At 52.6% G+C, this 137,470-nt stretch overlaps 3 protein-coding genes across 18 annotated transcripts; all 3 read right to left on the bottom strand.

The window, feature by feature from the left end:
- Nucleotides 1–5,794: 5,794 nt before the first annotated feature.
- ESPNL (espin like) lies at nucleotides 5,795–27,567 on the bottom strand. Its single transcript, XM_070463699.1, has 9 exons — nucleotides 27,274–27,567; nucleotides 25,925–26,115; nucleotides 24,242–24,428; nucleotides 21,811–21,993; nucleotides 17,901–18,032; nucleotides 11,818–11,932; nucleotides 10,686–10,798; nucleotides 9,635–9,832; nucleotides 5,795–7,384 (listed from the first exon to the last, which is right to left on the bottom strand). Exons 1-9 carry the CDS (start codon nucleotides 27,565–27,567, stop codon nucleotides 5,795–5,797), a joined length of 3,003 nt encoding a protein of 1,000 aa, XP_070319800.1.
- A 1,026-nt stretch (nucleotides 27,568–28,593) lies between these two features.
- Nucleotides 28,594–60,502, bottom strand: SCLY (selenocysteine lyase). Of its 9 annotated transcripts, XM_070463645.1 has the most exons (13): nucleotides 57,790–59,548; nucleotides 57,483–57,598; nucleotides 53,119–53,206; nucleotides 52,744–52,844; nucleotides 47,499–47,679; nucleotides 42,636–42,763; nucleotides 42,290–42,454; nucleotides 41,101–41,207; nucleotides 34,788–34,824; nucleotides 32,175–32,258; nucleotides 31,537–31,636; nucleotides 30,195–30,270; nucleotides 28,594–29,509 (listed from the first exon to the last, which is right to left on the bottom strand). In XM_070463645.1, exons 3-13 carry the CDS (start codon nucleotides 53,162–53,164, stop codon nucleotides 29,356–29,358), a joined length of 1,179 nt encoding a protein of 392 aa, XP_070319746.1. In that variant the 5' UTR covers nucleotides 53,165–53,206; nucleotides 57,483–57,598; nucleotides 57,790–59,548; the 3' UTR covers nucleotides 28,594–29,355. The 9 variants fall into 9 exon arrangements, with proteins under 9 accessions (XP_070319746.1, XP_070319743.1, XP_070319742.1 ...); XM_070463642.1 differs by lacking the exons at nucleotides 53,119–53,206; nucleotides 57,790–59,548 and adding an exon at nucleotides 60,353–60,502 and having other exon boundaries at nucleotides 57,483–57,595; XM_070463641.1 differs by lacking the exons at nucleotides 53,119–53,206; nucleotides 57,790–59,548 and adding an exon at nucleotides 60,353–60,501.
- A 10,377-nt stretch (nucleotides 60,503–70,879) lies between these two features.
- On the bottom strand, nucleotides 70,880–116,435 carry UBE2F (ubiquitin conjugating enzyme E2 F (putative)). 8 transcript variants are annotated; one of them, XM_070463607.1, is made up of 12 exons: nucleotides 115,850–116,188; nucleotides 115,502–115,614; nucleotides 112,412–112,483; nucleotides 111,539–111,672; nucleotides 102,226–102,255; nucleotides 98,572–98,637; nucleotides 85,106–85,173; nucleotides 77,870–77,940; nucleotides 75,940–75,997; nucleotides 74,649–74,681; nucleotides 73,592–73,654; nucleotides 70,880–71,640 (listed from the first exon to the last, which is right to left on the bottom strand). In XM_070463607.1, the coding sequence occupies exons 2-12, from the start codon at nucleotides 115,507–115,509 to the stop codon at nucleotides 71,590–71,592; spliced, it is 654 nt and encodes a 217-aa protein (XP_070319708.1). In that variant the 5' UTR covers nucleotides 115,510–115,614; nucleotides 115,850–116,188; the 3' UTR covers nucleotides 70,880–71,589. The 8 variants fall into 8 exon arrangements, with proteins under 8 accessions (XP_070319708.1, XP_070319709.1, XP_070319711.1 ...); XM_070463608.1 differs by having other exon boundaries at nucleotides 115,959–116,188; XM_070463610.1 differs by lacking the exon at nucleotides 112,412–112,483.
- Nucleotides 116,436–137,470: the final 21,035 nt, after the last annotated feature.

Below are 137,470 nucleotides of genomic sequence, written 5' to 3'. Positions count from 1 at the left end.
GGGTGTCATCAGGACCCGGCATGTGCCAGCTTTCCTGTGGTTATTGACAGGGGCGCACGTGGCCTCTTATTTTCCATCAAGTGGGAAAAAGTGACCATGGTGAGGAAATGGGGGTTGCTCAGCAAAGCCTTTCAAACCTGGGGTCTTGGTGACGGGGAGTTCTGGTGGTGAAGGAGGGGCTCAGAGCGGCACCCCCCAGGCTGGTGATAGGGGTGTGAAGTCCCGAGGCTCTGTCCACTTGTGTCGCGGCCTTGGCCTTGGGCCTGCCCTGCTGTCTTCATTAGTTGTGATGCCGAAGAAAGCCAAGAAACGGGATGGTCTAAGAATACAGCCGCAGAGGCTCGTGGCCTCCTGGGAGGCCTGGGTTCACAGTGTCACAGGGGAACTCCTGACATCTGGATCTCTGCAGGCCCTGGGGTCACAGGCCCGGACCGAGTTTGAGGTTGAGCCCAAACAGCAGGGCATCTCTCGTGCCAGGGGTCAGAGAGAAGTTCCCAGCCCCGGGCCTTCAGGTACCAGGGAGGCCAGCTGGGGGCCTCTGCCTGTCAGCCCCTCTGTCTTGTACCCGCTCGGGCCTCACCAGCACAACCAGTTTCTAGGTGTGCTGGGACGTGGAGGAGTCAGGTGGCCAAGGCTGACCAGCCTCCCAAATCCCACTGGGGACTGGCTGATGCTCTTACAGGGCAGAGAGGCCTGGGGGCACCAGGGTGATGGGCCCTACTCCTGGCAAGATAAGGGAGGTTCCCCAGGGTGTCTGGATGTCAGGACAGCATGGCTTTGGGACAGCGGTCTCCTCCCGGGCACAGGACGGCTGGCCCGGCTTCCTGCTGGGGCGCTGGTTGTGAACCGGCCCCAGTCTCTGCTCTCATGTGAGAGTGTGGTCATCACACAGACACTGCAGGGATCGCTTCCCCGACCACGTGTTCACCAGGCCTCCCACACGCTGCTCACTCACAGGTGTCCTTACCCAGCCCAGCTCAGCCCAGTCCAGTCATAGCCCAGCTCAGCCCAGTCCAGTCATAGCCCAACCCAGCTCAGCCCAGTCATAGCCCAGCCCAGCCCAGTCCAGTCCAGTCTTGTCCCAGTTCAGTCCAGCCCAGTCACATCCCAGTTCAGTCCAGCCCAGTCATATCCCAGTTTAGCCCAGCCCAGGCCAGCCCAGTCACATCCCAGTTCAGTCCAGCCCAGTTCAGCCCAGTCTAGCCCAGTCATCTCCCAGTTTAGCCCAGCCCAGGCCAGCCCAGTCACATCCCAGTTCAGTCCAGCCCAGTCCAGCCCAGTTCAGCCCAGTCTAGCCCAGTCATATCCCAGTTTAGCCCAGCCCAGGCCAGCCCAGTCATAGTCCAGTTCAGCCCAGCCCAGTCATAGCCCAGCCCAGCCCAAGGTCCTGCCCCTTCCCCAGAGTCCCAGGACTCCCCCTAGACTTCCTTAGCATCAGCCTTACTCTTGGGGGCCTCATGGATGTCTCCAGCTCTCGCCGTGTCCAGGGCCACCCCGGAGAAGGCATTGGAGGGGGAGCAGAGGCATTGCTTTTGCCTCCCGACCCCAGCCCCCACTTTGTTTGCGGGCAAAGCACAAAGGGTTAATGCACCCCTGACTTGGGCCGCAGGAGACAGGACAGGCGATGCTGATGACAGGCCAGGGTCACAGGCAGCTCCCCCCCGCTCCCCCTCCCCCTTGTGTACAGCGCTGGGCGCCAAGAATGGATGCCCTACGGGGACCCAGCGCCTCGGATGACAGGTCAGTTTGGGAAACTCGAAACCAGGGGCTCAACAGATCCTCATCATCAGATTGCTCCCCAGTGGGGCAATTTTTAAAAATATGCTGCTTGTTTCTTTTTATGATGATAAAAATAACACATGTTCATGGTGGGAGATTTGGAAAACACAGAAAGACACAAAGCAGAAAAACGGGTAGAAGACGATCCCTGTGAACACACGGGGGTTAGAATGACTGCAGTGTGTCCTGTATTGTTTTATCATGATACTCTATGGTGAGCATTTCTGATGTGGTGAGTCATTTCTGATGTGATGAGTCTTTGGACCATGTGATTTTTAATTCCATCATAATGGGGACACATCACACTTTAAATACCCGGTCACTTCTAGTAATGGACGTGCAGGTTGTGAGCCATGCGGACTGTGATGACGAATGCGGTGTCACCTCTGTGCCTTCCCCTGGAACAGATTGGAGCGTGAGATGACCGCGGTAAAGCACACAATCGTCTTTATAGCCCGATGCATGGACAGAGGGTCATCCAGCTAGGGTGACCGAGGCACTTACCAGCAGGAGGTAAGACCGCCCCCTATGCTCAGCCTGCCCCAGTCTCCCTGTGAGGTCCTGCACAACCAGACCTGCCCACCCCCTCAGCAGGTGTTTCACAGATTTACTTGCTCACAGTATCTCTTATTCCATCTGGGATTTATTTGGGGCATGGGGTGCCGTAAGGTCATATATTTTCTCCCCCAAATAGTTCCCAATACTCTCAGTATATTATTAACAATCCCTTCTTTCCCCCACGGATTTGCTGCAGCACCTCTATAGAAAAAGGGCAATGTTTTCTGTGTGAAGTGTCTCTTCTGCTGATTTGAATGAGCATATTCTAAGGTCAGAGCAACCCTAGTTCCATCAATGGACTATTACTCTATAATTATAATTATTATATTAGTCAATCAATGGACTATTACTCTTTGTAGCTGAAATTTAAGCCTCTTCGTCACTCTTCTATTTAAAATCTTCTAGTCTGTTGCATTAGTTAGCTATTGCTGCATGACAAATGACCCCAAAGTCTAGTGTTGTAAAACAGCGAACGTTTATTATCTCACAGTTTCATGGCTCTGGGACTGCTTTAGTGGGTGGTTCTGCCTCAGGATCTGTCCATAGCTGGTGCCAAGGGGCCCACTGGACGTCAGTCACAGGACAGAGGCTGGCCTGGGACAGAGTCCACACCGACCTCTCCACAGCACTACTCCTAACACGGTGGCCGGCCTCTCTCAGAGATAAGACAGCAGCAAAGATGGGAGTTTTTCATAACCTACTCGCAGGTGCAGTCTGTGGCTTCCGCCATATTCTGAGCTACAGTGAGGGAGAGACTCCACCAGACGTGGTACCAGGAGGCAGGCTCCCTGGAGGCCTTCTCGTAGGCCGGCCTCCACAGCTGGCTTTGTTCACGCTTTATCACCACTAGCACTACCTGGGAAGCCAGCTTTGTTCATGGTTTCTTTTCAAAGAACTTTAGAGTTGTTAAAAAAAAAAAAAAAAGAGTTTGACTCTTCTAAATCCAAGCACTGACATTCAAATAGCTTACACTGTTACAGTATTTATTCTCATCATGAGAAATATGTACCACCTCGGGTACAGCATTTTCTTCACATTTGTCCTGCACACATTTGCAATGGGCCAGGGAGAGAGACCGGGCTCCCCTTCTCCAGTATCTTCCCGAGTCTTCTGGAAGCCTCTGGTTCTGCACCTTGTTTTGTGTCTGGTCACCTCACTGAAGTTTGCACCCTCTGGATCCCTATGTAGGGGCTCTGCGGTCCTCAGTGGGGTTTTGACAACTGGACACCAAAATTAAAGGGCCCTACAGCTGAGTGTGGCCTTGCTGGGCCAGCGCCCCCCCGCCCATGGCAGTGGACACCTGTTTCCCACAGGTGGGTTGCTAGTGGGGTTCCGAGGTCACTGAGCATGGGAATCACTTGGAACATCTTTTAAATAACAAACCAGCTTTCTCCGGCCCAGCCCAAGGGACTCAGGGTTCCTGGGGTGCGCTCAGGATACAGAGTATTTATAAGGAGGCCCCCAGGAGGCAGAGTGCCTGCAGAGGGGCACTTGGGGAGTCGCCCGTGAGTGCCCAGAAGAGGTCCTTTCCCCCCGCCAGGCCTCTCGCTGGGGTCTGAGCGCCCCCCACTACCTAAAGCTGGAGCCCCAGTCCTCCTGGAGTCCCGGATGCTCATGGGAACATGAGAGTCGGGGCCATGGAGGGCCTTGCCCGAGGCCACAGTAAGGGGGGGGGTGCCCCCACTTGGGTGTGCAGGCCTCCTGCTCACGGTCTCCTGAGTAGCCCTGGTCAGCAGCCCACCTCTGGGGCTCAGCTCTGCATCTGCCGCCCACCCTGGGCCCGCCTCCTCAGACAACAGGGTCCTGTGGGTGACCCAGGGGAGGGAGACATCAGAGCGTCCACTACCTTCTGACCACCACCTCCAGGCTCACCCCGTTTCACCTTGGGCCTGCACCCCGCCAGCCCAGGCAGCGGCAGAGTCCTGTGGCCCAGCCCTTGTCTGGCTCCAAAGGTCAAGCTTCGGGGCCAAGAGCCAGGGCCTCAACACTGTGCGGGATGCGTGCGGCTGCCTGGGGCCAGGGCCGTGCTCCTGAGCACGTGCTCCTTAAAATACTAATGCGGCTGGCGAGCTTCACTGTCATCCCAGGACAGAGACCCCCATACGGGGCTTCAGTCCATCCTCACCAGGACCCCGGGGATGCGCGGGTCAACACCGTACCCCCATTTTACAGATGAGGACGTGGACACTCTGTGGGATAAGGACGCTGCCTCTGGGGCTTCGGCTGAGCTGAACACTGAGGTTTGGGTGTGCCCCAGCAGGGCCCCCTCTGGGCTCAGGGGCAAGAGGCACGCACAGGAAGTCTGGCAGGAACAGGTCTTTATTTAGCAAACTCACGTCTGGTGTCGACCCTGCAGGAGGGCTTGGACCCAGAACCTGGCCAGCACCGCCCCCTTGACCAGCCCACGGAAGCCCCGACGGCCTGACCCCCCCACTTTATTTCTTCCCTGGCATCCCTCCCTGAGACGTCAAGCCAGCAGCCTGGGAGGACCCCCATCCCCCACAGCTGGCCTGAGCCCTCCCAGCCCTGCAGGCAGGGAGGAACAGGCAAGAGAGCTGTCCTGGGGGGCTTCTGCAGGGAGGGGAAGGCCGTGGAAGGTTCCTGAAACCTCTTCCCCACTCCTGCCTGTGGGGCCAGCGCACAGCTGCAGGATACCTCTCCCTGAAGGCCCCTGGACTCCGCACCCTGACCAGGAGGATGCGGGAGGGAAGGCCAGTCTGACAGGAAGGCCTCCTGCCCCTCAGATCCTGTTCCCCCAGCTCGTCCCTCACTTCACAGGTGGGGGAGGGGGGCTGCTGAGGGGGAGGGGCAAGGCCCAAGGTCACCAGGCTTCACAGGTGGGGAGAGGGGGCCGCAAAGGGGGAGGGGCAAGGCCCAAGGTCACCAGGCTTCACAGGTGGGGGAGGGGGGCCGTGAAGGGGGAAGGGAAAGGCACAAGGTCACCAGGCTTCACAGGTGGGAGAGGGGGGCCGTGGAAGGGGAGGGGAATGGCTCAAGGTCACCAGAAGGACTGGAGTCAGCATTGGAGGAGGGCAGACAGAGGCTCAGGATGTGACCAGAACCACGGGCACGGGAGGAACTGAGAGACGGGAGGTCCTCGCGACTCAGTGGGGACTGGAGGACGGCCATTGGGGAACAGGCTGGCATCAGAGGCGCCCAAGAGACGTGCAGGCCGAGGGCATGGGCAGAGCCCACGAGTAATCCAAGGGCAGGGCGACTGGGGTCCTGAGAGAGCTTTTCGGGTGCGGCGGTGACAAGGGAGGCTCTGAGCCCAGTCTTGTAGCCTAGGAGGAAGCCGTCAGGGGGCAGACATGGAGGGTGGCAACTAGCACGCTGAGGCCCTGCCGGCCTGGTCCCAAGGCTCACCTGGCCACCAGGTAGGCGAACAGGAAAAGAGAGAAGAAGAACCAAAACCAACCCAAACCCGCTCCAGAGGAAGGCAGGCCTCCAGTCCACGTCACTCCCCAAAGCCGAACATCTCGGCTTCCTTCTCCTTCCAGAAGGCGAAGCTCCGGTCGATGTAGCCACAGATGTCCTCGTTGTTGAAGCTGCCCCGCTGGGGGCCGGACCCCAGCCTCTGCACTGCGGGCTCGGGGCTGCCGGAGCCCGCGTGAGGCAGGGGCCCAAGCGGGGTCAGGCCCGACTTGCGGCCGGGCTCCGCGTCCCGGGTGGGACTGTGGCTGGAGCCAAAGAAGCGGGCTTTGATGTCCTCGAAGCCGTCGGTCCAGGCACGGCGCCCGGCGGCCACCTCGTCAGTCACGGCCTTGTGGAAGGCACGGGCCGCCTCCCAGCCGTGGGCGCCCAGGTGCTCAAAGACCTCGAAGCACAGCAGGTGGCGCATCTTGCGCTCCTCGGCCGGCAGGTCGCACTCCAGGAGCTGGAAGTAGCCCAGCATGAAGAGGTCTAGCGTGAGGCTGCCGTAGGGCACCGGCGCCCCATCCACGTGGGGCAGGAACTGCTCAGGGGACAGGGGCCCGCGGGGCCGCCGGCTCAGCCGCCGCAGCTGCCGGGCAGGCACGTGGGCCAGGACGGCCTTCCAGTGGCCCAGCAGCTGGGCGATGGTGCTGCGCTGCTGCCAGAGGCGGCCGGGCCTCGGGCTCTCGCTGGGTGGTGGGGAGGGCAGCAGGGGGCCCCTGGCTGCCTCCTGCCCCTGCGGCCCCACACGCTGGGCCTCCAGGGTCCTGCAGGCCGCTGTCTTGAGCGCTGGCGTGTAGGCCGATTTCTTCCAGTGGCTGAGAAAGAGGGTGACGATGCGCTCCTTGCGAAGGCTGGCCAGGTCCGGGCCCGGCGTGGCGCCCGCCTCCGATGGGGCCTCCTCACAGCTGATGCCTGAGTCGCTGGCCTCCTCCGTGTCACCCTGCCCGGGCCTCCCTCCTATCGGGCTGCCGCAGGGCAGGATGGGGGCAGGCCAGCAGCCCCTCGGGCATGACCCCGGCTGGGCCCCTGGCTCACAGGGGACAGGGCTTGGGGTGCAGGGCCGGCCGGGGGCTGACTCGAAGTTGCCGCGGAGCATCCTCACAGACACCCCACACTCTTGGATCTCACGCTGGGCCTCGCTCCTCGGGGGGCTGGCCGGGGCTGGCCTGGGGGCCTCCCTGGGGGCCTCTGGGGGGGCTCTCTCTTCGCCCTGCACCAGCCCGTTCACGCCCTTCAGGAGCAGGGACAAGCTGCGCACCAGCCGAGCGACGTGGCTGCACCAGAAGGGCAGGGCCTGCCCGCCGGGCGTGGCCTGCGAGGCCCCCTCCTCGGAGCCCCGGGGTGCGGCCTCCGTGGCCTCCAGCCCAGGCCCCGGGGACAGGAAGCGGCTGTTGACGGTGATGCTGACCAGGGGTGCAGGCAGCAGGGCCTGCAGCTCGGCCGCCAGCCGGCCCAGCTCGTTCTCGTACTCCTGGCAGCGGCGCCGGAGCTGCAGGTCGGCGATCTGCTTCTCCAGGTACACCAGGTCGTCCTCGGTCAGCAGCTCCCCGAAGGGGCCCAGGATGGCCTGGTGCGTCTGCGAGTACCGCCAGGCCGCCTGCTCCATGGGGTCTGCGTGCCCGCCATCGTCCTGGACACAGGGAGGGCAGGTCAGCAGGGACGCAGCCCACATGGTGCGCTCCGGCCGGACACAAGCTCCCCTGGGCGGCCCAGCCTCAGGGAGCCCTGGGGACCCTGGCTGGCACCTGCCTGGGCTCAGAGAGTAAAGGAGGTGACAGGCCAGCCCCAGGCCCCAGCCCGAGGCTCAGGGCAGTTCTCACCCCAGGCAGAGCCGGTCTTGCCCTCAGAAGGGGCAGGGGTGCCTCTGCTCTGTCACCCCAAGTTCCCCTCCTCTCGTCTGTGGTGAAGTCAAAGACTGTCCCCAGGGCCCTCTGGATCCCTGCACAGGATGTCCTGTGGGTGGGCAGTGTCCCCAAGGAAGGGCAGCCTCTGAGTTCTCATGGTGTGTGGCCAGCTCTACCCCAGAACATCACCCCTCGGGGCTCCCCCTGATGCCAGGATACGGCCTGACCCCAGGGCTCGCAGTCTGTGGGAGACAGACACAGAGCCTCCCAGCTGGGGTCCCTCTGGGTGGCTGCGTGCCCGCCCGGTCACTCCTCCGAGACCCCCCCCGAGCGAGGTCCTGTGTCTGCCCCACCTCACAAGTGAGGAGCATGAGCTCTTGCCTAGTTGCCAAGAAGCCCAGGGTCATCTGGTGCAGGTGGGCACTCGGCACAATAAGCCCCCACGAGGCCTGGGGCAGAGAGGGGAGACTGGGGAGTGTTTGGACCACAAGCGTCAGGCCTGGAACTCGCAGCCAATGGCCAGGCTGTGCCCAAGCCCATCCCCTGCCCTTTTGGCCTGTTTTCTGTTTCCCTGAGTTCTTCACACACCCTTGGCTCTGCCCTAAGGTCAGATTCTAAAGGGCCTCCTGGCTGTGACAGGATGCCCCACCCACTCTGGCCTTGCTCCACCCCCAACCCCATGGGCATCCTGGACCAGCTGGGCCACTAGACCCAGAGCCGCCCAACACTTCTGAGATGAGGGAGAAGGTGTGCCGAAAACCCTGCAGGAGCCACTCCTCAGAAGTGCAGCTAACTCAGGAGCAGGGGCATTTATTTCACTTGAAATCCTTTAAATAGCCGCAGCTGCTGGGACAGATTGAAGGCAGGAGGAGAACGGGACGACAGAGGATGAGATGGTTGAGATGACATCACCAACTCGACGAACATGAGTTTGAGCAAGCTCCAGGAGTTGGTGATGGACAGGGAAGCCTGGCATGCTGCAGTCCATGGGGTCACAAAGAGTCGGACAGGATTGAGCGACTGAACTGAACTGAAATAGCCACAAGTGGCTGGCCTTATGGTATTAGCAGGGCAGCTCTAGACAAAGGGTTGCAGAATACATCATTCAAGACAAAGCCACACCCCTTCAGGATACAACTCTAGAACTGCTGTCTACAGGGCGGCCAGAGGGTTAAAATCCAAGTCAGACCAGAGCCCTTCCCTGCTCAGATTCTCAAAGGCTCCCCGAAGGTCCTGTAATGCCTGCCTGTCCCCTCTCTGCCCTCACCTCCGCGCTGCCTCCCCCTGCCCCCCGCCCCCCCAGCTTGGACCAGCCCACCCTGACTCAGGACCTCTGCGCTTGCTGTTGCCTCCACTCACAATTGCTTGTCCTTCATCCCCAGAGGGCTCACCCCTCACTTCTGCGTGACTCCTGCTCAAGGACACTCTCCAGAGAGGCTGCCCCTGAGCACCCGGACAAAGCAGCCCCCTCCCCTTTCCACTGCCTTCTCTCCACAGCAGTTGGACCCTCCCTCCCCCACTCCCCAACACCCCCAGCACAGTTGCCCAGTCACTCCACCTTCCCTGCTGGCATAGAAGCATCAAGGGGCAGGACTGGTCCCCTTCACCGCCGAGAACAGAGTCTGACATGCGGCGGGCAAGACATACAAATCGTTGAGATCAAAGAACACGTGGGCAATACTAAGTCAGTTGAAAGGGCACTGCTCACAGCCCTCTGATCTGGTTCAACCTCATCGTCTGGCAGAAGAGGAAGCCGAGGCCACAGAAGGACATGCAGTGGGGTACCCAGGTCTCAGGACTCGAGGTGTGGGCTCAAGAACCCACCTTCCACGTCTACCTGCTGGTACTAAGTCTCCTGCCCCAACTCCGCCTTCTACACCCTGGTCCCACCCGGGCCCAGCCCACCTCCCGCGACGCCCCGCCCTCCAGGCCCCGCCCACGCCTGACCACGCCCCATGGCTGGCCCCGCCTTGCGTCTGGCCACGCCCTACCTCTGGCCCCACCCCGCACCTGGCCCCGTCCCCACCTCGCCGGACCTGGGCCTCTGGCGCCGCTGGAGCTGCGCCCAGGCGTGCCTGCAGCTTTCGCACCATCACCTGCCGCTTCCACTCGGGGATGGGTCGGCCGCGCTCATCCCGCGTGGGCACCAGCCCGTCGAGGTCGCCCAAGCGCATTCCGTCTAGCTGCAGCGCGACCAGGCTGTCCGGGGCGCCCCCCGCCACCGTCTCCGCCCCCTGTGTGGACGCAGGCAGGTCATCCGAGGAGGCCCGTAGGAGACTGCCGCCCAGGAGCGAGAGGAGGGGAGGGCCGGCCCGGAGGAGCACAGCTGCGGGAGGAGGGGCATGGGGGCTGCCCAGGGAGGACGGAAGAGCTGACCACTACTGCACCCCCAGCTGTTCAAGTGTGAGGCTTCGGAGCACAGGGGCCCCCCGTCCCTGTGTGACCCCGGTATGTGTGGGAAGGCTCGTATGCTGAGAGATTCCCCCCGACTCAGTGCATGGCAGAAAAGAGGTTGCTCCGAGCATGCCGTGTGGATGGGGAAACTCATTTGGGGAACAGCTGCATAGACAAAGCCTGGTGGCCAATCGTGGGCTGCAGGACTTGTCAGAGCCTTTAATGTGCTGTGTGCGCTGTGACTGCACTTGCCAGACTTGCACAGAATAGCTCAGGGGCTGGGAGCTCCCAGGCAGAGTAGGAAATCGATGGTGGGGCGAGGGACAGCAGGGGGCGCCAGGACCTGCCTTCCCATGGACGGATGCTTTCCTGTACGGTGACAGCAGCATCTGTCAAGGTGAGGGGCTTGACCCACTGGGACCCCCTGGGATCAAGGACGGTGGCATTTCCACTCTGATGGGTGGACATTTGCTTGTGGCCTTGAACTCCCATCTCCCCAGAAGCTGGGTGTGCCCCCCACCCCAGGCCAACCCGTCATCCCAGGGACCTTCTGGGTTCCACCTGGAGTGGGAGGGAAGTGCCTGGCTGCCCCCAGAGTGACCTGGCCAGGGCCGGCGTAGGAGACCATGCTGAGAGGCCAGCTGGGCTTGGGCTGGGGGTCTTGGAAGACAGCCACATGGCGGGGGTGCTCACCGTGGGGACGGCCATGGCACCAGTGGTGACCCTTGGGGGCGCCGTGTGGGCTGTGTGCTCCCTCGGAGGAGGCTGGTCTGGCTGGCCGGGCCAGGCTGGGCTGAGAGACGCTGCTGCTGGGAGGAATCCTGGGAGGAATCGGGAGCTGGTGTCAGAGAGGCGGGGGTGGGGTGGGGAGCAGAGGACCCCAGATCGGGGCACAGCCAGCCTTCCTGAAGGACCACTGGACCAGGAGCTGAAGGCCCAGCCAGCCCCTGACCAAGCGCCCTGGGCAAACTCACTCGTCGCTGCGATCCCGTGGGTGTCCATGGGGCCAGCTGCAAGCCCAGCCAGCTGGGGAGCCTGCATTTTACCCACCTCATCCTAGCCATGGCCTCTCCCTCCTCCCCACTCTCCTACGGCCTGGAAGGAGCTAGAAAGGGTGTAGCCTTCGGTAGCCTGGGGACCAAAGGTAGCCCCATCAGAGCAAACCTTGTCCTTTTATGACTCCCCACTCCACTTCACGTGTGTGCGCGTGCACGCACACACACACACACACACCCCTACCTATGCGTGGCTACCTAACTACCACCCATTCCACAAAGCACATGTACCCTCACTACACATGGGGCCTGCTGACATTTTTCACGCTACCCCATTCTACTTACTTCATTTTGATAAATGCTGGTCCCGGTCCCCCTAGCGGGTGGTGACCTGCAGTTTGAGGACCACCTCCCTGCCCCCTGCTGGAGTCTCAGGAACAGCAGTGGAGAGAGCCGACCTCTGCCGTCCCTCTGGACGAGCTGAGGCCCAGAGAAGGACGGATTGCCTGGGACCCCAGCAGCAGGGGAGCTGGACTGCGGGGGCTCGGGGCTCACAGAGACGCCGGAGGCCTGGGCAGGAGGCAGTTTAAGTGTGGTCGTGGAGCGTTCTGTCCTCACTTTAGCGAGGTGGCAGGGCGATAACGGAATCCCGGGAGAGCTGGGAGGCTGGCCCCAGCCCCGGCCTCGGTGCCCTCTGTGCCCAGCTGTCCAGCCTTGCTGCTCCCCACACCCCAAGCCCCCTTGGAGGACCTCAGAGGGGAGGCCAGCAGGGCCCAGTCCCTGCGCCCCGGGCCTGGGCCAGCCCCCCTCCCACGGACGCGTTTACTCACGGGTGGGGCTCCCAAGGCCTGTGCCCCCACTTCCGCCATCCTCCGGGGGATGTCTGGCAGCTGACAGCGGAGGAGGGGGGAACGGCGGGGGTGGGGGGGTCATCAGGAGCGGCACCTGGGGGCGTACAGGCCTGGTCAGCCAGGGTGGGGGCACCGAGCCCTGGCCTGGTCTCCCTGGAGTGGGGCTGGGAGAGGGAAGTGTGTGGGGGCGAGGGGCGGTACCCCTGGAGGTTATGCCCCACCATGTCTCTCCACCCCGGTGGGCACGCACCCCCACCCCCACTGGGTGAGCCCCCATCTGGAGGCCCAGCTCGTGAGCGCCCTCTGGAGGCAGCTTAACTCGGCTCCGGGTCAGGGGCTGGCGTCCCCCTCGGGGTCAGCACTCCTTGGCCTTACAGGGGACACGTGTACACACGCACACTTGCGGGCACACGTGTACACACACACACACACACACACACACACACACCTCGCCGACTGCCCCCTGACGGTGCTGAGACAGAATGCCTGGACCTGCACCCGCGCTCAGCCCGGGGCACACAGGGAATCCCAGCGAACCTGGACGAGTTCTCAGCCCCGCACCTCAGAGCAGTGGCGCGGTGCCCAGGACCCACCCCACAGTCCCGGGGAGCCTGGGGCCAGCGAGGCCCCCGTCTGGGCTGCAGGGGCCCCCACGTTGCAACCCCACGTCTGCCCCATGGGGGCACCCCCACCGTCCCCCCTGTGCCCAACACTGACAGGGTGGGCAGCCAGGAAGAATCTTAGACCTGGAGGCAGCCCAACCCTGTCCCCCGTCCCCAGCTCAGCCCTGTGAGGCCTCCGCTCTGGCCTCTGACCAGCAGGAGCCAAGACGGCTGGCCGGGCTGACAGACGGGCTGGCCGAGCAGACTGGGGCGCACAGGCCGCCGTGTGCAGGACTGCCCTCGCCGCCTGCCTTCCCAAGCCCCTCCTCAGGTGGCAGAGAAGCTCTCCACGAGGACGTGAGCCGTCCTCCAAGTACTCCAGAGCCAGGCTTGCTGCGTTTTAAAGCTGAGCGTCGCAGGCAGGCCGACCCCGTCTTGCAGGTGGCTTGTCTCCCAGCTGCCCCCCTGGTCGCCCTGATGCCTGAAAGCACATGACCGCCCCAGCTCGGGGCTCCAGCAGAGAGGGCCACCCATGGCGGGCCCACTGGGCACTCACACTTGACCGTCAGACTGAAGCGCCTCAGCCTGCTCCCTCCTGTGGGCAGCGATGGTGGGCGAGGGCCTAGGGGCCCCCAGGCTGGCGCTGGAGAGAGCCCCGGGCCGGGCAGAGGAGCTGGATCAAACCTGCCCCACAGGGACATGTGGTTTGGGCCCAGTGCTGGCCCCAGTGTCGAGTGGGTGGCTCGTGCCACGGCTTCATTCAATATCCTCTCCTGTCCCTGTCGTGAAATCCTTGATCCGTTTCTAACAAGGAGCCCACGTGTCCGCTTTGCGCGGAGCCCTGCCCTTGATGACGTAGCTGGCACTGCTGGGGTTAAGTCCCTCGGCCACCTGAGAGTCCCCAGCTCCCCTGCAGGTGGGCCAGGTCCCTCCCCCCCGGGTCCCTCCCCCACTGGACGAGGAGGCGCAGGTGTCGGGTGGCCACCCCAGCCTGGGGAAACCCCTCAGAAGAACCCCAGTGCCTACAGCCACTGCTGCAGGGCCCTTGGTCACATCCCGGGACCCTCTGCACTCCAGGGCCACCGGGAGGGGAGCCTGGGGCCCGAGTGGTTATCTGCCTGTCGCCGCACCTCCTACCTCTCTCTGCAGAAACTGGTCCTGGGAGCCCAGGAGCCCAGCCTTGGCAGGAGCGTCTCCCAGCCCCCAGCCCGGGAGGACCCTTGGAAGCAGGCACTGGGCTGTGAGCACAGGGAGCTGAGCCGTCTGGAGCCGTCGGGGGTGTCACAGCGCCCGCCCCCGGGAGCAAGAGGCGTCGCATTAATATTTGAAGGCGGAGGTGTCAGGTGGCCCAGCGGGCTTTGGGCTGGCATGGGATCCCTTACCACCAGGACTTCACCCTCCCCTGGACAGGGGCCAGGGGAGCAGACCCTCTGGAGAGGGAGGGGAGACCAAAGCTCCTTGGTTGTACAAAAGAGATGGCAGAGAGGGGTCCACCAGGGCAGCCCTCAGGCACAGCTGGGGAAACAGATTCGGGGAGGCAGGGCACTTTCTCAGGGGTCCATGGCGGGGAATGGGACGGGACCAGAATCCTACTTGAGACCCCCGCCCCCTTGCTCCTGACCCTGGAGGAGCCCAAGGACCGAGCCCCTTGAGTCGCTGCCCCTTCGGTCCAGGACCACCAGCCGTGGAGGGAGAGGCAGGCAGGTGGGCCTCTAGGGGAAGCTTGGCACCGGTGGGGTCCCTGGTACCCCCGCCGAGGATGCCAAGCCCTGGCTGCTGTTCGCCTACCTGCCTTGGCACAGGGGACCCAGAAGGAAGACCAGGCTGCTCACGCTAGCTACAAATTAGGGGGCGCCCAGGCTAGGGGTTCTCGGCTGTGACACAAAGCTGTGTGTAGCAGCCATCCGCGCCCAGATCGGTCACCCCAGGATGGGGGGGGCGGATTCTGACAAAACACGACACCTGCTCCCTGCCGTGTGCCGCAGACCTGGGAATCTCCTGTCTTCCAGCGTCCACAACACAGGCATAGGTGGCTTAGGAGCCTGAAGGAGGGTCTAGTTAGACCCCAGACCCGATGGCTAGAGAACCGGGTGCTGACGATCTGACGGACAGAGTGGAGCTGAGCCCCAGGCGCTAAGCCTGCCAGAACCTCCCCGGCTGCCCCCACCTGGAGGCCCTTGGGGCTCACCATACCCCCGCACCCCCAGCTGAATCTGGGGTGAGGTGAAAGGGCCTCCTACTCCCGGCAGAGCGCACGGCTCAGCTGGGGTGGAAGGAAGAAGGAAAAGGCAGGACATTGGTCCAGAGCTCAGGGGAATGGACCTTGGCCCCAGACCACCGCACCGCAGCCTGGGAGGCCGCATGCCATGGGTCCCTGAGGCCGAATTCTGCTCCAGCTCTCCCAGAGGAGAAGCCCCGGGGAGTTGCTCAGTGTCCCCGGGCCTGAGTCTCTCTGCCTTGGCTGGAACTTACCGGGAGCCCCTGGCAGGGCCTGGCGCACCACGGCGCAGACCTCCTTGCTGCTGTTAGCACGGTGTCACGAGGATCTCTGAATTTTAACCAGTACGGGGGTCTGCTGTGGCGGCCGCCAGTGACAGGAGTATCCAGGCCCTGGACGAGTCTACGGGACTTGGGGGAGTGCTGCCGACCTCTGGGGTCCTGACAGCTGGGCATGTCCAAGGTTGGTGGTCAGCTGGCCTTGGGTTGGTGACCTTCCTGTGGTCTGGTGTCTCTTTTTCTGTGTTTCTGATGAGATTTGAGCAGTGCCACGCCCGCCATGCATTATACATGGAGGACCGCTGTGGCGAGCCGGGTTACAGGCCTGTAACGCCACCCGGGCTGAGAAAATCATGACCCACGGATGGGTGCTGGACACCCAGGCACCACGGCTGAGATTGGGTTACGGCTGCCCTTCCCCCGAGGAGAGCAGTCTGCCTCAGGGAGCCCCTTGCCCTCCCTGGATCTCAGTTTCCCCATCTGGACAGTGAAGGGTCTGAGGGCCCCTCTGGACCCAGGGCGGCGCAATTAGCCACTAAACCAGTTGCTCAAGGCACACCTCTAACCCCCAGCGAGGCTCCTTGGTTACGTCACACAGATGAGAAAACGGGGCTCACGGGTGCTCAGGACTTAGGGGTGTCGCTCGGCCAAGAAGGGTCGCTCCAACTCTGGTGGATGTGAGTACAGGGGTGGGGGAGCGGCGAGCTGAGAGGCTGGGCTCTCCCCTGCATGGAGGGCTGTGCTCAACCCCCTGGACGGCTGCTCCTAGCTGCAGCGGCCTGGCCCATGCCCTGGAGGTCTGGGGAGCAGGGGGCCCCCTCTAGCCACTGCCCAAGCCCTCCTCACTGTGCAGAGGTGACCCCAGGCCCGGGAAGGAGGAAGATGTGGCCAGGGTGGAGATGGGGTGGTCCAGGCGGCCAGGGGAGCACCTGCCCAGCCTCACCCCCCAGACTGCCTCTCCTGGGACCTACGACGCCCTGGGAGCGGAGGCAGGTGGCAGGATTGAGAGGAAAAGGCAGCCTTTCACCACCTCCTCTGAGCTTGACACGGGAAGAGGCTGCGCAGGCGACCTCTGGATATTGTGTTTCCATCAATATTGCATCGGGCCCCCGCCTCCCCGAGCCTGGCGGCCCCAGCTGACGGCCTGCCCTCCTGCGGGGCCGAGACTGAATGTGGGGGGTTGGGGGCGACTCCAGCTAGCCCTGAGTGCAGCGGCTTATGGGGACGAGCTCATAGTCTGATGACCCTGCCCCTCCGCCACACAGGCGGGGCAGGTGGATGGGCTGGACACTGTGGGCCTGCAGGCCGGGTGTGGAGGCTACACGGACCTCCCAGGCCGGCGTGGGGAATCCTGAGCAGAGGATCGCTGCCTCGTAGCCTGTGGTGACACCAGGGGAGGCCGCCAGCACCAGAAGGAACCCCAGGAAACCTGACGTGGGCTGGTCCCTCAGCCCCCAGTGGAGGGGTCAGCAGGGTGCCCACAGTCCCCACCCATAAGAGAGCCAGGCAGAGCGTCCAGGAGAGGTGGGCTGGTGTGCCAGGGCCTGGGGAGGCGGGGCTGGGCACAGAGGTCCTGATCGGACAGAAGGCCCGGCCGTGGGCACCGCTGCGTGGGCTGGGGGCGAGCCGGGGACCCCCGGACAGGGACCAGGAGGCACCTGCCCCTGCCAGCAGAAGGGCCGCCCAGCCCTGACCACAGCAGGCCCCAGGGCTCACACAGGCCGGGGACCAGGTGGCCAGGCCGTCCCCAACCTGCGGACTACAGAGCTCCGCCCACCACACCAGGAACCTGCAGAGGTCCCCCAACCTCTGGAACCAAGCCAGAAAGACAACTCTTGTCAAGCAATAGCCAATCAAAAGAAAGTCTGAAAGTCGCTCCGTCGTGTCTGACTCTTTGTGACCCCATGGACTATACAGTCCTTTCCCTTCTCCAGGGGATCTTCCCAACCCAGGGATTGAACCAGGGTCTCCTGCACTGCAGGCGGATTCTTTACCAACTGAGCTATCAGAGAAGCCCACAGCCAACTGAAGGATCAGTAAACAGTAAACACGTTGCTTCAAGCAGTGACTGCAGCTCCTGTGTCTGAAACTAGGATACCGAGACAAACCAGGACTCCAGCACATGTGCCCTGAAGCACCCCCAGCCCCCAGTCTGGCCGCCCTGGCGTGGGTGTTGGGCGGTGGAGACAGGCTGTCTCGGTGGTGACCAGGTGAGGACCATCCCGTTGGCCCAGGGCCACGGAGGAAGGTGGCTCTGCCTCCGTTGTCCTGGACGCTCTGGGGGAGATGCCCCAAGGGAAACGGAGGTGCAGCAGCCCTGGGGTGGGACCCGGCGTGGGGGACACGGTGCCCCTGTGGGCCTCGGAGCTCTCACCTGAGGGGGCAGCCAGCCGGTCCCAGGGACACCTTCCAAAGGGGTGGCCAATACAGAAGACTGTGGCAAAATCTGTGCAGGTTGGGACGAGGCGTCAGTCACCGCCCCGGGCCTTGGGGGGAGCGGGACTGATGGAGCAGGCCTGCTCCCTCACACCTGCACGCCCACGGCTCCATTCATTCAGCAGACACACAGCCAGGCACGGGCTGGGGGCCGGCACACAGGCTCCCTGCCCTTGCGGAGGGCAGGCTGGGTGAGGTCACGTGCCCAGCTGGGAGCCCACCTGAAACTGTCCCCTTCTGGGCTGCACAGGGCTGGCCCGCCTCCTGGGGTCACGCCCCCGAGAACCCGGGAGGGACCCCATTCCCACCCCCGAGTGTCCTTAGCCCAACCCAGCCGCCTGGCCTGAGTGTGAGCATGGGCTCTGTGGCCTGCAAGGCCGGCAGATCTCCGCGGAGCTCCAGCCGCAGCCCAGCCCTGGTCCCCCTTGTAGCCCTGAGGCCAGGTCCTCCCCTCCTCCCTCCCGACCACGGGGTGGCCGGGTGAGCTCCCCACAGGGGGGCCGGGAGGGAAGGGGCTGCGCGGCTCACCGGCCGGGTGCTGTCTCGCAGGTACTGGGCACAGTCGCAGTGGCCGTGGTACTCCGCCAGCTCCGCAGCCGTGTAGCCATCCTCGTCCCGCAGGGCGGGGTCCACGCGGTGGGACAGCAGGGTCTGGCAGCACTGCAGGGAGGGGGCAGACACATGTGAGCACCGCCAGCTCCCCGCACCCCCCCCAAGCTGAGACACCGAGGCCTGAGCTCCCGCCCTGACCCGGGCCACCCTGAGCCAGCAGCATGCGGTCCCGCAGGCGCCAGCACCGCGAATCTGGCATGGGAGCCCCAGGCACCCTCACTGAGGGGCTCGCCAAGGGCCCAGACAGTAAGCAGGCGGCACAGTGGGATCCCAGCCAGGCTGCCCGACCCTGACTTTGCCCCTGTAGCCCAGGCCTCGGGTTTAAATACAGAGCCGGTTTCCATCTTTACAGCACGTCCTGGAGGGGTGTCCATTCTCACACAAAGAAACTGGGGTGCAGAGGCTAAAGAAGACGGCTCCGCCCCCGGGTCTCCGGGCTGTGCCCTCGCCCACCTCGCCCACCTCGCCCTGCCTGCTCTCTGGCCTCCCGGCCAGGCCTGGCGCTCAACGAGCCCCTCCTCTTGGCTCCAGGCCCGGGGTGAGCTCCAGGGGTCCTCACTCCATCCCCGATGTCTCCATCTCTGAGCGTCCGGCTCCTGCTCTGGCCTCACACGCCCCCTCCCCTGGTCAAGCCGGCACTGGGCCCCCAGTTTCCCTCCCGGCTGGACCCCCGGAACCAGGAGGAGAGGAAGGCGGAGGCTCAGCAGCGGGGAGCAGAGGAGGCTGGAGCGTGGAAAGTGAGAGGCGCCCGGGCGCACGAAGGCCTTTTGTGACGGAGGCTGCGGTGGGGAGGGGGGTGTGGGAGCGGGTCGTCTATCTAGAGCCTGGGGGGCAGGGGTCACAAGAGAGGCAGAGTGGAGCAGGGGCACTGGGTGTGGGGCCTGAGCCCAGACGGGTCTGGGGCAGCGGCCCTGGGGACGGGGAGAGGAGGACTTCACCACAGTGACGGCCACCAGAGCGGGCGCCTGTGAGCAGGGGCGGGAAGGCGGATGTGGACTCGAGCCGGATGGTCTGTGCCAGCGCCTCCGCTTTTCTACAACTCTGAAACGATTCTAAATTCTTCTAAGATAAGAATCTATTTTAAAATACGGAGTGGGCATTATCAGAGAAATGCAAATCAAAGCCACAATGAGGTACCATCCCACGCCGGTCAGAATGGCTGCTATCCAAAAGTACAAGCAATAAATGCTGGAGAGGGTGTGGAGAAAAGGGAACCCTCTCACACTGTCGGTGGGAGTGCAAACTAGTACGGCCACCATGGAGAACATGTGGAGATTCCTTAAAAAACCGGAAATAGAACTGCCATACGACCCAGCAATCCTACCGCTGGGCATACACACCGAGGAAACCAGAATTGAAAGAGACACGTGCACCCCAATGTTCATCGCAGCACTGTTTATAATAGCCAGGACATGGAAGCAACCTAGATGTCCATTGGCAGATGAATGGATAAGAAAGCTGTGGTACATATACACAATGGAATATTACTCAACTATTAAAAAGAACGCATTTGAATCATTTCTAACAAGGTGGATGAAACTGGAGCCTATAATACAAAGTAAAGTAAGTCAGAAAGAAAAACACCAATACAGTATATTAACGCATATATATGGAATTTAGAAAGATGGTAACGATGACCCTATATGTGAGACAGCAAAAGAGACACAGATGTAAAGAACAGACTGTTGGACTCTGTGGGAGAAGGTGAGGGTGGGATGATTTGAGAGAATAGCATTGAATTATGTATATTGCCGTATGTGAAACAGATCGCCAGCCCAGGTTCGATGCCTGAGACAGGGCGCTCAGGGCTGGGGCACTGGGATGGCCCTGAGCATGGGATGGGGAGGGAGGTGGGAGGGGGGGTTCAGGATGGGGACACATGTCCACCCATGGCTGATTCATGTCAATGTATGGCAAAAACCACTACAATATTGTAATTAGCCTCCAATTAAAATAAATAAATTAATTTACAAAAAAATAAAATAAAATACAGAGTAGGGTGGGGGAATCATATTTCCTGGATGATCATAACTTTCCAGAACTGTTAACAAATTTAAGACCCTACAGGCGATCAGTAATGTGTGGACTCTGCTTCCGTGCTGGTTACAGCACAACCAGAGACATGGATTTGAGTCGGATATTAGGCTGGATCGTAGATGGCGTGGAGAAATTATCATAGGGCTTCCCTGGTGGTCCGGTGGTTACAGACCCACCTGCCAAGGCAGGGGGGACGTGGGTTCGATGCCTGGTCCGGGAAGACCCTTCATGTCGCAGGACAACTAAGCCTATGTGCCGCAAGTACTGAGCCCGTGTGCTGCCAGTCCTGAAGCCTGCAAGCGCTAGAGCCCGGGCCCGCAGCAGGGAAGCCACCGCGATGACGATAAGTCCCTGCACCCCAGCGGGGACCCGCTCCCACTCGCCACAAGCAGAGGAAGCCGGAGGGGTGGGGGGCCACAAGGAAGACCCAGTACGGCCAAGGGAAGAGGGATTTCCACAACAGAGACGGAAACGGAGGGCGGTTCTCAGCTCTGAGGCTTGAGTTCCTTTCCTTTCCCACCGGGGGAGGAGGGTGAGGAGCTCATGAACCCTTGGCTTATCTGCTGAACCCCCTGGATGCCTATAGAATACTTCACTTGAAAACAGATATTGCTGCTTCAAAATAAAGGTGGCAGGGCGCTGCTCAGGCCACCCTCGGGTTGTGGAGGCAGTGGCCGGTGGGGGCGGGATGCTGTCTGAGCCGCACTGCGCTGGCTCAGGGCCCTTCCGGCCACCCGCGGCCTCCCAGCCCAGGCCCCTCTGGACGCCACCCACACATCATCTGCTTGGTGAGCCCATGGGGCTAAGTGCTGGCCTGCAGGGTGAGAGGAGGGGGTGTGGCTAGGGGGTGGGGGGAACAGGAGGGGCCCTCAGGGCTCCCGAAAGTTAGGAAGAAGTGTTCGGCCTTGCTGCTGGGCATGGGGCCACCATGCCTCTCTCTGACTCATCAAAAGGGCAACCTGCCTTCCCGGGACTCTGGCTGGCTGCCCTGGGCTGCTCGTGGGCCACCTGGGCCCAGGAACACTTGGGGTTCCAGCTGGAAACTGCTGTCCAGAACCGAAGTCCAAAATGGGATAGCGGGCTGCACCTCGATAAAACACCCGCCCTAGACTAGCCTCTCTGGGGCCCGCGGGCCCGTGGGAAGGCCACGGGCAGGCCCGGGAGACGTCGCAGATGCACTGACCCACTTTGGAGCCCTGCTGGGTGGTTCCGGGGAGGGCGGGCAGAGGAGTCATCCCACGTGTTCCCCTCAGACGCACTCTGCTCAGACACGGCCTTGCCTTCGCAGGAGGTCCGCGAGCAGGTCACGCCAGTGCAGGGGCCAGCGGCTCACAGCCGGGTCCACTCCCAGGCCTGGACTTCAAGTATCGGAACACCGACCGATACTTGAAGGAACACCTGCCTACTCCAGGTTCCCAGATGCTGTTTCCTGGGCCACGTGCTCCCCTAGGTTTATCTGGATCACAGCGAAGGAGCTGACCTCACACCCCCGCGGGGCTCTGCTCCCAGGCTGCTCAGAGCAGGGGGCCAGCAGACCCCCTCCTGGGAGGACTGGCAGGAAGACCGAACCCCTGAGCTGGGCTTCATTCCCAGAGAGATCTGAGTCTGAGTCTGCATCCTGGGCAATGGCTGCCCTGCTGAGGCTCGGTTTACCTGTCTGTAAAAGGGGATAATAAGATGTATGCTACAGGGTTGTGTTGAGGGTTCGGTGACTCAGTCACAGGAAGCGGTCCAGGACTGCCAGCTCTTGGAGGCTCCTCTGCCCACCCCGTGACCCCCACCGCCTTACCTCCATCTGCCCATTCTCCGCTGCATCGTGGAGGGGCGTCCCCCCCCAGGAGTCTCTCATGATGGGGGCGCCCATCAACAAGAGCCGGTCCAGAATGGGCGTGTGGCCACCCCGAGCGGCGAAGTGCAGGACGGTGGCCCCCTCGTCATCCCGAGCTGTCAGGCCGATGTCCGTGAAGGTGACCTGTGGGTGGAGGAAGGGGGACAGGCCAGCTGATGCCAGACAGGGGCAGCCACTCCCCCCTGGGGAAGCGGGCCCTGGGGACATGACTGGCTCCTCTTGTGCGCCCCGGGCAGCCTGGGGGAGCAGCAAGCTTGGTGATTTTACTGCGAGATTCCCCAGCCCAGATCTTAAGCCGAGCACCCCCAGGGGCATTCCCACTTCAAATAAAGAACACCTCTGGGCAGCACCCCAGGGCCAGTAAACAGGTGTTTGCTGATGAAGGGAGGGACCTCCTGGCACCAGGCCTGTTTGCATCCTGACTGTCACAGCTCCAGTGCCAAGGCCTGCTGGAGGCAGGCCCCATGCAGCCGTCCTCAGCACGCTGGACGCGAGCCCGGTCATCCTGTGGCCTGGGCCCCGCACTGGCAGCCTTCCGGCCAGCCCTCCTCACAGCCCTCGTCGGCCCCCAGCCTGGACCACGTGCCCCCAGGGCAGCCACGTAACCCCTGCCAACGCAGTGCCGGAAGGGGCTTCTCTGCCTTCCCGACGGAAGGGCTGGTGGACATGGCGTCACCCCCTTTTTCTCCGTCTTCCTACTTTGAGCGTGGCCAACCTTCTCCATGAAGGCGAGGCCAGGAGAACAGCAAGGATGTGACCGGGTGTGAATGGCCTGCTGTGTTTCCTATGTGGAAGGGATAACTTTTCAGTGGTTTAGTTCCCCGGTCACTGCAGCCAAATGCTGGCTGATCCAACATTCAAATGTGTCTGTCAGAAAAGGGACAGTGAGCTGGGAGGAGAGCGCCTGCCATCAGCCAGCTACCCCAGGGGAGCGTGGCCCCATCCCTGAGAGGGTCAGCCAGGCTGGACTCCGCCCCTCTGCCCAGGGTCCACCCTGCAGGAGGCTGGGGTGGGGAGGCCCCTCTGGAAGAGCCTTTCTGGCCCTGGGACCCTCGGCCACAGCTGCTTCTTCCTGGGATGAGCCCCCGTGGGGCTGCCCAGGGGGCTGGGTGGACGTTCTTCGCTTCTGCCTACCCTCCCGCTGCTCTCGGGCATCCCCATTGCTCTGAGACGCCGCGCGTCCCACCGACTCACTCCCACCATGTGTGCTGAGCGCCCGCTGCCCTTGTGCCCCCGCGGCCAGACCCGGCCAGGACTCAGGCTCCCGCAGCGCCGGGAGTCCAGGTCTGGGGACAGGCACGTTTCTCTCGTTCACCATCTGAAATACAGGCCAGAGGACGGAAGCACAGCTCCACATGAGGGCCAGGGCGGGGCCCACGCCGGCAGATTTCTCCTACGAGCGGGGCTGGCCCCATACGAGCAGCTGTAGAAGGGCGGCCAGTGGGGGGCATGGCCGGTGCAAAGGTGGGTGCCGGCGGGTGCTCCAGGGGTAAAGGGCCAGCCTGGGAGAGGCGGTGGTGAAGGGAGACTGGAGGCAACTGCTGCGGGCTTCTGAGGCCAAGGTGAGTGGCTGGAGGCCAGAGGAAGTCGCTCCTTCCTTCCTTCCCTCACTCAGCATCCCCACAGCTCTTACCATGTGCCAGGCACAAGAAGGGGAGCAGCAGGACTGAGTCCCTCCCCAGCCACCTCTTGCCCACCTGCTCCTCCCCGGAGAGACCTCCCCACTCTGACCCCTGACCGGGTAATGAACACCCACTCTGTAACCCTCAGAGTGCCCGGACACCCCACAGGCCTGGTTTTCCAGGGCGGAGGCAGAAGTCCCCAGCCCTGGAAAAAGCCTTGGAAGAAGGCATCCTCCCCCCATCTAGGTCACTGTGTGTTTCTTCTGGGAAGAGGCCCAGATGATGCCTCCGTGGTTCAGAAGGGAAGAAGGGCGGGGCTCGTGGGGCCCGCCCCAGGGCCTGGGTAGCAGGGCATGGACAAGTGGGCAAACAGCGGGGCCAGGCACTGCCTGTGCAACCCATCCTGGGAACCGGGACACCCACCAGGACTCCTAGGGGAGGGGTCGGGAGAGCCCACAAGGGGTGCTGCACACCCCCACGGTCCTGCAGGGGCGGGTCCAGTCCAGGGCCATCCCCAGTCAAAGCTCCCCCTGCACCCGAGACTGGCCCTGGCATGTGGGTGCTCTAAGGCTGGAGGAAGCACTTCTAATCCGCCCACCACCCCGTGGTCCGTGAACTTCCTGTGGCCGATCGGAGACCCAGGGGGTGGCGCCTCGGCCCCAGCTGGCCCCGCTTGTTAGGCGGGAGCAGGTGCCAGCTTCCGCGGACGCCCCCCCACGCCCCGCGCGCGCACCCCGGCGCCCCCTTACCAGCCAGACGACGAGCGAGTAGTGGCCGCCGGCGGCGGCGGCGTGCAGCGCGCTCATGCCGTCGAGGGCGCGCAGGTGCACGTCGGCGCCGCAGTCCTTCACCAGGAACTGCGCCAGATGCAGGTGGCCCTCCTGGCAGGCCAGGTAGAGCGGGGAGGCGCCGCTGCGCGTCCGCCGGTTCACGCCGCTGCGGGGGAGGCGGGGCTTCAGAGCGCGCTCGGCCTGGGGTCTCGGGGAGCCGCTCTGGCCTAGGGCCCAGATCAGGCGCGGAGGCCCGGCACCTGGCTCTTTGCGGCCACCCCCTTACCCGCTGAGGGGCCTAGACGGCCGTGGTCCAGGTTGCGCGCGGCCCAAGGAATCCAGCTCCCCCAACTCGCCGTCAAGCTGTGAGCGCCGCAGGGGGTTGGCCGGCAGGGCTCTCCTCTTAGGGTGAATGGCCCAGCGGGGCCCGCCGTGGGCAGCTCAGGGAACCTCTGGACCCGGGGCCTGCTCCGTGCAGGGGGCCCTTGTGAGCAGGACACTAGCCTTTCGGGGCGCTCGGCCTGGCACCGGTATCCCAGGTCCCCGTGTGGACCGAATGGGCAGGGTCGTCAGGTTTCCGCATCCAGCCTTGCCTCCATGTGGTCGCGGGGCCAGGTGAGTTCTCGGTGCCCTGCGAGCCGCTGCAGGGAGCGGCAGCCCCCTCCCCCAAACCGGCCCGCACGCCCTGTTGACAAAGACTTCCGCTCGGGCTCCTGCGGTCTCTGCCGGTGGGCATGTGGGCCCTGGGGCAGCGGACCATCCCCGTGCATGTGGGTGTTTTAATGTGAAATCTCCCGGTTTTCAAATGACAGAAAGTACTTCTAAAACTGCCAGTCTGACAGACACTCTGCGGGCGGCCAGGCCCGGGGCAGCCGGTGTGGACTCTTCGGGGAAGACGCGCAGAAGCGAGTCTCAAAGGCCTTGGGGGAGAGGTCGGGACGGGAAGGCCCAGGAACAGCAGCATTGTCACGGGGTGACTAGGACGGCCGGCCAGCTAACAATAGCCCCGCAGGAGAAGAGGTGTGGTCAGAGGCAGACGCTCGGGGGAGAAAGGCCAGGTCGGGTGAGGGGTGGACAGAGTCCCGCTCCCAGCCAGGACAGCCGTCCTGCGGACAGACGGTGCAGGCGGCAGGCCACAGACGCCGCACCCCCTAACGGCCAGGTATACGCCCGGGTGTCTTCTGTGGGGCCAGGACCGCAGCCGTGCCCACGACGGGGAAGGGGCGGTGGTCTGCTGCCCCCCGCCCCCGCCTTAGCTGAGCCGGTCCCCTCCCTGCCCGTCCGCCTACTCGGGGCAGTGGGACCGGGCGTGTAGAGGGAGAATCCACTGCCCCCAAGCTCAGTGCTCTCGCTCGTTTCGGGAGGCGTGAGCAGCGACCTTCGCAGCCCAGCGGGGCACGTTAGGCCCTGAGACGCCCCCAGGCCGCGGGCGCGTCCCCCTCCCCCTCCCCCCTCCCCTCTCGCCCTCCCCCTCCCCCCTCCCCTCTCGCCCTCCCCTCTCGCCCTCCCCAACCCCCTCCGCCCCTCCCGGGGGCCCATCCCCCTTCCCTTCCGCCCACCCGTCCCCGCCCCTCCCCGCCCCTCCCCCTCCGCCTCGCCTGGCCTCCTCCCCGCAGCCCGCGTCCCCCGGACGCCCCGCCAGGAGGCGCCGCAGCCCCTTACCTGCGGTGGGCGGCGGTCAGGAGCTTCAGGCAGGTCAGGTCCCCGCTGACTGCGGCGTGGTGCAGCGGCAAGGCCCCCTCCAGGGTCTCCAGGGTGGCCGCGTGGCCCTCGCGGAGCAGCCACTCCACCAGCGCCGGGTGTCCAAAGCGGGCGGCCAGGTGCAGCGGGGAGACGCCCGACGCGTCCTGGTCCTATGGGGGCGCAGATGGCAGGTGAGCGGGCGGCGGGCCGGCCCGGGCCTGCCGGGCAGCCGCTCAGGACCGCACGGCGCGGACCCGCTGGAGAGCTCCCACCCCTCCACCTGGCCTCAGCGCGGGGGTGCGGAGGGGTCTCCTGGACTGAGCCAGGCTACCGGATTGGGGTCACCGGCAGGGCCGGGACCAGTCAGGCCTTTGGGTCCAAACCCCTGATCCTGCACATGCGAGCCCCCTCCAGGCTGCAGTCCTGCCCTTCCCGCTCTCTGCTCGCCATCGGGGAGGCAGATTAGCCCAACCTGCTCGCCTAGGGTGGGCAGCCTGCCCCGTGTCCAAGGGTGATCCAGGGGCCTCTGCCCGGCCCTCACTGAGCACCCACCCCGCGCCCTGAGTCCTCTTGCTGGGGAGCTTCTCCCCCGCGGGCATCCGCACACCTGGGCGTTCTCCCAGGCTCTGGACCAGCCCCCGCTCCCGCCCTCGGGGCTGTGGGAAGAGCCGCTGAGGATGGCGGGGCTGTGGCTGTTGGACACTCAGGCTGTGTGACGCGTGGGTCTTCCCTCTCCTGGGACCCAGCGCCTCACACAGACGCCCACCCAGCTCTGGGCTCCGGGAGGGAGTCCTCTCTCCATCAGAGCTGGCTCGCACTGGGCCGGCAGGGAGAGGCGGGCAGGCGGGCAGGAGAAATGTCCGCAGGGAGACCATCACTGAGCCCCGGAGCCCCCACTGGGGTCCCTGAGCATCCGGGGTGGGCCAGCATCTCCTGAGCCCCAGTGCCTGCTGGGGTTGCTTGCCCAGACCCTTTTCTAGACCCTTTGGGAGCAGGCCCCGTGGATCAGGCCTGATAAGAAGGAGACCCCAGGAGACCCCACACTGGCAAGGCCGGGTGCTCTTGAGGGGGGGCCATGGGGTGAAAGGGCGAGAGGGGCCGCTCTGTGCTGGGCGCTGGGGAGTACCAAGTGGCTCAGGAGGTGTCTGTGGCTTCCGAGGGCCTTTTTTGGGGCTGGGGAGAGGCGTGGGGTGGAGACACGCCGCTGTGTGTGCCATGGGAGTCGTGTGGCCATTCGCCCGAGAGCAGCGGCCCAGGGCCCTGGGGAAGCCTGGGGCTCCAGACCCGGCTCTCGCTCACGCCTCCCCATGGACGCGGGCCCCGCTCACCTGCAGACCGCAGCCGCCGTGGCGCACCAGCCAGCACAGCTCGGCCAGGCCGCCGGTGGCCGCGGCGTCGTGCGCGGGGGTGGCCCCGTTGTGGGCACGCTGGTTGCCGGGCAGCTTGGCCCGCTGCACCAGGAACCTGACGCAGGCCAGGTGGCCTGCCCGGGCGGCGTGGTGCACCAGGCCGGCCCCCAGGGCGTCAGTGACGCGCGGGCCCAGGGCGCCTGCCTCCAGCAGCTGCTCCAGGGTGGCCAGGTCCCCGTCCTTGGCAGCCGCGAGCACCCGCTGCTCCTCCATCCTCCGCCCCGGCCGCCCGGCCGGCTCTCTGAGGCTCATGCGGGCCCGGGGTTCCTGTTTCAGGCGGGGACGCAGCTCGCAGCTCCGGTTACCCGATAAGCGCGCACAGGGCAGATGGGAAGCGGCGGGGGTGGTGGTGGGGAACAGGCCTTGGGGACCGGCCTTTGCAGCCCTGCCGCAGCCGCTCCAGGGGCACCCAGAGCAGGGAAAGTGCCCGCATCATGTTCGGGTAGGAGGTGGGCACTGTCCTGTGGCTGGACCATGCCTCCCCTCACGTGGCTCGAGGGCTGGGACAGACTTCCCACATCGAGTGGGTATTCAGTTAGTGTCCTTTCTAGGAAGTGGTCGGCTCCCAAGAGTCTGCTTCCTCCGGGCCGGGGACAGCCTCCGAGGGCTGTGCAGAGGCCTCCTGGGAGACAGACCCTTCCCCCAGGAGGGCAGATGCGTCTAAGGGAAGCCCTTTCTGGGCATCTTACACCAGGTGCTAGAGTCTAAGTGTTTGAGCCCTGTCGCCCACAGGTACCTGGGCCTGCTACCCCCTGGGCACGCTCTCCTGGAGCCTGGCCTCGGCTAGCACTGGGGCTCCTGCGCCTCTGGGTGGCAGTGGCTCTGCAGACCAGTGATGGGCCCAGGGTCTGGCCCTGGACAGGAAGGCCTCTGAGAGGAGGCTGAGGGCCTCAGGTGCCCTCCCCAGCCCACCCTCCAACCACAGGGGCCAGAGTTCATGGGCCCAAGCCCATCTTTCAGAGCTGCCCAGCATCTTTTCCCAGGCCGTTATCTGCAGTGGGGCTGGACACCCACAGTGCGTGCTGGTGAGCTCGGGCGCCCTGGCCTCCGCCTAGAGCCCACTGGATGCTCACTAGTGTCAGGGAGCTGCCTTGTGGGGCTCCCACAGACATGATCTCAAGCTGAAGTCCTGGAGATAATGTGGGATTATTCAGTGACCGGTGGGTCTGACCCCACCCCACAGCCGGCACAGACACCTGCTGCTCCCAACAAAGCGAAAACTAGAAAAACCACAAAGTGTCCAAAACAAGCATCAGCATCTTTTATTAGTTCATCTCATTTCTGACAGTTGTATTCTCAATGTCATTGTGAAGTTCTCTGCTCCTTTCAATCACACATTAAATGTGTTGTTCAATTAAAAAAAATCACTCCTATGTAAATGTCTCCACAGATAACATTTGCCATGAATCAGACACCCCAGAGCATCTGTGGAGATCCGAGAACCCTCCCGAACACACCTGGGGGGGAAGGCGTGAGGGATGGAGGCTCACCTGTCCGGGGATGACTCAGATTCACAGGGCACCTGCGGCTGATGGAGGAGCCGAAACCCTAAACGGGTGATCAGAGGGAAGGGGCGGCAGGGACCGGGGGGCCGGTGGGGAGGCGCTCAGTGGCCGACGGCCACTGGCAGGTGACCAGTGGAATGGGCAGGGCGGGAAGTGCAGGGTGCCCCATGGGGAGGGGGCCTGACCGCAGCAGCCAGCCCCCGCCTCTGGAAAGGCCTTGAGGAGGGTCTGGGGGTGAGGCGACACTGCCCTCTCTGCAGACAAGTGCGGGGAGGCCAGGACAGCCCCTGAAAATCACGCTTCCTATGTTCATGGTAGCAGCTGGTGATAAATGCTAGGATTTTATCTTTTGGATAAAAATGCCACCTTCCAGGAAGGGGGTGCCCGTGACAAGCTCGCCCTTCCTCCCAGAGAGCAGGGAGGCGGCCACGGCACTCCCCCTTCCCTGGGTGCTGTGGGGCGGCGGTGTCGGCACAAGGAGGAGCTCCCACGGGCACTAGGCCTGGCCCTCCAGCCGGGCCACTGCCTGCTTCAGGTCCTGCACGACGAGGTCCACCTCGGCCCGGGTGCTGCTGCGGCCCACGCTCAGCCGGATGGCGTTCCTGGCCACGTCGAAGGGGATGCCGCAGCTCAGCAGCACCGGGGACGGCCTGCGGGTGGGAGGCGGTCAGCCTCGCTGCCAGCAGGGGGCCCCCTGCTCTGCAGCCGCAGACCCCACCCTGGAGGCAGCCACGGGCCCCCTCCCCGGGAGAGGCCTCCGTCCCTGCAGCGTTTCACGGGCTCGGGTCTCAGCAGGGCCGCCTGGCCGCCGCGGAGGCTGGGGGCTGGCCTGATGCACCGTGGGAGGCTGCGGCCCCTGGTCAGAGCTGTGTGGTCTCTCGTGGCCCCGGCGCCCGGCCTCCCTCCACTGAGGGCCCCTGCTCGTCAGGACCCCAGCCCTGCTCTCTCCAGAGCCCAGGCCGCCTCGTCCGGCTGCTCTCCCACCTGCAGGCCCCCACCCAAGAAAGCAGACCCCTTCTCTCCTCCTGCTCGGCTGCTTCCAGAGCCTGAGCCCCCACACCAGCCCGCCCCCTCCACCGCCCCCGCCTCAGCCTGCTCCTGGCGGGGGGAGAGATCTGAACTCAAATCTGCTCCCAGTTGTCTTGAGGCTTAAGTGGGTGCCTGCCGCCGACCCTGTGCCTCCAGGCTGCCCCATCTCCCAGGCCAGCCCCAGCACCCCCAGGCTGCAGCTCCCCCCTCCCCGCCCGCCTCCCAAGCGCCCACCGCAGAGCTCCCTGGCGCCTGGAGCAGGGACGCGCCCCAGATACCGCGGCCATATCCATGCGGAGCACTCACCGGTCCCCGAGGTCCGAGTGGCAGGCGGCCCCCACGCTGGCCAGCAGCGTCCGGCATTGCGCCAGCACCGCGCGGCCTGAGGAGACAGAGCACGGGTCCCTGAGGGCAGGCCAGGTGGCGGCCGCCTCTCATCCCGGCTGCCAGTTTGGAGGCCCCTCCCTGGTGCCACCTGGCAAATCCCAGGGCAGAGGCCCCTCTAACCGCAGGTGGGAGACCCCACGGGACCCAGGGGACGTGCTTCCTCCTGCCTCCTTCTGCCTCCTGAAACCAGCCTCGAGGACGCGGTACCCTGACAGGCTAGCATCCCGACGAGCTGCCTACTGAGTGCCGTGTTGTCCTGGTAAGAATGTCCGTCCTGACGTCTCTGTGTGTTATTGGTGGAGACTCCGGGAGCTGCCTTTGTTAAGGCTTTGTTAAGCCTTCTTCCTCAAGCACGGAGATTTAAAAAAAAACACACTGATGGAATTTCCCAGCGGTCCAGTGGCTAGAACTCCGCGCTTTCACTGCCAGGGCCCAGGTTCGATCCCTGATTGGGGAACTAAGGTCTCACAAGCTGCATGGTGTGGCCAAAAGAAAAACACACCGGTGCAAGCTGATTTACTTAGAACGAGGAGCCTGTCTCGTTTAAATTAACACAGGCCCTCAGGGAATATAAAGTCTGCCCCAGAAAAGGGGGAAAGGTACTTGAGGAACTCCCCTCCCACAGCCTCCTACCCAGAGAGAATGCGTTCAGTCCAGTGACGGCCGCCCCAGGGCCCCTTCATGGTCCGAACATGCTGCCTCGTTCCCCAGAGTGACCCAGGAGACCCTCGAGGCGATGAGCTAGTCTAAGAAGTGAAAACCACTCCGTGCTCTCCGGTCACCAGAACCCCTCCCAAACAAACAGGATGCTCTGCCCTGGACAGCAGCCTCAGGGACTTGGGCATCTGGGGGATACATCATCCGAACCTGAACCTGTGCCCCAGGGTTTCCGGCCTGGGCTGCAGCGACGGCAGCAACAGAGAAAGCCCGCATACCTGCACTTCAGCCTCCCTCCCAGCCGGGGTTTAGGAGCTCGCCTCTCCTTCCCCCACCCTCACACAGCGTTCTGTAAAAGTTGCAGACAAAGCTGGGCCCAGTGACCTAATCTTTCGCTCATCTGACCTTCCCTTCCACCTCTGGGGCGGGCCCCTATGCGTGCTGAGCGCCTCTGTGTCTGCGGTCTCAGCACCCTGAGCCGGTCAGCAGCTGTGGTCAGAGCCCCTCGGACTGCACCCGGTGGGGTGAACCTGCCCCCAGCCCCCGACCAGCCCCCCGATGGCCCGAGCCGGGCCTGGCGCGGCCCAGCCTGCTCCCTCCTCACCTTGGAGCTGGGGTCCCCGGATGGAGAAGTTACAGGTGTTGGGGAGCCGCTCAGCGCCTGGAAACTGGCTGTTCAGATGCATTCTCTTACCAAATTCAGCCTGAAAAATGTACAGAGTATGTTGTGTCTTTGAAGCCCCTCTCTTCACAACTGTTTGAACTTCAGACTTTCTGGAAAACAAAGCCTCACCCTCAACACAGAATGATTGTTTTTTCTTGTTGTTTAGTAGCTAAGTCCTCTCCAGCTCTGTGTGACCCCATGGACTGTAGCCCGCCAGGCTCCTCTGTCCCTGGGACTCTCCAGGCAAGAATACTGGAGTGGGTTGCTATGTCCTTCTCCAGGGGATCTTCCTGACCCAGGGATGGAACCCACGTCTCCTGCACTGGCAGGCGGGTTCTTTATCATGGAGCCTCAGGGAAGCCCCACAGAATTATTTTTTATCTGTAAGTATCTCCTTATAATACTCAGGGAGACTGAGTGCGGAAGGCAAGGTAAATTGGAAGAGAAAGATTCTGAGGACACTTGGATCTTCTTCACAGGAGCATCAAGTGTCTCGTCCCTGGTATGTTTCGGTTGCGCATCCATGACCCCCGGGGGTCTGGGCTCGGCCTGTCGGGGCTCCGGGCACGGGCACTCACCACCAGCCTCTCCTCCAGGTAGTCGCGCACACCCTGCATGTGGGCCTCATAGGCCTCGCAGTTCTCTGCCACCAGCTCGGCCGCCTACGGACACAGGAGGGCGCAGGGTGACGAACCCCAGTTATGGCAAGATGGGGTGGGGGGGTGCAGACAGCAGCGGAGGTGCTGTTTCCTGAGGGCTGCTTCCCTGGGACCTCACAGACACAAGCCGCGTGCCGACTGCCTGCCTTTTGCTTGTTGGCTGGCATCTGACAGCTGTCAGGCTTCCTGATGCCCTGGGCACTGTGGAGTCCCCAGTCGGTGACTGGAGGCTCTCCCGGCCCACTCTAGAGACAGAAGGACAGGATGGAGGAAGAGGCGGCCGTGTCTGACCTCGCGTGGGCGCTGTGAAGAGAGCCTGGGGAAGGGCATCTGGGCGGAGCCCTGAGGAGGGAAGGGTGAGTGCTCCTGGAATCGCGTGAGCGAGAGCACGGTTCCCGGAGGCCTTGCGACAGCGGGCTCTGAGCCGAAACCTGGATGCTGAAGCTGGGTCTGAGCCGCCCGATCTGTGTGTTCACAGTTGGGTGCCGTGTGGAGCATGCACGAGGCGTCCACACAAAAGGTGGGGGTGACCCGGCCTAGGCTCGGTGGAGGTGGACAAGGGGCAGGCCTTCATCCGTGGCGGAGGCTGGACGGACCGGGCCAGCTGCCGCGTCAGGTGCAGGGGGCGAGGACAGGGAGGACCAAGGGCCCCTCCTGGGTTTCTCAGCGAGAGCCCAGGTGACAAGGGGCACCCCAGGGAGAGAGACCAGGACACAGCGTGGGCTGAGGAAGCAGGTGGGGACTTGGGTCTCCCCGGAGGTCAGGGTCTGCCCTGCGATGGCAGGTGGAAGACCAGAGCCCAGGCTGACGTCAGAGCCCCCGGGGGCTGAGCACCTCGCTGGGAGAGGAGGCTGGCCGGAGAGGAAGCAGAGAATGAGCCCGGCTGGGGCGGGGGTGGAGAACTGGCCCCACGTTCTCTGGAAGTCACAAGGCAAATGGGGACCTTCTCTGAGGCTTCAGGGGAGCAGAGCAAGCAGCAGACCTCAGGAGGAGGGGCGGGTGGGTGCGTGCAGGTCACTCCACGGGGGGTGGAGGACACCGGAAGAGGAACAAGAGGATGTGGGGGGGTGGGAAGGGGGCGACAGCAGGAGGGGCCTGCCTTCAGCCACATAGGAAAGGGGCGGAGAGCAGCCGGGAAACCTGGACTTGGCCTCAGTGGGTGAGGACACACACACCTCCCGGGGAAGGTGAGCAGTGTGGGGGGTGGGGGTCCTGGCCGGAGTGCACCGAGGGGGTCCAGGCTGAGTGAGGGGTGATGATGGTGGGCCCCCCGCCCCGAATGAAAGCAGGGTCAGAGGGGCCATGGCTGCTGCTGGGCTGCCGTCTGGTCCTCAGAAGGAGCCTCCTTAAGAGGCTCCACTGTGTCCCCCTCTTCGGGGGTGGACAGCCAGGCTGGGGGGGTGGGGGTGGGGGTGGGGGGGGCAACTGGATCCAGGGAGGAGCAAACCTGTGGGAGTGATATCACTGTTTCTTATATTAGAAGACTCGAAAAGAGAGCCTTTTCCTTTCAAATGCTAGGTACGTGAAACCCACTCCACAGATCCTAAAAAGCATGTCTCCAGGTTGATAAATAAAATTCGAAGTTTCTCTTATTAATACACTGGTCCGCTTATTGGGGTCATGAACGTGACCTCCTCTGAAGCCCGGGCCGCCTACTGGAGCGGCTGGGAAACTGCTGTGAGCCCACAGAACACGCCCAGTGGTCTGCCCTGGCCCTGCAGAGACGGAGACCCGGGAGTTTCCCGAGTTGTCACGGCATGACGGAGCCGCCGTTATTCTAATTGTTGGCCTTGGACTCTGGTTCCCGATGCTGAGCTCCCAAGTCCCTTGGGGTTTCCTGGATGACAGGAGTGCTTCCTGCTCTAATGAGGTGACTCTGGGTGGGCTTCTAGGTGGGGGCTGGTCACAGAACCGGGATTAGAAGCGTGGGGTTTTCAGTGCCCTGGCCCCACCTCCAGAGAGGGGAGCGGGGCTGGAAACGAAGTTAATGATTGAGCAAAGCCTCCGTAAAACCCTGGGAGGATGATGGCTTCAGAGAACTTCCAGGTTGCTGAACACAGAGGTGCTGGGACGGGGGCGCTGGCGAGGGCATGGACGCCCCTTCCCACATCCTGCCCTTCAGGGTGTCCATCTGCGTCCTTTATCACACCCTTTCATGGTAAACTGTTTATTGGGGTCAGCGGTCTAGTTCCTCTGAGTTCTGTGAGCTGCTCTAGCAGATCACTGAACTCAAGGAGTGGGTCGAGGGAACCTCTGATTCACAGCCAGTGGTCGCAAGCACAGGTGACAGCGGGCATCTGAGATTGTTGGGGGTGGGGGGTCTTGTGGGACCGAGCCCTCATCCTGAGGATGGATAGTGTCAGGATGGGCTGAATTGCAGGACCCCTGGCTGGTGCCACAGGTGCGCTGGGTGGGGACCCCGCCCCCGCACATGGGGTGAGAGTGATGAAGAAACGCAGGAGGAAGACTTAGGTTCCCTTGCATGCTGATGGACAAAGCGAGCTTCATCCATCCAAGGTCCCCAGGGCTTACCTTCCCAAGGCCAGCAATCATCGGGGTGTTCTCTGTCCTGTAAAAGACAAGGGATTCAGTCCCGTTTCCATGCAAAGTAATTAACCAACATTCCTGGAAGAAATCCCAGCCATATGAAAGTCAGGTGTTCAATTAAAGACAGTCAGGCCAACATCTTTCCTAAACGAGGGCAGCTGTCAGCGGCCCCCAGACCCTCTGTGGTTGTGGCCCGGGGAGAGCAGATGTGGTATACTCTGGGCAGTCTGCCCTGGCTGTCACTGGCTGGCCAAGTGATAGTTCTGTCTGGACCCTTCCCCTCCCTGCAAGAACACCCCCTCCGGCTGCAGGCCCAGAGCCCGTCTCTTCGGTCCCCCTGCCAAACCCCGCCAAGGTCCAGGGGCTCAGTCCCTGCCCCGCTCCCTGCAGCCTCTCAGCTGTAATATGGGGTGAATCTTTGGTGACTAGAGATTTGGGGTGTTGTGTGTGTGTGTGTGTGCGTGCATGTGTGTGGCTGTGCAAGGGACAGGAAAACCCCCGAAGACCAGTGGTTCCCACGTGTTGATCTAACAAACTAAAACTACAATGCTTCACTTTATTTCAGGAAAAACCAAAACAGTAACTTAACTTTCTGCTTTGGCTAAATAAAGTTCTCTTAAACCTCTGGAGCTGTTTCCTGCTTGTTTACTAACAGCAAGATAAATGAACTCAGGTGAACAGCACTGACAGTACAGGAAATAAGGTCCCACTGACCTTGCCTGGACAAGTTTACTGGTCAGGCCTGTCCCCGAGACAGGCTCTGACACCTGGAGGGGGCGGGGCGGGGTGGACAGGGATGAGCCAGGGGCTCCGGGCTCCGTCCAGGGCTGTGAGACCTCTAATGTCACCCTCCTCTGTAGGATGACATGGTCGGACCTGATGCATTGCTCAAGTTCTGTGACCTGGGACTGCCTGGGGGTTTGGGCAGGGCGACAAGGCCGGGCCCCTGTAGGACCTGGAGCCGGCCCTGCACTAGCCCAGCCCTCCACCCCCCCAGAGTCATGCAAACCTGCTCCCACACCTGTCCACCCGTGGAGCTGCCTGTATGACTCTGGCGCACCTGCGGTCCCGCCTCTTCTCCCTCCCCACCTTTTTCCTAGCATCTATTTATTTGGCTGCGTCAGATCTTACTTGCGGCAGGTGGGATCTTTTTCAGGGCGCACACGCTCAAGTTATGGTGTGTGGGCTTAGCCACCCTGTGGCATGTGAGATCTCAGTGCCCGGACCAGGGATCGAACCCACGTCCCCTGCACTGCAAGGCGGATTCTTAACCACCGGATGACCAGGGATGTCCTTCTTCCTTTTTTTTGTTTCCCCTCTCTCCTTCCTTTCTTCTTAATTAATCTTTTTATTTTAAGAGAACATAGATTCACATGTCGTTGGAAAAAAACAGAACAGAGGCACTCTGTGTATCCTGTACTCAGTTTCCCCAAGTGTTAATAACACTGCAGACCAGAATCCCAGCCTGGACACTGACAAGATAGAGACATGGCCACTGCCACAAAGACCCTCCCGCAGTCCTTCTATAATCACGCCAACTCTTCATCACCCACACCCTCAGCCCCATTCCCTCCTTAATCCTGGAGGACGTTTCAAATTTTGTCATGTAAAGTGATATCACAGAGTTTATAACTTGGAGGGCTTGGCTATTTTCGTTCGCCAAAGTCCCCTGGAGGTTCCTCCAAGCTGTTGTGTGTGTCCGTGGTTCCTTCCCCCTCATCCCTGAGAGGAGTTCCATAGCATGCATGTGCCCCTGCTGTTTAACTGCTCGCTCGTTAAAGGACATCTGAGTGGCTTGCAGTTTGTGGCTGTGATGAATAAAGCTGCTAAACACTTTTGGGTACAGGCTTTGCTTGTGAACACAAGTCTTCATTTCTCTGGGATAAATGTCCAGGAATGAAACTCCTAGGTTGTATAGTAGTTGCATATTTCATTTTTTGCTTATGTATTCTAGGGACCAGCCCTTTGGCAGATGTGTCATTGGAAAATATTTTTTCCTAATGTGTAGCTTGTCTTTTCATCCTCTTAAAAAAGCATTTTTCAGGACAAAAGTTTAGATGAAGTTCATCAATTTTTCCTTTTATGGATGCTTGTGGTGTTGAGTCTAAGAAAGAACTCTATGCTTAGCTCTAGTTTTTGAAGATTTTCTCCTAAAATTTTTATGGTTTTATGTTTTACATTTCAGTTCATGATCTATTTTCAGTTATATTTCATAAGGTGTGAGACTTGGGCTGATTTCTATCTTTACCTGGGATGTCTAAGTGTTCCAGCAGCGTATGTTGAAAGGCTACCTCATAATAGGGGAATTAGAGTAGCTTATATTTTTCGATGAAGTAGTCCACTCTTCATATCAAATTCATGTATGTGGGGTTCTTCACAGCATTCCATTATTCTTTTTGATGTTTGCAGGGCCCGCAGTGATATCTTGTTTCATTCTTGATAATGGCAATTTGTTTCTTCTCTCTTTTTTTGATCAGTCTTATTAAATTAAACATTTGCCAATTTTATCGATGTCTTCAAAGAGCCAGATCTTCAATTCATAGATTTTTTAAAATGATTTTTGCTCATAATTTCACTGATTTCTGTTCACATCTTTATCATTTCATTCTTTCTGTTTGCTTTGGGTTTGTTTTGCTCTACAGTTTCTAGGTTCTTCAGATGGGAGCTTACTGACCTGAGATTTTCACTTTATCTAACGTACGCATTTAGTGCTGTACGTTTCCTCTCAGCCATGCTTTAACGGTGTCTCACAAATTTTGGTAAGTGTATTTTCATTCATTTCAGTAATTTGCCCCATGGATTACTCATAAGTGTGTTGTTTCTAAGTGTTTGGAGATTTTCTTATTATCTTCCCGTTATTGATTTCTAGTTTGATTCCACTGTGGTTAAAGAAAACATTCTGTGTAATTTCAGTTCTTTAAATGTGCTGAGGTTTGTTTGATGGCACAGAATATGAACTTATCTTCGTGTACATTCTGTGGCATTTGAAGAGAATGGGTATCTTACTGTTGTTGGGTAGAGAGGTCCAAACATGTTGATTAGATCCTGTTGATAGGTGTTACTGAGTTCTTCTGTATCCTGGCCAATTTTTGTCTAGTTGTCTACCCATTGTTGAGGGATGGGTGTTGAAGTGTCCGTCTGTAATTGTGGGTTTGTCTACTTTTCCTTTCAGTTCAGGTTTTGTTCCTCACATATTTTGAAGCTGTACTGTTTGTGCATCCACATTAGGATTGCCATGTCTTCTTGGTGAACTGACTCTTTATTCCTTTCACCGTCTGGTAATTTCCTTTGCCCTGGAGTCTCCTTTATCTAATGTTACGTAGACAGTCCTGCTTTCCTTAGGTTAAGATTAACATGAAACACTTTTTCCCAACTTGCTATATTTGAAGTGAGTTTCCTAGAGACAGCATATGGTGAGACCAGTTTTCAAAAATTTATTCTGCCAACCTCTGCCTTTTAATTGATATATTTATTCCATTTACACTCAATGTAATAGTTGATGTTCAGGCTTAAGTCTGCCATTTTATTGCTTCAGTTTCTTCTATTTTTTCCTCTGTTCTCTTTTTTCTACTTTTCTGTGAGTTACTTAAACAGTTTTCAGAAGTTCAAGTAAAGAATAGAAAATGTACCTCTTCATACATCTGTTATTCTTCCCCATTCACAAAATAATCATCGTAAACATTTTTTCCACTTACATTAAAAAAAAAAAATTATTTGTTTTTGGCTGCGCCGGGTCTCTGGCACCGCGCCTGGGCTCCTCGCTGGGACGGTTTCTCTGCAGCGAGCAGGGGCTGCGCCCTGCCGCCGCGCCTGGGCTCCTCGCTGGGACGGTTTCTCTGCAGCGAGCAGGGGCTGCGCCCTGCCGCCGCGCCTGGGCTCCTCGCTGGGACGGTTTCTCTGCAGCGAGCAGGGGCTGCGCCCTGCCGCCGCGCCTGGGCTCCTCGCTGGGACGGCTTCTCTTGCTGTGGAGCACGGGCTCTCGGGTGTGTGGGTTTCAGTGGCTGCAACATGCAGGCTCAGCAGCTGTGGCGCATGGGGTTGTTGCCCCACAGCATGGGCTATCTCCCTGGACCAGGGGTCAAACCCATGTCCCCTGCATTGGCAGGTGGATTCTTAACCACTGGACCACTAGCGAAGCTCCCTGCACATACATTTTGAACCACATCAGACAGTGCTATGATTTTTGCTTAGGCTATCAAACATAATTTAGAAAACTCAAGAGGAGAAGGAAAGTCTATTTACCTATTTTCTTGCTTATCATGCTCTTTTCTCTCTGCTGTTTCCTTCTTTTACTGTTTCCTTTCTGTGTAAAGAACTTCTTTAGTCATTTTTAGCATAGGTTTTCTGGTGACAAATTCTCTTAGTTTTCTCTTTCATCTGAAAACATCTTGATTCCTTCTTTGCTCATGAGGATATTTCTGCTGTGTACATGACTCTGGATTGACAGGCCTGCCTTTTCTTTGAGCACTTGGAAAATTTTGCCTTACTTCCTCGGGCCTCTGTGATTTCTGATGAGTAATCCACTGTCATTTTAATTATTTTTTCCCTATAGGTAAGGAGTTGTTTATTTTTTCCTCTGGCTGTATTCAGGATGTTTCCTTTGTCTTTCATTTATGGAAGTTTATTGTTTATGTCTTAGATTTCTTTTTGTTTACCCCAGTTGGGTTTTGTTCAGCTTCTTGAATCTGACTTGTCTCTTTGCCAAGTTCTTTTTCATCCCATCTTCCTTCTCCTCACCCTCTCAGACCTCAGTGAAATGAACGTTAGATTTTCTGTTGGTTCCACAGGTCCCTGAGGCTCTACTCAATTTTTTTCCAGTCTAATTCCTCTCTGTTTTTTATATTGGTTAATTCTGTTCTTTCAGTTTACCGAGTCTTTCTTCTGTTGCCCCGATTCTGCTGGTGAGCCTGTCCATGGCCTTTTTACTTTGTTGAAACTGTTTGCTCTAAAATTTCAGTTTAGCTCTTCTCTACATTTTCTACTTCTTTGCTGACACTTTTTATTTCTTCTGTTTCAAGTGTGTTCATAATTGGTCACTAAAGCATTTTTATTGTTTTTGCCTTAAAATCTCTTGTCAGACAATTTGAATATTTTTATCACCTCAGTGTCGGCATCTATTGATAGTTTCCTTTCTTTGGTTTAAGATCTTTCAGGTTCTCAGTATGATGAGCAATTTTAAACTGAAACCTGAATGTTTTGTTATTTTATGATTCTTTTTTTTTTTTCTTCCATTTATTTTTATTTGTTGGAGGCTAATTACTTTACAACATTGCAGTGGTTTTTGTCATACATTGAAATGAATTAGCCATGGATTTACATGTATTTTATGATTCTTGATGTTTGTTAACCCTTCTATAGTAGCTGGCACTTTCTGACCCTGCTCCTCACTGCCAGGCAGGGGTAGACGTCCGGGCTCCCAGTTCAGTCCGGGTCAACATCCGAGAGGAGCAGGCAGCTTGCCAGTGATGGGTGTGGGCTGAAGCCCAGGGTCCCCACGTGGTCCCCGCTGACACCGTGGTGGGGCGCGTCACTGGCGGGGCAGACGTCCTGGCTCCTCACCGGGCCCTGTGTGGCACGGGAGGCTGTGGGCTCCTGTCACAGCGAGTGTGGGTGGCAGTCTGGGCCCCTGGCGCCTCCGTGGCGCGGGTGCGGGTGGAGGCAGGCACCCATGGTGGCAGCGGGAGGATATCACGCATTGTCTAGAAGCCCTCCGTCTTGCTAGCGTGTCTTTTCCCTGCCACCAGCAGGAGAGCGGACTCGTTGGGCTTTCTTCATCAGCCCTTTCTGGTGTTTATGAGTCGCTGGCTTCTTCTGCTCTAGTTCTGGAATAAAGGAGGCAAAAGAAACCCCAGGGACCCAGCGCATGTGCGGTCTCTCCCTCTTGTTATCACGTTGCTGCACACGTGTGGTGCTGGCCCCACCTCCATTGCCTGCAAGTCGTGAGGACACAGGAGCTTTCGGAAAGGAAGCCAGGTGCTTCCACGTGGCCCTGTGCACCCCCACAGTCAAGAGGGGACAGCACATCTCAGCCAGGGCTGGGGGGGTGTGCAGCGGCCCCTCTATTGTTGGCTGGGCCCAAATAACAGAAGGAACTGGGCACACTGAAGCAGCCAGGAGACAGATTGCTTCATCTGCTTTGAGTCCTCCCCAGCGAGACAGCATGCGTGTGAGTCCCACGTGCAGAGTCAGCCAGTGGAGCCACTTTGGACTCAGTGGAGGGTCTATCACAGTGCTTCCAAGAGGCGGAAGGGCCACGGCGTGGCCAGTGGGCAGACAGCTCGTTCACCTCCTGCCTTACCCTGGCCTGAAGTTCCGCTCTTGTCCGCCTCCAAACAGCATCGGGTACAGAGGGGTGTGCTCACCGAGCCCTCGGACGTAGAGCGCGCCGATCCTGGGGCCGTAGAACTGCAAGGAAAAGCCAGTCAGTCACTTATCCAACAAGAACCTTCGGGGACCTTCTCCTGCACGTGCTGAGAGCAACACGGAGATGCTCTGTAACGTGAGGGCCCTGCTCTCTGAGGTCTCATGGCCAGGACCCGTCCAGACACGGGTGCGGGGCAGGTGCTGACGCTGGGCCCCAGCTTGGGGGTAGAGAGCACCTGCCTGCCGCGGGGGAGGCTGACAGAAGGGCTGGAGCCAGAGGTGGCCGAGGGCTATCCTGTGGGCGGCTCCAGCTCTCACAGCCTCATTAGGGGTAAGTTTCACATGCCGGCGTGTCACGTGGACACACTCACTCCCTTGGGAACCGGCTGGGAAGAAAGTACTGAAAATACTCCCGGTTCTCTTGGCTGTGGGAGAGAGACACAAGGGCTTCAGAAGGGACTTCACTGCTAACTATCAGAATTTCCCCAGCACAGCCTAGAGCTGAGGGTCGCTAAAACCACACCTTCACTGTCTGAGCTGCCCTGTGAGTCAGATTAGACGAGCCCTCACTGATGAGCCCTGCGCCTTCCGTCCCTGGCTGGGGGTGGGGGTGGGCTGGGAGCACATAGAACACTCCGCGGCTGCTCAGTCACCCAGCCGTGTACGACTCCTTGTTGACCCCATGGACTGCAGCCTGCCCAGCTCCTCTATGGGATTCTCCAGGCAAGAATACTGGAGTGGGCTGCCATGTCCTCCTCCAGGGGATCTTCCTGACCCAGGGATCAAACCCGTGTCTCTTACATCTCTGGCATTGGCAGGCAGATTCTTTACCACTTGCACCACCTGGGAAGCTGCAGAGAACACTCGCCCCCGGGCGAAGCCTACCTGAGACCACCCCTCCACCACCTCTCTCCCCACCTCCCTACCCTCCCCAACCCGTCCACAGCTTGCCTGGCCACAGGGCCACAGTCTGCATGGCACCTTGGCCCAGGGCCTCGCTGGGCGGGCATGCCGGGCACGCCAGGTGAGGGAGGGTGAGTGGTGCCTTGGGCTCTGCTCAGGGGCGAGCCTCACGGGTGTTGAGGAGTCTCCCTGCAGGAGGGCAGGGGGCCGGGCGGACACACCTTGTGCCCCACGATGGTCAGGAAGTCCACGCCCAGGTCCCGCACATCCACGCGCCGCTTCCCCAAGGCCTGGGCAGCATCCGTGTGCACGAGCACCCCCGGCAGCCCCCCCGCTGCCCGCTGCTGGTTCAGGGCTCGGACTCGCCGGCTGATCTCAGGCACGGGCTGGAGAGGGAAGAGCAGGCAGCGGGCTGGGTCACTCTGATTCCACAGAAATGGAATCAAAGAAATGAGGAGCCATGACGAGGGTGCGGAGGAAGTTCCCAGACTAAAGACCAGAGGAAAAGGGGAGGCTGGGCCAGACGACTGCATCCCCACCGGTCTCCCCGGGAGGACAGCGACTCACCATGACGACGCCTGTCTCATTGTTGGCCAGCATGATTGTCACCAGGCACGTGGCCGGGCGAACGGCTGCCAGGATGTCCTCAGCCTCCACCTGCCCGTTCACCTTGGACACGTGGACAAAGGTGACCTCTGAGGAGTAAGACACAAATATGAGGTCAGCCCAACAAGGCCTCCTCTCTGGAACAGGACACAGTGAAAAAAGCAATTTATTGTAAAGGTTCAAAAGACTCTGAAGGAATATGAGCCACCCTTTGTCACCAGGCCCACAGACAATAGCTTGCAGGCTTCACCAATGAGCCTCAGTGGCGGGGTCTCTCTGGGGACCCTCTGTTCTCCTCTGAGGGACCTGTGAGCAGCTGAGACACCTCAGTTCACAAAAGTATCTTGAGGTGCCAGCAACGTGACCTTCACTCACTCAGCGCTGACCCAGCCCTCCTTAAGCCCCTCCTGTGTACCCGGCACTTAGACCCCTGCTACTGCAGGTGGAAGACAGGCAGGGTGACTAAGCCCAGGTTTCGGGTGCAAAATGCTGAAGACAACACACCTGCTTTCCTCTCAAGGTCCCACTGAAATGAGAGAACGGATATATTTCTCAACATGGGCAGCACCTTGTGGATGAGGAATTCTGAGCCATGCCCAGAATACAGAGAGATGGTGGCATCAGATTAATGCCAACAGGGAAAACCCACCCAGGTTGCAGACAGGTGAAAACTAACTCTGTAAAGAGTAGGAAAGGACCTAGAGGTCAGCTGAGCTCAGGGTGTACACGCGGAGAGCTGGGGGAGTGCCGACTGCTGGGGCAGGCAGAGGACCAGGTTCTGACACCCAAGGACCTCCACCCCACTCCCAGAAGTGGGCAGCAGAGGCGCTAGCCCGGCCAGGCAGGCTCCCGGGGTGGGGGTGGGGGCGGGGGGGGGGCAGCAAGAGACGAGTGCTGCTGGTGCCTCCACTGTGGGGCTCAGAGGGGAGCGAAGCTACTCCAGCCGGGAGTTTTGTCTCTTTATTACGTACAGGAGCACCCACTCATCATCATCAACCCTCAGGGAGATGCAGATCAAAACCCACCCATTAGAGCCACCTGCATACCTGCTAGGACGGCTGTAATAAAAAACACTGACAGCAGACAAATGTTGGCAAGGACCCAGAGAAATCGGAAGCCCAACCCCACCCCAGGCACCGCGGTGGGAATGTAAAATGGTGAAACTCAGGTGTAATACAAAGGTTAGGGTTAAACAAGTAGAGCCTTGGAAAGGTGAAACACAGAATTACCACGTGACCCAGCAGTTCCACTCCTGGCAGATACTCGAGAGAAACAAAAACATACATCCAGACAAACACGTCTATACAAATGCTCCCAATGGCATTATTCATAATATTAATATCAAATGTTCATCAATGACGAACAGATAAAATGTGAATATCATTTATCCATAAAAAGGGAGTAAAGATTGGCACAGGCTATGATGTGGATGAACCTTGAAGACACAGTGCTAACTGAAAGAAGCCAATGACAAAGACCACGTATCCTATGATTCCCTTCACATGGGAGTCAGAATGGGCAAATCTCCAGAGACGACTATGGACCAGCTTGCCCAGGGGTGAGGGAAACAGTTTCAGCTACAGGTAACGAGGTCCTCTGTGGGATGTGAAAGGCATCATAACTGATTGTGGTGATGGTCACACAACTCTGTGAATACACTTTAAAACGACTGAAATGTACACTTCAAATGGGTTCAGGGTATAGTATGTGAGTTCTGTCTCCATAAAGCGGATGTTAACAAAAACAAACCCACTGGGACATTGTTGGGGTGGAGGGGTGGGAGACAGGCAAGGTCAAGTCCCCGTTTCACACTTGGGCGTCAACAGACAGGTGCTTGAGTGATAAACCAAGAAATGGAGATTATGTTTGTAAGCAAGTAAGTATTAAAGTGGAAGCAGCTAAAATGATGATACTGAGTGGGAGAAAAACTGAAAGCAAACTCAAGGGGCCTCAGGACTAGGGCTTTGGGGAAGGACCTTTGCTTTTCCTTGAAACCTTTCTGCAGATCTTTATTTCCATCCCTGCATGTCTATACTTTGTAAAAACTTGTGTAATTTTAAACGAGGTAACATGTAATAGTAACCAATGACAATGTATTACATTGCCTTTCCCTGTTACAAGTGAGACAGGGATGAAAAGGAATTACAGTTTAAAGAAGAAAGTAGGACCTGACTTGTTTTAGTTAAAGTGGTCCACTCAGGAGAGATCACAAAGAGAAAAACCTTTCCAGTAGTTGAATGGGAAAACCAGTAATAAGGCTCACGGTCCAACCGAGCAGTTCTGTCCCACTCCTTATCCTTAAGATACAAACACTTTCCCTGCTTCCCCTCAGGTTTCCAGGCAGATCAGGTAATAAGGCGAACGTCGAACAGAAGAGCACTGTCTTACTCCAGGCAGAGTTCAACCTCAGCTGTTCTGAGAACGATGACTTCTATAAATTAGTTTTGAAAAACTAGTCTCGACACCCTATGTCTCAGGATGCTGCATCACAGGAAAAGTGAAGGAAGGACCGGCAGTGACCCGGGCCACTGCCACTGCTGGGCAAGCCCTACCTGCCCTCGGACTCCCTGGCAGGGGCACCTCCTGGGGGGCTCCGGACCACCCCTGCCCCTCACCTGGGAGGCCCGAGCCTCCTCTGTGCTGAGAGAAGGGCTCCCAGCAGCAGTGCACTTGTTCTTGTTTTTACCACCAGAAGTCAGGTCTACTGGATCCTTTTCCTTTCTACCAGAGGGAGGGAAGCCAAGAATTAATTATTAAAATCAAACAATGAAAAGCACAAGTTAGCGTTTATAGGCATGCTACTAAATATGCATTTACTTATCATACACAAGGGGCTTCCCTGGTGGCTCGGCAGTAAAGAATCTGCCTGTGATGTAGCAGATGCGAATTTGATCCCTGGGTCAGGAAAATCCCCTGGCGGAGGAAATGGCAACCCATTCCAGTATTCTTGCCTAGAGAACTCCACAGAGAGAGGAGCCTGGCAAGACAGTCCATGGGGATGCAAAGAGTTGGACACGCCTGAGTGAGTAAACTACCACCATACCATTTAAAGAATGCAGAGTTCATGGTGAGCTGAGCTCTGGATTGGGCAAAGTGGTAATTCTTTCCAGGTTGTCAGGTCTTATGAGGCACTGGACTATGGGAGAGTAAGCAAGTTGGCAACCAGGAGGTGGTGTGTGTGTGTGTGTGTGTGTGTGTGTGTGATCACACACAAGAGCCTATGCATCATTCGGTGATAAATGACCAGTTCCACACATTGATAATCATGGGGGGTGTGTGTGTGTGTGATCATACACAAGAGTCTATGCATCATTCGGTGATAAATGACCAGTTCCACACACTGATTATCGTAGTGTGTGTGATCACACACAAGAGTCTATGCATCATTCGGTGATAAATGACCAGTTCCACACACTGATTATCATGGTGTGTGTGTGTGTGTGATCATACACAAGAGTCTATGTATCATTCAATGATAAATGACCAGTTCCACACACTGATAATCATGGGGGGTGTGTGTGTGTGTGTTATCACACACAAGAGTCTATGTATCATTCAGTGATAAATGACCTGTTCCACACACTGATTATTGTGGGGTGTGTGTGTGTGTGTGTGTGTGTGTGTATCATACACAAGAATCTATGTATCATTTGGTGATCAATGACCTGTTCCACACACTGATTATCGTGGTGTGTGTGTCTGTGTGTGATCATACATAAGAGTCTATGCATCATTTGGTGATAAATGACCAGTCCCACATACTGATTATGGTGGGGGGTATGTGTGTGTGTGTGTGTGTGTGTGTGTGTGTGTGTGATCACACACAAGAGTCTATGTATCATTCGGTGATAAATGACCAGTTCCACACACTGATAATCATGGGGTGTGTGTGTGTGTGTGTGATCATACACAAGAGTCTATGTATCATTTGGTGATCAATGACCAGTTCCACACACTGATTATCGTGGTGTGTGTGTGTGTCTGTGTGTGTGATCATACACAAGAGTATGCATCATTTGGTGATCAATGACCAGTTCCACACACTGATTATCGTGGTGTGTGTGTGTGTCTGTGTGTGTGATCATACACAAGAGTAAGCATCATTTGGTGATCAATGACCAGTTCCACACACTGATTATCGTGGTGTGTGTGTGTGTCTGTGTGTGTGATCATACACAAGAGTATGCATCATTTGGTGATCAATGACCAGTTCCACACACTGATTATCGTGGTGTGTGTGTGTGTCTGTGTGTGTGATCATACACAAGAGTATGCATCATCTGGTGATCAATGACCAGTTCCACACACTGATTATCGTGGTGTGTGTGTGTGTCTGTGTGTGTGATCATACACAAGAGTATGCATCATTTGGTGATCAATGACCAGTTCCACACACTGATTATCGTGGTGTGTGTGTGTGTCTGTGTGTGTGATCATACACAAGAGTATGCATCATTTGGTGATCAATGACCAATTCCATACACTGATTATCATGATGTGTGTGTGTGTGTGTGTGTGTGTGTGTGTGTGAGAGAGAGAGAGAGATCATACCCAAGACTCTATGTATCATTCGGTGATCAATGACCCTTTCCACACACTGATTATGGTGGTGTCTGTGTGTGTGTGTGTGAGATCACACACAAGAGTCTATGCATCATTCAGTGATAAATGACCAGTTCCACACACTGATCATCAATTTGTCCCTCAGGGAAAATCTGGAAGAAGCACAGGCCATGTAAGCGTCACACCACAGCACAGCCCGGTGGGCGGGTGCGGGAGGGCAGGTGGTTCATGTGGCCCCTGGGCCGGCCAGCGGTCACTCACCGGCCACGCGCTCCTCCCCCAGGTGCTCCAGCGGCAGGCGGATGGAGTCGTGCTCCACGGTGCAGGTGATGATGTGCGGCAGGGCCCTGTCCACTGGGCTGGGATGCCCGCCCGTGTCCCCGTTGGCGGTGTGGACTTTGTGGAAGTGCTTCACCATGGACTGGATTACTAAATTATTTGACTGCAGAGACAGAGCGGAAAGGTTACTTACAATAACCACCCAAGGGGAGCCGTCGAGTAACAATAGCTCTCATTTGTAGTTTCTTTTGTGGCTAACGTGGGAAAAAAAGATCTCAAAGAAATTCAGCTCCTGAGCTGTGCCTTCTGAAAGACCCAACTACAAAGATCTGGGGGTTTTCAACTTTCAGAAATGTCAGAATTCACTTCTGGTGGATTCTGATTTTTGTTACTGTTGTTAAGCAACATTATACATTTACAATTTTCTAAATCTGTTAAAAAAGCATATTTTGCCCAGGCACCCATCGCTGGTGCGAGTGTGAACTGGCGTAACCCCTGTTAAAGGCCGCCTGGTACATTCATCAAATAAGCCCTCCAACCCAGGAAGTCTATTTCCTGGACTTGATCCTATAGCTGCACTTGCATAGAAGCAAAGCGATGGACGAGAAGTTGATCAAATGTACAAAGATGAAGCAGCAAAATCTTAGAAGCCTCAATGTCTATCAATAAGGGGGCTTGGTAAATAATTACACATTGTTAGGTGGACACCAAGCAGATGTAACAGCATCGAGGGACCACTCCACAGGCTGATGCCAAAGATCTCAAAGGCACTTGTTAAATGAAAGAAGGTAGCATGCACTGGATGCAGCATCCTACAGTCTGTATAAAAAGGGCAAGACACATACACATTCACACATACACCCCTCCCCGCCACATCCTTCCTTGAAGAGGTAAAATAGGAAGGAGAGAAGAGAAGAATTATCTACACCTTTAGCTGCATTTGGACTTCCCTGGTGGCTCAGATGGTAAAGTGTCTGTCTACAATGCGGGAGACCTGGGTTCGATCCCTGGGTCGGGAAGATTCCCTGGAGAAGGAAACGGCAACCCACTCCAGTATTCTTGCCTAGAAAATCCCATGGATGGAGGAGCTTGGTGCAGGCTACTGTCCATGGGGTCGCAAAGAGTCAGGCACGACTGAGCAACTTCCCTTTCTTTCCCTTTAGCTACATTTAAGGCAAAGACTGTCTCTGCAGGACTCAACAGAAACTAACTGTACTGGTCTCCTGTAGGGACGGGAAGTGGATAACTGAGGAGATGGGGTGGGAGATTTTTGTGTCAAATTTTTTCTCTTATTATTATAACAGTATTATTATTGTTCTCATTATTATTATATATGGGCTTCCCTGGTAGCTTAGCTGGTAAAGAATCTGCCTGCAATGCAGGAGACCCCTGGTTTGATTCCTGGGTTGGGAAGATCCGCTGGAGAAGGGATAGGCTACCCACTCCAGGATTCTTGGGCTTCCCTGGTAGCTCAGCTGGTAAAGAATCTACCTGCAATGCAGGAGACCTGGGTTCGATCCCTGGGTTGGGAAGATCCCCTGGAGAAGGGAACAGCTACCCACTCCAGTATTCTGGCCTGGAGAATTCCATGGACTATAGTCCATGGGGTCGCAAAGAGTTGGACAAAACTGAGCGACTTTCACTTCACTCTTGTTATTAAATTTAACATACGTACAGAAGAGCACAGAAATCTAAGTTTAATGAGAAAGTATGACAGTGAACATCTGAGTAACAGTAACCTGGATCAAGACAAAAAAACACAGCCCCTACTTAGGGACCCCCCAACTTGCTCTCAATCACCACCTCCCCCACCCCAGCTAATTGCCACCCTGATTTGTATAGTAATCATTTTCCTGCTTGTCTTTACATGTTTCCTTCCTGTGTAAGCATTCCTAACCAATTTTGCTGATTTTGCCTCTTTTGGACCTTCATATGAATGGAATTGAACTGAACTGATCTTTTTCTCAACTGAACATCCAACCTATTCAGGTATCCGAAGGCACCACCTGCGGGAAGGCGGGGGCTGTGCTTGCTCGGTGGCAAGGAGCCCCGCACTCTTTCACCCGGCGGGGACTGCAAAGGCTCTGAGCGTGTAAATAGGGGGCCCTGGGGGAGAACGAGGCAGCCGATGCAGGGACTCCAAGACCCGAGACGCATCAACCTGGGTGATGGGGAGGAGGGTCAGGATGGACAGCTTGGATGCGCTTCTCTGAGTGGCGGGTGGTTCTTTATAGAGTCCCACCCCCTTCTGAGAACACTGCTGCCCACACAATGATTCCTGGTCCAGAAAGGGGGGTCCTCGGGGGCTGCACATCTCAGGTCAGAGCTGCTGGAGGCGCTGGGAACGCAGCAGCCTCTGTGGGAATCAGCTGGTCACAACTGAAAATGCACTGCCTGCCCTCAGGCCAACAGGCTGCTTGGCACCTGGTCCCAGACGAGATCAAGATGGTCCACAGGGCAGCCAGGGCGACTCCGTGCAGGCCATCAGGAGTCTGGGAGCCGGTGTGCAGGGGTGGTCACTGCCCAGGGCCCTGCGCCCCAACCCGGCCCCTCCGGCTGGGGTCAGCTAGTCTCGGGCTGGCACCCTCCAAGCCGCACCTGGGAGTCCTCCAGCTGCTGCAGGGCACAGGCTGGTACCCTCCACCTGGGACTGCCCCAGAGACGTGAGCACCCGTCAGTGCTGTTTGGAGGGACATGTGGGTGATCCCTGGTCTCCAGCTGTCCCAAAGGCGCCATGAGTGGTCCTACCTGCCCCTGGTGTCCACATGCCCCATTCTTCTCGGGCATGTCCCCGAGCGGAGCAGCTGGCTGACAGGGCGACATGGCCTCAGTTTTGCCAGGAGGCGCCCGCCCGCCTTCCAGCATGGTTTCCAGCCTGCGCCCCCATCTGCCCTGCGCTCTATACCTCCTGCCATTGGACTTCTTGCTTCTTCCATCCTGACAGGTGAGCAGAGGCACCCATGGTGCTGTTTACCTTTGATCCTGACCAATTATGAAGCTGAGAACCTCTTCCCATGTAGAAACCACAGGGGCGTCTCCTTGGTGCAGGGTTTAACGTCTCTTGCCCGTTTTCTACTGGATTGTCTGCAGGTATATTCTGGATGCGAGTCTTTTGTCAGTTACTTGCTGCAAACATCTCCCAGTGCCTGGCTGGTCTTCTGATTTCCTTCAGGGTTCACTGATGATCTACAGTTTGTTTTGTGGTGATGGGAGAATTTATCAATCTTTTATAGTTAAAGGTTTCTGTATTTTATTTAGCAAATCTATCACTCTTCAGCGTCACAAGGGCCAGGGCTCGTCACATGACAAGGGCCCATTCAGGTATGGCCCTGTTTCTGGCCCAGTGTCTCTCATTGCCCTAAGACCGTCTGTCTTAATTCATAGAGCAATTCACTGCATTCTTAATCTTCAAGAAGTCTTGGCTATTCTTGGCATTTTGTATTTCCATGTGGTGAGGCGCCATGAAAAAAGGAGTCAGAATTCTGACCAATGTTGCACTGAATCCATAGACCTAAAGAGCTGACACAGCTATATTGAGTGTTCCCCTCTGTGAACATGATATACGCTCCGTTATTCAGAACTTCTTTGAAGGCTCTCGGTAATATATTCTATTCCTTTCCCAATGTGTATATGCATTGGGGTGGGGAGTGGTTTACAAAATCTTTTTTACTAGATTTATTTCCTAAGTATTTGATATTTTTTGGTACTCTGATAAATATGCGTTGTTGATGGTACCTAAAAATACACTTGATTTTTTTTAATCTAATAACTTTGCTAAATTTACTTATTAATAATCTAGCTACAGATTCTTTTTTTTTTTTTAATATGGACAGTAACATCACCTGTGAGGGACCTTCCTTTCCAATAAGGAAATGAGATGGTAAGACTGACTGAGTAGAGGCCTTGATGCCATCAAACAGTCATTGAGAATCTTCTATCAATTTAAAAAGGAATACCTTTCAAATGGGTCAAACCTCACACTTGTTTTTTTTTAATTGGAGTATGGTTGATTTACAATGTTGTGTTAGTTTCAGGGGTACAGCAAAGTGATTCAGTTATACACACATTCTTTCTCAGATTCTTTTCCATTACAAGTTATTACTGGACACTGAATATAGCTGCCTGTGCTGTGCACAGGTCTTGGTTGTTTATCTGTTTTATATGTAGTGGTGTGTATATATTAACCCCAAATTCCTAATTTCTCTCTTCCTTGCCCCGCTTCCCCTTTGGTAACCATGGCTTCTTCTAAGTCTGAGAGTCTACTTCTCTTTTATAAATCAGTTCATTTGTATCATTTTTTTAAAAAGATTCCCTGTACAAGAGATATCATATAATACTTGTCTTTCTCTGAGTTACTTCCCTCAGCATGTATCATATATATGTACCATATCTTCTTTATCCATTCATCTGTTGATGGACATTTAGGTTGCTTCCATGTCTTGGCTATTGTAAATAGTGCTGCTATGAACATTGGGGTGCATGTATCTTTTTGAATTAGAGTTTTCTCTTTTCTGGGTATATGCCCAGGAGTGGGATTGCTGGATCATATGGTAACTCTATTTTTAGTTTTTAAGGCAACCTCCATAGGGCTTCCCTGGTAGCTCAGATGGTAAAGAATCCACCTGCAATGTGGGAGACCTGGGTTTGATCCCTGGGTTGGGAAGATCCTCTGGAGAAGGGAATGGTTACCCACTCCAGTATTCTTGCCTGGAGAATTCTATGGACAGAAGAGCCTGGCGGGCTACAGTCCATGGGGTCCCAAAGAGTTGGACATGACCGAGTGACTAAGCACACACATACTGTTCTCCATAGTGGCTGCATCAATTTACATTCCCACCAACAGTGTAGGAGGGCTCCCTTTTCTCCATACCCTCCCCAGCATTTGTTGTTTGTAGATTTTTTAATGATGGCCATTCTGACTGCAAACCTCTTAGTAAGGTAAACTTAGGGATATAAAGGAATGATTCCAGGGCAAAATGAAGGAGACACTCTCTTTATTGAGACAGCAATGCAAAGCAAGTTAATTCATACGTTAGGTAACAAATATCCTATCAGCCCCCTGGAATTCACTTACAGGATAAATACTGCTTACTAATATCAGGCTAATTTGCAAAATACCAGGACAAAGCATTACTCTTCAAAAGACAATAATACCAAGAGGGCACCACCTCATACTTTTTAAAAAATAACTGAAAGCTAAAAGAACACAAAACTTCGAACTGTTTACCTCGGTGCCCCCTGAAGTGAAGATCACGTCCTGAGGCTGCCCACCTATCATCTTGGCGAGGTTCTCCCGGGCTGTGTTGATAATCTCCTTGGCCTTCCTACCTGGAGGAACCAAAGTGGAAATTCAGTAACTTGGCTGCACCAAATCCAATCAACACACATTGAAAGGAGCAACCAGACATGAGGGAGCAGGTTGCTTAGTGGGCAGTTCTAGGACAACACGTGTTCAATAATGTGAGTGACAGCCTAGATATTATATGGCGAAGGGACAGCTAATCAGGGGAAACTACTGAGACTCAAGGAACTTGGGAAGAGCTAGAGACAGCCGGGGGAGGAGGCTGGAGTCCTAAAATTCTGAGAGTGGCTTTCTTCTTACCCGACGCTACGGGAGAGGATCTGTGGCCATCTGCCCCGCTTCCCATTCGGGAAGATGTGAGAAGGAAAGGGTGGAGTAATAGATCATGCTGCAAAACAACAAAAATAAGCAGAAATAGAACCCATGACTTCTCAACACAAAGTCCAGCACCATATGTCACAGTGCAGGTCCCCTCAGTCACTAGACAGGTCACTGCCCCAGGGACCCATTTGCTTCCAAACCTGGGCTCAGAGCCCAGCTAGCACTAGTTTCATGGGAGAGCAGGAAACAGGAACTGAGCTTCACGTGGTGGAGAAAGAAGGGCTCAGGGCAGGAATTCTGGAGATGTCCATGACCATTCATACTTCGACTACAGACCAGTAGCCTCCAGACCTTTTGACCATTCAGTCTTAGTTACAAAAATACTTTTTTGAGCAGGTACCGCTATAATAAATATGTAAATAGAAAACACACATAAAGATAAAAATGTTAAAAGATGCGGTTAAAATACATATACGAAGTCATCCACACACTCCCTAAGACTACTGCGTTAAGTTTTCATTACAAGTTAGGAAAGTCTGCAGTGTTTAGGAGACCCAGTCAGTTCAATTAGGGATACTTGAAAGACTGTGATCAGCATCAGTCAACATGGGCAGGAGCACCGTGGACACCGTGAGCCCTCGGGCATGCCTCTCGGCTCGTCCACCCGCTCCCTCCCCATCCTGCCCCAGGATTCTGTTGAGAAGCCACTCAGAGGAGCCGCTGGGCTGGTCCTCTGCCTACCCCACCTTCCCTCCCCACAGCAATCCTGTGGCCCATGTGGTGTGCATCAGCCTGCAGCCTTTTTCGACCCACTGACAGACCTTCGTCTAAGAGTTTCTTTTCTTCTCCCTTTTCAGAACTGGGTTTCATAATTTACATACTGGTTTGCAAAAACTCCCCCTTCCACTTATCGACAAAGTCTTGGAGACCCTTCTATGTAAGGATTCATGGGGTTACCTCTCTACCATCATGTGCCTATTAAAACAGCTAAAATGAAAAGACTGGCCAGTCCAAGTGGTCAGGAGGTTGTGGAGGAAATGCAACTGTCATCACACCAGTGGGAACACAAAATGGTACAAGCATCTTGGAGAGAGGTCAGCGGTTTCTTAAGAAGTCTAACCTCCTCTTCCCACCCGATCCTACCATTCCACTCCTAGGTGTTTAAGGTATAAACAGAAAAAAGAGGCGATGACCGTGACTCGTACATCGACATTCACAACAGTGTCATTTACAATCGCCAAGAACCAGGAACAGCTCACACACCCGTCAGCAGATGAGAACATGAGCACAGCATAATAGACCACCACCCGGCAGGGCAGACCGACCAGCTACGACAATCAAACAGGTCAGTCTCAAGGTAACTATGCTGACCAAAAGAAGCCAGATGAAAAACTGGTAAGATTCCATGTTTATACAAACACAGAAAATGCCCACCACTCACAGGGCAGGACGAGAGCCTCTTCCTGAGGGTTATTCCTAAACTTCTTCGTGACAAATGCCTTTTATTAGCACTCAATTGTTTTCCACATTCTCCAGTTTTATGCGTCAGAAAGTTCAGTTTCTCTAGAGGAAGATTAGCTACAAGGCAAAGTCCAAAAGATTAACCAGAATACATGTACAAAATAAACCAACAATGAAGTTAATGAATGACTACTATCTAATTTTGAAAAGGCTTTTAGTTACCAAGTTTACTAAGCAAATGAACATGAAAATCCACAGAAGCCTGTAAATCTGTACACAAGTATTGTTAAGTCAGAGGCTTCCCTGGTGGCTCAGCAGTAAAGAACCTGTCTGCCAATGCAGGAGACCCAGGTTTCATCCCTTGGTCAGGAAGATCTCCTGCAAAAGGAAACAGAAACCCACTCCAGTATTCTTGCCTGAAAAATTTCATGGACAGAGGAGCCTGGCTGGCTATAGTCCATGGGGTTGCAAAGAGTCGGACATGACTTAGTGACTAAAACAACACTGCTAAGTCAATTCTAAAGGAAACCAACCCTGAATATTCACTGGAGGGACTGATGCTGAAGCTGAAGCTCCAATACTTTGGCCACCTGATGCAAAGAGCCAACTCATTGGAAAAAACCCTGATGCTGGGAAAGACTGAAGGCAAAAGGAAAAGGGGACAGCAGAGGATGAGATGGTTAGACAGCATCACGGACTCAATGGACATGAGTTTGAACAAACTCCGGGAGACAGTGGCTTCCCTGATAGCTCAGCTGATAAAGAATCTGTCTGCAATGCAGGAGATCCTGGTTCAATTCCTGGGTCGGGAAGATCCGCTGGAGAAGGGATAGGCTACCCACTCCAGTATTCTTGGGCTTCCCTTGTGGCTCAGCTGGTGAAGAATCCACCTGCAATGCGGGAGACCTGGGTTCCATTCCTGTGTTGGGAAGATCCCCTGGAGAAGGGAATGGCAACCCACTGCAGTATTCTCGCCTGGAGAATTCCACAGACTGCATAGTGTGTAGTCCATCAGTCCATGGGGTCACAAAGAGTTGGACATGACTTAGCAACTGAACAACAACAACAATTGTTAAGCCCTATCCCATGAACCGAGGAGCGTGGCAGGCTGTAGTCCATGGGGTCAACAAAGAGTCAGACATGCCTGAGCAACTTAGCACGCACACAGCATGCATCCCTGATAAAACTTTAAATAAGAAGGCACAGCTTCAGCTCACCATCTGCAAAATAAAACGTGACTCAGCCAAGTAACTACTGATCTAAAGCAAATTATTTTGCAGAACCTCTAACTTAAAACATATTTTAAGAGACATATTTGAGAAACATATTTCCAACAGACTATGGAAAATTCTTAAAGAGATGAGAATACCAGACCACCTGATCTGCCTCCTGAGAAATCTGTATGCAGGTCAAGAAGCAACAGCATGGAACAATAAACTGGTTCCAAATCAGGAAAGGAATACATTAAGGCTGTATATTGTCACCCTGCTTATTTAACTTATATGCAGAGTACATCATGAGAAATGCCAGACTGGATGAAGCACAAGCTGGAATCAAGATTGCCGGGAGAAATATCAATAACCTCAGATATGCAGATGATACCACCCTTATGGCAGAAAGTGAAGAACTAAAGAACCTCTTGATGAAAGTGATCAAGAGGAGAGTGAAAAAAGTTGGCTTAAAACTCAACATTCAAAAAACTAAGATCATGGCATCCAGTCCCATCACTTCATGGTAAATAGATGGGGAAACAATGGAAACAATGCCAGATTTTATTTTTGGGGGGCTCCAAAATCACAGCAGATGGTGACTGCAGCTATGAAATTAATAGATGCTTGCTTCTTGGAAGAAAAGTAATGACCAACCTAGACAGCATATTAAAAAGCAGAGACATTACTTTGCCAACAAAGGTCCATCTAGTAAAAGCTATGGTTTTTCCAGTAGTCATGTATGGATGTGAGAGTTGGACTGTAAAGAAAGCTGAGTGCCAAAGAATTGATGCTTTTGAACTGTGGTGTTGGAGGAGACTCTTGAGAGTCCCTTGGACTGCAAGGAGATCCAACCAGTCAATCCTGAATATTCATTGCGAGGACTGATGCTGGCCATCAATACTTTGGCCACCTGATGCGAAGAATGACTCATTGGAAAAGACCCCTGATGCTGGGAAAGATTGAAGGCAGGAGGAGAAGGGGATGACAGAGGATGAGATGGTTGGATGGCATCACCAACTCGATGGACATGAGTTTGAGTAAGCTCCAGGAGTTGGTGATGGACAGGGAAGCCTGGCGTGCTGCAGTCCATGGGGTTGCACAATCGGATATGACTGAGTGACTGAACTAAACAGAAAGAACATTAAAATAATTTTTATTTTTAAAAAAGGAGGCCAGGATTCTATGTGATCCTGATTATGTAAAAGATCTAGCTTGCAAATTTTGTAAGGATCGACAGAGACAGATACGTGACAGGGTCTTAATAAGTACTGTTATTACAAACAACTTTTTTTTTTGATTGTGCCTTGCAGCAAACAGGGTCTTAGTTCCCTGACCAGGGATCAAACCCACGCCCCCCTGCATTGGGAGCACAGAGTCTTAACCAGTGGACCGCCAGGGAGGTTCCCTACAAGCAGCTCTTAATACGACATCTTTTTCATCTGGGAAAGGGGGACAGGAGAGCATGTTAAAGATGAAAGATTATGGTATCAACAAAGCTCAAATTTGGTCTTTTCAGGAAAAAAAAAAAAAAAAAAACTATCCAGAATTACAGCTAAAGACATGCGGTTGACAGAAAATCCACTCAAAACCGAGTCATGCCATGTGGTGTAGAGTTCCTCCAAGAGTGCCCCTCCCCCTCATCTCAGATCTGGGCATGTCTTCTAGAATTACCTGCTGGGTAAGAGCTACTGGGATTTCCCCAGGCTTCCCGCATGGCCTCTGTCATGGCCTCAATCACTTCTGGCTCCAGGGGGGTGGTTGCATTATAGTCCATATACACTTTCCTGCTGGAGAGAAAACAAAGACGTGCCTCTTCAGGACAAGAAGATGAAATGTGGAAAAACAGCTGCACTCAGTCTATGTTGTCAGCAGGAGCAAACAGTGTCAAGGTTGGGGGCTTTTCTGCAATTACACTGTGTGCTTAGGAATGCCCACGTCTGCATCCCTTTTGGAAAATGTATACATGATTTCTGATTACCTAGTGTTCTTGTCTGGAGAATCCCATGGACAGAGGAGCCTGGTGGGCTACAGTTCGTAGGGTCGCAGAGGGTCAGACATAACTGAAGTAGCTTATAGGAGGAGGAGTATTTGCTAGTTTCCTTTATCACTGCTGGGAGACTGTCCGCTTAGACTTCCAGAGCTTCTTTCCATCCCATGCTGCTTCCTTCTAATGCAAGGGGGGAACCTTGCAGGCCCAGGGAGTCGCACATTCCTGAGGGCTTTTCCCCTGGTGTTTGAACTTCACCACTTCACTGGCAGTTTTCCTGTATTTCCCGGTGGTGTCTGTGATGGCCGTGAGGCTCGGGTGACCAAGGTTCCCATGGTTCCTCTCACGGCCTCTCTGTGTCCCCTGCATTGCAGTCTCAGGGACTTCTCTCTTTGCATTTTCTGTTTCCTTTGCCTGTAATGACGATGCCCTCCACCACTGCCTTACTTTTTAGGTCTTTGCTCCAACTTGACCTCATGAGGCTAGCGTCTAAATGAAACTGCAGCCACCCCTGCCCTCCTCCCCAGGGCTCTATGTCCCCCTGCTTCTCTGCAGCACCCCATCATCTAACACACGAGTCTTGCCCCTTGTTAATTCTCTGCCTTGATAGAATGTAACTGAACAGCAGCTCCACGAGCTCCCATATTCCTCCCAGGTGTGTCGCCAACACTGAGGACAACGGCTGGCACACAGTAGGGGCTTGACATATAAGGTGACAAATGTCATAAGAAAGTGCGCAGCCCCTGAAAGATTCCTAGGTGAAATTTACCTGTGTGTGTGATATATTTATCAGAATCAAAAACTTTCAAGCACAGGGAACTCTACTTAATACTCTGTAATGGCTTATATGGGAAAAGAATCTTAAAAAAAAGGAATGGACACATGTATATATACAACTGATTCACTTTGCTGTACAACTGAAACTAACACAGTACTGAAAATCAACTCCAATAAAAATTTCTTAAAAATCTCAGAAACGTTCATGAATGTATATAGCAGACAATCCTGTCAGATAGTATTCATTATTTTACCTGATTTTTAAGTCAACAATAGTGTTCAAGCCAATTCACACGTAAATTTAAACACAATTACCAACGGTGGCTGCTAAACACATTTTTAAAAATCCATGGAGTGTTTGAATGCAACATCTTGTCTCTACGATGCCCAAGTACAAGGCTTTGGGGCTTGGGAAATATGACCAGCATTCCTTGACCACCCTAGGATTAGGAATCCCTGCTGCTGAGAATTAAATCTGCTTGTGTCCCTAACTCTGCTCTCACTTCCGGTAAGTATTTTGAAGTTCCTCAAACTACTAGTGACCACAGCTCTTCAATCTCCTGCTTGGCTGAGTTAATCCATAGCTTGAATTTCAGACGAACGCATCATAGATTACTCTGCCCCAGTATATGCTGCTTCTTTAAAGTGTTATCAATATTGCATGGGAAAAGTAAACTTTGTTAGATTCGTAACTGAAAAATGAAAAGGCATCGTGAATCTCTGCCTTCAGTCAGTACCGTTTTCCTTCTTAGCTCCCTTTTCTCCGGCCCAGACAAATGAAACCGAAAGAAAGAGCAGTCAGATTTAGGCCTAGACCCAAATGTTAAAGATACAAACCCATTTCTCACATTCGGTAGAGAGGATTACCCCCTCCCCCACGAAAGTATTTAACAAATTCTTGGATTCAGGATGAAGACTCTCAAACACACCCAAAGCATTTCCCGCCGGCCCCCCCACCGCCAGAGCGAGAAGGTCCCAGCACCGGTGGACTGAGGTATCTCCCAGTCTTGCTCCCCACTCTGCCAGCTGCTCAAGCCTGGAAGCTTTCTTTTTAACACTCCCACCCCCCGACTCCTTCCCCTCACCACCCCCCCTCCGCTTCGAGCAAGCACCAGCAAGTCGGGCAGGTTTTGTCAGGTACTTTCGCCACGCCTTTACCCGCAGAGGTCCACATCACCTCTGCCTCCCAGATTCCTAACGGGTTTTCCTGATTGCTGCAAACCCTGACTCCCTACCAAGCAGCCAGGAGTCCTGTAAAATACACAACAGCGACCTATAATGTGATTAAATTACATCACTTCCCTTATAATATAATTAAATTACATCTGCCCAAACTTCCAGGAGCAGCATCGCGGTGACAATACGCCCCAAGGTCTTCCCCGGGTCCTGCCGGTGGACAGCTGCCCCAGGCCCTACGGTCCCCGCCTCCCGGGACCGCGCGGGCTCGTCCCTAGAACCCGCGCTGCGGACTCCTGAGCGCCCCTGGGGTTTTCGGCCAGAGCGTCACCTCTCCGGAGCCCTTCCCAGGCCCCGCCGTTGCGCGGCTCGTCCTGCCGGCGGTCATCGTCTCATCCTGCACGGACCCTCCCGCGCGGGAGTGACCGGCCAGCTGGCACCCCGCTCCCCGGGAAAGCCCCGTTCCGCCGAGAGCTGCCGGCGGCCCACCGCCCCTCGGGGAATGACCACCCGCCGCCGCCGCCACCGCCACGCGGCGCCTGGAGGGCTTCTTGGAGGAGCGCGCCGACGGCTCTCCCCACCTTCCCCTCAAGGAGCGCACCTCTCGGGCGGGCTCTTCTCCGCTCGACCCCGCGCGTCCCTGCTCCGCGCCCCAGCCGCCTCCATCCTGACCCCACCGCGGCCCGCTTCCAGCCAGCCAGCCCGCTCAGGCGAGGCCCAAACCCGCGGAGCCTGTCACGGTTCGGAGCGCCGCCGGGAGGGGGCGGGGCCGCGGGCGCCGGGGCCGTGCGGATTGGCTGAGCCGCGCAGCTTCGGCCAATCCTCGCGCTGCAGCGGCGCTCTGCGGGGAGGTGGGGACCCCGGTCGCGCGCGCTGAGGCGAAGGGCTGGGGGCGGGGTTTCAAGAGAGTCACGGGGGCGTGGTCACGTCGGCGGCGCGCGGGCGGGCGAGGCGCGCAAGGAGGGGCGCTCCGCGGGGAGACAGGTCCCCTAACGCGCGCTCTGAAGAGACAGGCTGGGGGCGGGGCTTCAAGCGCGCCGTGGGGGCGTGGTCACGGCGGCGACGCGCAAGGAGGAGGTGCCCGACCCGGGGCGGCGGGGCTCCAGTCGCCGGTCCTCATACGTCCGCTCGGCTGGAGCTGTTGTCAGCCGAGGCCGGTAGGCCGTACCTTTCGCCTCCTCGGTGACCCGACCCTCTGCGCGGGTGACTTCGGGCTCGTCTCGCAAGGGTGGGTCTGAGGGACCAGGCGAGACCCGAGGGACACCGCCCGGGGCGCGGGGCAGGGCGTCTGGAGGGCCTAGGCAGCGGGGGCGCCGCCGGGCACGCGGGAGCGAGGGGAGGAGCAGCGCCGGTACCCGGACGGGAAGGCGCCCAGGCCGGCGGAGCACTACCTGTCGGATGGGAGTGTCTAGCGTTCGTGCATCCCGCCGACCGTAACGCGAGTCGGTTGCGAAAGCGGTGAGAGGGCGAGGATGCAGATTCCTGAATGCTAACGAGCCGCCCACCGTCTCTTGCCCTTTTGGCAAGTTAACAGTTTCTGAGTTTGAGCGCCGAGCGTGTGCCAGGCGGTATTCCAAGCGCCGTTTGTGTGTTCACTAGTTTCGTCTTGGCATCACCTTTATCCAGTGGGTACCTGGCAGCTCCACCTTACACGCGAGGACGTTCAGGTAGAGGAAAGGCCAGCATCTTGCCCACGTTCACACGGGGAGGAATGGAGCCAGAATTGAACGCAGGGGTGCTTTGCCAAGAAACTGAATTTTAGTTGGATTTTTGTAGACTTATTCAATGTTATCTCCTGGCAGGGTCCAGAAGTTGTCTTTTGCAGCTCAGCAAGCCTCTTTGCTTTCTGGATTCTTTATTTCCTTTTATTCCTGCATGCAAACCGAGCTCATGTCCTGCCAAGTGCAGTCTGGAGCAAAAGACACATGAAAATTTAAGAAGCAAATAGATATACAGAAGCTCAGGGCCAGTGAAAAGAAGAGGAAACAGAATGAAGAGTGTCAAGAGCACAGGTAGTAGTTGAGAGGAAGTCTGAAGTGTCTATATAAGTGGCAGGAGATACTCATGATTTTGTGAAAGGAATTTCAGGAGAGCAGTGGGGGAGGGTGAGAGTGCAGCACTGAGGAAGCAAGGAGACAGGAAGAGATGGAGGATGTAGCCAGCTCTTCAGAAGGCTGAGGAAGGAGGTAAGAAGGGGCACAGGATGAAGGGGCTGAAGGAAGGCAGCTAACAAGAAGGCTGAAGATGAAGAGGTAAAAAGTCCTGGAGGCAGTGAGCAGGTAGGAGGTTAAGAGCAGAGGTGGGTGGGGAAGTTGACAGGTGGGGGGCAGGTTTCATTCTCTGTATCTGTATGGAAGGCTGTCAGGATGGGAGCTGGAGGGGCCAGGGACTACCCACAAGGGGACTGATCCAGCCCTCCTTGGACCAGTTAGGCAGCAGGTAGAGGGTTTGTGTTTCCAGGTCGCTACATCGACGGTAGTGGTGGAGTCAAGAGGTGAGAGTGCCCCACACTCAGGACCATGGCCTGGACTCCACTCTTCCTAAAAGCAGCAGCAGCCACATGATCCCGAGTGGGCTGATCACACACGCAGCAGATGCCTGCAGAGGATACTTATGAAATCAGTGCCCAGTGAAGATCAAATATTTGAGGAAATGCCATCTCCGTGGCAGTGAAATAGTAAATGCAGCAAACAGCTCATAGCTAAGGGGGGAAGTCATAGAGCAGAGCAAGTCCTCAGAGAAGAAAGGTCTCCAAGGAGTCAGTTCAGCCACTCAGCCATGTCTAACTCTTTGCGACCCCATGGACTCAGCTCACTCAGGCTTCCGTGTCCATCACCAACTCCCAGAACTTACTCAAACTCATGTCCATCGAGTCGGTGATGCCATCCAACCATCTCATCCTCTGTCGTCCCCTTTAAGGAGTCAAGGGAGCATCTTGTTTCTTTAAAAAGGCAGTCATAAGAAAAAGCAACAGTTAAAAAAAACAACTGGATGGAAACTATAATAATTGAGATTTAAAAACAATAGAGGGGACTTCCTCGGTGGTGTGGTGATTAAGAATCCGCCTTGCAATGCGGGGGATGTGAATCTGATCGCTGGTGGGGAAACTAGGATCCCACGAGAACTGGAGCCACTGGGGCCGAGCTCTACAGCTGCTGAGCCCGTGTGCCACAGTGGGAGAGCCTGCGTGAGGCAACCCCAGCCTTGGACCGAGGTTAGGGCCTGCCACAGTCACACACAGAAATTAAAATTTTAAAAAAGAAAGCGTGAGAAACACTCAGTGGAGTTGCCAGGGATAGGGAGTCAGGCGAGCATGAATAGGCAGAGCACAGAGAATGTTTAGGGCAGTAAAACCACTGTACATGATAGTATAACAATAGATGCATGTCATCATACGTTTGTGGAAACTCATAATGTCAGACACCAAGAGTGGACCCCAGTGTCAACTAGGGACTGTGAATGACAGTGATGTTTCCGTGTAGGTTCAGCAGTTGTAACAAATGTCTTACATCTGTGTGATGTCAGTAGTAGAGGAGGTTAGACATGTAGGGGACAGGGTGATATGGGAACTCTGTTCTGCTCAATTTCTCTGGGAACCTTTAAAACTGCTCTGAAAAATAAAGTCAGTTTTTGAAAAAGTCAATAAATAGGCTGAATAGAACAGGCATAAAGAGTGAATTAATGCATTAAATGCCTAAGCAGAGGAATTCTCTCAGATTATTGGTCAAAAACAGAGATGCAAAATATGAAAAGTGATTCTCTACCAGGAGTGGTTTTTTCCCCTCCAGGGGACATTTAACAATGTCTAAAACGTTGGCTGTCATCACTGTGGTCGGTGCTTCTGGGATCTGTTAATAGCTTGTAAGGCCATATATGCGTTAACCACCCTACAATGCACTGGCCAGTCCAACTGGGAGCCACATCTGGCCTAGCGTCAACTTAGTGTAGCCCTGATGTGGTTCTATATTCCCACTTGATATCATGTCTGAGGACTTTGTTCAAAGTTCCTTGCAGTGTTCATCTGCTGGCATGACTTTCAGCTTTTGTATGTATGAGAAACATCTTTATTTTGCCTTCAGCTTTGATACCTTCCCCAGATACAGAATTCTCACTTGAGATTTTTCTTTCAGTAAAGTTTTTTTTTTCTCCACTGTTTCCTTGCTCACATTCTTTCCAACGGGAAACCTGCAATCACCCTTTTCTACGTTCCTCTATACATTATGTGTCTTTATTTCTTGACTGCTTTTAATATTTTTGCTCTGGTACTGATTTTAAGCAATGTAGAATGTGATTTGATGTAGTTTTCCTCACGTTCTTGTGCTTTGAAGTTGTTGACCTGGTATCCGTGGGCTTGGAGCATTTATCAACTTGGAAATCTTTTAGTAATTAAATCTTCAAATAGTTTTCTCTCTCCCCTGCTCCTTTGGGAACTCCAATTACAAGTTTATTGGGCTGCATGAAGTTTGCCCACAGCTCACCCAAGTTCTGAGTGTTTTTTCCGTAGATGTACCGCCGCCCACCAGTTTTCATTTTTTTATTGCTGTCTTCAAGTTCATAAATCTTTTCTTCAGCAATATGTAACCTGTTGTTAAACCCATCCAGTATACTTTTTATCATGTCTGTTTTTCTTCAGAAAACTGAATTTGTGTCTTATATTTTCCACATCTCTACTTAACACGAGTAGTCTTTTCTTGATCATCTTGAGTTGTTTTAACTCTCTGATCTATTAATGCTATCATATTTGATAAGACTCTGTTTCTATAGACTGATTTTTTCCTCCCCTCTGACCATGGATGTTATTTACTTGCTTCTTGCATACCTTGAAGTTTTGTGTTGTATACTAGGCATTGTAAATTTTACCTTCTTGGGTGCTGGGTGTATAGTTTACTCAAAAATTTTATTAGGTTTACATGCAGTTGTAAAAATGATGCGAAGTCCTTTACTCAGTTTTCCACAATGGTAACATCTCCCCAAACCAGAGTAATCCACTCTGCAAATCTTTGTCTTTTAGTGTATTAGACCATTTACATATAATTATTAAGTGGTAATAAATCTTAAATCTACCATTTTATTATTTATTTTCTATTTGTTTCATCTGGTTCTCAACTCTTTCTCTTTGCTTGTCTTCCTGTGGATAATTTGAACATTTTCCAGTATTACACCTTAATTTCTTCATAATGTTTAAAAAGAGATAGATCCATATACCATAAAATTAACCCTTTTAAAGTGTATAGTATTCATAGGTTATGCAACTAAGTACATGCAACTAAGTACATCTAATCCCAGCACATTTTCATCGCCCCCAACAAGAAACACTGTACTCATTTCCTCTTCCCCACAGCCCTAGCAACAACTAGCTACTTTCTATCTCTGTAGATTTACCTTGTCTGGGTATTTCATATAAATGGAATCATACAAGCATGTGGCCTTTTGTGTCTAGCTTCTTTCAGTTAGGATACTGTTTTCAAGGTTTCAACCCATGTTGTAGCATGGTATAAGTAATTCCTTTTTGTTGATGTTCACTGTTCCTTTCCCTGGGGATTCCACATTTCTTTTTCCCATTCATCACTTGACGAGCATTTACCCTGTATCCAGTTTTTGACGATGATAAATAGTCTGTTGCAGTGCATGGGCTTTCTCTAGTTGCTACGCTTAGGCTCTAGAGCGTGCAGGCTCAGTGGTTGCTGTACAGACTTTGTTGCCCCTTGGCATGTAGGATCTTAGTTCCCCAACCAGAGATCGAACCCGAGACCCCTGCATTGACAGGCACATTCTTCACCACTGGGCCACCAGGGAAGTCTCAGTGTGGTTCCTGTATATGTAGCCTGAAGAACTTCCAGAATGTTTTTAAAAGGAGCTGCCCCATTTGCCATTCTCATCTGCAGTGTATGAGGATTCTAATTTCTCAGCATCCCCAGCAACACCTGATGTCTGTTTTTTACATTTTATTTTAGCTGTCTTCATGGTGTGAAGTGGCCCTGCTTGTATTTCCCTAATGACTGAGATACTGTGCTTTATGGTCAAGAGTGTATTTTTGACCTTTGTCCCTGTTCCTGGCACCGAGGAGGTTAATCCATCTTAGCCAGTGCACGAGCCCCCTCTGCCCTGTTGCCTTCTCTACAGATGACCTTTGTCTCTTTATTTTCCTTTCCTGGAGAGTTCACCAAGTTTGTCTGCACATCATTGATCTGTTTTCCCAGCATCGATTCTGCCCTGCACCGTTGTGCGTTTATTACTTTTTTAAAATCTAGTTTGGGGCTGTGCTGGGTCTTCCTTGCAGCGAGCGGGCGCTGCTCTGTCGCAGCGAGCAGACTTCTCACTGCAGCGGCTTCTCCTGTGGAGCAGTGGCTCTAGGCCTGCAAGCTTCAGTAGCTGTGGTCTGTGGGCCCTGGGGCGCTGGCTTGGTATTTGTGGGGCAAGGGTTGAGTGGCTCTGCTGCGTGTAGACTATTCCCAGATTGGGGATCGAACCTATGTCCCCTGCACTGGCAAGTGGATTCTTAACCACTAGATCGCCTTAGAACTTTTTGATTTGGGGTCAAAGGTGCGTTTTCCTTCGCATGTGGATCTTTTTGCTCCCTGGAAAAGTTTCTTTAAATCCTACACTTGGTTCCCAGCATCATGTTTATCCCAAGTCTGCTGGATATGTTCCTTTCTCAGCAGGATTTTTCCAGAGGCCCATTTACTCAAGCAAAGCAAACTTGAGACGCGGCGCCTGTCACTGAGGGGTGGGGGGTCTGTCGGCCCGGGTGGGCTGGGCTGGCCGGCGTTTCCCGCCCCAGGCAGGGGCCTGTCCTGAGCAGGCTTGCCTCTGGCAGACTCATGCTCTCAAGCTGCCACTGCATCTACTCATAAGAACTGACTCAGTCACTGCTTGCAGCGAAGACAAGGCCCTGTGCTCCAGGCACTGACCGATGCCCGGACAGGCAGAAATAGACACGCAGGCAGGTGCAGACCTCCCCCGGTGCTTCTGGAAGCCTAGGCGAGGTGAGGACACCGCAGGACTGTCCACCGGCCTGTGAGACCAGCCGCACAGGGGGCATCACCTGAACTGAATCCAGATGGAAGCCCCAGGAGGGATGCTGAGGCTGCGGGTGGATGGGCCTCCCTACGGCAGGAAAGCTGGGGTCCTGGGCACAGCGGCTGGCAGGGAAGACAGGCCCAGCGGCCACGGGCTCCGGGTGCCAGGCCGGTGCCTCCTTTGGAGGCGCGGGAAGACGTGGCTCGGGAAAGCTGTAGGAAGCCCCAAGGGCTGCCCCGTGTCTGCTCCGGTCTCAGCAGGTGTGCGGCTGGCCCCCCACCCCGCTGCTGTTGTGCGGGGACTGCGGTCTGTGTCACACCTTGGTCACTGGTCCCGCCAGGCACGTGGTAGTGATACTGCGCTCACCTGGGACACGTCTAACTTGAGGACGAAGCCGTGTGGGAGCAGGAAGCAAGGCTCTTTCTCCTGAGTGCTGCACCCTGCTCATGGCACCCACCCTCATTCAGGTGAGGGGACGGGAGGACACAGATGAACAGGGCTATTGACGTTGGAGCAAATTCTATTTTTATTTTTTTATTTGGCTGCACTGGGTCCTAGCTGCAGCTTGTGGGATCTCTGAACTTCACTGCAGCATGCAGGACCTTTAGTTGCAGCATGTGGGATCTAGTTCCCTGACCAGGGGTTGAACCCAGGCTCCCTGCACTGGGAGCGTGGAGTCGTCACCATTGGAGCACCAAGGAAGTCCCGGAATACATTTCAGAAAGAGGTGTCAGATAATGAACGGTTTAAGTAAAATGATCTCTCGCCATCAAGCACCATGCGTGGCCTGTGGGAGTGATGCAGGGCCTCCCCGGGGTCACGCAGGAGAGAGCATCCTGGGCCATGAGCTGTGGGGAGGTCGACCCTCCCCTGGGCCCCTGACCACCATTGGGCCCGGTCTGCAGAGCGCAGGCTTGTCCGTAGTCTCTCCTCCAGCACTGGGAACTCTTGCAACACCGATGATTTCTTATAACTGCCCATAAGTTAAAAAAAAGACAACCAAAACACCAGTGAATTTACCGGAAGAACTCTGGCCCAGCGTGACTGGTGATCAGCCAAAGAGCCCTAAGATGGATTTTAAAAAAGAGATAATTCAGTTCTTTATACAGCTTGACACAAGGAAACAGATATTCTCAACACTGCAAGGTCCTCAAATGCCTCCATCTCTGGGTTTTTTGAAGAACATTTGCCCAACCGCAATTCTTTCGGTAAGTCACTTTGGTAACCCATGGAACCCCAGGGCATGAGCGAGAACTTCAGCAGGTGATGTGGATTCCTCTGAACTGGCCCCTCCAATCTGCTGGATTTGTTTGAGGCAGGGCTGTAAGAGCAGGGAAGGATAGGTGTGACAGGTTTCCCCATTTTCCAAGTTCTTCGGCAAAGGAAAAGGAAAACATTATTTTACTATGTATCAATAGCATTTTACTACACACACTTTATGAAGAAAATGAACTTGTAGCAAACCTGACTTTCCAAGATTAAACATTTTTAAGTGGATGGAGGTGAAATGACCCTGGAACAGACTGTAGCCGCTGCGAAAGGATCTTGTTGAGTTTGAGTAAACTCCAGGAGTTGGTGATGGACAGGGAGGCCTGGCATGCTGCGATTCATGGGGTCGCAAAGAGTCGGACACGACTGAGCGACTGAACTGAACTGAAACCTGCAGTTGGTGGTTAATGCCTTGTTGGACTTCTTATATGAAAAAAATTCTGCTTGATTTGATCATCAAATCAGCAATAGGTCCGATGGCAACAGGAATTTTTTTCCCACAGCAGTTCTTTAAAGAAAGAAGGGTGGAGGTAACAGAGCAACCCAGCCTTGTCCCCTGAAGACTCATGACACATCATGGTGGTCACCACCGCCTGGGAGTTTGGCCTCTGAGATGTTTTTGCTAAGTTTCAGAGCCCAGCAGGTCAGTTCAATCTGTTTCTGCTGCCTCTGCCACCAAGTCCTGAGGGTGGACTTGGGACTCTGCTGAGACCAGCCTGGTTGCGGCCACACCATGGGGAAGGCCTGCTACCTACTAGAGCCGTAAAGTCTTCCTGCGAGTCCCCAGGAATGAAACAAGGGCGGAGGAAAATACGCATGGAACACTGAGACTGGCAAATATGAAGGGATGCCTTCCTTTCAAAGATGACATTCAAAGTGTTAGCTACTGCAAATAGTCTGAATAGCACAGTCTTACTGCAAATAGTCTGAATAGCACAGTCTTCCCACAAATCTTGTACTGCAGACTTCTCCACCCAGGCACGTGCACCACCCAGCTTAGTCTGAGTGTCTGAGGTCAGATAGGCAGGCCCCTGAGGCTTTCAGGGCTTGGAGAGGAGGGCGGGTAAAACAGGGCATCTCGTGAAGTTACCCAAGACCCTGCTCCCTGAGGCTGGCACTGGGCAACACCACAGACACAGCAGCTGAAAAGCACATGCAGGACACGCGATGTCCTGGGCTGCAGGGAGAGACCCAGCCAGGAGGACAGTGCTCAGCACCTGAGTAACGCTGGCTCTGGCTCCTCCCAGAGGCAGCTTGCAGGCAGTCTGTCCAAGGGAAGGGAAGTGGAGAGGTGCGAGCTTCTCGTGACAGGGCTACCCTGGAGCTGTCTCCATGTAAAGTGTGCCTGAAAACCATGCAACTGACACGTGCAGTTCTAAGTAGCAGCGGCATGGGGACACAGCACCACCCCACCTGGCTCCAGGGCGGTCGGGGTGCCCAGAGGCCCAGCAGCCCTACCCCCTGGCAGAGCAGACATCACCAACTGTCCTGGGTTGGCGGGCACAGGAACTATGGCCAGAAATGTTACTGTGGCCTAAGGGTGTGAAAAAGACGCCAAGAAACCAGAAGTCCCAGGGGTCAGTGTCCCACAGCCACCAAAAGCTGCCACAGGGCCCGCTGGGCAGGCAGCCAGGATGGCACCATGGGCCATGGAGAGGGCCCAAGTGGGTGGGCTCTTTAACAAGATGGGGTGGGGGGCAAGGTGCCTCTGACGGTGGACCACCAGACAGAAAGGGATGATCCAGAACGTGGGAGTGTCCCTTCTGAAGAACTGCTTGACCCCTGATGAGCAGAGACCTGTGTGTCAGAACCGACAGGGAGCCTTATCCTTTTCACACTGTCCAGCGAGTGGTCTTTGCCCCGCATCACCCATGTTTCATTTCTTCCACCTCCATCTGCACCACCAGGTGGGCTGCCTGGACAGCTAGGGGTGTGACCTAGGGAGTCGGGTGGGAGCTGGCAGGGAGCAGTGTGCCTCGGGGCATGTGGACTGCCAGCTGCTGCTCTCCTGACCCACCTAGCAAAGGGTGGCTCTGTGGTCTGTGGGGGAGTTCCCCTGACACTGGGCTCCAGTTAGAAGTATGTGACTGGGGGTGCCTCTCCCAGGACCCTTGTCCTGACAGGCCTGGTCAGAGATGCCACCCCCAACCCCTCCACCCCTGCTCTGTGCACCAGACAAAGCAGCCCAGTAGCTGGGTCAGCCTCCTGTCTAATGGGCAGGGTTCCTAATGACCAGTGGGAAGTGTTGCCCCAATTCCTTACTGGACAGATTGATCTCATAATCAGAGATGATGCTATAAACTAAGAGGAACCAACCAGACCGGGCAGATGGCAGACAGGGCATCCAGAGGCCTGAGGAAGCTGTCAGTTAAACCTGAGTGTGTCAGGCAGGCAGCAGAAGAAACCATTGGATTCCAATGGTTCCAATAAGCCACTCACCTCTCTTCCCTGTTCTTACTCCGAAGTGTGCTGCCTGTGACTCTAGTCCACCAAGGAGACCCGCCCCCGAGACTCAGGGACCCGGGAGCAGGGGAATGCCACCAAATACCGCCAATACCTCAGAGGGCCACAGGGGCAGTGTCAGGGCCTCAGGCTAGTGCCTGAGGTCTCTCTCCCCACCCCAGAACATAAGGCTCCCTTGCACACTGGCTCACAAGCGTGTGACCATGCAGGAGCACCAAGCCCCGGGGTGGGCTGGGCTGTAGCCTTGTCCTCCAGCCAGCATATGAGGATGGGCTCCCTGCTTTTCTTTTAAATCTTCCAGATCTAGCTGCATGGGCTCCCGAAGTTCCTTTGCCCCATCTGGACCTGGAAACAAGCTGATTTTTTAAAACACAGATTCTTGGTGTATTTGGACACAATGAATACTGTGCCTTTCATATTTTCTTTGTATTTCTCAATAGTTGCTTGACCCAACATCTGTCTGCTCTATACAATGAAAATACAAACTAAATGAGAATAGAAAAAAATAATTAAAACATTAAATTGTACAAATTACAAATCTGTTCCAAAATATACTTACATTAAATAAAATACGCATTTCAGTAAGAGATCTACAGTGAATGACTCTGCATTCTGGGAAGCTTCACGACACCTAGGCAGGGCCGACATTCGTGGGAGGAGCTAAGAGACTTCACACCAATCACAGTTTGCAGAGGGTTTCTGACGGCCAATCTGCGGGCTACACTGAGCACGTCATGAGCATCACCTGCGCGGGACTGACGGGGGAGGGGAGAAGCAGCTCTAGCCTCGACGCTGAGTTCATTCTCATCAACAGCCTATACAGTACAGTTTCAAAAAAGTAAACATGTTAAGGTAAGCAGACAACTCTTTAGGACCCCAGACACATTTTCTGGCTGTATTTATGTGGAACTCTCCGGCTACAATGGGCGGTCGTGAAGAGGTTCTTCCTCAGGACAACACGGTCACAGGACTCGGATGAGCCGGCGGGACTGAGGGGAGCCGAGGACCGGGGAGAGGCTCCCTCTGGTTGCGGGTGGAGCCCATCTTCTCACGCACAGTCCGCGGCCCTGCAGTCCTCTCCCCGTATCATCTGGCGTAGCGCTTAATGTAGTCCTCCACTTTATTCCGGAAGTCCTCCTGCGGGGGCGGGGATCAGGGCCGTGAGTCACTGGGGAGCGACTCTCTGGGGCCAAGTGGGGCTCCCCTGAGCCAAGGGCCCCCGTGAGCTCTGGGGAGTGTGTGGAGGGCCCGGCCTCACCCCCCAGCCCCTAAGTGGCAGGACGCACAGAGACCCGTGGGCAGAGTGCCGCCTCCCTGCCGCTTGGGGTGCTGGGGTGGGGATGCCAACACGCTCTGGGCGGAAGGGAACTGAAGACCCTTCGTTCTGCAGACGGGAGAGATGCCCAGTGCGGTCAAGGTCCCCACGTGGGTCAGGCCAGGGCTCTGGACGGCAAACGGTCCCGGCTGCTTCTCTTGGGAAGGCCCTTGTGTCCAGATCCGCCTTCCTGGGACCCTGCTACCTACGGCCCAGGTGTGGTGGGCCATCAGGGTGCCCACCCTGCCCAAGAGGAGAGGGGGGCTTGAACAGAGCCGCCTCCTTGGGCAACAAACAAAAGCTACCTGGCGCCTGGCTGATGATCCCTCAGGTGTAAAAAGGCCGTATGCATGCAGGCCCATCCCAGGCCAGCCTGGGCAGGAAAGGCACCTCCCACGTAAGCCAATGCCCAGGTCCCAGGTCCTGTATCTCTAAGGTTAGGAGAATTCCCTGGCCTTGCAGCACTGGGTAGGGCCCCGGGGCTGTCTGAGCCATAAGAAGGACCTGGAGCTCGTCCACCTCAGAAGGCCTGCCTGCGTTTGGTGGGGCAGCGTGTGAGCCGAAGGTGGGCTCCCATACCACCTCCTCCCCGCACTGCTGCCCACAGGGGCACCCCCATCCAGGAACACACACAGCCCCGGGGCCTGATGTGCACCCTCTACTGGTGACCGGGAGGCCCCCACAGGGGCCACTAGGGAGGCGGTGGGCAGAACCACACTGAATTCACCCTGCAGGTGGAGGTGGGCTCTGTGCTGAGGAAGGGGAGAGCTGTGACTGCCACCAGGTGGCCCAGGGCTGCGCACGGAGACCATCACCAGCCCCCTGCCCACAGCCAACACGGGCTGCACAGAAGCCCTGGCCGCCTTCAGCCAAACTCACAAGGTCACGTCCACAGCGCCCGGAAGCCCACAGTACCACTGGCTCCTGGGGCCAAAGCTCTCGGGGTGGAGTGACGATCCCACAGGCAGCCCTGCCCTCAGTGTGACCCTGGGAGCACAGGTGCCCTGGCTGAGCCCGAGTCCCCTCTGGTCTCCACGCCCCTCCAGAAGGTAAGCAGCTCCCCGCTCCTCCGTCTGAGGCTGCCTGAGAAGGCCAGGAACTCCGGGCTCAGGTCCCGAGCTCTGCCCTCTCCTGGTGGGTCTTCTCCCTTCTTGGTGGCCCTGCTTCCTCGCCCTGTATGGAGCTGTGGGCAGACGAATGGGTCCTGGGGCAGGCAGGACAAAGCCTGTGGTGTGGGGGCAGGGGGCCGCCTCCATCCTCCTATCTGCATTCCTACACTGTCATGAGTTGAAGCAAGGGTTGCCTATTGTCAGTCACTCACACTGAACTCTGCTAGGAAATTACACCTTATATAGGAACACTCCTGTTTGACCTGGGGTCAAACACTTTCCTAAGACCACGCACGTTGATTATAACACATTGATTATAAATGCTTTAAGCTCCAAACCTGGGTTCCACCATTCTCAATTTCATCCTTATCTACTCAAGGGGCAGTAATTTTCTTTTTAGGCTTCCCAGGTGGCACCAGGTAAAGAATCCGCCTGCCAATGCAGGAGATTCGGGTTTGATCTCTGGGTCGGGAAGATCCCCGGGAGAAGGAAATGGCAACCCATGCAGTATTCTTGTCTGGAGAATCCCATGGACAGAGGAGCCTGGTGGGCTACAGTCCATGGGGTCACAAAGAGCCAGATACAACTGAGTGCGTGCACACACACACACACAAGTATATTTTCACCAAACACATCAACCTAGAATGTTCTGTGAATAGCTTACCTTGTCTCGCAAATGATGTTCCGCAGCTTCAATATTCAGTGGATCATCAAAATTCAACAGATCCTTAAAAAGAAAGAGTAAACAGTGGAAAGAACCTGTTTTTCTGCTGTTGTAAGTCTTCATTTTATGAAACAGGCAACAGAAATTTAATTAGCAAATGTTTGAGTGACCTAGAGAGTTGAGAAAACTGCTGAGAAATGAAGTTCTTTTGATGCAGAAGCATTGAACATTTTTTTCAAAATAGTGATTCATGGTCGACTGAGAGAAGGCAGCAATGTGTGTACACATGACTTTTCAAAGTTTGGTGAGCAAATAGCAATCACATTAATTTCTAATGCTATTTCTTAAAATTAGGGAATGACAAGCCAGTCTCAATACGAGCATTTATGAATAAAAATCCTATTTTTCCTTAGAAACTCATTTTCTCCTTGATTTTGTGATTAACAGCTGTGCCTTCTATGCTTTCATTCTGGTCTTGCTTGCTTCCCCGTCATCTTTAACTCATCTCCACAAGCACTGCACTCACAACCCAGGAGGAATGATGTCTGGACCCAAACTGAACAGAGGCCTGGTGTGCTGCGGTCCATGGGGTTGCAAAGAGTTGGACATGACTGAGCAACTGAACTGAACTGATGATCAAAAAGTCAAAGCTCAAAGGAACAGCTAATTGTGAAAAGCCTAAAGGTTGGTGACTACATGCTCCTTCATCCAAACTGGAACACCTGGGAGAGAAGCAGAGCGGAGTGTGGGGTGGCCAGGCCCCAGAGGAGCCTAACCCGATGGAAGAGACCATGGGGAATGGAGCTGGCCTGGGCTGCCCCCGAGGCAGTGGGCACCCTCTCCTCTCCCCGCCCTCTGCTCTCTCCCCACCTGTTCCCCCGACCTCCCCATGGATCACTCCAAAGCACCCTCAGTTCTTAACTCACTGTTCTTCTGACTCACAAAAGTGCCAAAGAAGGAGGGGTTCAGTGATTCCCTTGTGTTATCTTTAATGCAGTCTTTAAAACCAGCAGACAGAGGAATTAAAACAATTTGGAATTTTGTTCAACATACTTACAGTAAACAAAGAGTTTAATCCCCAAACAACATCCTGAAATGAGAAGAAAACAAGTTTTGGGCGAGGGTGGCCTCCAAGAGATGAACCAGTAAGTCCCCATATTATGAAGGTTAGTTTTCTGCAAAGTTATTTTAAAGGCAGGGCCTAGAGAGTTAATCAGCAAATAACCGTGGGGAAACGGAGCCTGCATGCAGGTCCAGTCCTCTCAGGCCCACCCTCGCCACCCAGGGATGGCAGCTCCATGACCAGCCGCTGCCTGCTTCTTGTGACCTCGGCACAGACTGAGGTCTCTGAGCGGTTTCAGTCAGGATGGCTTTCATCATCCACACCTGACTGAGCCAAGCTGCCACGTGTGAAAATGTTACAGGAGACAGAGGGGCAAGGAGACAGCGTGTGTGCTACGCCAGGCAGCCGAGAGCCTCAGACGGGCCGACGTGCTGCCTGCGGCCCTTCAGGTTACGAAGGGGGATGGTCACCACGAAAACGGCCTCGCTCAGAAGACCACATCTCTGCGCTGAAGCGAAGGGCAGGCTGGGAACACCACTGTCCCCAGACCCAGTCTGAGGCGAGTGCTCCTCTGGGCAGGGCCAATCCCATGCCAGACAGGCAGGGGCTGTGACACCATGGAGCCACTTCACTACTCAAAGAAGATGGCAGAAGTCAGGCAGCTGCTTGCCACTCATTGAGCACTGGCCAAAAGCCGGGACGCTTCTGATAAGGGTCAGGGAAGAAAGGCAGGGGGCCCAGGGGCAGCAACATGGAAAAGTCTAGAGATGACGCATAGCCGGTGGCGCCACATGGGCGCCTAGGACACACCCCCCAAAGCCCACTTGAGCCACGCTGGCAAAACACCTGGGGTCAGTTCCTGAGTCCCTGTGGCTCCCTGATCACCCCCCGCCCCAGAGAGGTGCCCCCTCCAGCACACCTGGCCACATCCGCCACCCCTCCTCTGTCCGAGGTGACTCAGCGCAGACATGGGACCCCAGCCTCCCCCTCCTCTCTCCCTGCCCACTCCTGGCAAGCCTCCACTGTGTTAGGGGAGACCACTGTGCAAGCCTGGGGAACGGCAGGACAAGCAGGAACGGTAAACCACTGCAGCGCCCGTGGCAGAGGTCAGAGGAACCAAGCGGACCCACCCTTGGCCAGCAGCCCCAGGAGGGCTGGCAGGTGCTGAGGGGAGTGGGAGCGGGGTGGGCGGCCAGCGGTGCAGACGGGATAGCGTGCACACCGCTGTCCTCCCAAGAGGCTGGCTCCCAGACGGGGAGGCCCCGGGCAGAGGCCCGCACTTCACCTTCAGCGTCCTTGTGGGGGCCCAGCCGGTGCCGTCGATCGAATGTTCTCTCAGTAAGCTGAAACAGACAGAAAAGTGGAGCGGTGAGTGAGCAGCAGGCAGCAGGCCCGCGAGCCGCAGGTGCGCAGCTGGGCCCAGCGGCACGGAGCGGCTCCTGTCTGCTGGGCCGGGCCCTTCTTTCCTCTGTGGTTTGCAGTCTCCTTACGGCTGAAGGACCAGGGAAAGGTATACAGATAGACGCACCCTCCCATGAACAGGAGCCTGTCCACACACGCACGTGCACACACACGCACGCATGCTTTGCTGTCTGCCAGCCTGAGAAGTGGCGAGCAGCCTCCTCTTGCTTTCACATGCTTGTCTCCCATTACCACGGAGACCAAGCAGCCCCAGACGCTTTCCGCCCACTGTGTGCCTCCTCCTGTGAATCCCCTATTTGGAGCCGATGCTCATTTTTCCAGTGGGGGGGCCCATCTTTTTCGTATTGATTGAAAGGACTGTTTACATACAAGGGCTGCAATCCTGCTCATACTTTCTCTTTCAAACTGTGTGTTTTTAATTTTAACATAGCTAAATGTATCAACTATTTTCCTTCATGGTCTCTAGCTTTTGTAGCAGGCGACCATCTGTTAAATTCCTATTATATTTTGTTAATAATCTGATTTCTCAGAAGATGGCAGAAGTGACCAGAGAAATGCCCTCTCTGGACCCACTCTGACTGGAGGAAGGGAGACAAGACACTTAGGATCTGAAACTGAAGATCACAGATTTCTAAAGTTTCAACATTTAAAGGGCAGATACTTAAGGGAAGATGCCTTTAAAAAAACAAAAACCCCTAAAAAACTAAAACACTAAAAAAAACCTAAAACAACTAAAAAAAACACTCTCATAAAATGTATTTTTCACTATCAAAAGCCAAAGTAGATGTGAAAGTGGGTATCCTCATGCCTACAGGGAGGATGGTTACAGCTTGCACACGGCCTTTCACAGGTGCCGGCGTTCTCTGCGGGGAGAAGAGAGTGGGAGGACAGGACCCAGAGGCAGGGCCTGAGGAGGACGAGATCACGGAGCAAGGGAGCACATAGCATGCCGGAGACACACCCCACATGGAGCAGCCCGGCTCCCCAGGTCACACGGCTGCCAGGGCTGGGCCAGGACTCGGCCAGGGAGCCAGCACCAGAGCCCTGCAAGCTGACCTCACTGCCCTGCCAGAGAACGTGCAGGGCACAAGACAAACACAGCCCACAGGCTAAACTGACTCAAAAACCACCTCCACCACCAACCTCTCTGGTTCTCTACGTTAGTGACCAGCAAGCTCTAGAAGCAGGAAATGGCTGGTTCCCAGCCATCTGCCCCTGGAAGGGCAGGGCCCAGGACACCATGGGCAAAAAGCTCCAGGGACGTGCTCTTGCACACATCAAGACCATTTTGGTAAAGACAGGATGCTGAGGGAACTGCCTGGTTGTCCAGTGGTTAGGACTCCGCACTGTCACTGCCGGGGCCTGGGACTGATCCTGGCCAGGGAACTGAGATCCCATAAGCCATGTGCACGCAGCCAAAAAAAGTAGAAAAGAAAAACCACAAGAGAGGACATTTAAATATAAGTGTGTTGGGGGGTGTCTTCTGAAGCCTGCCATCCACATTATCCTCCTACCGTGAATCCCATTAATTACAGTTTCCCCTTTTATCTAAAATCAGCCACATGGCGGGAGTGTGCCTCATTAAAATAAGAGGGGACGGGGTAAAGGTCCTTAGAGGGGCCGTCCTGGGTGGATTTCAGAGGCCAGGCTGGGACGGGGGAGCCGAGAGACTGCTCCAAAGCCTCCCTACTCCCGGCCCAGCCTCCGAGTGTCCTCTTGGGGGAGATGATCCCTGGGAAGCCGAGCCTCAGGCAGCGCTCAGAGCACAGGAGACAGGAGCGGACAGAACTCACCTGAGACATATCTCACCAGTCTCCGTGATGTTGGGGTGCCAGATCCTGGTCAGGCATTTCACTTTGGGAGGCTGCAACACAGAAGGAAGAGATCACAGGTGCTCCAGAGCCTTCTGTGTCCCCCATCCAGCGCCGTTTTACCGCGCACTCCCAGCTTGTCAGGCAGCGGCCCCGGCCCCTGCAGCAGTGTCTGCACACCGCATGCAGCGCTGGTCTCACTGGGGGGGGGGGCTGCTGCCCCTGCATAGGACCCCTCCAAACCCCGGGGCTCATGGCAAATGGTGCTGGCTGCTGGGATCCTGCCCCCTACCCCTCCCTGGGCCCCAGCTGTGGAGGAGCAGCCTCAAAGACCTGGGGAAGGAGCTCTGCACCCCCAGAGCCTGCTGTGAGCCAGGAGCCCCTAGACTCCTTCACACTATGTGGCTGAGCAGCTGAAGTGCTGCTCCCCACAGCAGCACTGGTGCCCTTTGTGGATGTTTCTGAAGACGCTAGGTGCCCTTTGTGGATGTTTCTGAAGATGTTACTGTCATTTACCTTGTCTAGATGCAAGTCCTAGTCCACTTAAGATCACGTGGGAATAAGACACATCAACATCACTTAGGATGGAGCGTGTTTGGATAACGTTCTTTTAATCTTAATCTATTTTAAAACCGATCACACTCATCTTAGGAAAAACAAAAAAGAAAAAAAAAAAGGAAGATGTGTGTAGACAGAGATATAGCACTCTACCCAGAATAATTTCTATTAATATCTGATGCACATTTTGGAGCCTCTTTTCTAGGCCATACACACAGGTGTGTGTGATGCAGTCATTTTTCTTTATAGAAGTAGAGAAACGTGCTGTACATTTTTTCACATTTATTCTTGTCATCATCTCAGATGCCTTTGGGCATCCATGCATCCCATGGCACAAACACTAGCATTTAGCAAGCCAGTCCCCCCTGTGCCTGGACACTTAGGTTCTTCCCACTTCTACTACAAAACTGCTGTATCAATGCTATCTTCACTCTCAGCGGATGAAATACTTCACTGGGATGAAGACCAGGAACCGGGCGGGGGGTTCTGGCCAGAGCGCTGCTGCGGATTCAGTGCCAAGCGCTCTTGCCTGCAGTGAGGGGCCCCTTCCCCAGGCCCAGACCACTGCAAGGTCACCTTGGTTTGAGGAGCATGACAGTCGTCTCTCAGAATCTAACCAGACAGGTCATCTCACAGATCCAAAATCTTTGTAATGAAAATCTTTACCTTTGAGACCAAATCTAGAGAATCTGTCACCATCCAAAACCTCTGCGCTCTTTCTAGCACTCTGATAGTCTCGCCTTTCGCACCTGTATAAACGAACGTGTTTAGACGCCCTCTCAGCGCCCTCACTGAATTCTCTTCCTGACTTCAAGGCGACAGACTCCCCTGAGTGACCGCCCCAACAAGGGGAGGTGGGCGCCCGAGCGCTGCAGAAGGCAGGGCCGGCAGGAGCTGCGCTCAGACCGAGTATTCTCTGACCTGCTTTTCTGCAGGTGAATACAGGACTGCATTTGACAGAGCAAATACTAGCAGAGCCTGCACTCCCAGCAAGGCCTTCAGGCTCAAGAGGAAGGCTGGCACTGTGCATGTGGAAGCCTACTGAACAGAGTAGCCTGCAGGGTAGACTGCATCGCCGCCTCAGCGTCTGGAAGGACTGAAGGCCCCCTCCCTCCTCTGAAGCCCTGACGCACTGTCACCCACCTGGTCACTGCAGCTCCCAGGGTGGGGCCGCACCTGCCCTCTCCTCTTCATCCCCTCACACCTGCCACAGCTGGAGGCTGTCGACGGCCCTCTTGACATCAGTGACCCAGGGAGAGAGCAGACTTCTGCACCACACTGGGGACCTGATTCTGACACACACTTTTTAAGCTGAACTATTCTCACAGACCCCCACCACCTCCAAAGCCAGACAAACAAGACACACCCAGCTCCAGTTGCTACCTCAGGGGCTGGCATCACTAGCCATCCTGTCACACAGCTCAGGGTTTGTACTTGACAAAGGCCATACTGCAAATCAGTGGGGACAGGGGCACTTCGGGGGTTACCTATTCAGAAAAGTACAGTCAGATGCTCACTGAGAGCTTTACATAACATAAACAACACAGAATGCTAAGAGTACCAGAAAAAAACACAGATGAGTTACCTTGGGGTCTGAAGGCCTGTTATAAGCATTCCACAAAACGAAAAATTCAAAGAAAAAGTAGATTTGGCTACACCTTAAATCAAAAAGCCATAAGCTTTTACAGAACAACAAAAAGACAAATGAAAACAGGAAAACGTTTATGACACAGCTAACTAAGAAAAAAGTTTCATATAATTTCTATATAGGAATGCTTATAATAAGAAAAACAAATACCACAACAGAAAAAAAAGGGGGGGGAGGGGTTTAAGCACATAATAATAGTCCATAAAAGACATAAACAGTTAGTAAGTAGGAAAAAAAAATTTAGCATCCTATTTAAGAAATGAAAATTCAAATGACATTTACTTATTATTTATTTCCTTCCAAAAGAGCAAAAAGAAAAAATTAATTAAAACATCTCATGTTGGTTAAGGTTTAGGAAAAACAACTTTCACACACTGACAGTGGAGATGCCAAATGGAAACTCTCTGGAAGGTAACTGAATTGTATTGATTAAAAAGCCTTAAAATCAGCATCAACGACTCAATACCCGTAACTGCACTTCTAAGAGTTTATCCAAAGGCAGCCAGCAGCAGGCATGTACGTGCTGCTGTCCAGGACCTGCGTCACAGCACTGCTTATTCCAGGGGTCAGCAAACTACAACCCGTGGACCAAATAAGGCCGAGCTTGATTTCAAGTGGTCTATGGTCTAAGTATAGCCTTTATATTTTTAAAGGGTGTTTTTGTTTTTAAAAAAGACTATATGACAGAGACAATATATATAGTCCACAACGCCTAAAATATTTACTGTTTGGCCCTTCTCTAAAGTTTGGCTCACTTTATCAAATATCAACCATAAAGGATTAGTTTAAAACCATGAAACATCACACAATTAAGTGCTCCTACTAAGGATGATATAATTATACACTAATTGACAAGAGAACATACGTTCTTATGATACGATGATATACTGTATTATGCTGCTGCTGCTGTGACTCTACGAGCCCATGGACTGTAGCCCACCAGGCTCCTCTGTCCATGGGATTTCCCAGGCAACAATACTGGAGTGGGTTGCCATTTCCTTCTCCAGGGGATCTTCACTATCCAAGAATCAAACATGCGTCTCCTGCATTGGCAAGTGGATGCTTTACGGCTGGGCCACCAGGGAAGCCCACATTGTACTATACTGTAACGTTAAAAACCCCAAGTCACCAAGTTATGTGCAGCATGATGGCACTTGTATGTATGGTTAGATATCGTGCATACCATCCATCAGAAAGTTAGTGGTTATCATCTCTGATGACGGAGAGAGATAACAGATGACTAATATTCTATTTTTGCATAGTGATTTTTTTTCTCAGTTTTCCATGGGGTATAATAAAATTACCCTAAAAAGAAGTCGGCCAGTGGGCATTCAGGTGTTACTGGTGGTACCTCCTGTCCTCCTTCTGGAAATGTGGCAGAACGCTTGTGATCATGTTGCCTGATGTGGTTTTATCACATAACCTCACTTCCAGGAAGAGAGAAAAGCCAAAAAGCCACATTCCTGTCTCCTGCTTCAGCACACGGCTTCCTACCACAGCTCAGGTGACATGCTGGGGGAGCCGCATGAGGCCTGAGCGTGTGAGACCACAGCCAAGCTGCTACCTGCTCCCAGGCCGCCTCCTGCTCTGTGCGTCCCCACATTCTGGGGCATCACCATCGCCATGTCACCACCCTGGCTTGTCACCGTTTCTGTGTCCAGAGGCTGAGCTTCTTCAAGGCCGCCTGACTTCTCACCTCCAGCCCACAAGGCCTGACGCAGAACCCAGAGCATTTTAGGAGCTTCTTAAACGTCACTCTATCCTTTTAGCCAACTTCGAGGGCTGAGAGAGACTGCGAAGCAGCTAGAGACTGTGACATAAAGTTCAGGGATCAAAGGACAGAGAACGAAAGGAAATACCTGCATTTTAGCTGCTGGGGCAGAGGGCTGTGAGCGGGGGTGGGGTGGTGGTGAGGGGATATCAAATAGGTGTTTTCTTTCTTTTTTAAAAAGCTTATTCTAAAATAATGATTTATTGATGCTTAACTGATTAAAAAAGCTTCATTCACAATCTTAAAAATTGACCGTGATTGCAGGAACCATAAGCGTAAGGGGTTTAAAAAAAAAAACAAGTCCTTATGAAGTACAGAAATCCTATAAACTGTGACGTAAAAGCAAATGAGTTCTGAGAAAGCTCCACAAAGCCCTTTCAGGCTGACTTGCTGAAAACCAGCTGTCTCCTCACTCCAGTGAAACATGAATTCCTGAAAGTCTGCTCTCAGAATCACTATTCCACATGCCTGGAACCTCTGTATTTTCAAATGCTGGTATATTTTCCACACCACAAATTTCTTGGGGGGCAGAGAACGTACCAACCACTGGAGAAATGTGAGCCACATGCCTGGTGTGGCCATCCCCGCCCAGCAGTGGAAATACAGTGAGATCAAGGCACCCCCAGACTCCTCCTTCGGGGGGCAGACAGTCCAGTGAAGAGAGACAGTGAGGAGAACTACATAAAGATGAACTACTAACAAGGGGAACACCACCACCTCTGTATCTACGAAGCACGACACCTCACATCTTCGGGGACAGGGCCACCCCCTTCACCCTGCCGTGAGCTCACGGCTCTGGCTGGCCTCTGCTTGCAAAGAGGCAGGCAGAACATGCAGAGGCCCTCCCGGCAGCAGGGTGGGGTCTGGATACACCTGGACGGCCTGGCCTCTCAGTGCTTCCTGGCTGGAGAACACGGGTTTTGTTCCTGAAGAAAGAGGACTAGCCCGCCACTTAGAAATTTTCCAAAGGAGGCAGAAACTAAAATAGAAAAATGTGAGGTCTTTATAAGCCACCAGTAACTAGAGGGAATGTGTCTTTGAGGCTCAATAATTTTTTATTCGCTACTTATTTCTGACTTCATTCTTAAAGAAGTCACAGGGACAGGGAAGTATGACAAACACTTCTCACTACGAAGCAGCCACCAGGTGTGCTGGGAAGGGCACACGTTAGGAAGGCTGGCAGCTCTTGACAAGAATCAGCTTTGGCGATGGGACACCGACACTGGCAAGGCCAACTAGGTAAGTTCTCACCTTTCCCTTCTGAGCCCTAACTTCCTGATGGGTAAACACAGGAATACTGATGTCACCCAAACGACTGGAGCGTGACCAAAGCAAAATGAGTGGAAGCCCGAAACACACCTCTGTTCCTCCCTTCCTGTTCTGAGACTCTGCTCTATCCTTACACTGGGAAGAAGACACTCTGCCACCAAATGATGCCCGACGAACGCCAACAGCAGTTCTCAGCTTCCTCGAGGCTTGTTTGGAAAGTTCACCAGCTTACGCTAAACCCTGTGATCTATCCTCCTCCCCTGAAAATCCCTGCTTTTCTGAAGGCTGTATCGCAAACCTATGACTTTTAACTCTCTTTAGAGAGAGGGCGTATGTCCAGGAAGCTAGAGCCTAGAGTTTTAAGTACTGCATGTCTTGTTTCCAGAAACCATCAAAATAGCCCCACGTTCTAAACATGTGCCTATAAAGCAAGTTCCCACACTGCTCTTGCCTGAAGGGGTAGAGGTTCCCCTGTCAGTGATCAGGGCAACAGGAAAAATCTCAGCAGGCAGCTGGATGGATGGGTTGACAAAGACCTGGCACACATATCTTCCTATCTTTGTTTAACATTTAAATCTCCTTTTTCTTTTTCTTAGATTGCCAACTCTTCCACATCCTCCAAAAGGGCTTTGAACATAGTAGCCCAGTAGAGATCAATTTCCATACAGAAAAGTTTGGCTTTAAATAGACAAGTGTTAGAGCCACTGAACTAGACAGCCGGGGTCGGGGGTTGGGGGTGGAGAGGAGGCACGGGAGGAGGGGGACAGCCCCACTTATCAGAGAGGAGGGAGCTGTCGCTGAGGGGAGCAAGGGCCCGAGCAGTGCCCTTGCCTCGGGTTCACAGGAGACTGAATTTTACCATCAGATTTTTCTTTCCTGCTCAACAGGCCTAGAGAATGTGAAGAAACATGGCGGGAAATAGACATATCAATATGCAAAAGTAGAGCTGGCCACGTGCCAACCAGGAGGCGCAGAGCCTGGGCGGGCACACCACGCCCTCTCCTCGCCCCTGCTCAGGGGGTGTGGAGCTGTTCGGAGCCCTCACGGATTTCTCACTGCTGCAGTGAAAATGCCCCCCAAACCCCAATCTGGGTTTTCTCACCTCTCCACTATTTCTTGACCCCAAGTCTTCCTTCAAGTCGACCTGGTCAACCTGCCCTGTGCACAGCCTGCTGGTTCTCATTTCCACAGCTGTCAGCACAGCAGGAGACGTGTCTTGGCACCCAGAACCCCTGCCCCAGTTGTGCTCGAGCCAACCCAATTCTAGCTCTCTGAAGACCCTTACCTGGCCCTGACCACTTTCTCTCTTTCTTCTCTGAATTCTCCAGTTTCCTATCGTTGACCGATTATCATTGTCTGCTACTTACCACTTTATGATTAATCTCATACCCTTTCTCTCACTTTCCTACTTGGTCAGCACGTTCCTAAAAGCAGACAGAATGTGACTGCACTGGGCAGTTACTCCTGGAGGGTCCTTGAAGGATCTGACATGTTTACAGGGGTGTAAACAAACACTCACAGTTTAAAACCATGGGTTGTTATCCTTTTCCAAAATTCTAAAACACACGTTTTATACAAATTTTGGTGTTACACCATAAACAAACGTAGTTTTAAATAAAATGCTCTTTCCTCCAGTGTCAGAATTTAACAAGATGTGCATGAAATATACAGGCAGATCTCTGTACATGTGTGGCCTCAGGACAGTAATTCCAGCCTCAGTAGAGCTGCACCCTGGCACAGACTGCCTGGCACACAGTACTTGCAAATGTGCACTGAGAAATGAACCTCTCTACTAAAACTCAAAATACTGCTGGTGAGGGGCATTAACCGCACAAGTACCGGCCATTTCATGCTGAGTTCCAGGACTGGGTGGGCAGCATGTAGACATGATGCTGGGGAGGGGCCCGCCAGGCCCTGTGATAGCCAACCGCCATGCAAAGGGGGAACAATGACTCAAGTGCAGGCTACTCACCACCATGTTGTATGCGTCAGGAACTTCAGTTTCAAACTGAAATTTTCCACCCTGGTAGTAACCCTCATCTATCAAAAAACACAAAACAAAACAAAAAATCCTTTAAATTAAAAAAAAAAAAGGAAAGGAAACAAAAGGCAAGCACTGTGTTAGGATATGGCAAACACAGAGAATTGGGAGTTTAAAAAGAGGACTGCCGGGCTCCTCTGTTACTGCGCCAAGCTCACCCCTGAGCTGATGGCACTGGCGGGCCCGCTCTCCTCCTGGTGGGCAGCGCCCTGGGGGAAGGGGAGGCTTCTGGGAGCCTGGTTCCCCTCCTCCTCCGTCCCTGGAGCAGCCCAGCCCTAACCTGGCCCATCCCAGCCCAAACTGCAGTGCTCGGGGCCTCCCCTCAAGCCTCCAGCACACCTCATGACAGGCTGCTGCCCTGCCTCAGCTCTTGGTCGTTTGTCTGCTGCCGGCCTTCCCATAAAAGTCAGTTCCAAGGGGCAGGCGGGCAGATGGCCGTGTCTCCTCCCACCTCCCCTTGCACGACCTTTCTCCCACTCAGAAGAAAAGGCACGCTGCCCGTCCAGCCTCTCCCTGAGGCGCACAGCCCACAGCGGGGCACCCTGAATCCAGCCCAGTGCAGGCTGGGGCTTCTCTCCATCCCACACCTGCTTCTGCTCAGGGCACAGTGCAGCACTGCAGACAGGATGTCATGGTTCATGCTGAAGTGTCTGGAATTCAGACATATTCTAGAGCCTGATGGCAGGGATGGTTAAATTTCATTTAGTCACTTCAATCTTAAGACTGCTGTAAAAGAAAGCATCACCCTTGTGAGGAGCAGGCAAAGAGGCCTCCAAGGAGCACAGAGAGGCACCTTCCTCCACATGGTGATCAGCTCCACACCTCACCTCTCCACTAGGAACTGAACTTGGAAGTGGGATGGCTGTCAGATGCACACCTTAAAGGTTTTAAAAAGTTAAGGCCTCACCCAAGAGAGTGGTTTGACAGAACTGGTTCCGTCTATTGATGCAGATATTTCTGATAAACTGAATGAGCTTAATCTGCAGCCATGAGCTTTTGTAAGGCCCACATGTTTAATATTGTAAGGGTAAAATAATATTATAAGGGTATGATAATATTATAAGGGTATGATAAATTAATATCACAATTTTCTTAGTGCTTCCTAGTATTTCACGTACAATGAGAGGCTGTCAAGTGAAGGACAGGTATGATGAACGGTCAGCTAGCTGGTGTCAGGAAACTGGCTTTGGGGCAACCTCAGAAAATGTGACACAAAGGGACTCCAATGACCAGGTTTGAAAGCCATTTCCAACCAGCTGGTTTTTAACTCTTTGCCATCAACACAATAGAAGGAACGTAACCTAGTCGCCAGCTGAAAGATGACTTATTAAACAACATATATGATTTTTGGCCCCTGACTCTGAAGTCCAGCGACAACAAACACCTTCCATGCCTGCCTACTTATTCACACGAACAGTTTTCAGGGGCTACACTTAGAAAGACAAGGAAGGAGGAAAACTGATACTGAATGAACCCTTCTTTCTAGTATTAAGTGATACTGTTCACAAATACCTAAACTGAATCAGAGGAAAATGCTACCAGTAACCTCATCATTCTCAGATACATTTCAGATAAACTGCTATTTGGTTTCATGACAATCAAAGCTTGCAACATATTGTTTGAAGTCATTATTTATCCTACAACATTTGAGGAGTGTCTACTATGTATCAGGTACTGTTCTAGACAAGGGCTGACACACCAGTAAGAGACCTTCCTGCCCTCATGAAGCTTATATTTCAGAGGAAGGGAGACAAAGTAAATAAGTAAATCATACAATAGAAAGTGAAAAATAGCTAAGGGGCTAGGAGGTGGGAGGAACCGCAGTTTTAACAGGGTCTGAGAGTGAAGGCTTAAAGGAGGAGGGTGTCCAGGAGAAGGACACCCCAGGAAGGAAAGCAAGGTGAGACCTCTGAGAGGGCTTGATGCATTCCAGGGACTGGGCAGAGGCCAGAAGGCAAGGCAGGAAGGAGGAGCTGAAGCTGGAGAGGCAGCAGGCCTGCCTGCCCGCAGGCCACTGTTAAGCACACTGGCTTTTATTCAGAGTGAGGCTGCAGGGGGGCTTGGGCAGAGGAGAGGCAGAACCACAGAAACAGTCCGGGTGAGAGACTGTGCTGGTTAAGACCAGGTGAGAGCTGCTGAAGCAGAGGTCCCGTGAGAGTGACACCACCAGGATCTGCGGACAGAGGAGGGTGTGTGGGGAAGGAAAGAGCCAAAGTGCCGGATCTCTGAGTGTGACGGAGAAGGGCAGAGCTGCCACCGCAGACACAGCAGCCTGTGGTGGGCACAGCTGTAAGAGTTAACATCGGATGTCAGATCCATCTGAGACTTCATGTCCACATCCAAGTGGAGACATTGATGGGAGTGTTGGGGAGAAGTCAGGGCTACAGGAGCATGGTTGGGAGCTGTGCATGGAAGTATCCAGACTTCATGAGCTGGTGAGGTCCTCAGGGACCCGACTACGGTGGACCAAGGACAGGACGAAGCCCTGAGGGGCCCCATGCTTAGAGGGGTCAGAAGGCAGGACAAGATGGGCAGTGGTGGCAATGGAGGAAAACCAGGATATAGGAGCTGGTACAGACAACTGCAACAATCAGTCACAAGATCAGGCTCAACACCCAAGGGTCTCACATTATAGAACATCTTAAACAACTGAATTTAATAGTTACAAAAGAGAATGACAGGCTGAAAAAATTCTTATAGGCAGAAAAATGGTTACTTCAGGATAAAATTCTGTGTGTGCTTAGTCACTCAGCTGTGTCTGACTCTTTGCGACCCCATGGACTGCAGCCCGCCAGCCTCCTCTGTCCATGGGATTCTCCAGGCCAGAATACTGGAGTGGGTTGCCATGCCCTCCTCCAGGGGATCTTCCCAATCAGGGATTGAACCCAGGTCCCCCACACTGCAGGCAGAATGTGAGCTACGAGGGAAGCCCCAACTACTGTGAGACAAGAGAAATAAAAATATGAGCGCAAGGAGAAAAAGTAGCAATGAACATCTCCCAATGATTAAAGTAGAGCTTGTTCATGTATTTTTTAAATGCATGATGGTAGGTATATCCATGGTATTTACACTCCACTGGAAATATTTTAAAGAGTAACACAAGACTTTCCCCCCTCTTTAAATGTCAATATTTACAGCACACTGGAATCATATGCTATGCAAATTTTAAACTGGAAGGAAAAATACAATCCCTGCCAAGATGAGCCTGTAGATAGGAGGTCGGCAATCTCTCTGTGAAGGGCCAGGCGCTGCAAACTTTGGGTAGAAATAGAGAAGATCCACAGTGAAGCACACAGAGAAAAGTAAACAGAACTGTGGCCCACAGTTCATACGTAGAGGGTATACATAGCCAAGATATTACCATTCATATACATAATTGAAGTTCCATAAAGGGCTTATGGATAAAATGTTTTAAAAATGTTGGTCAGTTATTTCTAAACTTGATGAAAACTGTAACTCATGGATCCAAAAATATCAATAAACCCCAAGTGAGATAAACAGGAAAAAAAATCACATCAAAGCACATCATAATAAAACTGCTAAAAACTGTGACAAAGAGACAATGCACATCACAGAAAGTGAAACAGAATCACCACTAATTCTTACAAGAGGAAAAAGAGCAAGTCAGAAGGCAGAGGAATGATATCCTTAAAATGCTGATACTGTCAACTTAAGAATTCAGCATTCAGCAAAGCTGGCAGAATTCATCATCAGCAAATCTGCAACCAAAAAAAAAAAAAAAAATTCAAGGAGGTTCTTCAGGCAGAAGGAAAATAACAGATGGGAACTCAGAACTACAAAAGGAATGAAAGCTGTAAGTAGTAAATATGTCAATAAATATATAAAGAAAATATAATTATCTAAAACAAAGGTAATTACATTTGTTATAACCCAGAATACACTGTTAAGTAAATGTGACTATAAAATAAAGGTCTGAATGGGGAAGTAGAAATTCACTATTAACCTGGCTCAACTTCCACTTTAAAAAATAGAAAAAGAAGAGCAAATTAAACTGAAAAAAAGTACATATGAGCAGAAAACTAAAAAATACACCCCCCCAAAAAAAAGAAAACTAAAAAATATTAGAAGAAAATCAATGAAACCAAACACTGGTTCCTTGCAGAGACCAATAAAATTGATAACCTCTAGCTAACTGGATCAAGAAAACAGAAATTTTCAACGCCAGGAATTAAGGACGGTGTATCAACACAGACTAGATAGAACTTAAAGAGGTCAGAAGATATTAAGAGCAACCTTACACCAATAAATTCAGAATGCAGATGATATGAACAAATTCTCTGAAGGATACAAATCACCAAAGCTCACCCAAAAATAAGAAATCCAAGTAACTCATACCTATTATATTCATACTTAAATTCCTACCACAAAAAACAAATCAACAAAATGGTAGAAGTAGGTGGTTTTACTGGTGAATTCTATCATTTAATAAAGAATTAATAGTAACTCAACATAAAACTCTTCCAGAAAACAGAAAGGAACACTTCCCCATTCATTCCAGGAAGAATAAGGAGGGAAGGAAAGAAGCTAGAGCCTTATCTTGCACCATATGCAAAAATTCACGCAAAATGGTTCAGACCTGACTTTAAAACCCAAAGCTACAGCCCTCAGATTGGGAGAAAATAATAGCAAACGAAGCAACAGACAAAGGATTAATCTCAAAAATATATGAGCAACTCCTGCAGCTCAATTCCAGAAAAATAAATGACCCAATCAAAAAATGGGCCAAAGAACTAAACAGACATTTCTCCAAGGAAGACATACAGATGGATAAAAAACACATGAAAAGATGCTCAACATCACTCATTATCAGAGAAATGCAAATCAAAACCACAATGAGGTACCATTACACACCAGTCAGGATGGCTGCTATCCAAAAGTCTACAAGCAATAAATGCTGGAGAGGCTGTGGAGAAAAGGGAACCCTCTTACACTGTTGGTGGGAATGCAAACTAGTACAGCCACTATGAAAAACAGTGTGGAGATTTCTTAAAAAACTGGAAATAGAACTGCCATACGACCCAGCAATCCCACTTCTGGGCATACACACCGAGGAAACCAGATCTAAAAGAGACACGTGCACCCCAATGTTCATCGCAGCACTGTTTATAATAGCCAGGACATGGAAGCAACCTAGACGCCCATCAGCAGACGAATGCATGAGGAAGCTGTGGTACATATACACCATGGAATATTACTCAGCCATTAAAAAGAATTCATTTGAGTCAGTTCTAATGAGATGGATGAAACTGGAGCCCATTATACAGAGTGAAGTAAGCCAGAAAGATAAGGACCAATACAGTATACTAACACATATATATGGAATTTAGAAAGATGGTAATGATAACCCTACATGCAAAACAGAAAAAGAGACACAGATGTATAGAACAGACTTTTGGACTCTGTGGGAGAAGGCAAGGGTGGGATGTTTCGAGAGAACAGCATCGAAACATGTATATTATCTAGGGTGAAACAGATCACCAGCCCAGGTTGGATGCATGAGACAAGTGCTCGGACCTGGTGCACTGGGAAGACCCAGAGGGATCGGGCGGAGAGGGAGGTGGGAGGGGGGATCGGGATGGGGAACACATGTAAATCCATGGCTGATTCATGTCAATGTATGACAAAACCCACTACAATATTGTAAAGTAATTAGCCTCCAACTAATAAAAAAAACAAACCCAAAGCTATAAAACTACTTTTTTTTTTTAAAAAAAGGAGGAAATCTGCATTTCTTAGACAAAGATTTCTTAGGACACAAAAAGCATTGTGTTAGCTTTGCATTGTTGCTGTAATAAATTAGTAAATAAATTATTATAAACTCAGCAGCTTAAACAATAAAAACTTATTATCTTTTGTAGGTCAGAAGTCTGAAACCAGTCTCAGCAGCTAAGAGATGGCAGGGCTGCAGCTCTTTCTGGTGGCTTGAGGAAAAATCCATTTCCTTCACGCTCCAGCTTTAAGCGGCTACCTGTGCTCCTTAACCCAGGGCCCCTTCCCTCCATCTTCAAAGTCACCGATGGCAGTGGAAATAATACTACAGACAACAACGTGGATGTGCTAAGTGAAAGAAGCCATGTGCAAAATGCTACATCCTGGTTGGGGCCATTTATATGACTTTCTGGAAAAGACAAACAGCAGGGCAGAAATCAAATCAAAGATTGCCAGGGGCTGGGGGTGGGGAGAGAAAGCTCACTAACAAGGGGCCCCGAGTTCTGAGCTGAGGGACACACTCTACGCGCATTTCAATTGTGCCGGTGGTTACACAACTATATGCATTTGTCATAATGCAGAGAATGCTACACCTAAGAATGCTAAATTTACTGTCTGTAAAATTATGCCTCACTAAACATGATTTTTGAAAAAGATAAAGCCTGCTACATGAAAGGCACTATCAAGTAGTACAGGAAAATCAAAGCATGCTGGCAATTTTTACAATGCCAGAAAGCTTAACATTTAAATAGCGTGTCCTCTTAAAAAACATTTTATATACAATAACCATCAGAATATATGTTTAACAATGTAATAACGGCTTTTAAAACAGTATGTCAGACATTTAAATTCATACCCACTCCTGGAAATCTGAGCATCCCAAGAGAGAATCTGCCTCAGAGTTGTACGTGCGAGGCGGAGGGCAGAAATCAGTGTTAGCACAGCGGATACCAGATAACACATCCCCTGCTCAGCAGGATCTAAGCACAGACAAGAAGGGCAGTGAACGTTTCCCTAACAAAAGTTAGCTAGTGCTAAGGGACCTAACTGGTCGTCTTGAGCGCTGATACCACATTTCTACTATATATGAAAGGAGAATAATTGCCACTGTATTTCTAGGATTATTTGAAAGAAAAGACTCCATCAGGAAAAAAGTCTCTTCTGCTTCAAACTTTTCTCCTTGCAACGGTTATCTCCCAGAAAGCTAAAAATCAACCTAGAGAGAACCAGGGAGGAGGGTTCACATTCTGTGTGTCTGAAACGTTGACAGAGTAACAGTAAACTACACTCCAGCTACCAAGAGACCAGGGTAGTGGTCAAGCCAGAGGTCTGCTTCAGTGCTCTGATCCATTTTCATGTCTTTAAACATGTTCATGATCATTTAAATGTTGCTCTAAAATGTTCACGTGTGGGACCAAACCTATGCCTCAGGCTTACTAACCACACTTCTCTGCTAAGAAACTGGGCTCTTTCTTTATTTCACATTAAGAAGCTTTTCCTTCTATAACTCCAAAGCTGCAAAACAAAGCTAAGAATAACTAAGAACCAAACATCATGGGGTAAAAGATAATTTAAATTTTATGACTCAGTGTAGGGTGCATTTTTATTATCAAGTTCATCAGTTAGGGAGCTTTTCATAAATTATAAGTTCAAATTAAGAAAACATGACTAATCTGATAATTAGGTGAATATATACCTAAATATACAAGATTTACAATATATGTAATTTCCTAATCAGAACTTTTATCTTATGTAACAATTTTTTAAAAAAGGATATTATTCACTATTTTAAAAAAACTCCCACATATCTAATAACAAACATATAACCAGAGGATGAGATTGTTGGATGGCATCACCGTCTTGGTGGACATGAGTCTGAGCAAGCTCTGGGAGTTGGTGATGGACAGGGAAGCCTGATGTGCTACAGTCCATGGGGTTGCAAAGAGTTGGACACAACTGAGTAACTGAACTGAACTGAACCCAGGTACATAAATCTCGCAACTCAATAATGAGACAAGCAATCCAATTTTTAAATGGACAGAATATTTGAATGAAGGAGATATAAACAGAGCAAACAAGCTCAAGGAAAGATGCTCAATATCTTTGATCATTAGGAAAATGCAAATCAAAGTCACAATGAGATACACACTCATTGGAATGGCTAAAATTGAAAAAAGTGATAATACTAGCTGTTGGCAAGAATGTAGGTTAACTGGAATGCTCATTCATTGCTAGCAGGAATGCAACATACTTTCTTTTTGGAAAACAGTACACCAGTCTTTCATAAAGCTAAACTTATTCTTACCATCACTAATTATTAGAGAAATGCAAGTCAAAACTACAATGAGGTGTCACCTCACACCAGTCAGAATGGCCATCATCAAAAAAAATCTACCAACAATAAATGCTGGAGAGGATGTGGAGAAAAGGGGACCATTGGTGGGAGTGTAAACTGATACAGCCATTATGGGAAACAGTATGGAGATTCCTTACAAAACTAGGAATAAATCTACCATACGACCCAGCAACCCCACTACTGGGCATATACCCTGAGGAAAACCATAACTGAAAAAGACACATGTACCTCAACGTTCATAGCAGCACTGTTTACAATAGCCAGGACATGGAAGCAACCTAGATGTCCACTGACAGATGAGTGGATAAAGAAGATGTGGTACATATATACAATGGAATATTACTCAGCCATAAAAAGAATGAATTTGAGTCAATTCTAGTGAGGTGGATGAACCTAGAGCCTGTTATACAGAGTGAAGTAAGTCAGAAAAAGAAAAACAAATATATTAATGCATATGTATGGAATCTAGAAAAATATCAATGAACATATTCGCAGGGAAGATGCAGATGTAGAGAATGGACTTGTGGACACAGTGGGGAAAGTAGCATCAACATATATACACTATCAGGGGCAAGAAGGAGAGCTGGTGAGAAGATGCTGTGTAGCACAGGGAGTACCATCTGGGGATCTGTGATGACCTAGAGGGGTGGGGGGAGGGAGGGGATGTAAGTATAATTATGACTGATTTGCACTGTTGAATGGTAGAAACCAACACAACATTGTAAAATTAAAAAAAAAAAAACACTGGCAAATGAAGACCTGCACGCAAAGGTTTACAGCAGCTTTCATGCATGGTGGCCGCAAAGTGGAAACAGCACAAAGGTTCATCAATAACCTGGTATATACTGGTATACATCCATATGATAGAATAAAACCCATCAATAAAAAGACACAAAATACAGCACAGGTGAAACTCAAAAGCATTATGCCAAGTAAAATAATGTAACTTATACCTCAATCAACATTGCTTTTAAAGAACTTTTTAAAATGGATCTACATTTCCACCTTAAGAAGGCAGAAAAAGATAAGCAATTTAAACCCAAAGTACAAGGAAGGAAATAATAGAGAGCAGAAATCAATAAAACGGACAGACAACTCAGAAAAACAAATGCTTGCTCTTTCCAAAAAAATAAACTGGATAAACCACAAGCTAACATGATCAAGGGAAAAAACAGAAGATCCAAATAAACCAACATCAGGAATAAAAACAGGGATGTCAGGACAGATCCCACAGACATCAGCAGACTAATAAGAAAATATTCTGAACAAATTTGGATGGTGTGAAAATGCCAAGAGCAGTCTTGCTCATAATATCCAAAAGCTGGAAAGAATTAAAATGCCCATCAATATGAAAATAATTATATTCATCATAGTCATACAACAAATACTGCTATCCACAATAACACATATGAATTTAAAAACATGTTAACAAGAAAGAAGCCAGAGACTAAGAGTACATAGTATGATTCCATTTAAATGAAATTCAAGAACTCAAGGAATTTAAGGACTGTAAGAGAAATCAGAAAGCAATTTTGGGTAGGTAGCAGGGGGTGAGGAATTGACTGCAAAGAGGAAGAAAGGAACTTCGGGAATGCTGCAAAATCTTTTACTGGGATTATGGTTACACAAGGGTATGTGTCCATTTTGCACAACTAATTATGCTCTGCAGTTAAAATTAGCACACTTTACTGATAATAATTTTATACTTCAGTAAAATTTATTTAAAAAGTAAAACCTGAAATGAAAACTGTCTCTGGTCCCCTCTGCCTACAAGTCACCAAACCACAATGGGAGCAGGCTGGGGGGACCTCCACAAGTCAGTAGGCCTAGTTTTTCAAACCACCCCTCTGACTTCACAGATGACACCAGGGGGTATTTCAGCCAGTCTTGAGATTTTTGCTTTGTTTCATTTCCCTTTCTAGTATTGTTTCTTGTTCTGTGAGTTAATGTGGAGATTTTTTTTCTTCCAAATTTGGTTCTGTTCTTCCATCACCTAATTACATTTCTATCTTTTCTCTGAAGAGTACATTTATTCCCAAGCATGAGGGATCTTCCAAAAACAAACAAAAACTATAAAAATTGTACCAAGTACAAACAGAGGCTATCCTGCCAGGAGCCAGAGAAAGAAGAGACTTGAGTTTCAAGTGCAGATGCAAGTCTTCCCCCCTGACCACCTAAATATGTAGATTCTGTATGTTATTTAGTTTTCATCCCCAAGATTACTGGCCAAAATGAGCCAATTTCAAAACCACCTGTTCCATACACTGGTAAAACACTGTTACTACTCGGGTCTATCTCTATAGTTTCTCTTCAATACTAAAGACAGCATGACTCCACAAAGTTTTTATAAAAAACCAGGCTACTGGGCAAGCTTTTGGGGTTGGCAGACGTCTGTGATGCTTCTCTGAATAATCCAGGGCAAGAGAAATAGCAGCTTCACTGCCACAGACAGCACCACTTCACGAGTGGTGCCCCACTGACACCACAAACAGGAGCACACCACACAGCTCCACGTGCGCGCCCACAGACACGGACGCTCGAGCACCAGGCAGCCACACGTGCACGCGTCCCCAGAGAAGGACGCTCGAGCACCAGGCAACCACACGTGCGCGCGCCCACAGACACGGGCACTCGAGCACCAGGCAGCCACACGTGCGCGCGTCCCCAGACACGGACGCTCGAGCACCAGGCAACCACACGTACGCGCGCCCACAGACATGGATGCTCGAGCACCAGGCAGCCACACGTGCGCGCGTCCCCAGACACGGACGCTCGAGCACCAGGCAACCACACGTGCGCGCGTCCCCAGAGAAGGACGCTCGACCACCAGGCAACCACACGTGCGCGCGTCCCCAGACACGGACGCTCGAGCACCAGGCAGCCACACGTGCACGCGTCCCCAGACACGGACGCTCTGCACCAGGCAACCACACGTGCGCGCGTCCCCAGAGAAGGACGCTCGAGCACCAGGCCACACGTGCGCGCGTCCCCAGACAAGGACGTTCGAGCACTAGGCAACCACACGTGCACACGCCCACAGGCACGGACGCTCGAGCACCAGGCAACCACACGTGCGCGCGCCCACAGGCACGGACGTTCGAGCACCAGGCAACCACACGTGCGCGCGTCCCCAGAGAAGGACGCTCGAGCACCAGGCAACCACACGTGCGCGCGTCCCCAGACACGGACGTTCGAGCCCCAGGCAACCACACGTGCGCGCGCCCACAGGCACGGAAGCTCGAGCACCAGGCAACCACACGTGCGCGCGCCCACAGACACGGACGCTCGAGCACCAGGCAGCCACACGTGCGCGCTTCCCCACACACGGACGTTTGAGCACCAGGCAACCACATGTGCGTGCGCCCACAGACACGGAGGCTCGAGCACCAGGCAGCCACACGTGCGCGCGCCCACAGACACGGAGGCTCGAGCACCAGGCAACCACACGTGCGCGCGTCCCCAGACAAGGACGCTCGAGCACCAGGCAACCACACGTGCGCGCTTCCCCAGATACGGACGCTCGAGCACCAGGCAGCCACATGTGCGTGCGCCCACAGACACGGACGCTGGAGCACCAGGCAGCCACATGTGCGCGCGCCCACAGACACGGACGCTCGAGCACCAGGCAGCCACAGGCACCAACACACAAGTTGCTTTTTCACCTGATGGAACACTCGTGGTACAGTTCCAAGAACAAGAACATCAAAGATGATGTCAGAGACACAACCGTAGTGAGAATGTTCATGTCATTCAGTAAAAACATTCAGTTGAAAAAAAAAAAGGAAAAAAAAGAAAGAGTTATCCAGAGGTTGGACTCGACACATGTAAGACAGCGACAAGCCTGGCAAAGTAAACCAGGTCTCTGAAGAGCTGAGAACCACAAAGCCCAAGCTTGAGCAGAACAGCAGAATCCATGAGAGCCACTGAAAATGCTTAAAAAGGCAGAGGGAAGAAAATTTTTTACTACAAACACACAAGAGTGAGACCACTTAGTAAACAGAAAACCAATCTAAATCACCACAATCACTTCTGAAAATACCTTGAAGTGCGTAACAGTAATAGTGATGCGCATAATGGTGACCTCTGGTCACCAGGAAACATGAGTGTGTGCTCAGTACCCCTCGCTAAACACAGCAAACCTGCGACATCTTTGTGAAGGCGGCCAAAGGATGGGAAGAGCCCCCCTCACCTCACAGGTAAAAGTCCTCTCTGGGGGTCAGGCCCATTTCTGATGACAGTGTCCTGGTGCTAGGATCTCTACCCTGGTGCTTGCTCAACTTAGACAATGGAGATGGTACCAGACTGAACTTATGGATATATTCCAGAGGCGACTGTAGAAGCACCACACAGATTACACGAAATTTTTAAAGATTTCAGCACATTTTGAAAGTAGGATTTCTCCTATTGTCATACATCACCTCCCATCCAACCTGCAGGCAGACAACACGAGGGCTTATTTGCAGATTCACTATCACCCACTGAAATTCTGCATTCTCCTTCACTGTTTAATTAGCTAGTGACTCATGATTCCCAGTTTCCTACTTGCTTTCCACCTTCCAAATAAAACACCACCCTCCACTTCCTCCACAGTACTCCATCCCCTTGCTTAATTCTCTTTGCCCTGCTCTCTCTCCCCAGCCAGCCTGCCATGGCACAACACCCTCTGTCAAATGAACTCTGGTGGGCTGCAGTGTTGGAAGCTGTACACCCCCAACCGCACCGTAACTAGGAAAGACCCACACCCTCTCTCTAGAGGCTCAGTATGACCAACGAGAAATATCTACCAGCTTAGACACCTATCAGTGCTAACAAGGACAGCTGGTTATCTGCTTGTTTCCTCTGCTAGACCTGGGCTGAAGTACTTCACACACATTATCTACTTAATTCTCACAAGTGTCCCATGAGATAGGTTCTATTTGATCCCGCTTTGCAGCTGGGTGGGCTGCAGCTGAGACAGGTTCCTGAACAATTCAGCCATGGCCGCGCTGCTGCAATTCAGCAGAGCAGGATCTGGACCCAGTGAAGACCTCGGGGCTCATGCTCTTCACTCTGCGTCAGCAGCCTCCACCATTATTCCCTCGGGCTGTTAAAGTCTGTACCAGTTCCTAGAGTACATGCCGCATGCCTCAGATCACTTCATGATGCTTTATCTGACCACATGGCATGCATCTCCTCTTCATCTGGAATGTCACTGCTGTCATAACTTACAAAAAGTTAGAGGACAAATCAAACCAAAGATTATAGACTTGGAAAATCTTTAGAATGTGCTTTCTGAAAATCACTTTAACACATATACATGTAAGAATATTACCTGGGGTGACAGTTAGCTGAAAGCAATGAAGCTTGTTTGGATCAGGAAAATGCACTTTACACGTACCTGCAAAAGAAACATTTCGTCAGGAAGGCTAGTGGTAGTCCTTACATTGAGGTAAACCTCAAAATACATGGAAAGTTTAACGCTGCTGAGAGGCTGACAGGCCAAACCAGTAGATTTCGTCTATTTGTTTGGTAATAATCATACCAATGTGCTCAAACTGCAAACCACTGATACTTGTCATGTGTTTTCCTCCTTACAGGTTTTTATTAGTTAACTCCAAATTGACCATGTTATCTGTCACCCTTTAAATGGTTCCTAAAAACAGAGCTCTTTCCATTAATGTCAAGACTGGTGCTACTTTACTTTAAGAAGAGAAATCACACCTCAGGGAGATTAATGTATGTGGGTAAAGACAAGCTAAATATAGAAAAACCAGGAAAAAGAGCCCAGGCCACACTTCTGGTCTGTACCCACCACAGCACACAGAAGTTACAAAGAACTGTCCCAGCTGAGGAAGCGCATGCCCCGGCCATGGCATTCTTTTTTACCCCCTAACATCCTCACAACCCAACTGGTAACTCCGCTTGGTTAGCTGGCAGAATGAGGCTCAGCTGACTCAGTGGTGACACTTGGCCCACGTGAGGGCCAAGAGGGTCTGGATTAACGGAGAGCCCCCTGAGAGCGCTGCCGTGGTGGGGCGGACAGAGTAAGGTGGCCACAGCCGCCATCTGCTGCCTTCAAACAAAGGACACGTGAGAAGAGCAAATACCCAAGGGATTAAATATAGAAGGAAGATGGAGGGAATACAGATAAAAATTCTATTTTATAAACCTGGAAAACAGTATGCTAGATTCCTTGAGTCAACTACTGACAATTTCTTACAAGTCCTACTGGGAATATCTGCCTAGTTTCACACGGTATGAATTTTCATCCAAAAGAGAAAGATTCTACTTTAGTCTGGGACACAACCTTAGAGACCATCGAGTCCGACATCATCGATTGTGAAAGATGACACGAAGGCCCAGAGAGGTACAGTGACCGGCCCAAGACCACACAGGTTATCAAACAGAAGAAAGTTTAGCCCCCAAATTAAAACTAGTTTATGCCTCATTTCATTACTCCATGAACATGCTAGATGTGACACACAACAACAATGCAGAACTGTTTGTGGGGTATTTTTTTTGGACCAATGCTTCAGAAAAATCAATGCAGAGTAAAAGGTAACTTAGTCTAGAAAAGCAGGACAGAGTCTCAGAGATCACACTGTCATTTTCTTTGTTTTTCAAACAAAGAAACCAGGGACTGAAGAATCCAAGGTTTTCACCCAAGACACACATTTGAACCATGCATAGTAGTTTAAATGGGTTTTGTTTTTCCTAATTTAACTTGAAAAGATAAATGCCATTTTTCTAGTGAAATATATGTAACAAAAACATATGACAAGGGTGTGGGAAATGCTTCATTAATTAGATAAAGTTGGCACCATCCATTTATCTTTAATGCTTCATATTCTCATTTAATAAAGGGACAGATATAGACGTCAATCCCTCTAATACAGACTGACCCACCAAGAATAAAGAAATTATCAAGATGGGTTAAAAAAAAACAAAAAGAGCAAAACTCCTAGAAAGAACTAAATCTTTTAAAGCTAAAGAGAAGTCTAAGTTCCTACAATGACAACAAAAAGTTAAAGTCAGGTTTTTGTTTTAGTTCAGGTTTTTAGTTCAGTTAAACTGGAGAAGGGAACGGCAAACCATTAATTATTAAAACTCCAGAATTAAGCTTTTCTCTGTCTGTAGACATAGGCTAACACTTTTAGTATTTCCATCTAATTGAAAGAGATGTTTTTTATTTTTGCAAACAGAGAAACCTCTATAAACTCGCAGGTACAGAGTTCCAAACTAGTTCTTAAAAATTTCTAAGCAGCATTGCTCTATGGCAAGTTATTTTGCTTGCCTTAATATTTTAGAAAGATTATGAATTAGACAGGAAAGATATGTTCTTTCATGGCTTCTTAATTTCCTCTTTAGAAGGAGCTAAAGAGGTATGTACTTGTGGAAAGCCTGGCTGTCTGTATAAGCTGATTTATATTGTATCCACTGTGACTGGGAAAGCAGGCAGGAAGACAGAGAGAAGAAAAGCATGCAGCATGTAGTTTGTTTAATCTCACACCACACCTGTACGGCCTGGGAAGATAGGTCATGCCTTTTTCAAACCTAAGATATCCAGTTAAAATCCTGGTTTGAAAGCCAATTATAGTTTTATTGTTTTCAAACTAACCTTTTAGATAAAGCTAAACTATACTCTATGGGTTACTAACCGACAATCTCTGGGTTTTATGGCCTTTGATTAAATGTCTGCCTGAGTATATATGCTCAAGCTGGGGGCCAGTGGGAAGACATGATGGGGGCTGAGAACAGAAGGACCACGTCATTTTCCTCTTTAGCTGGATTTTACTAGATTATTACATAATCTGAAAAGAAGAGGGGAAGAAAAGAGTGAGAACAGTGTAACACAGCTGTCACCCGGCTTCAGGATTTCACCGACCTTGCTTCCCTATCCTACCCACACACAGTTGTTTGCCTGTTGTCCTGGAACATTTTAAAGCAAACCATTTGTAAATACGTCCGTAGGTAGAAAGATAACCTTTTCATAGAATCCCAAAGTATTTCCTTCTTGTTCTGCCTGGAAGGAAACTTTGAAGTCAAGCAATCCAGCTACTTTTAAGACATTCTTGACCAACACTAAGAAATATATTTTAGCACAACCCACTATACTCATATATAAATATTACATATTTAAAAGAATTTTTCAAGGAGTATGTACTAACCCTTAAATACTGGCTGCACAACCACTGAAGCACTGCACCCCACAAGGATCTTTCCAACTTTCGGTGGGGTTGGAGAAGGCCCTCTCTCACACTGTGTGAGACAGGCCTCTGTATCAAGCTCTCCCGAGCATCTGCCCAGACTAGGAGACCTAAGTATAAAATATTTCATTGAAATCAAAAACGTCCTTAGCCTTAACCAAGTGTAACGATAAAAACTTCCAATTCCAAAAAACACTACAGTGGTCAAAGCATTTAGACTTTGATGGTCCTGCACACCATGAAGGGCTTGGGAAGGCATCGATGACACGTATTGCAGGAGTGAACGCTGGGTAGGCGCGCCTGCTCATGAGCGAGGCCCTCAGTCAGGCCCACGTGTCGGGTGGGAAGGACCAAGCAAGGGGAGCAGGCCTGAAGACATCAAGACAGCACCGCTGTCCAACCTTGGGCACAAGGACCAGTCACAAGTAAGTACTTTCTGGACCAAAATGGTGGTGCCATCACTAACAAGAACAGGACTGTCCATCCCTGATTCACATGCCTCTTCACTGGAAGGGGACATTGGACAGAATGGGTGCAGGAGGAACGAGCCCTAACTAACGCACTCCTGCGGCAACAGGGAGAGGGGGTGTTGTCGGCTACTTTCTCCTTCCCAGGGCCTCGAAAAAACCCTGCTATCTGTTTGCACAAAATGCAGGCTTATTCCTAATACACATATAAAATAGGCTTTTTGCTATGTAAAGTTATTAAAACATAAAACAAGCTTCTCCATGCAATTTATTTTATAGCATTTAATGTTTGGTTGGGGATGCTATACTTACAAGGTAAATTAGCTTCAAGTTCTGCAACCTCTGTGGAAACAAAGAGATTACTGTTAATATTAGTTAATTACTCCACATAAAATCACCTGCTCTAAATTGGCATTTCCCTGCAAGACACTTAAGAAAAAAAAAAAAGAATTAACCAAAATCTACACTTGGGTCTGACGCTTAAACTGTAAGCCATGAAGTTGCTTTCACATACACCCAGTGACTTGCAGGATGCCAACAAGTGCAGTCAAGGGCCCTTGAAATTTTACTTTAGTACAAATGAGAACCATTCAAAATTAACAGAAATTACCTATGGGTAAACAGTCACTAAAGCGGTTTTGAAAATCTCGTTCCCCCAAGTAGTGGAACTACTGCCCTCAAAATCTGATTTCTATTTATAACTCAGCCTCTTCCAGTTTTTCCAGATTCGTCTTCCCGCGAGGGCTCGCCCAGTTTGCGCTCAAACTTTTCCAGCGAGAGGAAACGCTCTGCCTCCTGCTGGGCCCGTGCGCTCGCCCCATCATCTGTGGGTGCACCGACACCCAAGGGAGCCTCCTCCCGGGGCGACGCTCCTCAGCCCCAGCGCTCTCCTCTGGGGCTCTCCATCAGGCATGCACTCGGTGCTCAGGCCCAGCACCTCTCTGCCAGGATGAAGCTGCAAAGCCCCCAGCAACTGGGCAGGCAAGTCGCCCGTGCCTCTGACATATCTGAAACTTTGCCTAAAGGGCACAGCTTTAGAAAGGGCAAAGCGGGGGCCAAGGCACCTGTGAGGTGGCTGCTCCTGACCGGCAGGGAGAGCGGGCAGGCCCAGAAGTGAGGTGGATGGAAGGATGTGGGGGTGCGGCTGGGGGCCACTGAGGGGGAGGGCGACAGAGGTGGGACAGAGGGAGTGAAGTCTGGGTTCACGACCAGGGCTGGAAGCCCTGCAGCCATGCCACCTGACAGCATGAGGCCCACGGAGGGGAGAGGCTGGTGAGAAGACAGACCTCCGGCAGAAAGCAGAGGGCAGGAGCAGGGACAGTCACCAGAGGAGATGCAGGAGCGACTCAGCAGAGACGGCACGCTGGTCCAGTGGTGCGAGGGGGATGAGGCCTGAGGGAGAGCCCGGGATGTGGGTCAGAGCCTGTGGAGTGCATCCAAACCAGCAGGAAGGTAAGTGGAAAGATGGAAACCTTTCCAGACTACAAAACACAAAGGAGCAAATAACTCCTTCAGGTGAGGAGGCGGGAGGGAACGGGTGGGGAGGGAGGGGCCTAGATGTTTGCAGAGTTGAGTGCATTCATGGGAAGACCTGTTCAGTCGCTAAGTCGTGTCTGAGCTTTTGTGACCCCATGGACAGCAGCATGCCAGGTTTCCCTGTCCTTCACCATCTCTGGAGTTTACTCACATTAATGTCCACTGAATCGAATCGGTGATGTCACCCAACCATCTCATTCTGAGGCCGAGGGTTTAGGGAAGAGCCAGGCCTCTGATTGCAGCTGGTTGACAATCTGGGTAGAGACAGTTGGCCCACTAGATGTATTAGCTCTGGGGTCCAGGCATTAGGGATGGGTAACCAGGAAAGTGAGGTGGGGCAGGGGAGGGAGGAGTCAAGAAACAAAGGGCAGTCTGTGATCAAATGCGAGCCTGGGGTCTATCCTCTGGGCAGTCCTGTGCTGTGGTGCATTAGAATATACGCACTTAAAACAAAATGCTGCCGATCCTCTAACGTTCACCAGCACCATCCTTATAATGACCCTGAGGACCTTTCATTTCTTCTTTCTGACTGGTCCACTCTAGCCTTCCATGGGCTTCCCTGGGAGCTCAGCTGGTAAAAATCCGCCTGCAATGCAGGTGACCCGGTTTGATTCCTGGGTCAGGAAGATCCCCTGGAGAAGGGACAGGCTACCCCCTCCAGGCCTTCCATAGAGCAGGGCACTGGGCAAAGGAATGCTCTGATGCGGCTCACATGGGCCTTCTGACCAGGACGGGGTCAAGGACCTGGCTCTGCTCCAACAGTGCACACAGGGCATTCATTTTATCAAAATGCACATCTTACCAAATGAGTTATGCATATTAATCACTTCTAAATAAACATAATCCATATGATGAAACCTATATAGTTTTAAGGCAAATACTATTTACATATTTATTATACTATTAGCTTTTGGTTGATAAGAATTTACAAGAAACCCTTTTTGAGGACCGTTTGGAGAGACTGATGCTGCCCCCTGGGACCCAGTTTTCTCTGGCAGGCCTATTCTGACTGCTGTCCTAAGAGCCTGGTTGTTCAGTTTTACAAAAGCCCAATGAAACAGAAAACGTGCCCAGAGGACATGAAAGGGGGCCACATGACAGAAGGGAAATACTTGAGAAGACAGGCTGGCACCAAGGAACAGGGAAGAGGTGAGGTCTGGGCACAGGAGGGCAGAGAGGCACTGACCAGGGCATCATGTTGACCGAGAGACAGAACGGACCCTGCACACAGGGATGGGGTCGGGGGACGAGAGGCTCTCAGCTGAGGACACCTCACGCAGGGCAGGGACTCTCCGCCCTGACTGCACACAGTCATCGGGGGCGTACAATACACATAGTGTAAACAGACCAATGTCAAGTGTACAGTTCAGTAACTCTTAGTAAAATTAGGAGCTGTGCATCCATCCCCACAATCTAGTACCTGCTGAGCAACCCTTCACCCCCTCATCCAGACCAATTACACTGAAAAGCCTGGGTGGGGCCAAGGCCCCTGAATCTTACTATTCTCTCCAAGTGTAGGAAATCACTGTAGGCTATTCTGCCAAGCTAAAGTATCTACACACAGCTATGTTCATAGACAGATTTAATAATTTCACATCGTGGTCTAGAATCAAACTCCAAAGAAGAGTGTTACGCCTGAACTTCCCCATCAGTGTAACTCCCTTGGGGAAGGAAGATGAGGGCCACAGAGTGCAGTCCCCAGACCCAGTCCAGTGATGACCACAACCACAGTCAGGGCCTCTGGTCCAAGAACCAGTGCATGCAAGAAATGTGACCTGTAGAAGGGTTTCATTAAAGAAGCTTGACACTTTGGTCCAGCCCAGTACAGAAGATAAATGAACTACAATGCAGTGTTCCTCTCAGGGAGGGGTCACAAATGACACCGGTACACTTCAAATGAGGGCTAACAGTAATTCACTAACAGCAACAGCAATTAACTCAGAAAGTGCTGAGTCTCTAAGTTGTGTCCAACTTTTTTTCAACCCAATGGACTGTAACCCACCAGGCTCCTCTGTCCATGGAATTTCCCAGGCAAGAATACTGGAGTGAGTTGCCATTTCCTTCTCCAGGGGATCTTCCCAACCCAGGGATTGAACCTGAGTCTCCTGCATTGCAGGTGGATTCTTTACTGCTGAGCCAGCAGGGAAGCCCAATTAATTCAGAATCTACGTACAAAGACTATGACCAAAGAAAGGAGCGATCTGCTTTACATGCTTGAGAGGCCTCTTGGCAGAGCAGCAGTCCTGCCCTGCTCGAAGGACACTCACTACCCCCACCTGGAAGGTACCAAGAAGTTAGTTATTTTTAAACTGCCAAAGTCTTGCCTATTCCAACCAAAGATGCTAACACCTCTCTGGCTCACCAGCCCAGCCTTTGGAGAGATACCTGGCACCTTGCACAATTAAGTGGCTGCACAACTTCCTTCTGAGAAATTAGATTCTTTTCCTTTCTAACTAAAGACCAAACCACAGAGCCCACTTGAAGCACAACTGCACTGAAATGTCAGATTACAAAATCAACCCATTACCACAATGGCCCCCACACAGCATGGACCCCTTCCCTGCTGTGGGTTGCTCACAACACAGTGCTCCAGCTGCTTCCCGCCCCTGGAACCTGCACATTATCCATGGTGGGGGCTGCACATTCTGATCCAGCCCTGGGACCCCAGTCCCTGGGCCTGAGCTTGGCACACATGGAGTGCTTAGGAAATGCTTGACCAACAAGCACACTTGCCAGCAGAGTGGCAGTGCTTGCAGTGTGGACATCCTGAGATATGAGGAGCTTTGTTCCTCATACAGCTGGTAACCAAGGCATTCCAAAGCTGTAGTGGATTGAACTGAGCCCCCTGCCCAAGTTCATATGTTGAAGCCCTAAACTCACGTGATGATATAAGCTGGGGCCTCTAGGATGTAATTAGGGTTAAATGAGGTGGGGTGGGGCCCTCATGATAAGATTAGTGCCCTTATGGGAAAAGACCCAGGTGCTTACAAGCCAGGAAGCCCTCCCTAGGAACTGAATTTGCCAATGCCTTGGCCTTGGCCTTCCCCATGTCCAGGCGCCCCCCAACTCCCACGTCTGTAGTGTTCTATCATGGTAGCCTGAGCTAAGACCAAGCCCAATCACAGATGCCAATGGTTCTGGGCAGGAGCCAGTTCCAAGCCCTGTCAGGAAACCCAGGCAGGACAGCTGTGCCCTCTGACCCAGGCAGAGCTGGAAGCTGCTGCCCAGAAGACTCGATTGCCTCTTCTTACCTCAATTACCCCTACTTCTTAGGTTTCTCAATCTAGGACTTTATCTCTTAGCTTCCTGTATGTCTTTACGCCTTGAGTGCCTCTTCTGCACTGCCAGTGTCCCCGAACAGTGCCTTTATGGGGAGACACCTGACCCAAAGGCATCATCCCACTCCCAGAGATGGCACTGCTACAGCTGAGGCCAAACCCCCACTGAGCCACTTCCACTCAGTCTAAGGGTCTTCCAGCAGCACACTGCAGAAAGAGGGCCACAGGAGAGGAGTCAGGGCCACACCACACTCTGGGGCAGCAAGGATGTAACCCTGAAAACCAGCGTCTGCAGCAGAGACTGCTCTGGATGGGGGTGGAGCCCCACGGCGTCCAACCACCCACTCTCAACACGAGCAGACAAAGCTGACTGGAACCTTCACTCCTCTTGCACAGATCTTCCCCGCCCCCACCGGCCCTGCTTTCCCCAGATTCAGGGCTATCTGGGGCTATTTGGCAAGTCCGAGGGGGGTGCCACATTCCCAGGCGGTTTCACTGGTGTTTAAAACCCTGTAAAAAAGCATTAAAGGGGAGCCGTGGGCCACCACCTTACTCCACGTTAGTAGGGCTCCTCCTCTCTGGGCCACTGCCCTAGTTTTATTTTAAACACATTTTGTAACACATAGCCCACAACTTCACATGCTGCTAAATGCTCTGGACACTCTGCCAGCATGGCTAGCCCACCTCCAGAGTCCTGGGCAGGGCTGGCAAGGACAAAAAAGTTCTGGAGAACAACAAATGCTCCTCTCTCGCCCATTCTTCCCGGAAGCGCCCTGGACCAGAGCCCTCCCTACACCACCATAGCACTGGACTGCCCCGGTGGGCACAGAAGTGCTCAACCAGGAAGGCCACATGTGGCCCCTTGTGGAGACACCTGCACCTTGGATGTTGGAAAGCCCATGCAGGTGGGCAGCCAGGCCTCTTGGCTCGGCAAACCAGGCCAGGAGCACAGAGAGCCGCCACAGCCATGGAAACAAGAACACCAGGGGCCACTTGGGGCACAGCGGCTGAGGGGACGAAGGCTGCAGAATCAGTCCCTGTAGTTTCCAACTCCAGACCTGGCCCTGAACTCAGTCAGCTCAACACCAAATCTCCACATTTAGGAAACGCTTCAGGTCAGCCTGCCTGGAGCCCCAAGAGGTCTTCAGGGGTCACTAACAGGAGGCTGGCACACACTGGGCAGTAAAATCTTCGTCAAGTGAATAAGTCGAAGGACAGGGAGACACGCTGACATGTTCCCATTATGCGAAAAGTAAGCTTCAGAAAGAAGAAAGTAGACCATTCTGCGCAGAGGCTTTTTTGGGAGGCGGGGAGCATCATCAGACTCAGAACTAATAGACCCAGGGGAACCACAAAGGCCCACCAGAAAGCAGTGCCCCCAACCTATGGCTGAGAACACGGGGAATGGCTCCGAGCTGGGCCCAGACCTGAGCTGGGGCCAACAGGAAATGCAGACCCAACACTCTCCCCCCAGCATCCCCGCTCCCAGGACTCAGGACAGACAGCAGCCCTCAGTCTTCACCCAGAAACACTCAACAGCTCTACCTCAGGGACTGCTGTTGCAAGCACCTCTCCAGCTCCAGCCTGGAGGATGTCCTTGAGGGTGACCTCAGGGGTGTAAGTGAAAAGCTGGTATGGCCCAGGGGCCAGCATGACAGAGCCTCATGCTGACCAGCTGCTCCAAGGCAGGCCCCGGTGCTTCCAGGTACACCTGGCTACACCTGTCACCTTCTGAACCAGGCCCACAGTTCTTCAGTTGTGCAGCCACCACTGGCCCTCACCACTGGGGACGAGCGTCCCTGTGAACCTCCAACCTCCCATGTTAACCCCACGGCATGTACACCGAGCCAGATCCCCTACTGTGTAAGGTCATCCAAGCACGACAACAGACCAGATAAAAAAATAAATAAAAAAGTGTCTGTGGTCTTTCCTCTGGGATATGGGGCACACGGCCCAGGTGCCCTCTCAGTGACAGCTGACAGCAGACAGACTTCAGCTCTCAGTCCTTCCGGGAACCGTGAGGTGCACAGAGCTCCTGCCTCGGGCCAGACTGGTCGACAGAGAGCAGGAAGGCCTGACTGTCTTACCTGCCTGGGGTCTGCTCCGAAGGGCTGAGCTTGCCCCGGAGCAGAGGGGCAGGAGCAGACAGACAGGCCCTTGTCTGTCCTGGGGCCTTCGTCAGAGCTCTCCCTCTTCCCTGCTCCTGCTTACTCCACCACCCTCCAGAGGGATCAGTCCCAGGGACACCCTTTAATAACCTCATGGTATGCCAAACTCCCCACTTCGGGAGCTCAGCACACAGCACTGAGCCCCAAAGACACATTAACACACTCTTCTACAACTTATTGATCCTCACGAGTAACACTTCCACACGAGCCAGAGGCAAAGCCACAGCCCTGGGTGACTGTCCTGACTGCAGCAATCCTGCTGAACGCAGACAACCAACCTACCTTTTTCTAAGCCACAAAAGGGGAGTTTCACCTAGAAGGGATTCTTGGAATTATCACCCCTCCAAGGGCTTCACCAGGCCCACAGGAGCCATGGACTCCACCAGACTTCACTTCCACCATCAGAAATCCCCAGAATGAAGGCTGCGGCCACATCCAACCAGGAGAAGCAGTGCTACAGGGGTGGACCAAGCAATCATCACCCATCAGAGCATCCTCTATCAGGCACCTCTTGCCACAGCTTCCTCTCTCAGGACAGACCCGCCCTTCCTCTCCACCTACTCCCCACCAGAAGCCCAAACTACTCACCACTCAGTCAGCCTGGCCGCCCCCAGCCTGAGGGACAGAGCAGATCACACTAGGGCCGTGTTACTCTGAGTCCTGCTGCACAAACACCCATCAACTGCAAGTGCTTTGGGGCCCAGAACCCTAATAGCCCCCAGTGTTTCTCGGAGAAAGAACTGGTGGCCTCGTGAGGAGGTTCCACAGCTCTCCCTGATGAGGCTCATACCAAAGGACCTCAACCCAGCCTGTCAACCTAGCCAAAGACATCTCCTGTCCTAGGCCCTGGGACCGAGTCTAGCGCTGTGGGCCTCAATGGGGCCCCCTTGGGCTGCGTCAGGCCCTGGAGGCACCTGGGCATTCCCGGGGAGTCCCTGAGCAGAAGGAGGTGTGGTGGAGCCTGGTGCCTCCTTGAATTCTCTCTTCTGTGGACTCGCACCTCTGCTCTGCTCCTTCAGCTTCTGCTCCCCAAGTGCCTTCCCTACCCCAAAATGTGGGTCTGGCTGTCTTGCTACAATAAAGCTGAAACCTGGGCAAGTTTTTGAACCCCTCTAAGCCTCAGTTCTTCAGTTGTAAAATGAACTACCCACCTGGCAAGGCTTAGTCAAAGTCAAACAAGAACTGCCCTATAAAGTCCCCAACAGAGGGCCTGGCTTAGTGGACAGCAGCTGCCGTCAGCCGTGACGAGGAGATGGAAAGAAGGCGACATTGTCTATTGTGCCAGTGTCCCACCCGCAGAGTTCAGGACAACTCCCCCTCATAACAACTCCCTGGCATTAGAACACCCTCCCCTTGAAGGACCACAACCTCAAGCATCGAACCCCTTCCCTGGCTTGTTTGCCTGGCTCCTGGCTTCCTCTCTAGATGGAACCCTAGAGCCAGGAAAGTCTTACCGGGCCTTCCAAGTAAGGGGCTACAGCCAGGCCCCACCCTCAGTTCCCATAGGGTAAACTTCCTGCACTGTAACAAACTGAATGCAGTCTATGCTCTCCCTGACATAGCAAGTACTATCAAAATGTCAAAAACGATCCTTACTCCATCTTTAGCCCATCATCCCTCAGGCTGGGAGAAGCAGAGCTCAGTTAGGACTCAAGAGGGAGAGAGAAAGCAGGGTCAAGGGCACCACCAGTCTCCCCGAACCCGGCACCTCTGTTCACAGACTCAGCGGTGCTTTATTTCTGAGAAGGCCCAGCATGGGGCACTCACACATGCCAGGTCTCCCGCATCAGATTTGTTCCCAGACATGCAAACGCCAGGAACCCCATGGTGTCCACCTAATACAAAATGAAACAGGCGGTTCTAACAAGTTAGGTAACACTCTGTGCTTCCTGGATCCTTACACTTACAAAATGTAAATATGCGTCTTAAAGTTAAAAAGTGCTGCCAGGTATAAGGTATTTCAAGGAAAAACCGTTTCTTCTTCTGTGGGTCTCATGACCCTGGGAAACTGCCTTTGCACTCAAGAGTTCCAACTCTGTTCAATGACTAACTGCACAAGTTTCACACACACACACACACACACATATCCATCCACCCCTCCCCTCCCCCCACACACTACATAACCCTTCTCCAAACACTACACAGCTCTAGGACACCTTTATTAATTCTGTGAAGAGAATCAATTTTGTACAAGGTTCTCCTAAGGCTGTGATTTGAATGAGAGAGAGAAGGACCCTAAGAAATTACCCTCCCTCTACAGATGAGATCCTCTGGTGCCTAGGAGTCCAGGAGAAAGGATGAACCCCGCCCCCCACCTAAGACAGCACCGAGACCAGAGTCGTGGGTCTGCTGTCCCTGGCGTCTTACTCCTTCCACTAGCACTCTGGTGGCCCCTGCAGAGAACACCCCAAGTATATAAGATACATCACGGTTCTAATACCATTTTCCTGCCGTCGGCATTCCCACAGTATGTGCACAGGGCAAAGTCCTTCTGTTGTAAGCGACGAGGAATTATATTTAAAAATATCTTGAAACAGGTATTTCTATTTAGCAGCAACGGGCTGCTTCATATCCCCAAAGAGCCACATGCAAGACATCATTTTGTTGTGGGATATAAAAACAGCTCACTCGGGTGGCCCTTACCTTTAACAAGCAGCCTGTCCCTCACAGACACCCGCCGACTGGAGTCAGAGGCTGTGGCTGACGCCCGGGATCCTTTGAGACCGTCATCCCGCTTCAGCTTGCTTGCCAGTGTCAGCATCACTGCTGCCTTTTTCCTGAAAGGCCAAAGGCAGGTTAAGCACTCATCTCCAGACACTGAGACAATGAGGTAAGGTGATTTTTAATTTTTTCCCATAATTTAGTTGTAGAAAAATGTATCATGTAAGATAGATTAATAAGACTGCATTCCTCCATAACGAATTTGGGTAATCTCTATGCCTCTCTAAATCTGAGTTTTTAAAGTATGAATGAAAATTTTAAAGGAGAGCCAAGCATTCAACACTCACTGAGCAGCAGGCCCTGGGATGTAGAGCTCATGTCTAGGGCAGCCTCCACTGACGGGTTCCACATGGGCCCACCACCGTTCACTGCCCTCCCCTGCTTCGGGGACCGTGCCTCTGAGGGTGTGGCCCCAGTGTCTGGCCCATCGCACACCAAGGGGAGTGTCCGCCCCTGGTGAGGAGGGAGCATCGCAACGCTTTCTCCCCTCCTTTAAGAAAGGTGTGGCTAGAACCTTAGTAAGCATCTTCACATTTGTGTGTATTGTGCTGTACTCACATTGGAAGGCAATAGCAACTTAATTAAGTTACAATTAATGCCCCAAACTAGATTCTTTTCACTGGGCTGCCTCCAGCCCACTGTGTTGCAGGCTCCCGCCCCAACAGCTCACTGGAAAGGACAATAAAAACCAAGCACAGGTGATGCACCTGACTGCTTGGGAAAAAGGACTTAAGGTGTCAGCAGTGTTTACAGACAGAACTGTCCTCCAGCATCGCCTTCTTTATGTATACAAACCGCCATTCCTGACAGGCCTCCTGACTCCTCCTGCATGCTTTACCAGTCGGAGAGGAACTCTGGAACGTCTGACTGAAGACAAAAATTGATCGCCAGCTCAATATTTTCATAATTTCCTCTGTTGTTTTAATATCGTTTCCTTGCAATATCACTCTGATCATTTTCAAGAGAAAATGACACAGAACTTCCAGATGAAAAATTTAAACCGACGTAAGGAAAGAACTTTTAGTTTGAGGCCAAGGTCCTGAAAGCCAAACTGTAAGAATAACTCTCTCCCAAGTGATATTTTCTGGAGAGGGAAATGGCAACCCACTCCAGTATCCTTGCCTAGAAAATCTCATGGACACAGGAGCCTGGTGAGCTGCAGTCCATGGGGTCAGAGTCGGCACGACTAAGTGACTAACACTTAAGTGATCTCTTGAGCCATTTTAATCCAGGTCCCTCACTTTTCACACCATCATCTGTGTATCTCCCCACCCCACAAAGACTGTAAGATTTTATTTTCTACTATGAAAACAATTTATTGAATATGCTCTTCTGAACTACACAGGACCTATCACTCACCTAATCCCTTTAGGAACCACTGGTCTCAATGCTTCAAAAAGACAGTTCTACTACACATCAGCACTCACGAGCTTCTAGAATGTCAGCTCTGGGAAGGACCCCTTCCCCTGACTCCTACTTTTTCATGGATGTGGATTCTGGGACAGCTGGGGCCCAGGATCTGGATTGTGTGAGGCCACTCAGCTGCTAGAAGAGGTCACCATAGAAACACTGGTTTCCCACGAGTAGATGATGGGGATGTTTCTATCCTGAAGGTGGTGATGGTTCCAGGGCTATATACACACACCAAGACTGATCAAATCACACGATTTAAACACGTACAGCGTAGTGGACTTCAGTTGTACCTCAGTAAAATTGGTCAAAATGTGATTCTAAGCCATCACTAGTTTTCTTATTCCCACTCTACCATGCCATCTCCCCAGGTGGGCCTATGGAGAGGACATAATCCTTTAACACACATCTCAGCTTCACCCAGCATGGGGGACTATCGCTTCAGCTTACAAAGCAATCTCACAAGGGAAGGCTGGGGTGATGTCAGGAATACCTGTGGGCTCCAGCCCACAAGCTACCAGGGACAGCAGCACCATCTACAGCCTGGGGCTCCTGCTCACCCCCAGCTCCCCCCCAGTCCCGCTCCAGGGAGCTTGTCATTAACCCCTCAAGCAGATCTGGATCCCAAAGCAGTGTCTGCCTCCCGACCAAGCCCACTGCCAGGCACCCAGACTTGAGGACATTAGTCCTGCCACGTGGACAGGGTGGCCTGATGATGGGCCAAGATCTCCATCTATCACAAAGTCCACTTGGTTTTTAAACTCGAGCTGACCTTGATAACACAAACATGGCAAACAAAAGCACAGCTTGTGTAAACAGAGTTCGGTAGGCAGTACCCTAGGAAAATCATAATAAAGAGCCCAGTGGAGTGGGTCCCAGGGCACACGACTGGCCCACACCCAGCTCCCTGCGGACCTGCACGAAAGGGGCTGCTCAGAGGGTTCTGGCAAGATCGACTGACACAAAGAAAGGCTCACAACAAGATGCTTCTGTGTCGCCTCAGCCTACGGACTCTGCTTAATCATCTTACACTCCTACCTCACACTAAATTCTTCTCTGTGGGCAGAGTATGCCCCATACGCAATTCCATTTAGAGTCAGATTCCTGGCTTTCGATATTCAACAAGTTTGTGACCCCTAATAAAAGACACTGGGCTCTGATTAAGCAAGATATAAAACACTGTGATGTCCTGTTTTTCCATAGAAGACAAAACATATTCTGAACATTCTAAGAAATCATAATGACCAACTTTTCTCCATCATCTGCATCATTTTCATACACCACTTTAGGGATAAACCAAAGGTCTAATTTGGGCATGTTCCATAGCTGTTAATTTAACTCTGTGCAAAGAGATGTGAATGAAAATAAATTATCCAGGCTGTCAGTTTAACTGAACACCTGTGGTTTGCTTCAGAATTCTCTTTTCCTTCGTCGATATACTTCACCCTTTGAAGACCTGGTTTAAAACTAAAATTTCCCTTTTACCAAAAATTACACTTTGACCATGGCAGCATTTTCAGTAACAAATCAATTACACTGAATAGCACACTCAGTCTCTAAATTCCTTAAGCTGTAACTGGCCCATTTAAGTTCTTCCTCTGGGTGGGACTTTATTGCAACTGTTCAAAGATTTTTATGCACTACTTACTGTGGTTTAGTTGCTAAGTTGTGTTTGACTCTTTAGCAATCCCAGGGACCGTACAGGTCAGTCTCCTCTGTCCATGGGACTTCCCAAGGCAAGAATACTGGAGTGGATTGCCATTTCCTTCTCCAGGGGATCCTCCCAACCCAGGGATCCAACCTGAGTCTCCTGCATTGCAGGCAGATTCTTTACCACTGAGCCACCAGGGAAGCCCCTGTGCAGTTTACTAGGCTCATCATCAAGAAGTATTTACTCAGCATTCTGGCCTGCAGTGGCAAAATCAAGCCAGGCCACCTGTACAGGGGCCAGTCAGCGCCTGGGGTGGGGTACTCCTTAGTTACAATTCTTCCTGCCTTGGCAGAGTCCCAATCCAAGTGTAAAAGGTGGAACCGCATGTCACTAGGGGTCAACCAACTCCACAGTCAAAAAGGGGCCCAGATCAGGACATAAAAATGTCCACACCCCATCCTCCTCCTTCAGCAGGCCAGGGCCCAAGGAACCCACCCACCTGGCTCAGTGGTTGGCTGCCCTATGACCTTTGGAGCCCAGCCCTTTTATCTGGAGCGGTCTACCTGCCTCCCCCTGCCCTGCCTACTACCTGAGGGGCAGTTTGTTCTGGTGGAGGTCCTCAAGCCCCTTAACAGTTAACTTGCTGGTGATTCTTTGAACATCTCCCCCACGGGGGCCCTTCCCCTGCCTCATCCCCTTACCAGCCTGGAACCCTCCGTACAAGGTAGAGGGGCCTCCTCCCTGTTCCTCAGCGACACCTCGCTCATTTCTGGAAGCTTCTGCTCAATCTGACATTCAGGTCGGGATGCCCTGCCTCCCCTCACCACTTCATCCTGCTTCTTCCTTCGGATAACCGATGACTAGGCAGCAGATTCCTGCACCTCCTCCAAGAAGCCTTCTCCGGCCACTCCGAAACCGTCCCGACCCCACTTGGGAGCTGGAGGGAAGGCAGAGGGGCGGGCCCAATCCCGCGTGAGAGATGAGGGAACAGAGACCCGGGGAGGGGAGGGCCACACCCAAAGACTCCACAGCAGCCGGGACTCGGCGGCCTTAGGGTCCAAGATGTCCTCCCCCCATCCTCTGCCCCGGGAAGACCCTCCAAACCGGCCCCGGTTGTCCCCAGTAGGGAGCCGCAGGCACGCCGGCGAGGCGGCCGCCCGGCTCCTACGCACCCTCGGGGCGCCCCCCGACTCCCCGGCCTAGCCCGATTCCCCCCGGACGTCAAGAGTACGGCTGCCCGAGTCCGAGTCCCGCCGCCTCCAGCCACTTTGGACCGGTGACCTTGAGCCCGCTGGGCGCTGCGTTTCCTCGCGGACAATGCGGCTCGCAGCTTCCCCACGAGACGGCGGGCGAGAGGGGGGGCCGCGGAGCGCCCCCAAAGTCCGGGCTCGGGCGGGCTTGTCCGTGGAGCCCGGAGGCGGCCAGCGCCCCGGCCCCAGCCCCGCACTCCCCAGCCCGCGCCCCGCGGCGCCTGCCGGCCCTCCGACCCCCCACAGCGCCCGGCCGTGAGGAGAGGAGCGGCGCGGCCTGAGGCGGCCCTGCGGCCGCCCGCCCGCCCGCCGGGTGCACCGGCGCCGAGGGAGCCAAGCCGCCCCCCCGCGGCCGGCAGCCGCCCGCCGCAGGGCCGCGCTCTTCTCACCTGGGCACCCCGAGACAGGCGAGGCGGGCCCGGCGCCCAACACCATGCCCCAGCCGGCCGGCGGCAGCTAGACGCGGCCCCTCACAACCAGCACCGGCTCCGGGCGGCGAGACCGGAAGTGGCAAGGCGGGGACTCGGCCGCTCTCGCCTGAGGCGGCGGCGGCGGCGGCGGCGACTGCAGCGGGCGCTTTAAAAAAAAAATTCAAAGGCCCGAAGAACTTTATTTGGAGCCCGACATGCGAACAGCAGTGCGCACCGGGAAAGGGGCCTGGATTCGGCGGCCGGCGCTGGGGCCTCGCTCATTGGCTGCGGGGCGGGCACGGATCTTGCGGCCCTCGCTGATTGGCCAGTGGCGACAGGGGGTCGGGTCGCCCAGTCAGTTCTCGAGCCTGCGCGCCAGAGCTCCTGGGACTCTTAGCTGTCTTCGTGCCTCCATTCATTTGGTCCTGTGCTGGGTCTGGGCCTGCGGCTCCGGATCGTCACGCAGCGTGGTCCGCGGAGGCGGCCAGGCTAATGCTGACGGCTCGGTGGATGGAGCGCCCGCTCTATGCCCATCACCGTGCTCAGAATGCAGAGAAGCGCCCCCCACCCCCGTCCCCCGCCAAAGCCCGCACAGTCGGGACAGACCTGCAGCCTCCAAATTCCCCGGGGTGCTCGCGGGGCCCGCCGTAGAATCGGTGGGCCCTTTCCTGTTGCCCAACTTTTTTTATTCCTTCTTTCATCGCTTACACTTTTGTAAAGTACTTACTTTTAAAAATCTGTCTCAAATTGTTCTAATTTCTAGCTGCTTCAGTTCAGTCGCTCAGTCGTGTCCGACTCTTTGCGACCCCCATGGACTGCAGCACGCCAGGCCTCCCTATCCATCACCAACTCCCGGAGCTTACTCAAACTCATGCCCATTGAGTCGGTGATGCCATCCAATCATCTCATCCTCTCGTCATCCCCTTCTCCTCCCGCCTTCAATCCTTCCCAGCATCAGGGTCTTTTCCAGTGAGTCAGTTCTTTGTATCAGGTGGCCAAATTATTGTAGCTTCAGCTTCAGCATCTGTCCTTCCAATGAATATTCAGGACTGATTTCCTTTAGGATGGACTGGTTGGATCTCCTTGCAGTCCAAGGGACTCTCAAGCTTCTTGAGTACACATTATTTTCCTGTCCCTTCGCATCCTGGTGTAGTTGGTAACAGGCACTCTGGGGGAGTTGTGCAGGGCTCCTGAAGGAGTGAGCCATCTGAGAGAAGAGGTTCACCTCATGGACAGGGAAGAAAGGGCCAAGAAGTTAGAATTTTATTTTCAGAAACCCCATTGAGAGGTGTTAGAGGGTGGTGTGACAGTATCAAGTTTCCTTTCTAAAAGGGGCTTTTGGTTCTGAGAGCTGATGGAAGAGGGGACAGGCAAAGAGGAAACCTGGGTCAGCAAGACCAGTCAAGAACAAAATTCATGGTGTTACTTCTGTTCGGGGACAGTTTTCTCCTTCTTTACGTGAAATTTTTCTAAGCTTAGACATCACTTTCTCAGAGAGGGCTGAAAGTGCAAGGGGTGAAAGGGGTGAAAGCTGTGAAAGCTGTGAAAGGAGTGCAAGTGCCCCTCTGTGATTTTGCTGAAGCTCTGAGCGTCCTTGTTCCTGGTGGTCAGGGCCAGTGCCTGCTTCCATCAGCTCCTCTTCTGTGTTTCACATCGTCTGACCCTCCTCCCCGTCCTGACATGTAACAGGTACCAGATAAATACTACCCGAGCTTGTTGCAGGAATCCTGGAGAGAGAAGATAAGGCCTTGAAGCAAGGCAGCAAATGAAGGTACAGTGGGCTGGCCTGGGTACTAGTCTTGCTGAGGAACTCTCTATAGGACAGCCTGAGTACACACAGGCCCGTGGTGGCCACACCTCACCAATGCAGGTAAATGAAGCCATTCCTAGCTCCATTTCGTGAGGCTGACTCATGCCTGCATCTGAGCCTTATTTAGGGACTTGGTTGATTCCTATAATCTTCACAACAAGCTAATGAAACAGGTGTTTTATTATCTCTGCTTTGTAGATGAGGGAACCGAGGCACAGACGTCATCTGCCTGCCAAGGTGGAGCTAGGGGTCTGCTCACGGTGCATGGGGGTCTCAACCCGTGCACCATGGTGGCTGGTGCTGCCATCGGCCAAGAGAAGGGCAATGCTGGCCCTCCTGCTTCCTAGGGAAGCAATTGGTTTTCATCCATAATCCCTTCAGAACCAAGTTTTCACTAACTTAAGCACAAAAGACTTAGAGGACAAGATATACATGTGGCATCAATCTGAGGAGGAAACTGGGAGCCTGGCTTCTAGCCCTCAGTGGCTCCAGCTGAGTCTTGGCCTCTGGGGACTGGCCTTGTCCTACCAGATGCTTCTGTGTAGCTGGGGCCTGGCCCGAGATACGTCTTTACAATCCAGGCCATAGAGGGGCAGTCGCTTCCCTCCCAGCCTCTCATGTGTGCATGAATGTGGGCATGCCGGTGTGTGCTCATGCCCATGTATGTGTGTGCATGTGGGCATGCCCGTGTGTATGTGTGCATGCATGTGTACATGCCTGTGTGTACATGCATCTGTGTGCAACTGCCTGTGTGTGCAAATGCCCATGCACCTATATGTAAGGGTGGAAGGGGTAGAGGACCAGTTGTGAGCGTCTAGTAGGGAGGAACCTTTGTATTCTATTACAAGTTAATCATCAAAGGGATATTGCCTATAAATTTAAATAATAAATAATGGCCCATCCTTGGGAACCCTCTGCTCCCAGGTAATGAGCATTAACCTAAAACTCATTTGTTTAGTTCACAGGCACCATCCTGACCAGGCTCACAAGTGAATGACTGCAGAAAGAAAGAAATTAACACATCCCCTCCAGAGGCTGATGGGGACCAGGAAGTGTTTGACTTTACCCACCTCCACTTTTAGTATAAAAGAAGTCTGAATTCTAACTTGGGTGGGATGGTTCTTTGGGACACTAGTCCACCATCTTCTCAGTCTGCTGGCTTTCTGAATAAAGTCACTATTCCTTGCCCCAACAACTCCTCTCTTGATTTATTGGCCTGTCATGCAGCAGACAGCATGATCTTGGACTCCGTAACAAGCCTCTGAGAATAGCACACGCCCAGGGATGAGCAGGTGGACACAATTCTTCTGGTGTCCTTCCCACCTACTTCATCCCTACCCTGAGAAGCTCAGCCCAGAGCTTCTGGCTGAAGCACGGAGGGGGAGATATCCCCTATTTTTTCAGCCATCCCGGCCTCTGGACACAACTGTACAGGCTGCCCCAGAAGCTGTCCTGGCTGGTCTGGGACTCACTTTCCTGGTGATATGGTACCACCAAGGTCTGGGCTCACCAGGGGTCTGGGCACTCTTCAGCCTGGGGCATCCTGCAAATTGGTTAATGTCACCTGAGATAAGGGCCCGGGTGCCTGTTGGGTTAAGGCCAGGCCTCCTGGGCAGGGAAAGCCTTAGGGGAACCCTGAGGGGGGTGCTTTCCTTAGCCGTTCACTCACTCTTCCCTCCCTCACCCTCTGTGGATAGAGCAGAGCTCTTTCATGCCAGCAGCACCCCATCAGGATAGACATTCCCGGCTCCTGGCTTCATTGGAGGATTGTTCTGCCCACCATGTTCTGCGAACTCCAAGCCTTTGCCAGGGCAGGACCTCAGTGATGTTCCCAACCCAGCACCTTGTGTGGATTGGGACACAGCCCTGGCAACACTGGATGCTGAAGAGACATGGGTGGAAGGGTGCACCCTGGCCCTCAGCAGGTACCTACTCCAACCTGTTCTGTGGTTATTCCAGGGCGTGCATCCTTTCCTCTAAGAAGGCCTGTTCTCCTAGGAAACAAGATCCAGGGCACTAATGAGCAGGCCTGGACACACACAGGTCTGTGTCCCTACAGGGGCCCCTGAAATCTCTCAGTAAGTCAAGAACTGTGTGATGGGCTTCCCTAGTGCCTCAGTGGGTGAGAATCTGCCTGCCAGCGCAGAGCACCCACGTTTAACCCCTGGTCCAGGAAGATCCTACGTGCCACGGAGCAATTAAGTCCATGTGCCACGCTACTGAGCCACGTGGCGCAACCACTGAAGCCTGCATGCCCTAGACCCGTGCTCCACGAGAAGAGAAGCCGTCGTAACAAGGAGCCGGTGCCCCCACCGTAGTCTCTGCTAACTGGCCGCGCACAGAAAAAACCCACACACAGCAACAAAGACCTAGCACACCGGCTAAATATAGAAATTAATTAAGTTAAAAAGGAAAAGAACTGTACAGTGAGCATCTGTCAAGTGCTGACTGCCGGAAGGAGACAGAATGTTTAAAGCGCAGACCCTGCCCTCCGAAACCCTGAGCTCCGTGGAGAACTAGTCCTGGTAACTCACTGTAGGATGGGGGGATACAACTGTGACTCAAGCTTGCCCCACACACAGGAGGTCAGAGTCTCTGCAGTCTCACTTAGAGACTGCTGGAGGAAAGATGAAGGAAGGACAGCTATACTGATCCCAGCCCTGGCCTTAGAGTCCAACCAGGGAGGCTGGAAACAAACATGCAAGAGCCAAGGTCTTCCTGGTGCTTTCTGTTGTTAAAAGTGGAGATGGCACATTGTTATTGTTAGCAAAAGATTGACTGGGCCTTTTAGAGTAAAGGGCAGTGCTAATTTGGAGAGGGGAGGAGGAGGCAAAGATTAAACCGCAGAGTGGCCGGTAGTGCTTCTAGTGTCCTGGCAGGGAGGTTGTCTTAACCAAGACCTGTCAGCACGCTCAGTCAACCACTTCTGGGATCCTGTGCAACACAAGGAAGACACAGGCCCCTTGGGTAATAATTGGGCCAGCTCAGGGTGTGGCTGATGATGGCTGTGGTGCTGCTGCTAATGGAAGTAGCTATCCAGGAAGCAGACAGTTGGACTCTAACTAGTGTGACTTTAATTACTTATTGAGTATAATTAACTTTTGACTAGCCCCCAGGGAAAGCATCATGTTTCCTTTTATTCCTTTAAAAAATAATGAAATGAGCTATGACAGCTTTCCTGAAAAGGGACTGAATCAAAGTGATGTTTTAAGTATTAGAGGATTGAGATTTTTCTCACTCACCCCAAAGCCACACGGGTCACATTTTAACAAGGGCTGCGCTTTGTAAATGGAGTGCAGATGTCCGAACAGTCAGCACCCAGTGGTTCCCCCCCACCCGCCCGCCTCCGCCTGCAGGCTGCACCTCTGTGCTCCTTCCCATGAGATCAGGCCCCCATGTGACAAAGCCCTGGGTGAACGTTACACAGGAGAGAAGCCGCCTTCCTCTGAGCCTTTTGCTCTTGCTTTCGTAGGGAAATATACTAAAATCATCTGCCTTTGTCACACCCCTATTTTGCATTGCATATTCTTTAGTATGACTCACTGACTAAGGCCCATTCATCTTTTCAGGTGTTTTTAATGCTACAGATGAAAAATTTTTTATAGTTTAGTTCTGGTTGGGGACCTAAATACTATGGATGTTTGTGTGACTACACGTGATAGGCTGAATAAATAACCCCTTGAAGATGTCCTTGAACTAATTATTGGAACCTGTGAATATGTTACTTTACATGGCAAAATGGACTTTGCAGATATGCCTAAGTTAAGAATTTTTAAGGTGAGGGATGCTACAGATGGAATGTTTATTTCTCCTCATATATTGAGATCCTAGCCCTCAAAGTGATGATGTTAGTTTAGGATGAGGGGATGTTGGGAGGTGATGAGATCGTGGGGGTGGAGCCCTCAAGAATGGGATTACTGCCCTCCTAGAAGAGACTGAGACAACTCCCCTGTCCATCCTGCTGTGGGAGAACACAGGGAGAAGGCGGCCGTCTCTGAATCAGAGAGTAGAACCCATGACCAAATCTGCTGACACCTTGACCTTGGATTTCCAGCCTCCGGAGTGATGAGAATTACATTTCTGCTGTGTATACCCACCCAGGCTGTGGTTACTGCAGCCTAAATGGACTAAGATGGGGAGAGGGTCCTGGATTATGCAGGGGGGCCGTCACAGTCACAGGGTCCTTCCAGGAGACTCAGGACCTCAGAGTCAGTGGTGGTGGACGTGGCAGCGGAAGTGGAAGCTGAGTGACTGAGGAAGGGGCCCGAGCCAAAGAGTACACATGGCCTAGAGAAGCTGGAAACAGCAGGAACACGAGTCCCCTGAATCCTCTGGGAGCAACGGGGCCCTGTCAACCTCCTGATCTTGGATTTCTGACTTTCAGAACTGTGAGAGAATAAATACATGTTTTAAACCCCTGTTGGTTATGGCACCCAGAGGAAGCTGATGCACAGTACCTCCAGGAAACATGCCAGGAATGGTGGCTGGGGGCTTCAAGGGCAGCTTGGGATCTGGGCATTCAGGAAAACCTCCTGGAGGACTTGGCAGGTGCCATCAGCCCAGGGCATGTTCACAGGGATGCAGGATGCTTGGACTGTGATTGCAGGAGATACGGCTGCCTTTGTTATACACATTGTGTAGTACCTATAGTTTTCAGTGTTCTAAGTATCTGACCATGTGCACTTCAGTGAGTGCTATGGAGGGGGGCGGCGGGGAAGAGCCACAAAACACTGTTTTCCCTTAAAAAAAAAAACAAAAAACAAAACCATGGCTGAACATGTATATCCATGAGAGTTTATGTAAACACTTGAGGGAAGAAGGCAGGGATGTAATCTGGAGTGGCCACGCTGTGTTCTGAGCATCTGTAACAGTCCAAGGTGATGTCCATTGGTCTGTGTCTTGGGCTGCACCCCACCCCCCCACCTCGGGACCACACTGGGGTCACCTGAGGCAGTCACCTGGCTCATCAGGGCAGTCCCACCTCCGGGGACAGCCACTCCCCTGCAGCCGTGGTGCTCTCACTAGAGACTGGGGTGAAGAACCAACATTCCAGGAACTCCTCTCCACACCCTCAGTGACTGACGTATGATGGCAGAACTCCAGTGACGGCCACGCTGCGGATCTTGCTTCTGAAGAGGAGGCGTCTCCGTTCAGAGTGGACCTGGGCCACTGCTTGCTATGCTGGCATTAGGTGACCCAGGACAGCCTTACCCAGCACAGCCTGTTAGTAGGGCAAAAAAAAGATCCTAAAAGCCTTCAGATCTTTTGACCCAGTAATTCCACTCTAGGGACTAATGTGGTGAGTAAAGCAGAAAAAGCCCTGGCACAAAAATATCCATTGTTACAGAACTTGGAAGCAACTTCAAGCTCAGTATTGGGGGAAGGGTAACTAAATGACCGCTCATTTGCTTACAAGAATATGAACTGTGATTACGTTTGATTGTTAGGCAGATTATGTAAACCCTGAACATACTTATTAAGTTAAATAACCAATCAACATTCAGATTGTATAAATTCAATGACCATTGTTCTGAAAAACCAACAAATGGGCAGAGACTAGAACTAAATGAACAAAAGTGAATACAATTTTTGTGTCAGACTGGTAGGATTTTGAGTGAATTTTCCTCATTTTTTCCTTCCAAACTTTATTTTGTCTTTAGGACAATACAAAGGTCTCTTCTAAACATGATTGACCCTTACCTTGAGCACAGGTCATGTGTCAAATAAATTATTGCAATGCTGCTACTCACTAGAGAAATAAATATGAAGCAGCATAAGGCTTCCTTGAACAGATGGTTTTAAAAAAACAGGCAATACAGGGACTTTCCTGGTGGTCCGTGGTTAAGACTCTGCGCTCCCAATGCAGAGGGCACAGGTCAATCCCTGGTTGGGGAACTAAGATCCCACATGCTGCACCCAAAAATAAATAGAAAGACAGAGAAAATTGTTCTGAAGTAGATGGCGACCAGTAGAGATCACATATTAGTTCTATGCCAAGTCTACATGATCGTATGAGTGCTCTGCCTCCATCTGCCATGCATACTGTACAGTCAAGTCCAACAGAATCCTGAACATAACATTTTCTACAAGAAAAGACAGTCTGCAGTACCCAAACACACATTGCAGTAAAAGTGGATGCTCCCTTCATCTGAGAGGCCGGGAGAAAGACTCGGGGAACACTGGGGCTGGTCACAATCAAGAGGGAGGAGGGGGAGGACACAGACAACAGGATGAAGAAAGATGCAAAGACACCACGCTCACCATCAGTATCACCTAGTGTTATTCTGGGAGTTCTGGCTGACTCAGTGCCAGAAACAGAAGACGGGCAACAGAAGGGACCAGGCAACATGATCAGACCACGTGATCAGCTCCCTAGAACAGACCCCGAGGCAGCTGAAAACTGTAAAAAAGTAAAACTGAACTGCCGAAGTCCAGCCCCGGCGGGTCCAGGAACACCCAAGGGATGAGTGGCGTCGGCGAGAAGTGCACGGACTCTGGTTGCAATACAAGAGCTCGTCTACCTTTATTTTTTTAACAGCTCAGATTATATAGAATTGTTTTTCTTGCCTCCCCCTTACCATCACCCCATGTTACATCAGATGTTGGTTTCATACTTCTGTAAATATTTTTCCCTCATATCTTTCCCAGTGATTTCATCTGGAACAACCCCAATTACAGGGTTTTTTCCTTGAATGTTCCGTACATTAGTCTTCTTGCCTCAATGGCCTAACATTTTCACTCTGCCAAAAACAATGTTCCATAGAATCTAAACATAATATAAATTCTTTGGACAATAAAACAATACATGGGAAGGGTTATGAAAAACATGTTTGACATTTCTGAGAATAGTACCATGAGAAAACCTTGATATTTTTCTTTGTCTAAGACCACAAAACCTCAGTCTACAATCTTTAACTATGAAGCAGCAAAACACCTCTATTAATAGTGAGGTAATGGCAGTGAGGCTGGTTAATATAAATCTTCTATACTATTGAAATCCTATGCTACATATTTTCTAATTCTACAAAAATACCCATAATATTCCATGTTGTTTAAAGGAAGGGAAACAATGGACAAATAGCAGCACTGAAATAGCAACAGTGAAAACCCTCTTGACCAAAGAACATTAACCTATCGTACATCTACTTCTGAATCTAAATGCCTCTACTCTTTTCTAATCTAGAACATTATAATCTTCTAAGCAAGCAGCCAATCTATGCCTGTGGCCTTTTCCTTTTTGGCTTGGTACGGTGCTTATGGTCATGTCCTGGGCCGAAGCAATCATGAGCATTTCTATACCGTGGAAAACTACACTGACCAAATCCATGGCTACATACCATCCTTTCATATCTATTTGTCCAACGAGGAGGATCTGTGAGATATCTAAATAAACCTTTCATTCCTGGTTGCTCATAAGGCTCTCAGTGACCTGGAGGCACGGTGGGTCTAGGCTTTGGGGGATAATTCCTGATAGGCTTGGGCTATTCCGGGGAGGCCTGATTACTACATATTACATTTCCAAGATTTAGTAGAAAGCACAATAACAGTAAGACAGAAAGAGAAAGGGGACAAACTGGGTCCCCGGGGCGACCCCGAGGGGAAGAGCTGCCTTGCAGGTTCCTCTCTCATCCCGTGACCTTGTCACGGCCTGGGCATGTCCCGGCGGCTCCCAACACTGAACACACTGATTTGTATGAAAAAAATCAGTAAGTATATTTTATGTACCAACACCAGCTGAGAAGTTATCAAGAAGTTCTTTTCACAATGTCATGGGGAAGGGGCAGGGAGAAAAACATGTGAAATATTTAAATAAGCTTAATGGCCAAGAGGCATGACTTGGGTAAAGGAAATTACCAACTTTCTGTCTCTCAGAATGTAAATGTCTGGATCAGGGAAGGGTTCAAAGAGATGGTCTGCACGGAAAAGCCCACATTGCTAGAAGGAGCCACCGAGAACTAGCTGCCGCACCGGATGTCAGATGGAGAACAGGTTAACATCACCCCATCACTGCTGGTCTGTTCTCAGCACCATCAGCCTGGAAGCCACACACGTCTCCACTCACAGGTCCTCGAGGAAATAGGCGGCGTCAGCGAGCCAGCCTGGGCAGCTGCTCACAGAACCAGCAGACAGGCACCCCCTGGCACGGAAAAGTGTCCATTGTCTATCACAGAATGGGAAACTCAGTGGCGCATTTGCCTGAATAGTATAATGACGTTGTATCAAAATGGTCTGTTTAGATAGAGAGAAGTTTAGAGAAGGAAATGGAAACCCACTCCAGTATTCTTGCCTGGAAAACCCCATGGATGGAGAAGCCTGGTGGGCTACAGTCCCTGGGGTCACAAAGAGTCAGACACAACTGAGTGACTCCTTTCACTAGAAAGTATTCAGAAGTATATTGTATTAGTTTTTCTAGAGCTGATGAAACAGTTCTGTGAAAAGAGTGGCTTAAGCAGAAGAAATTCACTGTCTGTCAGCTGGGAGCCTGGAAGCCTGAGGCTCGGGGCGTTGGCAGAGTCGGTTCCCTCTGTCCCAGCTTGTGTCTCCTCCCCGTGTCCTCCCATCATCCCTCTGTGCCCAGACGTCCCCTCCTCACAGGGACGCCACGCACGCTGGACTGGGCCCCACCCCACTGACCCCGTTTTATTTCAACTAGCTCTGTAAAAGCCCTATCTCTAAGGTCACATTGTGAGGCTCCAGGGGGTTAGGACTCAGCATGAATTTGGAGGGGACACAATTCCACTCATGAGACTCACAGCAGCAGTTGCTCTGGGCTACGGTGTTGGGGGAAACACACTAACTGAAACCGCCCCACCCTGGCCAGGCACCATAGTAACCATCTGCATGAGTAATTTTATGACAGGAGGTCCTGGTAAGGAACACGGAACTAATAAGCCACCACTAACTGGAAGAGTTCAGGAAAGGTCAAAAGGAGACACCACATGTCTGACCACCTCCCAGAATCCTTATCGCTGGCATCCATCTTGGCTGAGCAATGCGTGTGCCACCAGGAAGGACTCTGAGTCAGAATGATTGGCCAAAGACAACCAAGGGGATGACAGAGGATGAGATGGCTGGATGGCATCACTGACTCAGTGGACGTGAGTTTGAGCAAACTCCAGGAGAGAGTAAAGGACAGGGAAGCCTGGTGTGCTGCAGTCCACGGGGTCACAAAGACATGACTGAATGACCGAACAAGGAGAGGAGCAGAGTCTTCTGAGGCAGGCCATTATGCATGATTAGAAGGCTGCTGCCGCTGCTGCTGCTAAGTCACTTCAGTCGTGTCCGACTCTGTGCGACCCCACAGACGGCAGCCCACCAGGCTCCTCTGTCCCTGGGATTCTCCAGGCAAGAATACTGGAGTGGGTTGCCATTTCCTTCTCCAATGATTAGAATAACAAAACAAAAACAATGAAAAACGAGTCAAAGGAACAGTCCCAGCATGGAGTCAGAATCGACTTCTCTGTGCTTAACCTCTAAAGAACAGTCCACTGATAAAATGAGCATTCTCCATGTCTTTTAAAAATGAATAGTGTAGGTCACTGGGCTGAAAAGTGACAGAGGAACTCTGAAATTCTGCTGCTTCTAAAAGCAGTAAAAAATTGGCCCAAGTCACAGTACACTTTTTTGGACTCTGGAAATTAACCAAAGACTGGCAACAAGTCTGAACAAGACTCAACAACAAAGCAACGTCAGGAAGCACTGATCCCAAGGAGCAGGTGAATCTCAATGAGAACAGTTGGAACTTGTGGGGTCAACGTGTGCTGGTCCTATCCCCTGCTCCCCAGCTCCGCAATGGCCGGAAAACTAGAGAGACTGAAACATAAACAGACAATGGGCATCCTGTGTACAAAAATAGAACTCTGGCCACAACCTGCAGCAGTGGCCCAGGACCCTGACCCCCTCCCCACAATACATGGCCCAGGAAATAGCCTGCTCTAAGTCAGACTTGCAAGGAATGGGATTGTTTTCATTCTAGGAATCTAAACAATTACTTCCATAACAATCTGCCTCAAATGGCCAGGACCGGATGAATAAATGACAGCTTCCCTAAATTTTGTCCCTACGTCCAGTTCAGGACCAATCAGAGAAAGCCAAATACACTCATCATGTGGGCCACCCCAGGCCCGCGGCCCCAGCAGGCACTCTGGAGGCTTCCTGTCTCCCACCAGAAAGCCCTCTCTCCTCTGCCTGCCTCTGTGTGTGTGTGTGTGTGCATGCTCGTGTGTGCACACCCAGCCATGTCCGACTCTTTGTGACCCCATGGACTGCAGCCCACCAGGCTCCTCTGTCCATGGAATTTTCCAGGCAAGAATACTGGAGCAAGTTGCCATTTCCTTCTCCAGGGGATCTTCCTGACCCAGGGATCGAACCTGTGTCTCCTGCACTGGCAGGCAGGTTCTTTGCCAGCTGAGCCACCGGGAAGCCCTGCCTGCCTTTGAGTCTCTGCAAACACAATAATGGCGGCTGGCCCTCTTGCTACTGCCAGCTCTGTGTAGATAGGTTTTTGCTCCTTTTCTAGAGATGTTTAAAACATAGCAACTTGCACTTAAGGACTTCCCTTGAGATCCAGTGGTTAGGATTCCACGTTTCCAGTGCGTGGGGCACGGGTTTGATTCCTGGCTGGGGACTAAGAGCCCACAGGCCTCTCAGCATGGGCAAAAAAACCCCAAAAACCTTACACGTATTAATAATTACACTACCTATTCCTAAATATAGCGGAATATAATTAATACTATGGAATGGACACACGTGTTTTTTGTGTCTGTTATTATCCGTCTGTACTATCTACTTGTTGTATACTTTAATGGATATGAATGGATAGGCTTTGCTCTTCTCATTTGTTGGTCTTTCCTGATTCCCATAAAAATAACAGCCCATGTTCCCGGCAGGGGATGAACAGATCTTCATAAAGAATTGTCATCTTTTGACCTGTCTGGTAACTAACTCCCTGAAAGACAAGTTCAAATGATTTATCCTTATTTCCTGACTTGCACCTTGGCCCTGGGGTTTAAGGCATCATGTAGGGGGCATTTGTCAAAAATATTCACAGGCAAATTGTTCTTGCCTAAGGCAATAGTTAACACCTGGGGCAAAGGATGTGTGTACTAAATCATTTCAGTCATGTCTGACTCTGTGGGACCCTATGCACCATAGCCTGTCAGGCTCCTCTGTCCATGGGTTTCTCCAGGCAAGAATACTGGAGTGGATTTCCATGCCCTCCTCCAGGGGATCTTCCCGACCCAGGGATCTAACCCGTGTCTCTTACATCTCCTGCATTGGCAGGCATGTTCTTTACCACCAGCACCACCAACCAAAAAGCTTTCTTCCTTTTCTTAGAGAATGGTATTAGAAATCCACATCTCGGTGCTGGGCATACCTGTTGCTACTGGCATTTGGACCTGGCTGGAGAAGTTGTAGGTGCAGCCCACTGGATACCGGAGAGGTTTGCTGGTTTCTCCTTGGCAGAACTGGTCTGTGGTCACAGGGATAGCAGGAAGCTATCCTCCAGAGGTCCGGCTGAGAATAGGTCATCAGCTACGAATGGCCAGGCACACAGGCACACAGAGCTAGTGGGGCTAGCGGGAATCCTCCAGGGTGCAGGTGGACACAGGGAAATCATGGTGAGGGGCCAGAAAGTGAGAAGAAAGAATCAGGGTGCTGGTGGGGCAGGGGGACCACGGGGAAACTGTCACCACGTCAGGCTGCAAGGCTGTTGAGCGTCCATGTGTTCTCAGGACACGCTGGGGACAGAGCACCACCCACCAACCCATCAAACAGCCGTGGCAGGCAGGCAAGCTCCCCTTCATGTGTCCCTATAGCACCCTCTACTGGGGGACTTAACACTGTGTTCACTGTTGGAGGGGAAAGGCTCCCAAGAATTCTTCCACCACTGCAGAGCCAGTACTGAAGGGTGAATTTGGAGCTGGGAGGGGATAAATTGATCACTGGCATCAATCAGGACAACTCTGTAAATATTCCTGCCTATTAATTCTAACACGTGCATCAACTCTCCATCAGTTTCAATTCGTTGGTTTTGTTCACATCAGGGTCATATTTTCCTGTTTCTCTGCATCCCTGGTTATTTTTGCCTGGAGCCTGATACAGCGAATTTCAAGCTGTCAAGTGGTAGATACTCTGTAGTCCTAGAAATATCCTTAGCTTTGTTCTAGGATGCACTGACACACCATGTTGGAAACAGATAGATTCTCCTGGGTCTTGCTTTTAAGACTTGTTAGACTGGATCACGGGGCTTCCCAGGTGGTGCTAGTGGTAAAGAATCCACCTGCCAATGCAGGAGACACAAGAGATGCAGGTTTGATCCCTGGGTTGGGAAGATCCCCTGGAGAAGGAAATGGCAACTCCAGTATTCTTGCTTGGAGAATCCCATGGACAGAGGAGCCTGGCGGGCTACAGTCCATAGGTCGCAGAGTCGGACATGACTGAAGTGACTTAGCATGCAGGCTGGACCAGAGCCACGCTCAGATGAGGGTAGTTATTTCATTACCGAGCTAACCCCTCAGGGCACTGTACCCAGCATCCCAGGAGTCACAGCGTCTTCCGGGTTTGGCTGGTGGGAACGGGCGATCCCCAGGTTGATGTGAGCTCCATGCACCGATCCCCCTTGGCTGTTTCCACTTTGGGGGTCTCCCACACCCACGTGCTGGTCAGCTCTCTGCAGTATGCTCTGCAGGTCCCCGAGCCTTCCTCTGCGTTCTCCCCTCCCCAGGGCTCTGAGCTGAGAGCTCCAGTCTCCCTGCACTCTCAGCTCCATCTCCTCAGCTCTGTGTCCCTCAGGCTCTGCTTCAGACTTCCTTCTGTGCTGCAAGTGGAAACCCTGCAGGCAGAGAGCCGGGGCCATGGTGGGGTCCCCTCTGTCACCGACCTCTCAGAGGCTACTGTCCCCGTTGTCTGACATGCAGTGTCTTGAAAACTATCTTTCGCACTGCACATATTTTGTCTGGTTTTATCTGTCGTTATTCCAGATGGCTGTGTAAATCTGGTCCCTGTGACTGCACTGTAGTTGGTCGGAGTCTCCTGAGATGCCCAGCAAACACCCAAGTGGAGATACTGAGGCCATAGTTAGACATATATATTTGGAATTGAAGGAAGATGTTCTAGATGGAAGAATAAATTTGGGGGTCTTTTAGAAATAGATGGCATTTAGATCAGTGAGAGGGCTTTCCCAGGTGGCTCTAGTGGTAAAGAACAAGCCTGCCGATGGAGACGCGAGTTCAATCCTTGGATCAGGAAGAGCCCCTGGAGGAGGGAATGGCAATCCACTCCAGTATTCTTGCCTGGAGAATCCCACGGACAGAGGAGCCTGGCGGGCTACAGTCCAGGCAGTCGCAAAGAGTTGGATATGACTAAAGCGACTTAGCATCAATGCGTGCAGATCTGTGAGAATAACTGAGATCACTACAGACTGAGTGCGGATCCACAAGTGGATCAAGGACCAAGCCTTGGGTCACTTCGAAGTTTAGAAGGTGGTAAGATGAGGAAGGTCAGGAAAGGAGACTGAGATGGAGTGACCAGTGAAACAGGAGGAGAAACAAGAGGCTACGATGCCTTGAAAGCTTCACAGAGGTGAGAAAACTGCATTGGAAGTCTCTGATTGGTCAAGTGAGGTGATGTGATAATTGACCACAATGAAATCATTGGTGTCCCTGCAGGAACTATTTCAGAGGAGTGGTGGAGATGCAAGCCTGCCTTATGTGGCTTCAAGAGAAAACAGGGGTAAGGAGTTGGAGACAGTCAGGTTAGAAAAAGCTTCAGAGGAATTTTCTATAAAGGATAGAGGAGGTCTAGGGTAACCAAAGGGAGACATAGGGGTTTTCCAAGGAGGGGTCGTTAAGAGTGGGAGTTTTTGCAGTTTATTTGTAGGCTATCAGTAGGAATTGTCCCATTAGAGAGAGAAACACTGGGGGTGCCAGAGAGAAGCAGAGGGTTGTTGCTTGTGGGATGTCCTTAATAGGAGAAGGTGAGGCTTTACACAGAAGCGTGGCCAGCCCACTGCAGTGCCGGGGAAGGCAGGGCACATGGCAACAGGTGGACCTGTGTGGGCATGTGAATGTTCCCTGTTGTGTGTCAGTGACCAGGAAGCCAGTCATCAGCTGAGTGTGAGGAGGGGGTTTGGGGAGTGCAGGGAGGAGCAGGGCTGAAGAATTCAAGGGCACCCAAGACAGGGCTGGTCCCCCGACCACGGCCCTGGAAGGCACAAAGGGCCCTTTGTGGCATCACGGGTTTGTAGGACTGGACACGTGGCCCTTCGTGGAGTCGCGGGTTTGTAGGACTGGACACGTGGTAAGAAGTTTTGAGCAAGAGAATGCATTTCTTCTCTTAAGCCAGGGCTCAAGGAATTGAGTCTTTTGGCTCCTCACCTTCCTGAAATGAACCCCAGCACTGGGGGACAGGCTTCTCAGCCACACTCCCGCACCCGCCTCTGCCTCTGCCAGGAGCACTGAAAGCAGGTAGTTTCTTGATGTTTGCTACTTGTAGGGTCCCTGCGAGTGTCCCCTCTTTCTTCCTCAGAAGCAGGACAGGCAAGAGTGGATGGAGGCCAAGGGTTGGGTAGGTTTGCAGACCCAGGAGAGAGCACAGTGCCCCAGCCAGGAGGAGGAAACCTTGGGAGAGGGGACATGGTGGGGGCAGTGCCCTCAGCCAGCAGTGCCCCTGTCCTGGGTCAAAGGTGGCCACGTGAAAGCTACGGAAGAGCAAGACTCCATGTGAGCCAAGTCACAATGGAAATTTTGCTTGGGAAATTGAGAGCCACTTTTTTGCTCCGTCTGTTTCCATTTGGCATCACGTATGTCAAAGAAAAAGTTCAAGCTGGCAGAAATCATTGTGCCAGGGAGTGCAAAGCAGGTGCTATAGATCGACCATGGGAACCAAAGGGGTCCTGCCTGGTTTTCCACCCATTGGTGATGGGCCGTGTGCAAGTCCCAGTGGCCCACGTTCATGCAGGTTGGAGAGAGGATTGTCAGTGTTAACCAGGCACCAGAGGATGGAGGGAACTGGGGTGCTGCCCATGTGGGCCCAGGTGAGGGATTGCACTCATAACACACAGGTATGGGTGTCCCGCAGGTGGAGAAGGCTTTCTGCGAGGCAGACCTCACTGTTCCAACTCAGCCTTCCCTTCACAAGGGTCTGAGTCTCTCCAGGCCAAAGGTTGTTGCTTTTTCATCTGTGAATTGGTATTTATAATAGTGGCTGCCTTAAAGGACCGTGGGGTGGGGCGGACACAGAAAACACTGTCAGTGCTCCATAAGTGGGTAGCATTGTCATGAATTATAAGAATTAAGGATGACACAAGAAAATGAATCGCTGTCTTGAAATTCAGTTTATTGTTAATTGAAAAGCTGTCTTGGGTTGTGCCCAAGATGTTTGGGGGCTTCCCAGGTGGCTCAGTGGTAAAGAATCTGCCTGCCAGTGCAGGAGACATGGGTTTGATCCCTGGGTCAGGAAGGTCCCCTGAAGAAGGAAATGGCAACCCACTCCAGTATTCTTGCCTGGGAAATCCCACGGACAGAAGAGCCTGGTGGGCTATGGTCTGTGGGGTCGTAGAGTCGGACACGAATGAGACACCAAGGAACAACAGTAAAGACGCCTGAGAAATAATTTACCAGTTTGAGGTTTTATATCATAGTATCAGGGTCACAATATGCAACTGTGACACTGTAGCTGAAGTGTTTTATGAGGGTGGGCCGTCCCCACCATGTGACGGCTGTGATGATCATTCTCTGGAGAGATCAAAGTTTTCAATGGAGACTCCAACTCATGGATGCTCCATTTCTAGAGACCGATCCAGGAGTGTGAGAAAATAGACAAACTCCCAGAAGCTGTGAGTTTTGGATCGCCTTGGGTGAAAACAGTCAAAAGTTCCAGAGAAAATATTTCAAGCTTTCTGGATGTGTTGGAGGAATAGAAAAGTCAAGGACTAGCTGGGAAAGAGGGTGTAGTGTTATGTAAACTCAGCTGCACAGACATATGGTTCGTTGGTGGAACTGGAGTCAGACCAGATATTAGTCCTCAGTGAGGTACCGCTCTGAAGAAGCCTCTCATCTACAGATGTGATTCAGGGCTGCCAAGGACAGTCGTGCAGGTGTGCACTGCACAACTCAGGGCCACAGTGAATATTGCACATAATCATACGTGGCAAAAGCGGCCATGGTGCAGCTTTTTGATCTTACCATGCCAAATGTCTTTTGCCTTTCTGGGCAAAGTGACTGTGAATCTGAGAGCCTGCCAGGGCACAAACTCTGCAAGTATCCCCTGATCTTAACAGTGTGGCACCCCAGAACTCTTCCTCAAGGGCCCTCCCTGCAACAGCTTCAAAATCTTGCGGGGAATGTGGCAGGCAGACCCTAGTGTGCCTCAAGTTCATGCATTGTTTGAACTTGAGAATGGGTGGAGTTTGTAACTTGCTTAGAACCCACAGAATATAGGGAAGGGGTGGAGTGTTGCCCCCATGACTACAGTAGGATACATGTCTAAGACTGTCTTACTAGCACACACTAGAGCATCTCCTTGCTGGCTTGATAAATAAGGAGCTGTATTCTGGAAGTTCACCTAGCAAGGAACCTAGCAAGGACCAAGGGGGGCCTCCAGGTGACAGCCAGCATCTTCAGTCACTCAGCTGAAATGAGATGAATTCTGCCCACAGTCTGGATGAGCCTTCCCCAGTTAGGCCTCAGGATGAGAAGGCAGCCTGGCTGACACCTGGATTCCAGGCTGGTGAGATGCTGCAGCCTCAGAGGGCCCAGGGGGGTCATGCCTGGACTACAACCAGGCAAGAAACGTCTGTTGTTTTCATTGCTGAGTTGCTGGTGCTTTGTTACACAGCAATAGATAGCTGATGCAGGGGGTCTGTGCAACACAGTTCAACTGGAATTGGAAAATAGGTGAAAGAGGGGAGGGGGTGGGATGGATTGGGAGACTGGGATTGATGTGCATACACCAGTATGTATAAAATAGATAACTAACGAGACTGACCACAGAGCACGGAGAACTCTACTCAGAGCTGTGTGCTGGCCTAAGTGGGGAGGACATCCAAACCAGAGGGGACATGTGTATATGTATAGCTGATTCACTTTGCTGTACAGCAGAAACTAACACAACATTGTAAAGCAACTATACTCCAATAAAAATTAATTTAAAAAATAAAGAAAATAGGTGAAAGACACAAGGAAGAAACTTTCTTCAGGTGGTAAACATGTTTTTTTTTGTTCAACTGTCTGTTTATTTGGAGTGGTGTTGCAGTGAGGATGGAATTGTGGTAGGTAAGGTCCCTATGGGCCACCCTGGGGCGCAGAACTGGGCCCAGGAACCTGGAGGAGGGGGGAGGCAGAGCTGGAACCTGGCTTGTGGATGAGGGTATGTGATTGGAGCATTCTTGTACCACTAACTGGTGTGAAAAGGGTCGTTGGTATCATTTTTACCTTTTGGACCCAGATTAGTTTGGTTTGGTTGTTGTTGCTTTTTGGTTGCCAAGTTGTGTCCGACTCTCTGTGACCCCATGGACTGCAGCAGGCCAGGCTTCCCCGTTCTTCATTAGCTCCCTGAGCTTGCTCAAATTCATGTCCACAGAGTCAATGACACCGTCCAACCATCTCATCCTCTGCTGCCTCCTTCTCCTTTTGCCCTCAATATTTCCCAGCATCAGGGTTTTCCCAATGAGTCAGTTCTTCGCATCAGGTGGCCAAAGTTGGAGATTGGAGATTCAGCTTCAGCATCATTCCTTCTGAAGAATATTCAGGACTGATTTCCTTTAGGATGGACTGGTTGGATCTCCTTGCAGTCCAAGGGACTCACAAGAGTCTTCTCCAGCACAACCATTCAAAAGCATCCGTTCTTCAATGCTCAGCCTTCTTTGTGGTCCATGTCTCAGCTCCAGAGCTAGTTCTGTGTGAGACCAGGGGTAGGTGGTGGGAGGTGGGGGGTGGAAGAATCTTGCTACTTACACACAGTGGACTGCCCCATCCTTCCCACCCATCTCTTCCCGCCCCCAAGTGCGCACGCGCGCACACACACACATACACACACACACACACTTGTCCAGCCCCTTCCCTGCTTCAAGTGTGGGGTGCACCTGCCCCCCTGCCTCGCACCTTAAGAGGCGAGGCAGCCTTAAGAGACACGACAACAAAATGTCACGCAGTGCCCTAGGTGGGATCTTGACTATAAAGAGGACTTAGAGGGAAACCAAGGAGATGCGAATAAAGTATAAACTTCAGTTAATAATGATTTGTATCCATACTGGCTGCGAGGTCTGTGTTCTTCAAGTTGCAGCCGTATATTTGGAGCCTGGAGCTGTTCTGAGCTGTCCTGGAGCTGTGGAGGCCCGGGGCCCTGGTGTGCCTCCTCATCCCTCCCAAGGAGCCCAGGGTGGCTTCCGGGACCCAGGCTGCCGGGCCATCACGGGCTGAGCTCCAAGTGCAGCGCCAAGGGAGCTCCTAGAACAAAGATTCCACCGCACATGGGCTGGGTCTCAGCAACCATGAGGTGAGCGAGCGTGAGGCGACATCCCATCCAGTGGGCTTGACTTTCCCAGCAAAGAAGGGCATGTTCGCAAAACCTCGCCAGCAGTTTTCTCAGCGCCTCTCTCAGAACTTTGCTATTTAAGTCATCCTCTTGAACCGCCTCCACACTCATTTTTGCATGGTTTGTAAATTGCTGTGTCAGATATTTCCATTTGACAATCTGCAGGGACGCTGACTCACAAAGAATGGTGGGAGAGGGCCAGCCACTGTTTCTGTCTTTTTCTAAATAAATGTTTTTACTTAAGATAGATTTAAATTTACAGAACAGATGCCAAGAGAATGCAGAGTTCCCACACAGCCCGCACCATCAGCACTAGTTTTAACATCTTACATCAGTATGGTACCTTTGTTAGAATCAATGAGCCAGTATGGATATACATCACTATTAACTAAAATTTACTCTTTATTCGGATTTCCTTGGTTTTCCTCTAAGTTCACTTGTATAATTTTTTTAGATTCAGTATATAAGAGATGTGTGTGTGTTAGTCTCTCAGTCGTGTCCGACTCTTTGCAACCCCATGGACTATACAGTTCATGGAATTCTCCAGGTCAGAATACTGGAGTGGGTAGCCGTTTCCCTTCTCCAGGGGATCTTCCCAACCCAGGAAGTGAACCCAGGTCTCCCGCATCGCAGGCTTTACCAGCTGAGTCACGAGGGAAGCCCTTTGGAAAGTGTGTACACACTCAAATTGGGCAAGCAGAGTGCTATTGTGGTGTGTAATCCACAAATGGGTAAAGTGCCTGGGCAGTGATTTGCCCCAGAAGTCTCCTGTGGGCAGTGTCTGCA

This window comes from Odocoileus virginianus, unplaced genomic scaffold, assembly GCF_023699985.2.
Source record: "Odocoileus virginianus isolate 20LAN1187 ecotype Illinois unplaced genomic scaffold, Ovbor_1.2 Unplaced_Contig_5, whole genome shotgun sequence".
NCBI classification, from domain to species: Eukaryota; Metazoa; Chordata; class Mammalia; order Artiodactyla; family Cervidae; genus Odocoileus; species Odocoileus virginianus.
Note: the sequence above shows the minus strand (reverse complement) of the source record. Positions and strands in the feature narration are given on the sequence as shown.

What these genes read in the sequence shown, in the direction of transcription:
- ESPNL (XM_070463699.1), bottom strand. Translation starts at nt 27,567, where the DNA reads ATGGAGGAGCAGCGGGTGCTCGCGGCTGCCAAGGACGGGGACCTGGCC. An exon ending in ACTCGCTCGTCGTCTGGCTG is followed by an intron (nt 21,994 to 24,241) that starts GTAAGGGGGCGC and finishes CTCCACCCACAG; the next exon opens with GTCACCTTCACGGACATCGG. An exon ending in CAGCGGCGCCAGAGGCCCAG is followed by an intron (nt 7,385 to 9,634) that starts GTCCGGCGAGGT and finishes CCCTGTGTCCAG; the next exon opens with GACGATGGCGGGCACGCAGA.
- SCLY (XM_070463641.1), bottom strand. Translation starts at nt 60,417, where the DNA reads ATGGAGGCGGCTGGGGCGCGGAGCAGGGACGCGCGGGGTCGAGCGGAG. An exon ending in GAGAAGAGCCCGCCCGAGAG is followed by an intron (nt 57,599 to 60,352) that starts GTGCGCTCCTTG and finishes TTTTCTCTCCAG; the next exon opens with CAGGAAAGTGTATATGGACT. An exon ending in ATGAGACAGGCGTCGTCATG is followed by an intron (nt 42,455 to 42,635) that starts GTGAGTCGCTGT and finishes TTCCCTCTCCAG; the next exon opens with CCCGTGCCTGAGATCAGCCG.
- UBE2F (XM_020876419.2), bottom strand. Translation starts at nt 112,572, where the DNA reads ATGATCAGAGTGATATTGCAAGGAAACGATATTAAAACAACAGAGGAA. An exon ending in ACTTGAAGCTAATTTACCTT is followed by an intron (nt 98,638 to 102,225) that starts GTAAGTATAGCA and finishes TTTCTTTTGCAG; the next exon opens with GTACGTGTAAAGTGCATTTT. An exon ending in CTGACGCATACAACATGGTG is followed by an intron (nt 77,941 to 85,105) that starts GTGAGTAGCCTG and finishes TCTGTGTTGCAG; the next exon opens with CCTCCCAAAGTGAAATGCCT.